Source organism: Pituophis catenifer, unplaced genomic scaffold (genome assembly GCF_029215685.1).
Source record: "Pituophis catenifer annectens isolate HBS135680 unplaced genomic scaffold, rPitCat1.0.hap2 SCAF_6, whole genome shotgun sequence".
In the NCBI taxonomy this organism is placed as follows: domain Eukaryota; kingdom Metazoa; phylum Chordata; class Lepidosauria; order Squamata; family Colubridae; genus Pituophis; species Pituophis catenifer.
Genome location: NW_027256886.1, coordinates 36,340,963 through 36,485,141, shown reverse-complemented (window position 1 = coordinate 36,485,141; position 144,179 = coordinate 36,340,963). Strand labels below are relative to the sequence as shown.

Here is a 144,179-nt window from a genome sequence, read left to right as displayed (position 1 = left end):
GCTACAAAATTAAGCTGCATATACACAGAACCAGATTTTGCATTAATGTAAAAATTACAATGAATTTAGTGGCTGGTAGATCTTTCAGAAGCCAGCAGATCTGCTGTGGTGCAAATTTGTATCTCATTTATCAGAGAGCATAGCAACGTGGAATGTTTTAGGCTCGAAGTAGTAGTGGCTCAAAATTATTGAAACCCAGGGGGATTTAAACTGAGAATCTTTTCCCCCTTCTACTTAAAAGGTAAGGGTGTCATTGCCAAGGAAGCCAGCATTACCCGAAGATATTTTCCATGGTCATATGAACAGTATAGCTATATGCCAAAGGCACATAAAACGCTGTTACCTTCCCACCGAAGTGGTACTTATTAATCTACTCACATTTGCATGCTTTTGAACTGCTAGGTGGGCAGGAGCTGGGATAGGAACAAAAGCTCACTCCATTGCGTGGTACTTGGGTCTTGAACCCTCGCTGTTAGCTGACAAACTCAACATCTTTGACTGCTGAGCCATCATGCTATCTTTCTACTTAACCACATCATAAATATGTTCCAGCAAAATCTCTCTTCCCCCCCACCCCCTTCTCTCTCTCCTTCTTATGTCCTCATGACATTTCCTTCTTCGTGGCCCAGCATATATAAATGAAACAAGGCTAGGCAATAACTTGCTGTATATGAGTTAAAGTAATTTTTTCCCCTTTATTTTAACATAATTCAGGGCAACTACTTCAAGGCATCTAAAATCTGTTAGATTTGGTCATTCATTACTTTGGAGGGATGTCTATTTCTATTTATTTATTTACGTATATTTATGTATATTTTATTATTTTTTATAAATAACTCTAGGTGGTGAACATGTCTACTACTCTTTCCTCTTCCTGTTTTCCCCACAATAATTCTTTGAGGTGAATTGGGCTGAGAGAGAGCGACTGGCCCAAAGTCACCCTTAGGCTTTCATGCCTAAGCCAGATCTAGAACTCACAATCTTCTGGTTTCTAGCCTGGTGCCTTAAAAATTATACCAGTGACTGCCATTGTAAATAGAGATGACAGAGATGATATAGTAATTTTAAGTGGAAGATAGTTGATTTCATACCAAGATGGATGGATATTGGTTGGATGGATGGCACTAAAACTCAGTAGCAGGCAAAAACTCTTTTAAGAAATTTGTTAGGCACGAAGTTTCATAAACTAAATTTCTCTTCATTAGATGCTTGAAGCAGGATTGTGAGAAAAGATACTCCTATGTTTGAATGAAATCGATTTTTGACAACAGCTGAGAAAACAATGTTTTAAGAAATCAAGTTGGTATACTGTAGCCACGAAGCTAGCCATGGTAGCGCCCTTAATCTAAAGATAGATGTTCTCATCAAAGCTGACCAATTGTGAATTTGAAGCTAGGTCATCACGCAATGAGTAGTGATGGTTCTTGTAGTATAGCCTGAAATATAAAGGAAACAAACAGACTTAAGAGCAGATAATTTCATTAGTAAATTAAAAAGAAAAAAAAATGGAACCTGGGTATCTCATCCAGAAGAGAGTGATTCCTTTTTGCACTGCACTGGTGAGAATAAGAGGTACAATAATCTGAATACTGGTTTCACTAGAAACAGAGCTTGCATTTAACACATGGCAGTCACTGGAATTCTTTCATAATGGCTTCAAAGCTTTTCTATAATAAAACTTACTTAAAAGAGCATTTGTGTTCTTGAAATTTTGGTTTGTCAGCCAAGGAAAGCCTGGCAGATTGTCAACTAATTGTAGTTTCCTCAGAAAGTGCATAGCATTTCATATGCTTTGGCTGGTCCATGAAATAAGACCATAATTGTGAGATATAAATGCTTGAAAAAAGTAGGGCAATTAAGATACAGCACTCAATTAAGAATTTTGGCAAAGTGATACAAGGAGGCATCCCAGGATTCTGCATGATATGTCTGCAGACTTAGTCCTACAAAACAACATGCAGTTATTACCTGAGGGAGATTAACAAGTGATGGCAAGATATAGAATTATTCTTCTTGATACAATTTGTGTGCATTGTTTTCAGCATTTGCAATAACACGGTTGCAGATTCCTTTTTATGGAATGCACCATTCCATTATGCCTTTTCCAATTTTTGTCCTTGGTTCTTCAATTGGTTGATATTCTGTGCTCAATATACTTCTTTTTCCATTTCCTTCTGCATAGCATGTACAATGGCCCGGTGCACCTCTTACCCCTTGGCGGTGTCTCCATGCTGCACTCTCCTCCGGCCCTCCTGGTGCAGCTTGCCTCTCCAATGGCAACTCCTCCTCCTTTTCCTCCTGGCTGCTCCAGAATCCTGGCCAGAAGTGTCAGCGAAAGAACCATCATCACCTCCTCACCCCTCGCAGCGGCAGGAGCAGCAGGCCACTCAGCCAGTAAATGCTACCCCATTGCCCCATATGTCTCAGCTGGCCAGGCACGCATCAGTGCTGCAGGCTGGAGGGCTGGGGCCATGCAAGAAGCCCACTCGGGTAGGGAGGGAGGGAAGCCCTGGCCCGCCCTTCCTGGCTGGTAGCTTTGCTCTCCTTGCTCTTCTGGGTTCTGGTGTGCTGGCCAGCTGATCTTCACATGCACGGGAGCATCAGAAACTGAAAGAGCAGCCGCTCGGTGTGCATGCACCACCAGGAAGATGTGCATGCGCATTGACCAGAAACTGGAAGACCAGGTGGCCAGCGTGCATGTGCGTGCCGGAAACCAGAAGATACTCTTCCCAGCACATGAATGTGCACCGGGCGACTGCTCTTTTGGTTTCTGGCGCTCCCAAGCACATGAAGACCAGCTGGACGATGCGCTGGAACCCGGAAAAGCAACGGACAACGGCTCACAATGGACAACGGTGCCAGGAGAGATGGCTCTGCGTGCCACTTCCAGCACGTATGCCATAAATTCACCATCATGGACCTAGACCAGTGATGGCTAATCTTTTTGCCATCGTGTGCCAAAAGTGGGGGGAGTGCTGGGGAGTCGCACGCAAATGTGCCCACACCCATAATTCTATGCGCACCACCCCCGCATATGTGTGCGCGAGACCCCCGCGCTTCCCCCATTTTTGGCATGTGATGGGCCCAGTGGGCCTGTTTTTTGCCTTCCCCAGACTCCAGAGGCTTTCTAAGAGCCTGGGGAGGGCATAAACAGCCTTCCCCACCACGCTCCAGAGGCCGGAAACGGCCCATTTGCCGACTTCCGGTGGGACTGGAAGGCCCAAAAATCAGGTGGCCGATGCATGCATGGGCGCCGGAGCTGAGCGCGTGTGCCTATTGATATGGCTTCGTGTGCCACCTGTGGCACACGTGCCATAGGTTCGCCATCACGGACCTAGACCATACAATAGGCCTTATAGTATAATGAATGGATATCAACTGAACCTTAACAGACATTAATTGATTTACCTTGAGCATGAATCACAGGAATTTTCTTCCAAGGGACAACTAGAGCTTCTCCATCTCAAAACAGTGATAAAAGCCAGACAATGTTGCACTGAGAAAATTCAAAATACTAACCTATTGATAAATGAAATTGAAAAAGTGCCCTTGTTCTATGGAAATATAGTAGGATCTTTCTCATTTTCTTCCCTCTTACAGTTTCTCTCATCCCTTTCTTCTTTCTCTCATGTGTGTGTGTGCGCGTACACACCCACACACCAACAACCCCCCATAAACATTATAGTTCCTTGCCACAGTACTGTGCAAAAAAAACAAAAACAAATCATTAACTCATTACTTATGTTCAGGTTACATGAAATCCAAAGATACTGGTGTCACAACATTCTTCACATGTTTATATTTTTCTAAGACTTGGAAACATTAACTTCTAATGACTGATGGGCAAGTAGTAATGCTACTTTTAAAATGCACAATAGAGTTAGTACTTTCAAAACTGAGTTTCTATTTGATGGATTCAGAGTCTAATCCAATTCCATACTTTCTGCATTTACATTTTTCATATTTTACTACTTGACCTCTTGTCAGCCTTTACAAAACTATCAGCTGGTACATATACAATTAACGTTGCCCCAAAATGCACCCCCCTCCTCCCTCCCTTCTTCCTTCTTAGATATGTGTATAACTTTTATAGCTATTGCTTATATTGTTTTTTCCCAAAAGAACCTGGAGAATCCTGAGAGTTAAAGTTCACACATCTTAAAGTTGCCATGGTTGAAACCTATCCTCTTTAGAAAGCCCTTCCTAGGCAGATTCATATGATAGACTTTCCAAGCTAAAGCTTTTTTAAACAGTTCTTTTATATTATGGTTACAGCAGGGGTGGGTTCTACTTACCTTTACTACCGGTTTGCAGTGGGGCCCCACGCAAGCGCAGAAGCTTCTGTGCATGCACCGAAGCGTTTTGATGATGTCGGGGTCGGTGGGCAGAGCCTCCGGTCAGTTTTATAGAACTGGTTCGAACCGGGGGCAACCCACCACTGGGTTACAGGTAACAATTTTTAATGTCTTTGAACCAAACTACTGAATGCATAAATATTATACTGTATTTGGAATGTGACTAAATAAATTTAGATATTGAAAATATCTAAACAAAATTAATCTTTGAAATTTGATTTTATTTTGAGTTACTTCTGTGGCCTTAACAGTTATCATTACGCCAGTTCCTGTAATTCTCTTTTATGCTGTCACTATATTTGATTTTCATTGTATTGTATTTATATCACTTGAAACATTTTATATAGATGAATTTGTTTAGATATAGAGTCTAATTATTTCAAAAAAATTTTTTAAAAAAAACTACTTATAGATACAAATATCCTTAGGATCTCTAAACTTCCCTCCATATATCAGATTAGAAGGGTGAAAGACACATTTTGCTTTTGCTTCCCAATTGTTCACTTCTATCCCTATTTAAATCTGCCAAGTATCATGCTTAGGCATTTTCCAGACGTTATGCAAGATTAAAAACATGCCATTTTTCAATAATTAGAATGAGGATATTATTATGAGGATACTTTTAGAGTTGGATCCAGACTTTTTTATGCTTAGATCAGGCCTATTAAAATCAATGAATCCACATAAGGTACAACTAATCCAGGGGTGAAATGCTCCCAGTTCGGACTGGATTGCCTGATCCGGTAGCGATGGAGGCTGGTGTTCGGAGAACCAGTAGCAAAAGTCCCTGCACCACCACCACCCCCACATGCCCAGCTGAGCTGCACGATTATCAGAGGCTTTTTTTTTTTACTTTTAAAAGCATTTTTTCTACAACCTCTTCGGCCGAAAAAATGCTTTTAAACAGGGGAAAAAAGCCTCTGATGATCATGCAGCTCAGCTGGGATCGTCAGAGGCTTTTAAAAGCATTTTTTCTGCAATCTCTTCGGCTGAAGAGGTTGTAGAAAAAATGCTTTTAAAATTAAAAAAAAAAAAAGTTGGCCACACCCACCCAGTCACATTACCTCCCCACCAAGCCATGCCCACAGAACCGGTAGTAACAAATTTTACTTTTCACCACTGAACTAATCCAACCCATTGTTTGTTTCTTGTATCTCTAGGTTAATTAGTCCTTCTTTTTAATATTCCAAGCCTTGAATAAGCATATGAATTCATCTGCATAGTCATCTTTCTATGCCATAAATACACTTTCATTTTCCGTTGTTGCAGCTAGTCCTCGTAATTTTTCTTATATTTGTTGACTGATTTACTTCATTGCACCCAATTCTTCATACCTACCATATTTTATATGTGCAAAAGTATAGGACTTTCTTTTTATGCAACAATGAAGCTATGATAAAAACAATATTTTTATAAATATCCTTTCATTTCTTCTTTGCTAACTGAAATATGGTTCTGTCAATACTGTGGCAATTTCTGAATCTACTTACGAAGCAGTTAATGAGGAGCATCATAGACTGCCTTTGCCTGCCTATAGCAATGGTTTCCAACTTTAGCAAATTTAAGATGTGTGGACTTCAACTTCCAGAATTATCCAGCTAGCTAAAGTTGCCCAGGTTGGAAAACATTGAACTGGGACATGTTATGAGTTTCATGGTTTTGTTTCTTGGGATTTATTTAATATCCCAGAGATGGAAATTCTGGAAGTGACGTTCCCAATATGTCTGGGATATTCTGGAAGTTACCAGGTTGGGAAAAATTGCCTCAGGTACTTCCTGCTACTAAATTTAAAGGTTAATTAACACAATTATCCTCAACTTTACTCAAATAAAGCCTCAGCGCTTATATCCTTAGAAAAGTACGTCTTCAGCCAAATCCTCAGTCACCATTTCATTATACATCCTTTGGGTGCAGCAGGAAATAATTTGGAGACGTCATCCAAAGGCCCTGGAAAGACAGAAGGAATTCCCAGCCCTCCCTTTGGAATGTACCTGCAAGTCAAAGGATATGATGCTTTCTTTGTGAGTTCCAAACAGGCGTCACCTGTCAATTGGGGGCCGGCAGAAGGAGGGGGGGAGGGAGACGCCACATTGTGAGGCATGCGGTGGGAAGAGCAGATGGCAAAGGCGGGCTCTTTCTTTTTTAATCAGGCTTGTTTGGCATTGAAGACAACAGATCCTCTCCCAGCTTTGATTAAAGGAGATTTATTTCCATAGGCAGCTGGCAGGCAGCAGGCTGATCCCCTGCCAATAACTGCCCCCTCTCAGCCACAAGCTGCTGACACTTGCTTCAGGCTTCCTTGCACAAATCCATAAGCACAATTTGCAACAATGCTCCTTTCTGTCCCTAAAGCCACATAACCAACCACAACTTCCAAAAAGGTATTCTCAGCCCCTCCCCCAAATTATAACTTAATAGGCATTCCCTCTCTCCTTCATTTGATCTAGATCACTTGAAAAACTGAGGCCTTGTTTTGAAAAAAATAATTCTCAGTGTGATTGTTTTTCAGACAAGGATAATCCTTTGCTCAGCATTGATGTTTGTAGTATTGTTCAATGTGTTGTTTTGGGAATCATGTTTTCAATGTTGCAAGGTAATTGTCAATTATTTTGACAATTCCACGATATGGAACAGAATGGGAGAGTAAAAATATTTTATAAACTATAATTCATAAAATGAGATATGCTTGACTGATTGAAACTATATAGGTTGAAGGAAGGAAGAAAAAGAATTCTCAGGATTTACTGGGTTCACACATCAGGCTAAAGTATTGATCATAGTTTATTAAATAAGCCACAATTGGATAGGTTCTCACAATGAATTATAGATTCATCCCTGAATCTTTTGAGTCAAATGGAATTTTCAGAATATTAATACAGCATAATATGAACACTCTCAGAAAATAGATGCCAAATTGCAGAACATTGATTTATTATAAAGCAAATTCTCTACCACCTTAAGATGTTTTCTATCATCTCATTTTTTTTTAATATCAGTTTTCTGGGTAAATGGAGTCACTCCTAATCAAAATATTGGGTTGAAGACCTCCTAGCATATTTATTTTTAATACTAACTTGTATGATTCCATTATCTTTGTTAATTTTAATATATTTACTTCTTACTGTTCTGATTTTTTATAATATTGTCTTATTGTAAGCTTCCTAGAGTCGCAGGAAAGGGCAACAAATAAATTTAATAAGTAAATATGCAGGACCTAGAAACATCCTTGGGTAATAAATATTTTACATTTCCACCTTTAGTTATAAGGAGAACAATTTCTTTAAAAAAAAAACTTTGGAATAACATTCCAAATCAAGGGAAAAATCCATCTGCACCTTGGTGTCTAATGGGCAGTAGGTTTATTTATTTATTTATAACATTTGCATAGCTGTCCATCTCACATGAAAGAGACTGGGCACTTAATTTAAAAAAAATAAATACATGAAATCACAATTAAAAAATACCCTCAAAAAAGGCACACAAAACAAGAGAATGCTATTAATTGCAGGAACAAAGCTATCACAAAATTTCCATTCCCTGGGACCTCCAAGCCTGACAACATAACCAGGTGTTGAGCGACTTGCAAAATATTGAGAGGGATGGAGCTAATCGAAGGAGGAGGTTACACAAGACAGATGTGACATGGCAAAATAAGTCCCTCTCCTGGGATCCACCAAATGTAATTTCCCATCAGATGGAACCCTCAACATGCCTTCTCTGCCACTCTTGACAGGACAGGCAGATATTATCAGGGAGAGATGGTCCTTCTGATAAGCCAGCTCCAATGTTATGGAACCAGTCATACACTATAGTAGTGATGTGTTTAATTTTGGCTTAATATATTATTTAAATCCAGAAACTCTTTTTGCCATGGTGTAGCTGTAGCAGGTACCATGACACAGAGAAGCCGTAAGAGCTGCTAGCTTTCTTTCTGGAGGATTGGGAGGGGCATGAAGGAATTAGTATTCAGTCATGTTAACTTCCACTTAAGTACAACTGTCAGCCTTCTGTGTTTGGAACTAGAGCCAAAGGCAAAATACTGACAAATTTAAGAAAGCAAGTTGATAACTGCCTCCTTCTTTCATCGGACGCATCCCTAGTGCAAAACAGGTGTCCTCAAAATAATGGGGTACCTGTCTCTTAAAATGAATTTGTGTGACCTTCCCCCATGAATAAAACTAATGATTTCATTAGACAAAAAAAAATCTTGTGCTTTTAATCATTAGGAAGATGTTGTCAATTGAACTCTTGCAAAAATGTTGTATGCAGTGAATATCTACTGCATAGATATTCTATGGATTTTGATTAATTGCTGGTTATGATAGGAGATTATTATTTCTTTAAGGATATTTTATTTCCGTTTACTCTGGATATGTTTTGTTTATCTTGAATAACTCACTAAATAAACAAAACATATTTAATCTGTAGCAGTTGAGAACCCTACCAGTTCTCAAACTCAACAGTGGCAAATTCATGGAACTGAAGTTCCATGTGAGTTTTGACTGTCGTGTTACAAATGGAAGCTCCAGAAGAAATCTGAAGTGCATTCTGCACTTTGACTAAACAGGCCTCACCAAGCCTGAGGAAGATTTTGACACCCCCTCTAAAATGCTTATGACCTCACTACAGGTCATGGACAGGGCTGGATAAAGGCCAAGTGATGCCCTAAGCACAAACCAATAGTGGTGCCCCTTGACAGAAGCAAAATAAATGTGAACTCTGATTATTAAACTTTTAAATTTTAGTCATTCAATCTGCCAAAGCAAACATTTTTAACAATGTAAAGCAAACACAGCAGAAAAGGACAATTACGAAAAAAAAAATTCCACTAAAGTTGATTGTGGTGGTAAAAGAGTTAAGAACACAAGAACCAGGGGGAAAACTTTGTGGTGTCTCCTTCCCTTGGTGCCCTAAACCCCTGCTTATTTTGTTCACTAGTTAATACAGGGTTGCTCATGGCCCTTAGTTTGAGAAGCCCTGATGTATTCCCAAAGTTACAATTGCAGAAGGCAAAGCATTTGCAGGTACATGTCTCACTGGCATAAAAGCAATTGGATCAGACTGTTCCATGCCATGATCCAAGATGTTCGGCACCTGTTCGGCATTATCCCAAAGAATGAATACAGTTGACATGTACTGTTTTTTCTTGGTCCAGCTTTAAACCAACCAGGAGTAACTGGGCTTCACTGAATTGGCAGAAACAGAAGGAGCACTGGGGGGAGGGAGAAGAAAGTGACTTAACCAAGAGAAGGAGAGATGCAATGTTTGAATAGAAAATCATCAGCACAACAATAGATTAGGGAAATGTATCCTTTAGATTAATGGGCTATGTGTTTTTTCTTAGAACCCTACAGCCCATTAGTCGGAGTCAAACACAAAAGGTGAATCATAGCCCCTTAATGGCTCAGAAAAGTGAAATGCAACCTGCAATTACAAAGTTCCATCAAAACAGATATTCAAACTAGTTATTCTTAATCACTTGAGCATTGGGGAATTTTGTTGATTATTTCAAATCACCTGAAGCTTTTTTAGTAGAATATTTTCTGTCTACCTCTGTTGCAAATGAGAGACATGAAGATGTTAGAAGCAACCATGGTAGATGTGAAAAATGATAAAGGGGGAAAAGAAGAGTCATGGTTGTGACTGTAAACTCAGAGTACATAACCTACCAGTTTTAACCTCTAACTGAAAATTGTTTTTTGAAAAAAAATATTATAGGGCTGTGGAATGGAGGCTTCTTGCTAACTAGACTATATCTAGCAAACCAATAACTTATACTTAACAATGCAAAGTTTGTATGATTGGAACCATGTATATTTTCTTTTCCCATATCCTGAATTCTCTTTTTAACTATACAGAAATCATTTTAATAATGGCATCACATGTCTGTGCTGCATGTCAGTGGAGTTGCCAAATATTTTGCACGTCTTCACAATCAGAAGGTCCTGAATAGTCAAACTATTCCCATTTGATTCCTGAACTGTCAGTGAGCCTGAAGTTTTTTGGCTAACATTTTCATTACTAAGAATATGGCTTCCTTCTCCTTTGGGATTATGACCAATGCATTTGGGATTAAGACAAGGCTTGCCAAGCAATCCTCAAAATGCAACAAGCTATCTGGATTCATAGATGTGACAGTCTGGGCTAAACCTCCCAAATACCAACTCTAAAACCGCACTAGCGCACAGTGAGAAATTCAGGATTGTCAAACTGGCTGTGCAACTACTGTAGCGTTAGAGGTAGATGCTTTTACACCATGACCACACTAGCCATTGGGTGGAGGAAGAGATTGTGTATTATTTCTCTTATTTTAATTTCTAGGAAATCACCTTTGTTTTACTGGAGAATTTTCCTGCTCATTCTGTTGAATGAGTCTTGGCCTTTTCCTGGAAAGGAAAAGGAACTGCACCCATAGTTTATATGCAGAAAAGGGTGGCTGAGATTCGGGAAGCACTTGCCCGGAGCCCAATTCTGACCTGATCTTTTGCAGAAACATTAAGTATAAATTCCAAACAGACGCATTTCATTGCAGGACATGTAGGAAAGAAAATAGCTACGCCCTTCTTCAATATAACCTCATACAGCAGCTCTTATTTATGGGAAAGCTGATGATATGCAACCCTCCTTAAGTCCACAGGATCCATTCTTGCATCTCTTTTTTTTTTCATTTTAGCCAAATTAAGTCTTTCTGTGCCCTTCAAAGCAGCAGCCGAGCCACTGCGGCCCAGCAAAACGCCTCTACAAATGGAAGCCGTATAAACCGAGGCAGCCTTTTAAATCGAGCTGCTGAATTTAGTCCCTGCCGGTCGCGTATTGTATATTTTATTCTGAGAGTTGGGGAGAAGCTGGAGCACGCCCTCTTCCGGCCTTTGGCTCCGAACACAACTGCAGAGCCGCAAACGGCAAAGCTCTTTAAAAGCCAACTGCGTACTTTGATCCCAGTGGGGAACCTGAAAACTCTTGCATTCCTGACATAACATCAGCCTCTTGCGCAGCCCAGCCTCTTTTTCTCCTCGGCTCTGCTTGCAGCTGGAGGAGGCAGGCGCTGCGCGCAGTCGCCTTCCTTCCAGCAGGGGCGGACACAGGCAGGCGCTTCTGGGCAAGGAAGCTTAGGCTTCCATGCACGCACGTACACACACACACACGCGCGCGCGCTCAGAGACAACTTACATTCCCTCAGTTGCCCGGGACAGCAGCACGGGCGGAGGCGCTGGCCGGGATCGAACGCACCTTTCCCTCTTCGGCGCTCCGCAGCCAGAAAAAAGAGACCCCCCTCCCCAAATCGTGCGGCAGAGTCACCGGGCCACTCCGGCTGCTATGGTTGGGTAAGTTTCACGCCGCTGGAGGTTTGGTCCGGAGGGAAAAGAGACGCCCGCGACATATGTCTGGCGGCTCGAACGGAGAGCTGGTTACGAGCAAGGACCCCTTTTTCCCTGCGGTGCTCCTTCCAGATCGGACACCTCTTTTAAGAATTTATGGCCGTTTTGCTCCTGGTATTGATGGCCGGAGCAGAACGGCGAGCCCAAAGCGCTGGTTATTACTTTTTTCTTCTTCTTTATCTTTCGGCCTTAAAAATATATATATATAAATCTCTCTTGGGCATCTTTACCTGTGTAAGCCCCTTTGCCCTTCGCTTTCCCTGCAACTCTTTACTAAATGGCCCTCCGTTCCCTGGGCGCAGTTGTACAAACGTTTCGAAATCTTGGTTGGTGGGGGAGCGTAGCAGTATATAAGCTGCTGTTATTTGCGACGGTGTGTGTGTTGGGGGTGGGGTGGGGGGGGGGAAGCGGTTTGCTGGCAATGCAGGTGGCTGGGAGAGTTTATACCCCGCGAGCGGTAGCCTTGGCTTTGTCTTGCCTGCCGCTGCCCGATGCTTCTCGTTCTCACTTAGCAGGAATGTTAATTGCAATCCAAACCCCTATGATGTCAGCGCAGAACTATTTGGAAAACAAAGAGCGGGCAGGGAAACTCGAAAGACGGCGCAGATGGCAATCTGCTGAGTGCGCTGCGAGCGAGCGCTCTCTCTCCGTTGGGTTTGGACTGGGAGGGAGGAGAGGTAGGAGCCAAACCTTCGCCATTTCCTCCAGTCTTTGCTTTTAGCCATTTCTAGGGAAATTGGCAGAGGACTCAGTTATGGGTTAAATATGAAGCTTTTGAGGAGGGAGCCGCGAAGCGTTGAGGAAAGCATATTTAGGATTGCAACCCAAGATCGAAGTTAACGCGTCTGTTCCTTGGATCAGCCTGTTTGCAGGGTGATGAGTCGGAACTTTCTTTTCTTTGCGCTGTTGGTGCGTAGGTTATGAAGATTCGCCGAGCATTTCGTTTTTCTCTCTGGCTTGCTGCAAATGTTTCTCAGGAATGTGTTGCTTTAAGAGAATTGGTGTCAAGATTCTTTTTTTTTTTTTCTGGGAAGCTTTGCAGAAATATTTTTTTGTTGTTTCAGAACAGCCTACATTGAACCTCTTTTCTGAAGAATAATGTTAAATAATCTGTAAAAGAGATGCAGTAGTGCTGATCAGACAGTCCATTTCTCTCAAAAATCATTTTTTAAAAAACAAGATGATAGTTCTGTAGCATCCTAGATAGTTTTTATAAAATGAAGAGTTCCACATAGCCTCGCTCCAATTCGTTGACTCCTATTTGTTTCCCCAGAATAGCACATTACTTACAAATAATTATGGTTACCTATTTTGCCTTTTGTATGGTCCCTAATTGTTTAGCACCAGCATTGCAGGGTATAAAATCTGGCTAAAGACTGTGCCTTTGGGCGGATGCAGAGTTCCTTTCTCTAATTCCACCCAAAGGCAGGACTGCAAATCAGAGATTAGGGTTAATTTTCAGATGTGGATCTCTTGTAGAAATCAACTTTGGCTGCTGTGCCACATCAACATTGTCTTATTTTTGATATCTTTTATTTAAAGGATATGAACATTTAATCAGATCATACATTTTTGTTTTGCTTTTCATCTTGGATTAGAATGAAAACGTATGGGAAGAAGAGGATATTATCAGCAAGCTTCATTTTTTTTATAGTTAAGCATTGTTTCTGATTTAGTGCAACTGATTTATTGGGGAAAATATTGGATATGGTGGAAGGTTGAGGAAGTGGGACTTCAGTTCCTGATGGTATTTATTGGCCTAAATACCCAGAGCTTATTTCATATGATTGTTGCAAAAATGTTGCTTGGAAAAACAACATTTTAAAAAAACATTTTCACATGCACTGTGAAATCTGATTAATTTTTGCTACACATTTCCACAGAATTAAAAAGATGTGCTTCTGAATCAAAAGTACAGGAAGCAGTCCTTATATAGAGAATTTATGAGAATCCCTGGAAGTACGCTCCATTTAAATATGCACTTTATTTTCCGTCAAAGCCTTTGGACTGGTTTATAGCAAATCTAAATGAATGAATTGAATAAAACCTAAGAAATAAAGACATGTTAATAGATACATTTTCTCATTATATTCTTGTGCCCATAAGCTAAAAAGCCTTTGGGAAACTTCTAAATTTGCTCTCCATCTCTAAAGCAATTATTCTACAGAATGCATCTCCCAGTCTGGCCTTTCCATATTTGTTAGGCTACAAATCCAATCAGCTATGTAGAGTGTTGGCCATATTGGCTGGGAGTGACAGGGATTATGGTCAAGGATGTCTGGAAGGCACTACATTGCAAAAGACTATTCAAAAAGATACAGAATTGGAATGTAGTGGTCTTGTTCAATGAGTTTATTATGTTGTGCAATCTCATGACTTTTTCTCTCTTTGCAGGGTCATTTGGATGGACAGTAGCTGTTAGATTCCAGAAACAAATTTTGCTGTTTTAGTGCATTCAGAAAGCACTAGGGAAGAACCCGTTAGCTGACAATGAGGACAGCTGAGGATTCCTCTGGAACTGTCCTTCACCGCCTGATCCAAGAGCAGCTGAGGTATGGCAATCTCACTGAGAATCGTACACTCCTAGCCATACAGCAGCAGGCCTTACGAGGAGGAGGAAGCAGTGGGAGCCCCCAGTCCTCCCTTGAGAGTCTCACACAGGATGAGAGCCAAATGGTTCAGCAATCAACACGACAAGAACCTCAGGGTCAGGAGCACCATGCTGACCACCTCTACCTGGAGAATAACATGTACCGGTTCTACCAGCCTCAGCATAAAGGAGAAGAGCTTCCCACCTATGAGGAGGCCAAAGCTCAGTCTCAGTATTATGCCACACAACCAGGACAGCATGTTAGGACCACCTTGTCTGGAGCACCTATAGAAGGTGGACAGCGCAGGACCTGTGCTTCTGACATTAACAGCATACCGCAAGCCGAATCACTGAAAGAGCTGAAACATGGTCATATACGGTCACTCAGTGAGCAGCTCCTGCAGGTGTCCCTGGAGAGGAATGGCATTCAAGCACAGAACCACATGAGTTCCTCTCACAGCTACCCTCAACTTTCCAGGCATCACCAACTCTGTGTCTCTAGAGGAAAGTCCTCTGAGGCATCAGAGCCCCGTGGTCCTCCTCCAGAATATCCTTATATAATCCCTTCACAGGAGGCATCAGAAAGTTACCTTTCTGACCCCAGGCAGCACTACAGAGAAGGTCCAGGATTTCAACATCCTGAAATCAGGTAACTATTTGTGTTGGTTTTATATTACTTTGCTTATGTTGAAAGTTGGAATTTCACAGAATACTTTCAAAGGATTGTGTTCTGGTTAGTCATTCATTTTAATTCTTCCAGTGCTTAAACCTAGCCCTTTCCATCTTATCAAGAAAGCATCTTCCTTTTTTTTTTTCCTAAGAAGATGGATGTGGATGGTTATTATCCTAAGTGGAGATGTATGGAGTTAAACTCTTGAATCCTGTTTCAATTTTAGCTCCTTCTCTTCCCTCAACTTTTACCTTTCCTTGTGGAAGAAGATTTGCCTTTGATTTGTGTTTGTTTCTTTTGGCTTTGTAAAGAGATTTTGTTAATTTTAGGGCAGGTTGGGCACACAACTTCCATGAACAATGTGAGAAAGAATTGGCATTCACTGTTGTCCAAAGATAAAGAAGCAAATAGTTCAGATAGCATGGAAAAATGTAAAGGAGTTATAGCAGACATTCTTCCAAGCTTTGTAAAGAGGTACAAAGGCCATTTGATTCTGTTTTGGGAGGGGATAGTTCAAGATTCCATTTCATCATAGAGTTACTCTTAATAGTAGAGGAAGAATCAGAGTTGTACCTCTTGTGTAACTTTATATTTAGGAATGCAAGCTTATCTGAACATCCTATCTCTTTAGCATGTAACTATCTTCCTAAGTTTTATGAATTGTGCCAGCAACCAATGAGCTGAGAATGCTGAGGGCCAATCTTGGACCTGGCTTGCTTTTGGCCCATAAAGAACATTCCTTTTTGCTTAGAATATCATAGTTTTATAGCGGGTTTTGAGTGGCATTTACAAGTACTTTCACAACTGCCTGCCACCATTGTGACTTGCCGAGAATGAAGGGGGAACTGAACCATAGTTTCTGGCTGGAGACAACCTCTAGTGAATACTGGCAGGAAGAGATAATGCTGGAGGCAGGAAATTGGCTTTTTCCTGGGGAACAAAAGAAGGTGGGGGGGCAGTGGTATGCTAAAAGGAAGGTATATATATTCTTGTTTGCTCTAGGATCACTTCACAAGAATGTCTGAATAACTCTGTATCAAAGGAGCCTTATTCAGATGAAGCTAGATCTTCTCAGGAAGTACTTTCTGCTTTGTGCACAAGAAGGGCATCCATGTTGAATTCTACGAATTTCAATCTGTTGCTTACCTGCATAGCAGTTTAATCCTAACAGCGGAAGGAGAGAGAACTCCAAAACAAACTAATTTTTGTTTAGGCATTTGAACATTCCAGAATTAAATGGACCTTGGAGTTAGTCAGGTGGGATCATGGTAGCCATTAATTTTGATTAAATATTTATGAAAGTTTACTATAGAGTTGTAGAAATTAATAGAAAACTGAGTAAGGAAAGGGTTCACAGAACATACCAAGGCATATGCTTGGTATGGGTTTTGGCTTAATGCACTATAAAAACCTCATTGTGGCTTGTAAATGTGGGTTTATAGTTTAGCATAATATGTGACTAATCAGAGGTGGGGTTTTTTTTTGAAAAATGTAGTAAATTAAAGCATGCCATAGCAGTGTTGAACTCAAAACACTGAATTAAAGATCAAAGTGCAAATAATAAACTTGATAGCATCAGTTGTACCATGAAATCCATGCTTTATGAAACCAGGTTTGTGTTTTTCTCAAAATTAGGAGCTTTGTGCAAATAGTAATCAAAAATGTTGCACTGCAAATCTGATTAGTGGATAACTGGAATTTAAAGCAGTCTTGAATGGTTTACCCACTCTAGGCTACCGTATCTGGACTGGAAGAATGTGGATGACACAAGAGGATAGCAAAGAGATACCCTAATTACCATCTAGTGATTGTCTGGACTTTTGCAGCAGAGATGGAAATCTTAATCCAATCTTCTATGTTCTAAAACTCTTGTAGTTTAGTTAGTGAAACAGTGTTCAGCTAATAAACATTAGAGGGGTAGAATTTTTAAAGCCCAGGATATTTAAGTTGTTCATATGGCTGACCCAGATACTTGAGCTTTGCTACATACAGGGCTTGGGCCTTCCTTCTAGAAAGTATTTATCATTAATTTCTTCATCTTTTAATTTTTTTAGGATGATGCAAACTCCGATGTCCCAAGCTTTCATGCCACAACAGGCTGCTCTCTGCCATAACCATCTAGGATCACTTACTTCAGCTGGGGTGGCAGCTTTGATGGCAACTCAGGCTGCTTCTACTAGTAACCACTTGTCCCAAATAGAAGCTGTGTTGATGGAGAATAAGAAGTTGTTAAGAGAGAATGAGACGTTTCAAAGAGAAAATGAGTTGTTGCGGAGGGAACTGGAGAGTTACAATGAAAAGGCCAACCGGATTCAAAAGGTAAAGACCAAGCATAGCTCCACTTTAGCCAAGCTATCTAATGAAAATATATGCAACTAATACACATTTTGTCATGGAAGATGAAATTACTGCAATCAAGGACAAAGTCATAATTAAACTTTCTAAAAGTTAAATCCTTATTCAGTGTAAGAAAAGGATATTTGTTGACTATCTCGTCTATCTTGGCAGCAAGAGTGGAGAATCTGGTTTTATGTTCTCCAACTGTAGGAAAACTTGGTTGATGGGCCGAAGCAGGTCTTTTCAGGTTAATAGGCATGCTTGGAATTTTGAGAGCATATTGCAGAATATTTCACAATAATTGTTATGTGATGCAGCAGCATGTTCATTGCCATCAACATTTAATTTTGGGTTTTTGTATTCTGAGCAGATTGGCATAATTACAAAGTACTGGGTTTGGAAATAGCCATCCACCATTTTTGTCTTCTAAGAATATGAGGCCTTTGTTGCAGAATGCCTATTTGGAAATAAAGAAAGTGCTAGAAATGATACACTGCTTTATATTACATCAGCTTCCATTTTTAAATTTTGATTGGTGTTACTTTTCCACACCATTTAGATAGAATTGATCATTATAAGTTTGTATTATGCCACAGTTATAATTGTTGTACATTGCACATAAGTACAGAAAGCAGGCCTTTTGGAGTTTAGAAACCAGAAATGGCATATAGAGAACAGTATTTTATCAGGAGCAATAATTGATCTTTCTAACCCCAGTATATCATTTACTTCAATGAAGGCTTGCAAGGTCAGTGGTGAAAGTTGATTCATGTGTCCCAAACCAAGTTATGAGTGGCAGAATTATCCATTCCAGTAGTGAGGGCCATAAAATAAAAAGAAAAAAAACTGCAGATTTTTCTGCGACTTGAAGTCATCAAATATGATAACTTTAATAATTATCTGTTTTTTTAAAGATGCATCTCACGTCCATTTTGAAGTAGCAATTCCCAAGTTTACACTAAGCTATGGTTTCCATAGTTTATTGAAGAAGCCACTGTAACTTTGTTCACATTTAACACTTAGCCATAAATCATGCTTTACAAACCCCAATAACTGAGTTCACTCATTCTGCTAAACAAAGCAAAATGAAGTTCTGGCATGTAATTCAGATAATCCTGAATTGACAGCGCGAAATTGTGGATCAACAAGACAGCCACTAAAACAGCCCCATCTCTACCTCCAAAGAACCACTGTTTCCTTACAATTAAAATAATAGTGCTGAGATCTTCCAAATTCTTGCCTCAAACTTTCATGCAGTCTGTTGTGAGATTGTTCTTCGTTGTACTTTCTCGCATACAAATATCATGTAAGACCCCTTTGGGACGCCTAAGGAGATTGAAAAGATTGCTTACCTCTTCCCTGTTCTATTACCCTGTGATTGGTTTGGGCTTGGAGTTACCTGTGAATCTAGCTATTGTGTTTAGAACAATTGTGATGTTCCCTGGAAGAGCAGAGAGCTGATCAGAGTGCTTCGTAGAGCTTTGCTTTCAGCAACGTTTCCCCAGATGCTCCCCTTTTTGCCTTGGGTTTCCCAGAAACAGCTGTCCTGAAAACCATCTCCTCCTTTAATACTTTTCAATTGCTCTCCCTCCCTTTTAAACAGCTGTGGAGCACACGCTAACAGGACCCAACTGATCTTAAGCTGAAGCAGTTGTTGAGTGGAGAGAGATAGAAAAGAGTCTATTCACCTCCTCTGCTAACAGTTGTGCTCTCCTGTTATCTGGCCCTGCCTCCTGGGCACTCTTGGTAGGCAAGACACAGGAGCTTTTGTGCAGAAACATACAAGGAGAGGCTGTGGCAGCCCAGCATCAGCCAAGGGCGAGAATACTCTTCTTGAAGCCATTGAGTTATTTGGGGATGGCCTGACACGTGCCAGGGCTGCAGAGGGAATATGCCAGGCCTGCAAAGTAAAGTGGGAACAATGGAACATGAAACTGCATATCAGTTGGAACTAAGGAAGAATAGGGCAGAAGTGTGAAAGAAAAAAAGAAGAGGGAAAAAAACCCACAACATGTCCTAAAGTATTCTAATAGAACAGTGTAGTATGATTTAGATCAGGGATCTCCAACCTTGGCAACTTTAAGACTTGCGGACTTCAACTCCCAGAGTTCCTTAGCCAGCTTTGCTTTGCTTTGCTTTGCTTTGGTGGCTGAGGAACTCTGGGAGTTGAAGTCCACAAATCTTAAAGTTGCCAAGGTTGAAGACCCCTGATTTAGGTCACAAATTGTAAATGTTTAATGTCATGATTTTACTGATTCTGTTTACTGCCTTCACAACTGTAGTAACATTTGGGCCCGGTTCATATTATCAACTTCCTTGTATAAGGGGAACGATGCAACCATCATTGCTTGTTTGTAGTTTTTGTAATGAATGTGGTTGCTGGTCATCAAACAAGTGTCAAACCCAATTCAAAACAGGCTCAGGTATATATTGGATAGGTAGCAAATGGTGTAAAATGAAAAAAAAAAGTAATGATACATTGGACTTTGAGAAACCAGAATAACATATTGGCTTTTATTTAAATTATCTTGAAGGAGGTGGCAATGATGCTGACTTCACCTTTGTATGGTTGTTTTAATCTGCTTTAAAGCTTTTAAATTGTTTTAAATAGGTGTTTTCTCATTAAGTTTTCTGTGACAATTTTATACATTTCCTCATAACTAGGTATTGTACAATGTGCTGTATATATACACACACTACATTTAATAACACTACATTTGTAAAATACTATTTCCATAAACATCATTATAGTAACATTTTAGCATTGGCACACAGCCTATATTTTGGTCTAATAATAGAAAATGTTGGAAATGATGACTGACCCCCAAATAAACTGTTTAAAACTATGTGAAAACAATGGCTTGAAAGAGTGGTAACATCAAGAAACTTCTATTACAGTTATGTCTTGTGAGAGACTGGCTTCTTTAACTCATACATATTTGGTTCTTGAACTACATTCAATTTCATGTTTAGATTGTGACTTTTGAATATTAAGAAATGTTTATTAATTTGTATTCCAGTGCAAATTTGAAGTTCAGTTTTTAGGGAAATACTCATTACTATACAGGTAGTCCTCAACTTATGACCACAATTGAGCCCAAAATTTCCATTGCTAAGTGTAATACTTGTTAACTGAATTTTGCCCCATTTTACGACCTTTCTTGACACAGTTGTTAAGTGAATCACTGCATTTGTTAAGTTAGTAACCCAGTTGTTAAGTGAACCTTGCTTCCCCGTTGACTTTGCTTGTCAGAAGGTCACAATAGGGGATCACATGACCCCAGGACATTCAACCATCATAAATACAAGTCAGTTGCCATGCATCTGAATTTTGATAACGTGATCTTGGGAATGCTGCAATGGTCAAGTATGAGAAATGATCATAAATAACTTTTTTTTCAATGCCTGTTGTAAATCAAGGGCTACCTGTAATTTATGGATTTTATTATGCAGATATGTTTAACCCAAATGTTCTGGTTTTTGATACTTAGTTGGAAAGCGAAATTCAACAAATTTCAGAAGATTATGAAAATCTAATGAAAGCATCATTAAAGCGAGAAGCTTTGGAGAAGACAATGAGAAACAAAAAGGATGGGGAAATGAGGAGGTTGCAGGACTTCAATCGGGATCTCAAAGGTAAGGCAATTTGGAAAGGTCAAATTCTAAATTTGGGTGATGCTGTGAGTCAGAAAGATGTTTGTTATATTTGAAATTTCTGATCTCAGATTCTTTACCACCACTCTATACCATTTAATGCAATCTGGCCTAGGTTGCATTCAGCTTCATACTGCTATAGCCATTGACTCAGTAGCCAATGAGACAGATTTGGGCATCTGCTGCTATAGGCGGCTTCTCTTCTTCTTTATTGGTAAGATTTTGATTATGAATTGGAGGCAAAGAGTTGACCATCATTGCCCACTGGCACAATGGTTAATGGTAATCAGAATAAAAAGACAGGTTGTGACCAAGAGGTGAGGGGGCAGTGTGTCAACTCACAAAGCATCTTTATGGCTTGTTGACAGTTTTTCAAAATCACTTGTGAACTGAATCATTTAGTTTGGAAGGTTCCAAAAAGTTATCTAGTTATTTTCCAGACTCTACATCTTATTACCGTGTTTCCCCGAAAATAAGACCCTGTCGTATATTTTTTTGAACCCTGAAATAACCGCTTGGCCTTATGGCCATACGCTCAAAAGCCTGATTGGGCTTATTGTCCGTGGATGTCTTATTTTGGAGGAACCGAGATATTAGAAGGAAAAACAAGAAAACAATGTCACAGAATCTTAGTATGTCTGGATTCCAAGCCTCTAATAAGGCTTGAAATCCAGAGAAACATTATTTAAATTTCTAAGAAATAAAACATTTATACCTAAAGCAATATTTGTGCCATTATTAGCAGCTGTGCCATTCTAGAAATCCATGAATATTTGAACATTGAAATATGTTCTAATCTTGATTTTTTTTTTCTTTCAATTTGTTATAGAGCGATTAGAGTCAGCAAACAAACAATTGGCCAACCGAGCACAGGAAAATCAAGAAGGAAACCAAGGGACTATGGCAAAACTTGTTGCTCAAAGTAAGCCTCTTGAAAATCTTTTGCTATTTCAACTGTATTTCTACTCCCCGTGGGTCCTTCTGATAGTATCCCTCTGCATATCTCTGGTTTTTCATTTGTATACCAGTATTCAACAAGACCGGTGTCTTATTCCTTGTACCTTTGCCTCAAACAAGCTGGAAAGAAGTTAAGTCTGTGGTCCCTTTAAGATTGAAGAGGAGGCGGATCCTCCTTTGGAAGCTTTTTGCCATTCCCCTGAGGAGGCTAAGTTATTCTTGGCACTTAAACTAGAGCCATTAATCACAGCAACCATCAGTGTGACCTGGATTCTTTGCATTCCAATGGCTGTTCTGGCTGTTCCAGCACACAAGCAATACTCCCTCTCCTTAAAGTCCTAGGTCCAAGATGTTTCTTGCTGCTGTTCTGGATTTTTGAAAAGAGGGATTGTTGTCAAAGGATGAGAATTGGCCTGGTGATGGGGGTGGAAGTTGGCAGGGAATGTACTTACACTTAACTTTTGCCCATCCAGTCCAAAAACCACCTCTCTCCTTCCAGAAAACTAATCCTTGCAAAAAGTACCTCTCCTTCTGGCTTTGTAAATACAGCAGTGGGAAACAGTAATCCTTTGCATAATTACTTAGAAAAACCCTGCTTTTCACTTAGGCAGCCATCCCCATTGGGTGAGAATTAGAATCTTCACTTTATTATTTAAAGGGTTATGATTCTTCTGTCTGCTTCATTAGAATGGTTCTACCTCTTAATCAAGTTTCAGAAATCATGAAAGAGTGGTAGAGTATGGATTGTGTCCTTATCATTTTAACTCCCACGTATAATTATTTGTGTCACATTTTGGTCTCTTCAGGATAAGGAAAACTTACAAATAATGCCAGAGTCTGTCTGCGAATGCGGGGAAGCAGTTTGGTGCTCTCTGCAGTCATGAATGAAACTGCTAGAGATAGTCATGCTCCCCTAATCTTTGGTGTACGTAGGATAAGAGGAAGGAAATGACATAGCTTATTAGATATGTAGGGCATACATTGAATTTCTCAAGAATGGCAGAGAATCTGTGGGTTTATATATTGCCATATTCCAATATCTATTATTGTTAGCCAGCATGACCAATGATTTAGGATGATGCAAATCATAATCCAATATCATCTGGAACGGTACGGATTTCTTGTAGCTCTTCTACAGCAGTATGGTTTGCAGCTTCCCATAAATTCTTCATCTTACCTTGTTGGGCCCCAGCCATGATCACATCATGGAAAACTGTGGCATGGAAGCATGAGCTAAGAAATAATAGGAACGTTGTGTAAGATCAAAGTACTATGGCACAACTGTGTGTGTTTTTTCCTCTTGAGTATGGCAATTTCCTGGGTGTGAGCCCTAACATGACCCTTTCGCGGAATTATTTCAATAGTCAACAGATTATTGAAAATGAAGGCAATACCCATTTCTCTTCTAAAAATTTAGGATTTGGGCTTAGTGTGTTACAGTTAAAAATTATCTTTAAGGTTACACTGTCAGAAATGCGGAGTACATAGCTGTGGTTTATGCCGAACCTCCTCTTTTTTTTGTCTTCAGACTATGAATATCAGCAAGAAAGGGAAAAGTTACAGCGGGAAATTGCACGTCTACATGGCACTAATGAAGACCAACGTCGGCGGGCTGAACTGTTGGAGCAGGCTCTGAGCAGTGCTCAGGCCCGCACTGCTAAAATGGAAGATGAGTTGCAGAAGAAGCGAGCATATGTGGAGAAAGTAGAACGGTTGCAACAGGCCCTGGGCCAGCTCCAGGCTGCGTGTGAAAAGCGTGAGCAACTAGAACTGCGTCTCCGGACCCGCTTAGAGCAGGAACTGAAGATTCTGCGGGCTCAGCAGGTAAGAGAAGGACCAAGAAATAATGGCAAAAAAGTATGAAGAATATTCTGCTTACTAAGTTTGGAAGCAGTTTTGAAAGTTTGGATCACCCACATACTGATGGATTTTTGTCTTATTTCATCTCCTTACTTACATCCAGCAATTTTACTGTCCATTAACATAGGAATAATGTATCTCTAGAATACTTCATTTAGTGTTACCTCAAGCCCAATAATAGAAGAATGTTTGTGGAACAAATCTAAACATTATGAAGATATACTTCCTCTTCTGTCTTTTTGCACAACTAATCAAATAAGAATTTGTGGATGCAAGTATACCACGGCTATTACAGCACTGTACAACTGGAAGCTGAATAATTCATTTGGCAATGGTTAGCAATCTGTTTATCAGTTGATCTTTTTTAATTAGCACTTATTGAGATTGTGTTAATCATAAAATGTTAAGATTTTGTAAAAGGAAGTCACACACACTATAAAGAATAAGTCCTATTTGAGCAGGAAATTCAAGGTAAACAGGACTGAGTGCAAAAATCAAATTGCATTTTTTTTAAAAAAAAATCAAGACACCTTTCAGATATGCAACTTTTTACTAGATTCAGATGATCCAAATGTGAGCCAATTGGGAAAAGGTTGACTCCCTTCAAACTGTGATGGGAAATATAGGGTATATGTTGAATCTCCTGGAGAAAAACTCCCTGGAGCAAAGAATATGCTTAATTCTTGCATATTTCTTTTAATCTGGAATTCCCAAATTACTTCCATTCTAGCTCTATATCCCTGTGCCAAGGTGGAGCAGAAAGCTATTTAGAATCAGGCAGATTTGTGGTTGATTCTAGTCAATTTTACTCGTGTAAAAAAAAAAGCTTTGAATTAGGCAGAAGTAATTTGCTGTGTAGAAACGCCATTAGATTCTTGTAGGCCAAATAAATAGCTGAATCCAGACTTCCAAATTCTGTAAGCCTGATTTTTAATGGTAGGCTATACTGGAGTACAAGGGAGATGCCAGAAACATCTGCCTTGTCTTGCATTGAGCCTATTATGTTAAATGGACTGCTTTTGCAGAAGCACCAAACACAATATTAAATGAATCTCTCTTTTGCTTTGCTACTCCAGAGGCAGATGGGAGCCCCAGGTGGAGGATCCTCTGAGTTGAATGCCCACATACTGTCTGAACAGCTGAGAGAAAGGGAAGAGAAAATCCTGGCCCTGGAGGCTGATATGACCAAATGGGAGCAAAAATACCTGGAGGAGTGTACCATGCGACAGTTTGCTATGGATGCTGCTGCCACAGCTGCTGCACAGCGGGACACTACCATTATCAACCACTCCCCACGCAATTCTCCCAACAGCAGCTTTGACGAAGACCTTTTGCTTGCAAACCACAAGCATCAAGAGATGGAAAACAGGTTTGTCTTGTTAGAGAAAATTCTGATAGGGTTACTTCTCTATTGGCTTAGCCCCAGCAGAAAGAAAGACGATTATCCTTTTTAACCCTGCACTGTTGTTGTTGTTTTTTTAAAAAATGGCTTCCTTACCAGACAACATTCATAGCATGCCAAAGAGAACAGATTAACAGCAGCTTCTTTTCTGCAAAATGTAACAAGAGGGTACATGTTATGGGATGCTTAGAAGAAAGGCTTTGTTCCACTGCTAGACTTTAACATTCTGGTGGATGCTTCCTGCAAATTTTAATGTGTGCTGGTGGTTTCCTTCCTTATTGTTCGTTTTCTTTCCCAGGTTAAAAGAACTTCATGCCCAAATCCTTGAAAAGGATGCTGTTATCAAGGTCCTGCAACAGCGCTCTCGGAAGGATCCCAACAAGGCTCATCAGGGTTCCCTACGACCTGCAAAATCAGTGCCATCAGTGTTCGCAGCATCTGGCATGCAATGTTGGCCAGGAAACTCTGTCAGTGAAAGTGATTACCAGAGCAATCCAGATAACAAGGGTAGGATTCTATAGTTACATGTACTTAGATTGCACATTCAATGCTTCTTGTCCTTTGGTTCCATTTAGGCCTTTTAGACAACGTGGTGGTTTTATATTGACAGTATTCACATTTTTTTTTCCCATTCCCATATCCTTATCCTTTTACCAAGTGAATTTGACTCACTTCAGATTTTCCAAATCTGTGGTTGACAGGATCAGGGAAATGAAGCTGTGTGAGATAACAAAAATGTAACATGCTGTCAGACCAACAGAGTTAGTGCAAACTATGATTTTCAGATCCACTATAAAACAGTATAGTGCAGACAAACTGGTTTTAGGAAAGTTCCTTGTAAATGTTATATTCCTAGCCTTCCAGATTGTGATGTGGAAGATCAGGAATGCAAGTTAATTCTCTGAGACCATTGGCTACTAATTAGAATCATGAATTAGTTCTCTACAATTCTTTGCCTTCTCTTGGTCATTAAGAAGCCCAATGTGGAATTTCCATCCACGTAGCCTATAGTGAGAGACTGAATATATATGATATTAGCAGGACATCTTTTTAATTATTTCCTTGTAGATGTTCGTATTATGAATAAATAGTAGAAAATATAAAAGAATGCAATTTTCCTTTTGGTAATTAAATGCTATCTTTAAATATTACTGATTACTTGATGGCTGGGTTCATACATTATACGTAACCTTAAATGGTTTGTATGATGGTTTATGACAAGATTATCAGTTATTCTGTTCAGAAAATAGGCAAACCATAGTTAGCAATATGTGAACCCTTAACAATATTAATTTGAGTATACTGATCTAAATTATTATTTTTTGGTTCTTCAGCACTCAAGGCCTCAGCAGAAGCAACTGTTCCATCAAGTTGTATTCCCTTCCACACCAAACGTGGCAGCAAAGATGGAAGTACACAGACTGAAGGTCTTCCCACGAACACGCCATGTGACGAGCCCAAGTTCCGTATTGAAAAAAACAGTGGTGCAGCAAGTTCCCTAGGTAAGGACCAGTTGATGAGTGAACCCACAGAGCCTGACCTTCTCTTTTAGACTTCCTAGTAGCTATATTCATAGTATATCCAGTGACCTGCCTTCTCTGTCAGAGATGCCTGTCAGGGTTCGCATAACTAAGAGGTGAACACAGTGCTGCTGCAGCAGGCCAAATACCAGAACTGAGATTCTTCCCATAGTGACTAATCATGAGTTTCATGCAATGCAGTATAGGCTTATCCTGGAGGACTAGGTGGGGTTGATGCAGGAAGAGCAAGAGACAGACATTAAACATCCATAATTTGTATGAATGTTTAAATTCTCTGTATTCACTGACATATTTTCTTCAACAGTAAATTCCAAAAGTGTCCATTTACCCACTGTTTAAAACAGGTGGGAAGTAATATTATTCAGGTAGATCTGGTTCTCCCCTCCCCCCCCCCCCCCCCCCCGGGAAACCCGGTGTAGCCTCCATGGCCCACAAAAGGCCTGATGGGTCATTTGAAGGCATCTAGGAAAGAGGCTGAAAATCTTGAATAGTTTTGGGTTTATTAGGAGAATAAGAACTATAGTGCAAAAAAGGTATATTAAGCTTTGCAGGTTTTAAACATTCATTTTGAAATTTGTTTTTGCTAATAAAAAAATAAATCAAGTAACATTGCCATGAATTCACAATTAACCAATGGTGTGGTTAATTTCAAAATGGAGCTGAGAGGCAAAATGAGAGAACTCCAGCTTGGCTCAAGGCAAGTGGTACAATCAAAGCAATTGCTGATAGTGATTGCCAGGGCCTGAAACTTAGCTTAAACCAAAACCATGGCCCTAAGGGGAGTTTCTTATATGCATAGAGTTATATTCAGAATTTATACCAAGAACTAAATTTGATCAGCCTTCTCCAATCTATGCCTGTAATAAATAACATAGTCTTGGGAATTGGTTAATGTTCTGCATATTTTATCAGTGATCAAGGGCTACAGGAGTTTTTAATCAGGTGTTGATGTCTCTCCCATATGTCTGCTTTATACACTATATTAGGCAGAACACTAACATTTTTTTGCTAGATAAAAACATTTATCTAGCTGCCCATATTTCAACCAATTCAGGTTTTGATTAATGTAATGTTTGAAATCCAACATTGATTTGGAGGTCATTTATGGTTAAGCAACATAGTTTAATGCAGTTTATAAATTCAGCCATTGGGATTGCTTGGCTACAAAATCTACTTTTCAAATCTTGTCTGCAACGCTGATATAAGTTTAGCTTATAGCATCACAATGAAAAGTTTTCTTATGACAAACACAGGGTTACAAGTGGTTTGTCTGGCACCTAAGCCAAATGTAGCTTTGTATTTCCTCCAAACATCTGTAGTAACATAGCCTGTTTTTCTTTGCAGAGATGTTGCCAGCTGCTAAAATTCTTGACCTGTCAGACATGGTGGAGATTCTCATCTGAGGAGCAGGAGCTCCTCTATGGACCAGACCTAGGTGATCTTTTTTGCCTTAGTGGATTTCTGCCTTCTCGGGAGATAGTAGCGGACCAAGCGCACAAAGCCTGAGGAGCCCTTCACCAGTTAGGATGCTCTGTGGAAAGCAGCACTAAAGACTTTACAAGAAGAGCTGGAGGAGATCAGCAACCAGATAGTTGATTTGAGGATGAGTATCTCCAACTGGGAGATACCTGAATTTGGATAGTGCCTCCTAGGAAAATTGTTCTGCAGTACACTGAACAACAACTGGGACAACTAGGAGTTGAGGTTAATGCTTACATCAAGGCAGCTGTTCCACTTTTTCCTCTGCTGCTGGTTTTTCCCAAGAGATGGGAATACAAACTGAGAAGTCAAGTGGGATTTTTATGCTGCCTGGATAAGGCCGTAGAGGTGGTGGCATATTGAAGTTTGGCACTGGAAGAAGTGATATACGTAATACACAGGGCTTCTGGCAGATGGCCGGACCTGAAGCGTAAACTATCATAAGCAAAAGTGTCTGGTGCTGGTGTGGCTACAATCAATTTGCCATACTCTTTCCTCCCCCCCCCCCCCCCCCAAACTCTGTCCACTGTTCAGTTCAGAAGCAGAGGAACTGCTGCAAATGCTGGGAAGTCCAAGTGATCATCTGGAAAATAGCACATGACCTATCATAGATCTTGAGGGAAAGAGTGATCACAAAAATGATGCCGCTATTTTGTAAATACCTTCTATAAGCCACAGTCCCTCTTTGGGGGCTCTTTCTGTTCTGTTCTAATATTTGCAGTGGATCTGCTTCATATCACAGAACTATTTCCCCCTTCGTTTTGTTGTCAGATTTCTTCAATGTTTGCTTCCCCCCCCCCTTTTTCTTCCATTTCATATCCTGTTTGTCGATAGTTAAATATCCGCCTTCCAGCCTTTCAGATTCCCTTTCCTTTGAAGCTATTTCCCATGATGCTTTAGACTGGAATTTCCCTACTCTTTGTTTGAGCGGCAGCCAGGAACCAGTTGTTTCTGTTTCTATATGCCATGGCCAAATTATCCTCATCTAAGCTGGCTACATCTCTCTGTGGTGTAGATCAGCACAGCTGTATGGGGGATGAAGGGCTTTGATGGAGAATCCCATCTGGGCCTAAAGCAAGATTACAACCGGATCTCTTATTAATAAGAATGGATGTTATTCTATTTGTAAAAAATGGAAAAGTGAATGAAAAGTGCATTGAGAGACACGGCAAAGTATGAGTGCAGAAGTTTGGGTTAAATTGGGTGTTTTGAAGTGGCTGACAGTGGTAATTTTATAATTCATTAAAGGGCATTTGTGGGAATTATGTGTGTTTGAACATAGGGGTGCACAACAACATTGTGTCCCAAATTTGTGTTTTTCAAAAGAATCTGGAGAAAATATTTGTTAAAGACATATCCTTTTCTTTGGAACCACTCCAGAATCGGCTTTCAGCTTTCTTTGCTCTCTCCTGCCTACTGACAGCTGGCTTCTGACAGTAGCCAACTCTGAGATGAGTGCATTACTTACTCCAAATCTTTGGTTTGATTTCACCATCACACATTTTCATCCCCACCTCTGCTTCCTAGTTAAACATATGCATTTGCTGGACAACTGCGTTGAAAAAAAGTTTTTAAAAAAATTCCTCCATAAATGTGTAAAAAAAAAAAAAAAAACCCGGTGTGTGGCTATTGTGTGTTGTTTACAAAGTGAAAAACAGCAAACAAAAAGTTATGAGAGAGAAGCACAGCTTAATATATTTCATATTAATATTTGGTATTCCTTTTAAAATATTTTTGTGCTGTGAACTTTTTTTTCCTGCCAGACAGTGAGGGTTTTTTGTTGTGTTTTTGGTGCATTTTAAGTTATCTTAAGTATTTAAATGTAAACCTGACTGTTTCTTATGCCGCCCTATACCGAGATTGCTGTAGCATTCCACTTGGTATAACAATATTTTAATAAAAATATTGTTTAATAAAACTGAAGTTACGTTTTTTACTATGTGATGCATGTTCGTGACTGGAGAATGCAAGGATGCTAAAGCACCCAAAAGCAATTGGAGTGGGTCTACCTTGAAACTACCCATGCTGAGACACTTGTACATACAGGTTTAATAAATCGTTGTAATTATTGCCTCCAAAGTGCAACCCTTTCCCATCTGATATTCTTGATGCTGCTGCCTACTGGCAAGCTAATACGGGTGCTTTCACTTAACCATCGGACACACAACTACCATTCGAGGTTGCAGTGTACTGAAAGTTTACGATCCATCTTCATAAGTAGTACAAGTAAGTTACGGCTGCTGCATACAAACACCTTCCGTGGTCAAAATGATTTCATTTCAGGCACCTGACAACTGGCCCACTGATTGCAGTGTCCCTGGTCACATGACCACAATTTGCAACTTTGCCTTTTTTTTTTTCCCAGCAGAAACCTCCCATTGGATATCCTGGATCTGACCACATGGTTTGCTTAACCACCATGATTGTAACCAGCGACCATTGTAAAAACATCATAAAATCAGATTATGTCACGTGGCCCATTTAGTGACCTCAATAACTTACAAACAAAGTTCTGGGCTCAATTGTTTTAAGTCAAGGACTACCTGTAACTATCTTCCAGTATATTTATACCCACCTTGTGTAGCACAGTTACTTTATAGTCTTCAAAGCCTCATCCACAGCTTCCATTAGAAACTACGTGTTCCGTGGGAGAAGGGGATATTTGCCCATTTACTCAGGAAGTAAGAACAGCTATCCCCTGTAGAGTTTCTGTTTGAGAAACAAACTCTACAGGGGATAGCTGTTCTTACTTCCTGAATAATCTTAGTTAAATGAGATTAAAATAAGAGATTATTTCTTATAGCACATTGGCAAATCTTTAAAAATGAAGATGGGTGATTTTTATGCAACCTCCAGGAGTTAGGGGTTTGGCATTCTGTACATCTCATCCTTGGCATTAATAGACGATGCAAGTTGCACATCTGCATACTTTTGTATTTAAAATTCCTACTGTATCATTGGAAAACAAACCAGAATACTAGAGAGAGTCCTAGTAATGGCATTAGCTGGAATTCTGCCGACTCAGCATAACTATTTGATCCTCTAGAATAGGTCTTCAAACTTGGCCGCTTTAAGACTTGTGGACTTCAACTCCCAGAATTCTCCAGCCAGCTTTACAACTTTGTAAGTCTTAAAGCCGCCAAGTTTGAAGGCCTCTGCTCTAGAACTTCAGTCAGCCCAATGTCACTATTACCATCTCAGACATCTAAAAGCTATGTGAAAAATTTAAAATGAGAGTTCTGGATTACTTCTTGTTGCTGCTGCTTACACATTTTATGGGAATCTTGTCATGGTAAGGATGTGAGCCAAACATACATTTTGTCAAAGGTCCCTTTACTCCAAGTCTTAATGTAATCAGGAGTCCTGAGCAATCTTGAGTTCATTTTAGGAAATGTAATGAGAACAATTAACTACATGCCAGAAATATAAAATACAGAAAAATCTGAGACAGAAAAATCACCTTTTCATTTTAAAGATCAGTGAAATACTATGATCATTCCGGTTTTCAAAACAGCACTAGAAAAATACCTGTCATTCATTAGCACAGATTGTCCTGCCTAAAAATTGTCCCTTTTGAATGTTCAATATTTCTGCCTAAATATGACTTAACATGTGATACGTATTTTATATCATTTTCCTCAATAAGTGAACATGTATGTTTTTTATTCATTTATTTAATAAGATTCTATTATATTGTTTCAGACTTTTCCTGGATCATGTTTTAGATCATATTTATACAGAAATATTGAAAATTCAAATTGGTTCACAAACCTTTAAGAATCACTATAAATGGGCAGCTAGACAAGATAACCAGTATAGTACAAGTTTTAATTGGGTGACAGAAAAAATTAAAAGGGTGGGGTAGGGGTAGAGAATATTGGGATGCAGCACCCCAAATTCTTTGTCTTCCAGATGTGTTGAATATCACTTGTCATCATTATCAGCCTACATTGGGAATAGATTGATATCCAAAATGTGCATTTCCTTCATAACCCTTACTTATGCTGCAATCATCCTGTTCCATTTGATGTGTGATGATGTATATAGCCTTGCTTTGTTCCAGGAAAGGCTTTTAATAGGGCATCTTAAAGCATGTGTTTTTGGAACAACACCCATTCATTTATTTTTTTTAGGTTAAAAAGAAAAGGTAAATTATAAAGGTATGCACATTAATGGATTACTGCAAACAAAACAAAATGCAGTTTTAATTTTCTCCAGCAGAGTGAAAAACAATAGAACTCCTTTATATAGTGCATTAATGAAAGGATTAATTTGTTATAGTATCTTGCGATAAAGGTCACCGTAATTTGGAGAAAGTATAGAAAAGCTCACTGATGACAACTTTATTAACAGCTATAATGGATGACATCAAATCACAACTTTTTGCTTTTTCATAATAATATGAACAAGCCATTTCTGTAAAGATCTATCAATCTACTCTGTAAAACCCAAAATCAAAGTTTCATTCTTTTTCACTTCAAGTTCAGAAGCGGTCTCCATGTGGAAACAAAAGTACTCATATTCTTTTCTTTAATCAAAGTAGTCAATTTTGCCATTTCAGCGACCTCCATCAACTTCTGCAACCATTCGTCCATAATAGGAATTGAAATGTCCTTCCATTGTTGTGCATACAAAAATTTTCTGATGTTAAAGCCCTATTTTACTGCAACAGAGAGAGTCGGAAGTCAATGCTTCTTTTTTTTTTCTTATCCTTCCTCATATCTCTCCCCCTCCTTCTTCCCCTATTTTCCTAATTACTTTTGTATTTTGTATCTTAAAATATTTTCTAACTCAATAAAAAATGTTAAACCATAAAAATTGTGTTGGTTGCAAAAGAAAAACAAAAACAAACAAAAAAACAGCTATAATGGATGAAATATTGCAGGGGACCATATCCAGCAGAAAAATGGGTTCTGGAATCAAAATTAAGCAAAAGGGTGAGATGCTTGGATTGTCTTGAGATATTTAAGGTTAATTGAAACCTGGGGTTGAGAATGTTTTTCATCTGATCCAACAGGATGACTCTTCCTCTTCCTCTTGCTCCTTTTTCTTCTAATGTCCTAAATGAGAAAATAAGGATGGCTCAGGTTACTAAATACTCCACTACTAGGGAAAGTATTAGAGAAAGAGCTGTCACAACTTTTATTAAAGCGGATGAAAATTGTGCCAAAAAGATAAGGGATTTCTATTGACAGAAAATATAGATTTGATTTGGAACTCATTGTAAAAAAGTCTGAATGAATAAAATAATTCTGCCCTTGAATGGTATATGTGGGGAACATACAACCTTTAAATTCTTTTAATTGTTTCACTTTTATTCATTTGTACAGAAAATACGTAAAATAATGTAATCATGTCCCAAAGGGGGATATATAATATGTTATTATTAGTATTTGAAAATTGGATGAAGATGGTGTAACAGTTGTTTATGATTATAATACAATTGATAAAATTAAAATTATTTTAAGATACAATTTCAAATTTCTGGCAGAAAAAATATATATTATAGTTCCTCCACTCACTCCAAATTCTGAAAAATCTTGGGAGGAAAGAAACACTTGTTAACATACTATATGGTATTAGTCAGCATGAGAGTTTACATACTGTATGAGTGATATCTTTCCGTAATACGCTTTTACATGCCTTCCTTTTTAAACATTCACAATGTTATATTGTGTCTGTGCATGTTTCGGGAATGAGGTGGGGTGGGAAGATATATGAAGGAAAAAAGTATGCTTTTTTTTTTTTTGGTTATAGATACCAGGAGGAAAGGCTGATGGAATCATATGGGTTAAAAAAATATTAAAGTCCCTGTTAAATGAGGTCACTCCTTAAAAAACATATCTTTTCATGTACTGTATCTTACTGACATTCCCTGAGTTCATCACTGATAGAAACGTAAACCCTATCTGATTTATTTACACAACCATACATAGATCACTTAAAGAGGCTCAAATGTGCATTGTTGATTCACATGAGAAAACTTTTTAAAAGTTTATTCTCTTTTATATTTCAAAGTATGATTAAGACTTTCACACATTGACAACTTCTGGAAATTGTACTTATGAGTATTAGTCTGAAGAATAAAGAATAAATTACTGGAAGAAAAAAGAATACATAATACTAACCTATCGGTTATTGTCACAAAAGCCACTCTTCCATTCTTTTAAAACAATTGCATCTTGTGGTTTTAATCTGGAACCAAACAAATTACACTTAGTTTTTAAAAACCTTGAGCTAGACATCTTCTATTGCTGCTTAGAAGAGTTATAATCCAAGATATAAAGGATGTCAAACTGGAGAGAAAACTATAGCTGAATTAACCACAGTTCTTATTTAAGATGTCATCATAAACTATTGCTTCACTTTCCTCCATACTATAATAGAGGAGAGAAAGGGACAGTAGATTTGTGATTGGGAAATATCATATAATTATCATGGAGAACAATTTTTTCAGAGCTGATCTTTGGTGGCATGCTAATGGGGTTGCACCAAAAATAATGAGTGAACCCCAGACAAACTTAGATTCAAATTCATTTACATTGGAACAGAATTAAAATAATCAATATACATCATCATATTATTATCCTCTAATCCTGTATTTAATCTTTTTACCCTTCTTTCCATTAAGTTACAATTCAATAACAGCTTTTGGAGGTATCTAGAGCTATATTTCAGGGATGAAATGAAACAGAGCTTCTGATTTAGTGCTCTGCCAAAAATAAACAAATTATTAAGATGAAACAGTTCAATTTTTTACATTAGTTTGATGTAATGATTAAGGCACCAGGCTGGAAACTGGGAGACTGTCAGTTCTGGTTCTACCTTAGGGCCAATCACTTTCACTCAGCTCTAGGACGCTGACAATAGTAGTCTCCAGGAGTCAATAATGACTCAAAGCCAAAAAAAAGGTCCAATTCTAAAAAATAGAAAAGAAAAATAAATAACAATATGCTTCTGATTAGAGGGCATTTAATGTATCATTTAATGCAATACAGACAGTGGTGGGTTTCAAATTTTTTTACTACCGGTTCTGTGGGTGTAGCTTGGTGGGCGTGGCATGTCTTGGTGGGCGTGGCTTGGTGGGCATGGCAGGGGAAGGATACGGTAAAATCTTCATTCCCGCCCCACTCCAGGAGAAGAATACTGCAAACTCCCCATTTCGTCTCAATCAGCTGGGACTTGGGAGGCAGAGAATAGATGGGGTCGGGGCCAGTCAGAATTTTTACTACTGGTTCTCCGAACTATTCAAAATTTCCGCTACCGGTTCTCCAAAACTGGTCAGAACCTGCTGAAACCCACCTCTGAATACAGACCAGAATAAGAGATCATTGTAATGCAAGAATGACTAAAGAGTGCTCAAAGTTGAAATAGTCAAGAAAACGTTGAAAGGCATTAGCATCTCTGAGCTAGAGCGGTCTTTGCCTGAATGTTTTTACAGCAGTGAGCTAGCAAGTGAATGCATCCTGTTTCCCTGCAGAGACTCTAATAAGATAGAGAAATTCACAACCTAATGATATTCACACATGCTAAGTGGACTTCCATTAAGTCTACAAATTTAGGATCATGCAAGAGCATCTGGACAGCTTCAGGTTGGGAAAAACTGTTAGACATTCAAATGGTATCACAGCCTGCCTGTCCCTTACCCCCAAATTCTACTTTCCCAGTATTATTTTTCAACAGTCAATTCCTATAGCTGTTGTACTTGCTCAGACCTGTGTGTTGCTTTGGGATTTTGCTTCCTTGGGGCTTTTTTTTTTTTTTTTAAGTTACATGCATTTGGAGACTTCATGTTTCACATAAACATTTTCTCTTTATTTCTCAGTATCCATTCCCTTACCTGACTCTGGGAAGCATCGGATTGTTTCTCTTGTTCCCTGTATGGATGGACCTTTGCCTTGCTGGTTAAGGATTAAATATAAAGAGGTCTAGTATGTACTGACAAATACACACAAATATGGCACTGTCATAAAAAGAACAAAAGGAGCACAAGGCTGGAATGCTGTAAAATGTATGGGAACTGTCTGTGATTGTGCTAGGAAAAAAAAGATGGAATAAATTAGATAGCCATTGGAAAAAATATATGTGGCTGATAAGAGTCAACATCAATTTGAGCAGCATACCATTAGAGTTACACTACTGCAATGAATATTCCTCCCACCTTCTAATCATCTTATTAGGTAAGAGTCTTAATGACTCTATGGACAATCCTAGCATACCACCAGCTTATCTGTGTATTTTCTAAGTATTGAGTCCTAGGATTATGTCATCAATGTATTGATTCACTGCAAGCTTTTATGAACTATCTTATATGATGTAGAATTAACCAGCTTTACGAGACAGAGTTAACAAGTGTGCAAAGAACATCTACGGTCTGATTGCTGTATTGGTTCTGCTGTGCCTTTTTCAGTTTTCTTCAACACAAGGCTACTCCCCCAATTTTCAACTCGTCAGATATCACTCAGCCAGATGGGAATTTTTGAACACATCTGGAGTTTAGTGGCTATCTGGAGTTTAGTTATCACACTGTAATGGCGAACCTATGACACGCGTGCCAGAGGTGGCACACAGAGCCCTCTCTGTGAGCATGCACACCGTTGTGAGCTGCTCTTCTGGTTTTCAGCCAAGCTTCATGGGCACCAGAGCGCTGGAAAACAGCCAAAAAACCAATCAAAAAACAAGCCATATTCGGGTCTTTTTTGTGCCGTTTTCATGCTGTTTTTTAAGGCCGTTTTTGAGCTGTTTTTCGGGATGTTTCCAGTGCTCTGACGTGTGCCAAGACCACCTGGCTGGTGCACATGAGCATGCCGGAAACCTGAAGACCAGTTGGCTGGCGCACCAGCCAGCTGCACGCATATGCATGAGCGTTCCGGTTTGGGCACTCAGTGCCAAAAAGGTTCTCCATCACTGGCCTAACACATCTGGAGATACTAAGTTAAGAAGATAAACTTTACAGGTAATAGAGGAGAACCACTTTCTTTTCCACATTTGTTGGACTTCACTTCATGCTCAACTAGTCATTATTTTTGATATCATAGATAAAATAATAATGTAACAGGTTCAACTAATCCTATTTTTCAGTCTTGTCATAGGTTCCATCTTTACTTTTACACAATAATTTATTCATTGTTAATAACAGCTGCAATGCTAAATGTTTTTTCTAAAAAAAAACAAAAACTGCTGAGGAGCAAGTAAACCTTTGAAGCAATCAGCATATCTAAATAGTAGGTTAGAAAACCATTAATGCCACATTTGCTGAAATATGATTTCATTATCTTCTTTTATTATGCCAGATTGCCTTGGAACATGAAATACTGAACAGACAAAATTGATTTTTTAAAAATTTTTTGCATTTCTCCATAGTATGCATAACCATGGTTGATTGACTATATCACATATTAGTCCACAAAAAGACACAGTTTAGCTTGTAACTGAGCACAATATATGAGTCAAAATTACCAGAACATGAAACAAGAGCAACCAATGTTTGAAAATGTAATTTCATATACATTTATATTTGATAGGCTTTGCATTCCATTTTCTTTTCTGTTCTGATTAATACTTAATCATTAATAATACTTAATCATTTTAATGAATAAACAAACCTACAAATCGAAAACTAAAAACACAGAATTAAAAAAAGAAAATCGAGAAATTTAAGGCTATAGATGAGGATGAGGATGATATCCATTCAGACATGTCTGACTCTTGGTGATACTATGGGCCAGGTTTCTCCACATCTTCCAATCTTGCACTATTTCTTTGAGTTTTTTTATGCTCTGACTAGCGTCTACTTTAAGAGTATACATCGATGTCTCCATTTATCTTTATATTCATACTCACAGAAGCATGTAGTCAAAACAATATTCTATAATTTTAAATAATACAGATCAAAAATTTACTTAGATTTCTGTGTTTTAGAATAACAAACCTAGCAAGAAATACAATAAAATACAAATCCAGCAAGCTACCTTTAATTCTGGTATAAAGAATCATGCCATGCTGGTTACTCTCTATACCTCCTAAAATATAATTAGGGAAAAAATATAATGTAAAGAGAAATGTTTAAAAAACATTGTGTATGTATGCTAACGTAGCAGCAGCTTTCACAAACACTATGACAGTCCTGATAAGGGATATATGGCAACAGGCACATAGGAACCACTGTCTGAATTCTGCCAGGCTTTGAATACCCTTTGACTGATTGCTACATCCACTTTGGCCAATCAGAGCGCAGGTTGCTTTTTTGAGTTGTGTCCAGAAGGCCTAGGTTCTACCTGGATGCTTTAGAGCAAATATAGTGAATCTAACAGGGGAAGGATTTGTGTGCACATGGCAACTCTAAGAGGGTGAGGCAGATTCCACCAAGCTGGCAGACATGGGATCACTGGTGCCCTGAGCAAAGCATACATACTTCACAGTCACATTCCATTGCTGGGAAGGGTATGCTTCCAAAATGTCCTGTCAAGGTCCATTAACATTTTCTGCTTTGCCACAGCAGCTTGTTTCCTGCAGCCACTGACCTTGGTGGTTAATCTGTAACTATTAACAACGTGTTTTGCCCCAGTGTGTGATTAACCTGAAGAATTTGAGTAAGAAGCCAACACAACAAGGTTATTACAGAGAGGAAAGCAATGCTTAAATAACCCTTCTGTGCTTTTCTCCTCTGACATAAACAGAGATCTGAACCATAGCCTTATTTGTAGTAATAAAAATAGTGGATAAACTATTTTAGGACATGAGCAAAGTAGAGTTGATATATTTTTCTTTTTCCCAAGTGAACACAGGTTGATCCTCCAAAATCCCAAGAATAATCAGATTCCTCCAAGCAAATGAGCACCATAAATAATTACAAGCAAAACATTTACTGATGGAGGAGGTCAGATTATTCAGCCTTTTCTAACTTAGTACATTCTAGGTATGTAGATCACAGATCACAGATACCACCATGCACAGTCTGTAGACTTCAGTGTGATGTGATCTGTAATTCAGCATGCTGAGAAGCTACTTGTTTGATTTCCACAAGTCATAAAGTGCATAAATGAGGGTTTCTTTTAATGGAATTTTTGTTTACTCACCCTAAATTGACAAATGGATTCAATATTCACATTCAGACCAACTCCCACAAGACACTTTCAAATCAATCCATGAGGATCTCTTGGGACTGTGCCTCCCATATTCCTTCAAACTGCAATTTCCAACGTCCCATTCTACTGGAAATAAACTAAGCTATTTCTTGAAAATTTCTAGGGAACGGAGTGTTCTTAAACAGAAGCAGAGTGCTCATTCATCATCTCTAAACAGAACACCCAGACTAATTTTCCAGCATTTCTTCTATTATATCTTAATACTGTACCCATTCAGAAAAGAAAACAATAATGAAAACCTTATTTCCCTGACCCATCCTCTCCTATAAGTCCACATACAAATTTATGTTCTCATAGGGTAGGTTCACATACAGATATTAAGATCATGATTAACAAAGCACTGTGGCTATGTCCCTATAACATGTAAAGCCAAACTATATCAATACCCATATGATTTGTTTTGATTAAATTTTGTCTGATCCCTGCCACTGCAGTTTGTAAATTACGATTTATAGCCTAGGATGCTATATAAACCTAAAGAACTGTGTTATACTTCATAAAATTATGGAGTTGGAAATGGACATTTAATCCAATTCCTATTCAGTGCAAGAATCCAAATTAAAGTATCCGTAGCAGATAGTTGCCCAGGCTCTGTTTGAACATATCAACATAATATAACAAAAGGAAGCCCATCACTATCTTTGATGCCTCATTTTACTGTTGAGCCACTCCTAAACTTAGAAAGTTTTTGTTAACAGTCAATTGGAATCTGTAACTAAAACTTTATTTATTTTATTTTTATTTATTTACTTATTTTATCAAGCATGTAATGGGTAACAGATATAAGTATAAACATAATTATGAATACATGAAATGGGTACATATAAAAGGGAACATTAGGACAGGGACGGTAGGCACGCTGGTGCGCTTATGCACACCCCTTAGAGACCTCTTAGGAATGAGGTGAGGTTGGCAGTAGACAGTCTAAGGTTAAAGTTTTGGGGCTTAGGGGAAAAAAACCACAGAGTCAGGTAGTGCATTCCAGGCATTAATGACTTTATTACTGAAGTCATATTTTCTGCAATCAAGTTTAGTGCGGTTTACCATAAGTTTGTATCTATTGTGTGCTCATGTATTGTTGTGGTTGAAGCTGAAGTAGTCATTGACAGGTAGGACATTGTAGCAGATAATTGTATATGCTACACTTAGATGTGACCAAAAACGTTGTCTAATCCCAAAATTTGAAGTCTGGTGGCATAAGGTATTCTGTTGCGAGCAGAGGAGTGGAGGACTCATTAGATTGTATTAATGTCTGATGTGCAGTGCAGGTTCCAGATAGATGAGCTGTATTCAAGTATTGGTCTAGCAAAAGTTTTGTATGCCCTAGTTTGCAGTTCAATATTACTGGAGAAGAAGCTATACAAGATTAGGTTAACAACTTTTAATGCTTTTCTGGCAATGTTGTTACAGTGAGCTGTATAATAATAAATGTATATATAAATGATACACATAGAGAATGTAACAACATTCTCTATGTTTCCATGTGGGATGATAGCTAAGGATACCTGACTTCTTTTTGTATAACTCCCCTTTAAATACTTATAGAAAGTGTTATCATATTCGCTTTTCAGTCACCTTTTATCAAGGTTAGATATGCCCAAGACTTCCCTCCAAGACTTAAGTTTCCCTTTTTTGATCTTCTTCTATCTTTCTGTGTTCCTATTTTACTCTCTTTGAATCTTTCTTACTCTCTTTGAATCTGTGACTCCTAGAACTAGATTTATCAGTTAAAATGGGATTTGACCAGTATAGAATATGGAGGAACTTTTCCCATGGTTGAAAACAATACTTCTGTTGGTATAGACAGCAGTATGGCAGTATTTTTAGCAGTCACATTACATGGCTGACAAATATTCACTCTGTGACTGACTAGAATTCCAACATCTTTTTCAGGCAATATTATCAAGCCAATTTTTTCAAGAATTGTGAAGTAAAAAGAACATATATCTGTTAAATTTTGATTAGTTATGTCTACTTATATATATCCTATCAATATCATTTTGAATTTTGCTTCTGGAATATTGGCTATCACATTTATTTTCTTCAAATCTAATATTTCTTCTACTCCTTCAACTAATACATAAATTGAAAATATTGGTGAGGACCATTCCCCAGCTGCCTGCAGCAGCACCACAGCGAATGCCTTACTCCTGCTTGATAAAGACTGTTGATAAGGACTCTTTGAATTGATGTTCAAGTCAGCTATGGCTCCATTTAATGGGCATTAGGAATCTGCAGCAGATGTGAAAGCAAATGAGATAGAGAAAGCACATAGATTTCATTTCTGGAATCCTTCCAACCTCTTAATAGCAGTTCCATTCTGGGGCACGAGAGTAGAAAAGAGACAAATTTAAGAATGAAACATTCAGCAGCAGTTCAAGCTCCTGGCCAACTTCCCCTCCCCAAAGCATTTAGGATTTTTTCCCTCCACAATCACATGCCAGGATACTGCCCTTTTTATATTTGATCTTTCTTTGTTCTTCTCCTCCCCCCATCAAATTTGGTCTTGTTCTGTTCTGTTTACCGAGCTATCCTGCTTGCAGGCAATCCAAGTCCCAACCCTGTTAGAGAATTTATTTCAAACATTCCACTGAGTTGGACATATGAAAAGTCCTCTGGAACTCATGAGTGTCTTTATGTAGCACTTGTTGGCACTAGACCTGTTAAAGCAGGTATATCATTTTCAGGTAAATATCCAACATAATCCTGGTATATTTAGTGGAAGAAGTTGCTGACTGATGTTACACACATAACTGTAGGCACTTTGAAATAGTTTCCTCACTTTAAACCCAAAATATAACTCTGAGAAATATGCCACCCAGCCCATAAATTTATAGTTTGCTAATGCCATATTTTGTTGAATATTTTATTGAAGTCCAGATTTTTAGATTTGCATGCTACCATGACATTGTTGTTTTGTCATAGAAGCTTACATGATAGAAGCTTACAACATAATAAAAACACAGTACCAGCAAATAAAAATAAAGTACTGTATATTAAACATGTCAAACTAATTAACAAATTAAATCCAGTCCTCAAAGACCTTTCTAAAGACTACAGTTTCTACTACCTTCTGGAAGGCTACCATCAAGCAGGACACCTTAGTTACTAAAGGGATGTTGTTCCAGACTAGAGGAGTCATGCTGGAAAAACAATGTTTTCTAGTACCTGTTCCTTCACTTCACGAGCATGGCATATATTATGCCTCAGTAGTCCCATAATTTCTTGTGGAAATTGTCCATTCAAAAATGAAATAAAATCAATCTTAGAGGAATTATTCTCAACAAACCTATGGCTGACTTGTATTAATTATTCCATTATTTTTAAAGTGATCAATAGTTTATCACTTTATAATCTTCTCTAGAATCTTTCCAAATACCAATGTCCAGCTGGTTTATCTATAGATTTCTGAATTATTCCTTTTTTTGTGGATTTCACTTCCTTCAGTTCAGCTGTTCTGTAGATCAGTGGTCCCCAACCTTTTTATCGCCGCGGCCCGCTGAGCGCGCGCAGGGGTGGGGGCACAGCCCAGGAGCTTTTGCGCACGGCCCATTGCGCACGGCCCAGGAGCTTTTGCGCACGGCCCAGGAGCTTTTGCGCTGCAGCGTTTATGTCCCCCGGCCGCTGTGCGGCCCGGTGCCAGGTACTCCACGGCCCGGCACCGGTCCGCGGACCGGGGGTTGGGGACCACTGCTGTAGATTATAAAGGCTGAGCCAGACCATGAGCAAATTCCTGGATCTGCATATCTGAATTAATTCTAGATCAGCGTTTCTCAATCTCAGCAGTTTTAAGATGTGTGGACCTCAACTCCCCAAAACACTGCAATAGATATTCCATGACAATATTTCTGTATCCTTCCTCAACTAGTAAATCACGCCAATTGTAAGCTTTATTGCAGAGAAACACCTATTTGAAACACAGGAGGAAAAATGAAATGATGGCTTTAAATTCACCCTGAAGAAAGTACCTTGGAGGCTAATGACTTGCTTAACTCATTAGCACCTTGGCTATACATTATGGAACTTAGTGGGAACTTGTATCCAAGGGAAAAAGTTAATTTTGACCACATGCAGAATACTGCTTTCACAAAAAAGTGTGATTGAATAAGTCAATTGTATCTTCCTCTACTCTCCAATCCCATCTGAAATGGAGTGTGTGTGTGTGCGTGTGTGTGTGCGTGCACGTGCACGTGCACGCTTTGGGTCAGTGTTGATTCCTGGTGACTGCCTGGATTAGTCCCTGCAGTTTTCTTGGCAAAATTTCAGTTTGCCACTGCTTGCTTCCTAGGGCTGACAGTAACTGATTAGCCCAAGGTCACCCCATTAGCTTCATGCCCCAAGAGGGACTAGACTCACAACCTCCTGGTTTCTAGCCTCATACCTTAACCACTACATCAAGCTGGGTTTCTCCTTCTCAATAAATAAGATTAATCTGATTAATCAAGAGTGAATCATGAACATCTTTGAGCCATACCCGTTTCTTATATGAAACTAGTAAACCCGTATGTTAACTATACTGTACCCGTATTGCTACAGAAATCCAATGGGCACAGAATTTCTCCAATATAAAAGTACAAAGTATAAAAGAGCCTTGGTGGCGCAGCAGACTAAAGCACTGTTAAGTAACACCAGCTTCCTGCAATTACTGCAAGTTCAAATCTCACCAGGCTCACGGTTGACTCAGCCTTCCATCCTTTCGAGGTAAAATGAGGACCCGGTTTGTGGGGGCAATAAGCTGACTTTGTATAAAAAAGAACACCGCTTGGGGGGGCCCGAAAGCCCTACTAAGCAGGTATATACAAAAGTATGAAGGCTATTGCTTAACGCATTGTAAGCCGCCCTGAGTCTCCAGAAAAGGGCGGCATATAAATCGAACCAATAAATAAATACAATAAAGAAAATATGATTGTATTTCTGAAACAGTTACAGATCTCCCAGGATGAAGGAACCAGGATTGGGCAAAGACAAAGGTGTAAAAAGTTATTTTATTATTTATTTGCTGGCTTGTTAAATTTATTTGTCACCTATCTCATTGTAAGGCTATTCTCGGCGGTTTACAACAATAAAACAGGGGGAGGGGAATGATAAATAAGTAAAAACAACAATAACAGAGGAATAAAACAATAAAATAAATAACAAAAACATGGGGAAGGGCACATCCTCTTGTCCAAAGTATTTGTTTCTTACTACAATTTTCTGGAAAGCTTATATCCTTGAAATGGCTGCTATTAATAAATGTGAGAGGTTAGGGATTTTTTTCTAGCATTCATTCATAGTGAAAATACTAAACAATGCTGCTGAGTGAGTTTCAGCTGCCCAATCCACATAGAAATAGATAATAAATCTTTACCTGAAGCACTTTTTGGCCCATCCCAAAAATAGGTCAATAGCCAGAAGCTAAAGTTGTTTTAGGAATGAAATACTTAATTTTCTCAGCTTGGAAACAACAGTTGAGACAATAAAAGGGAATGAAGATTTGATGGCCACTTTTTTTATAATTTCCTCCAACTCTTTCCAACAAAAGAATGTATTGGGGCAAAACCACAAGCAAACACTGGAGCATCTGCATTTTAAATGTAGCTCAAACAATTTAACTTGAGCTGGGAAGCAAATTTGCTTCCACTTGACTCTACCTGTGACTAAGCCAGTTAAAAATCTGGCAGTCAATTTCTGTAATAATTGAGATACCCTGTTTTTCATGCAAGTCAGTACAGTTCTAGGCGTATTGACTCAAATATGTCTTGTTGGCTCAATTTGCATTCATGACTCACAATACTACAAACCATAGACACACAAACTATATGGCAAATTTTTGGTTCAGTGGGCCATGCAGTCCCTGAAAACTCAGTAAAAGCTATAAACCATTATTAACTATGAATAAGCACGCTATGCAAATGCAGCCACTTTACTCAATGTGGAATGCTTTCAGATATACGCCTATAGGATGGCAACAATAATTAAGATTTGAGTGAGTGGCATATTTAATAAATCGTCTCCATTAAATCAAATTCAGCTTCTGGTGACTTCATGGAAATGTCCCTGTCTTACCTATTAGGCAGTATCAAAGTGATTTGCCATTGCCCTATCTATTATACATTTCAACTTCTCAGTCTGTAGCCTTATACTCCCCCCTCCCCCAAATACTAATTATGGTAATAATTATTTATATAAAAGCTCTATTTTGGTTCTTCTTACTAGTATAGTTACTAAAAACCAAAGGGTACTCTTTAGTTTTTAAAGACAAGACAAGGCAAGTACCCTTTGGTTTTTAGTAACTAAAGGTATACTACTTAGAAGAACTAAAGGTATACTAGTACAAAGTAGAGCTTTTAAAATAAATAAATATTTTGTATATATTTCTATAATTAAAATATATGAAAGACTAGTTTTACTTAATTTGTAAAGATGCAATGTGTTTTGAGGAATCTTTTTTTTTCTCTTTTCAATACAGCTAAATGTGCATGAATGTAGAATGTATCACTTACGAGATATGATTACATGGAAATAACTCAGCTGTTATATACACATCTCAATGGAGATTCAAGCAGGTATAAATAAGGCTGGTTTTGCTTTAGCTAATTCCAATATGTAAACCAGCCACTGACATTTATAAACCATTAAACCTAGCTTTTGTTGTTAGTTGTGAAGTCGTGTCCGACCCATCACGACCCCCATGGACAATGTTCCTCCAGGGCCTTCCTATTCTCTACCTAAACCTAGCTAGTTACATCTTATTCAACAAAACATTGTCAAACGGACCCTGTCTTCATGCAAGTCATTCATTTTTTTTTTATTTTTTTTTTTATTTGATTTATATGCCGCCCTTCTCCGGAGACTCAGGGCGGCTTACAGTGCATTAAGCAATAGCCTTCATACTTTTTTGTATATTTATACAAAGTCAGCTTATTGCCCCCACAAACTGGGTCCTCATTTAACCTACCTTAGAAAGGATGGAAGGCTGAGTCAACCTTGAGCCTTGGAGAGATTCGAACCAGCAGTAAATTGCAGGCAGCTGTGTTAATAACAGGGTGCTTTAAACCACTGTAGTACCAAGGCTCTTCATCTGTTGCTGTGTTTTTGTTTTATATTCTCTTGAATTGAATTCTAAATTCTATTCATGTGTGACACAGTCACATGATAGTATATTTCTATATACAGGGAGAGCTATAGAAAGATTAATACACAATATTCAAAATTTTAACAGCACACTTTGAAATCATTTCCTGTTCTCCCATATGTTTCCTTTGTCCTCATGTCTTGAGATGATAACCAAGGAAAGCTTTAGTAGACTACTCCTGGATTTGGTGAAATCTACCTCTGCCCTCTTAACTGGCAGCACAGAGCTTGAGAAGAAATAGAGCTGTTGGGTTTTTTTTAAAAAAAAAAAAACCATTAGTTGTTGGGTTTTTTTTTTAAAAAAAAAAATCAAGATTTCCTAGCGATGTGCGGTGAAATATATATCTGTGCCTTTTTCAGTTCCAGTTCCTAATACATCTGAAAATCCAGTCTTTGTTAAGAACATCTCAGCAGTAGCTGTTTCCAAGCTGAGTGTGTAATGTTGCTGCAGTGAAACAAAGCTTTAGAAGTACAAAGCAGAGAAAAAAAATTGCACTCACAAGGAAAGGATGATTATAGATAAAATTGTGCTAAAGCAACTGCCTGGTACTAAGAGGACAACAACTAAGATATAACTGGTGCATAGTTATGATTCTTTGTTATGCAATGTATCTGTCCAACTTGCAGGAGTATTTATTATCAGTCATATATTTAGTAAGACAATTGAAAAATCTTATTCAGTCAAGAATGATTAAAACTTAAAAGAAGATAGAAGAAAAATCTGTTTCTCTCTCTGAATTTTTTACACAGATCAGTGCAGGAACTCTAAAAGGCAGGTCACAGAGTTATTTCCTCCTTTCCATCTAATGTGATTTTCACTGCCACATGACAAATAGAAATTCAGGGGATAAATTCCTGTTTAGATGAATTCTATAAATTACTGCCTAGAGCAATAATAGAATGACAGTACAGATTCATCAATCGAATTTCTGCCTATTCAACAATTGCTTTCTAGGATCCCTGCTAGTTAACAAGGAGGGCATCTTCAGGTCACTCTTTGTCCATGATTGCTAAAACAGAAAGAATTATGGTTTCTTTTCATGTCGAGTTGGAATACACATGAAAATTGTAGTGCAAAACCTGAACCAGATATCATATTAAACAAATTAAACAAATTCATTCTCAATTCTTAAATCAGCACATAATTAGGAAGTGGTTCCAACCATTTTGTGGATGTCAGCTTCGCCTCAGAAGTGTTAAGGGTGGCCCTTGGCTGACTAAAGTTGTCCACTTCAGCTCATGATTCCAGTTTATAATTCAAAGATTATTACAATAGTTTGCTGCCACTGGATTTTTATCCCTTTTCCAAAACAAATGCCTCAAAGGAATGACCACAGACGAGGAAGAAAAAATGGTAAGAACACCACTTCAGAAGTCTGCTTGACTAAATCCTCCACTCTGTACTCTGTGGCTATTATCACAATTGCCTAATGATAAAACTCTCTTAGAAAAGGAGAAAAACCGAGGTCAGCAACTCTAAAAGCTTGTTCCAGCTGGACTCTTTCTTCCCAAGTCTTTATTGTCAATTGCACTGTTTTGGGGTTATTGTTTTTTTTTTTAAAGCATTTTTTTTTCTGCTTGGTTTTTAATCATTATGTTGATTGTAAATCACCTTAGGTAAAAGGCAGAATATAAATATCAGTGGTGATTGTTCTTTATCTCATTCTTATCAGTGCTGAGATTGCTTGTTTGTTTGATTAGTTTGCCTAAGGTTGTTTGATAAATTGACATCCAAGCAGAGGTTTGATCTGAAGATGTGCTGGCTCACAATTCATATTCTTTGAGCTGGCGTAACTGAGGTATTTGTCTCTTCCAAGTGGGTCAATTTCTCTGCAAACAAATCTTCCTTCTACCCAGCTATGCCTTTTCTCCCTGGCCTTCAGTTCCCCATCAATAAGGTATGTGCAATGACATGTTCCTACTAGGAGTGGCTGTAAATATGCTCTTGAGTCAAGGAGTGTCAAAGATATTGGCCAAAAATAGAAAGCAGTCACTGTGTACATGCTTGTGGATGCACTTATAGTAACTAGACATGTATTTAAAACTATATGCTGCTGTCATCCTTCAGAAAGCTCAGAAATCTGCCCCCCCCCCCTTTTCCAAGAATGAGGCAGATGTGTCCTGTGATCCAGGGACACACTCTGAAAAGAGTCTGCACAAACCCATGTTAAAAATAATGACCCAGACAGTCAGAAATGTATCAGCTATGGAAGACAATCTCCCATTGCAGAAATTTGATTACACAACTTCAGAAAGGACAAGGAATTGCAGTTATCCCTAAGAGACAGTGGCTAGCCTTATTCTAAGAGACAATTAGATTTAGTTCTGGCTTAGTATGTTGTATGGCCCATCTATTGTCATTTGTAAACTATGACTAACAGTAGAAGAATGGACAATGGAGCCCCAATGCTCTATTTTCCTGGAAGCTATTCTAACCATGCTAAAAACTCACAGCAGAATTATTCGCTATTTGGAAGTGAGAGTCTGATAGAAATTAACTGATAAGCAAATTCTATAAGTGGTTTTTTTTTAAAAAAAGAACCTTATACTCTCCATAAAGAGAGTGTAGAGTTGTTCCAAAAGTATTAAGCATGACCCTTGGTCATTGAAAAGTTGGCCATTTCTGATTTATCGCTTTGTGCATGGCATGCTGTGCAAATGAGGTCAATGATGCTGATAGAATAGTAATTTGGAAGATCATATACTTACTTTTAATAAGTTTCAATATTTGTTTTAAATTCCTTACCGTTTCATCACTACAGCACATAGGTTTGCTCATTAGTAATTGATATGTATTGCATTCGTTAATATGTATTCTAGTATTAAGTTGGTATATTATTACTATTATTATCCAAATACTCAGTGTCTACAATTGGGAAGGAAGGAAGGAAGGAAGGAAGGAAGGAAGGAAGGAAGGAAGGAAGGAAGGAAGGAAGGAAGGAGTTTCTCAGAGACTTGCGGCAGAGGTCAAGTTGCACCTCCATTTAATTCTACAGCCTAAATGTAAATGTTAGTTGGACCAGTTGCTGTTATCTTTAACACTATTGGCACCTATGCATTTCTACTCTACATTTGCCAGATCAGTGGTGGGTTGCTACCAGTTTGCCCTGGATCAGACGAACCAGTAGCAGCAGCGGTGGCAGGAGGCTCCGCCCACCCAACCGGATGCTTCTGCACATGTGCAGAAGCATTGTGTGCAACCACGAGCGAACCGATAACAACAGGTTTTGAAACCCGCCCCTGTGCCAGATGTATTTGCTGAATTAAAATGACATCCAATGGGTAATAGAAATGGCAAGGGAATTCCAAAAAGACATTATTTTTGTTTTATTCATTAATCAAAGGCTTTTAATTGTATTGATTACAATAAATCGTGAAATACCTTTAAAAAAAGAATGTTCGAGGCCACTTCATTGGTCTATTGAAGTTTGTATGATTATCAGAAAACAAAAATTAGATCAGAATATGGAGCAACTAAGCAGTTCAAAACTGAGAAAGGAATGCACCAAGATTGTTTATTGTCACCTTATTTAATTTATATGCAGAATATAACATGAGAAATGTTATATTAGAAGAAACAGAAATTGGAATTATATGCTATGAGAAATATCAACAATCTTATATATGCACATGACACATCATCTTTGATGAACTGGAAATGAGGAAGATTTTAAAGAATCTCTTGTTGAAAGTGAAAAAGAAACAAAATGTAATCTGCTAGTGCAATTAAAACAACCATAAAATTATATTAGCAGACATTACCAGCTCAATTAAAATAGGCAGTGAAGTTTAGGAAGAACTTTATCTTCCTAAACTTAAAAATTGACAGGGATACTGATAGTATACTGTAGCTATGAAATAAAGAGACATCTATCATTTGGGAGAGGCAAAGATAAATCTAGGCAAAAATGTTAAAGGGCAGAGACATCACACTGACAACAAAAGTATGTATTTTCAAGGCTATGGTCTTCCCAGGTGTAACAAGTAGCTGTGAAAAGTGGACTATCAAAAAGGCTACACAAAGAAATGGGGTAGCCTTTGAATTGTGGCATTGAAAAAAAGTTGTTGAAAATATCTTGAACCTCTATAAGAAAACATTTGATACTAAAGCTAATTAAATGGTTCCAATTATTCATTAGCACCATCAGTAATGAAGCTAGATAGTCTGAATACATAATGTGAGGACAAGAAACATTGATGAAGGCCCTGGTATAGTGGTAAAAAATATATATCAAAGATTAATTGAAAAAGAGTTCAACAAAAGACAGGGTGGCTTGACACTCTGAGGATAAGGCAGTCCAAATCAAATTAATCCTATTGGGTCATGTAGAGCTGAAAGAATAACTCTATTTCAGAGTTTATAAGAAATGACAGTCCTTATTCACAGCCTGATATATGATATAATAGTATTTAAAGTTCCATGATTTTACTATCTTCATCCTTCACTCCCTTAGAAATATTTTCATACTGCTTCATTGCCTCACTGTTGCTGACTCAGTATTCTCCATGAGCTAACAAATGGTCCCTTAAGTTGACCAATTGAGGAGCACTAAAACTTGCAACTAGCCAAACCTTTCTTGTCTGTCATTGTTATATTATCGCGCTTATTGGGCAGTAAGAGAAAAAAAATATCTATTGTGACCCGCTCCTTTGCTCAGTTTGAAAGAAACAATGAACTCATGAACTCTATATAATCATGGGCCCTGACTATAGAGGTAAGGGAAAGTTGATAGGGCAGGGTAAAGTGAGTTTTTTTTTCAATAGGATAAACCTGTCTGCTCTCACTGTTGCAGCATTAATGTTGCATAATTATCTGCAATAAGTTATTTGGCACAGGTGCACAAGAACTGCTGAGGAATTCTAATGACTTGAGAACACAAGAAATAGTACTTATTTCAGAACATCAAAAATCAGATCATGGAGTGGACTTGAAAGGAAATGGATGCCCAGTTGTCCCTTAAAAGCAGATAGATCCAAAGACAGGGTGGCAGAGACTAATCCTCATACTGTTGCTGTGATATGATGGCACAAGTAAATAAACTGAATTGGACGATTGGGGATATGTTTTTTAGTATGAGTATTTATGAATCTGTTTCATGTTTTCTGCAAAACACCCAGGGTAATTGTGAGTCAGGCTCAGTGTTGGAGCAAATAAAAAGTTCTACACAACATATACGTTCTAGGCAAACAAAAAGTTTCTAGTAAGAAAGTACATAAGGATTCCTACTGAATTACTAAAAAAAAAATATATATATATCCAAAGAAGAGGGACTTTAACAGAGGTTCTTTCTTGGAAAACTGTGTGATGTTTAAGGTTTAAGGTTTGAGAAGTTTCTATAGCACCGATCATACAATCTAAAAACAGAAAGAAAGAAAGAGAGAAAGAAAGAAAGAGAAAGAAAGAAAGATAGATAGAAAGACAGGAAGGAAGGAAGGAAGGAAGGAAGGAAGGAAGGAAGGAAGGAAGGAAGGAAGGAAGGAAGGAAAGAAAGAAAGAAGAAAGAAAGAAAGAAAGAAAGAAAGAAAGGAAGGAAGGAAGGAAGAAAGAAAGAAAGAAAGAAAGAAAGAAAGAAAGAAAGAAAGAAAGAAAGAAAGAAAGAAAGAAAGAAAGAAAGAAAGGTCAGTATGTATGACTTAGAACAGGGGTCCCCAACTTCCTAGTGGTGGCCCACTATTGGGCCATGAGCAATTCAGAACCGGGCTGTGGAAACCAGCCACTCATGTGGAACCATCTCCCCCCCCCTCCTGCCACAGCCGGACCACAGAGCAGGAAACGTTGGGGAACTCTGATTTAGAAGAAGAAGAGGATGGGGCAAGAATGGCCATGCCATTGGTCCAACTGTACACACTGTGGCTTATTTTCAGTAGATACACTGCACCAGCAGCACCAACTAAGTTAGACATACTGGCTTATAGAGATCAAGAGATATTTTAAATAGTGGCATCTGAAAAGAGAAGATAAAGCCATTTGATTTGAATGGAAGACATTGATTGCTAGCACCTTCTATTCACCTTTCTTCTTTCTTAAAAATAAGGTAGAATATACTGGGAAATACTTCTGCTGAGATGCCAGAAGGAAAAAAAAATCTATCGCTAGTCAGAACAGCAAAACATCCTTGGTAAAAGATGCAGTAGTGTGAGATTTGGTTTCTATATTTTAAAGAGTTATACAACATCTCCTAACAAAAGCTATGCAAAGCGATCTGCATGAATTTCTTCTGTTCTTGTGGCATATGAAAAGTGTTGAGACTTTCCAGTGTTGAATATATACCATTTGCCCCTCCCTCTGTGTCCATTTTAAACTGATTTTTGAAGTCTTTGGCAGGATCAGACCAGTGGTGGGTTTCAAAAATTTTCACTACTGGTTCAGTGGGCATGGCTGGTGGGGTGGGGGGGCATGAGACTGACTGCGCATGGCCAACTTGACATCACTCACGCCCACTCAGTCACATGACCTCTCCCACCTAGCCACGCCCACAGGAAAAGGTAGGAATTTTTTTGGGAATTTCCACCTATTTACTCCCACCCTCCCTTCACCAGTAGCTCTCATTTCCCTTCCTTTAGCAGCCCCGGTCCTAGCCCTACTTCCTCCCCCACCACCGCCTCTTTGTTCAGGCTGCTTACCTTCCGTGGCGGCTGGTCCAGAGTCCGGAAGGCAAGCTGACCAGAGTTTTCGGCAGCCCCTAGCCAGCCGTTGCTGCTGGAAAGCGGCTGGCAAAGAAGCCTCCCAGAAAGAAGCCTTTTTGAGAGACACTTTGTGGCTGGGCGGGTGACCATAGGCCGCCAAAAAGTACCGGAGGTCACGGAGAAAGCTGCTGCCATCACTGCCATGTTCTTCACACATGCACATCCCATTGGACTTGCAAGGCAATGGGATGCGCATGCATGAAGAACATGGTGGCAATGAACATGGTGGATGGGGCAAGCAAGCGGTGACCGGGGGACCGGTTTGGGGGCGTGGCCAGCCAGTCATCGCTACCAATTCGGCGACCTTGGCCAAAATTCCACCAATGGTTCGCGTGAACAGGTGCGAACCAGCTGAATACCACCTCTGGATCAGACGCATACACACAATAACCAGTTACAGCCTTTCCATATCAGAGCCTTTAGAACTTGTAAACCCAAGTATAGTGAAAATACAATGCTCTATATAGCTTTTGACTAAAATTTATTTTCATGAATTTGGCAATTTTAAGACCCATTTGAGTGTGGAGGAAACTAGCAAGAAAAAACTGTTAGTGAAGGCAGCAATTAAATTAGAAAAAGTTCTCATTATAGTAATTTTTGGTACAAGGTAAAATCCATCCTGCTTTTTCAGGATTTTAGTAAGATATTTTTGTTCTCCCTTGTGCTTAGGTTAGCAGTCTGTTATACTGATTTTTGCTTTGCCTCTGAAACTTTGTAAAAAAAAAAATGATATAAACTTCTCCCTCGTTTTGAATAAATCCATCTATGTATATGCTTCTGACTCACACAAAATAAAATTGCACTTGGTGCAATCTCACATGAACTAACTTGCTTTTTAGGAATCACTCTTTTACTGTGTCCCACGTGGTAGACATGAAGTATTATCTTTTTCGTCTTTCACTGCTCCATTTTTCTGTGAGCAAAAATAGAAGAGTCTGCAGTGCTTCCTTCAGTCTAGGCCAGAGAGTTTAATTTAGATTTATTGAACCAGTCTAGCATATGATTAAAAACAAGATGATTCACAAGATGATTTCCTGCTGTCTAAGAGACAAAAGATCTTTGGAGAAGCATTTTTCTTTCATGGGTTAACATAACTGTGCTCCTACTGGAATCTTATCATAGTGTCATCTGATTGATTCCAAAATAAATTATTTTCCAGTTATACTATACTGGCTGGGAATGGCAGAAGTGCTAATTCAACACTTCTGAAAAGCACTTGCTTTGAGTAGATTAATTTGGCCATTTGTATGAACTCATTAAGCCCCAAAGCTTGATTGATTGACTAAATTCTTTGCATAACTGAGGCCCCAGCTAATGGCTCTAAATCCAATGGAACAGCATAGAGTAGAGTGTAGCTGCATTGCTAAATAATGAAGCTGCAAAGAATAACCACTTAATTTTATAAGAGAGGAATCATTATTTATATAAATAATATATAAAATATTATAGTTCTAGATGATGTAGAGGCATTATCCCTCTCTTTTGCTAATCAGTTAACTCTGAGAAAGAAAAATCATTATGAAATGTGAATTTCACTGCTACAGACAGTACAGTCTTCTCATTATGTACTTTGTAACCACTACATAACAAGAAGAATTTCCAGGAGTATAACAGACAGAGTCCCTAAATTCTATATTGAAGGACATAATGTATTATGAAAGAATCTAAGATCTAACTTTAAATGTACATTTATACCTGGAAGTATGGTGGCAGAATGTCCACAATGTTTTCAAAATAGAAAACTGTAGTTGAAGACTTTGGTTGATGATGTTGAAAATCTACAAAGCAACCTCATGCAAAGAGCCATTCTATACATGCTCGTTCTGTAATTCATCTTAGCATGTTCACATGACATACTAAGCAGTAGTGGGTTTCACTTACCTTCGCTACCAGTTTGGAACTGTGACTGCACATGCATGCGTGTTTCTTTCACTCACATGTGGTACTTCTACACATGTGCAGAACCTTCTGCGCATGCGCAGAACGTCTGTGGTGATGTCTGGGTGGGTGGGTGGAGCCTCCCACTACCGAGGCGAACCGGTAGAAACCTACCACTGATACTAAGTCATCTGAGATACTATTTATGAGTAAACCATCCAGAGTGTACCATATCACATGGCAAGTAGCTGCCAGCCAGTGTTTGGTCTCTAGTTTGTATGTGTCCATACACACATATATGAATGGTTATTGTCCTTATTTGGATACTGACAATAGAGATGAGAGTACCGGAACAACTAGAATGTTCCATTTTATGGCTGCTACAGCCTTCTATTTCTCTGTACAAAGAAAGAAGGAAGAGAGAGTTAACCAGTATTTAGGGCTGAAGTTTAAATGAGCAGATCAGATGCAAAATATGATTATAAACTACTCTTATTACAGTTTAATCCATGCTGTAGGTTCAGATGAAATGGTAGGCCTAACTATATTATAACCTAGCTCTCATGTGGCCCAGGTTATCAATAGAATTTACAGTTCAGTAGACATGAATACTCACGTAATATTAACACTTTGGTGCTACAAAGAAGGATACACCAGGGGTGAAATGCTCCCGGATCAGACCAGATCACCCGGTCCAGTAGCGATCTTGGCCATTGGTTCGGCGATCCGGTAGCGATGGCAGAGCGAAGCTCCGCCCACCCACCCGGGTGTCATTACTTCCTGGTTTTAACCAGGAAGTAATGTGTTTTTTTACCTCCTGCGCATGCACTTCCGTACCACTAAGGAAGGTAAGTAGATTTCACCCCTGGGATACAGCTATAATAGTTTCCAAGCAACTGAACTTTTTCTGAAATCATTTGTGATCGCTTCCAACTTGTGTGAAAACTCACCAGTGGAAACCACAATTCTCAGAATTTGAGGTGACTACGCTTGCCAATTGCTCTGTGTCCCTTTCAATTCTCTGATTCTGTTTTCACTGCTGCAAAAGAGAGGGCTGGCAGGTAAAGCAGAAGCAGAAATGTAATGACCTTCAAATCCCTGTTGGAGCAAGAGTCTTGTTGCTTTCATTATCTCTTATATAAGCTTTGGAATGTTGAGCCTGTTATACAGATTGATTATTTGAACTCCCAAAGAATGGGGAGACAGCGGTATGAACAGAATGCAGAAAAAGGTTTGCATAACAACTCATTAAATTTCTCCATACATCAGGGAGTGTGGGCTAGTGGGAAAGCTACATTTACAGGGGTGAGGAATTATTTCCTCTCTTGATGTTTTTCTCTTCTCTCCCCCCCCCCCTTTTTACACAAGTTTCCCATAAGGAGACTGACATGTGTTTTTCACTATTCTTTGTTTAGCTATTTGTGAAATGCAAAAAAACAGTTCTCTCAACTTCTGTGTTAATTCTGACTTCAAATGTCATAGAAAGCCATCCAGCATCCATGATACAATCATGTGGTGTTCCAACAACAACAGAAAAAACTTTCATAATGATTTGACAGCTCAATCACGCAAAGGAGGGGAGGAAAAAAAAAGATTCTCTCTGCCTGCCTGCTGTTGCTCATTGAGCATCATTGGTGGGTGAGGCACTGCAGATGCAGATAGCTATGCTCCATGACCAGCTGTGCATCACTTCCCACAGTCAACCAGCTGCCCCTTGGGAATGGCAAGAACTAAACCTTGTCATTATTGCTGAATTGATATTCAGCTGCCAATCAAGCTGACTTTACTACATAAAATGGACAGATATCTTGTCCTTGCCAGTTAACTGGTCTGCCTGTTCTTGTGACTTTTCTTCTCAGGTTTTTTCTTCCCCTAACTAATATTGGAATTTTAGAGAGATGGGTAAAGGAAAGCTGACTTCTGTTCATATTCTAATACTCAATATTAAGGGTTCTGGCTGGCTATGATATTTCAGACTTCCCAGAAACCGAATTCCATTCAATTGTCAGAACATGATGAAATAAATCCAAAAGAATATCAATATTTATGCTAGTTCTCTACGTTGTAATACAATAAAAAAAAAATTACAAGTATAAATAAAAATATTTTTTCTGTTGGGAGACACCCAGAATATTTTAAGACATCCTGTTATTATTTTGATTTAAAGAGGCAGTTCTTATGAAATGAGAAATACAATCCGCACATATCCAGATTTTGAATCATTTCTCTTGAAAAGAAAAACACCCATTTTTAAGGCAGATTGACACATTAAGCTAAGCTATAGGTGATTAAACAAGGTATGCTAAAAAAGGTACAATGATTATTGTACATACTGGGCTAAGCCATAACTTCTTCAACCATAGTCCTTTGAATTAACCACAATTGGTTGGGTTTATATAATAATTAAGCTCTAAACCAGTGGCTGAGTTTGTATAGTAAGGAAATAAGATCTGGTTGCAAAACACCAGGCTGTCATGAAATGGTGGTAAAGAGATACAAATATCTCGACCATGTTGCTACCATGTTGGTTTTGTATGATTCTTAAATACAGGTAGTCCTCAACTTAAAACAATTCATTTAGTGACCATTCAAAGTTACAACGGTGCTGAAAAAAGGGACTTGTTACCATTTTTCACACTTACAACATTGAAGAATCCCTGTAGTCAAAATTCAGATGCTTGGTAACTGGTTCATATTTATGACTGTTGCAGCATCCCAAGGTCATGTGGTCACCTTTCATGACTTTCTGATAAGCAAAGGCAATGGAGAAGCCAGATTCACTTAACAACCATGTTACTAAATTAACAACTGTAGTTGTTCACTTAACGATTGTAGCAAGAAAGGTCGTAAAATGGGACAAAACTCACTTAACAAACGCTTCACTTAGCAACATAAATTTTGGGCTCAATTGTGGTCGTAAGTTGAGGACTACCTGTAGTCAAATTGTGTTCCCAACCAGGGACCCCAAATATCTGGAAAACTTAATAGAGCATTAACAATAAAGGAAAGGCAGGGTGAAGTTAAAAGTGCATTCAAGAAATTTGTTGGAAACAACATCAATTCCTTTCTCATGTTCATAAATTGACCATCTTAGACATTAGAAGAGGGACGTAGTACCTCAGTGGTTAAGACACTGAGTTTGACGATCGAAAGGTCGGCAGTTCAGGAGTTCGAATCCCTAGTGCCGCGTAACAGGGTGAGCTCCCGTACTTGTCCCAGCTTCTGCCAACCTAGCAGTTCGAAAGCACATAAAAAATGCAAGTAGAAAAATAGTGACCACCTTTGGTGGGAAGGTAACAGCGTTCCATGCGCCTTTGGTGTTTAGTCATGCCGGCCACATGACCACAGAGACGTCTTTGGACAGCGCTGGCTCTTTGGCTTTGAAATGGAGATGAGCACCACCTCCTAGAATTGGGAACAACTAGCACATATGTAAAGGTAAAGGTACCTTTACCTTTAGACATTAGATTTTTTAAAAGTGCAATTTGAAATATGTACAAGTATAAGACAAATGATTCCTAAAACAGCTGGGTATGGTATCCTGATGTCTCATCAGGAGATTGTAAAGGAAAAACAGGATCTGAGCCAAGGTAGGCATGAGGTGAAAGAGGCCACCAGGTCAGTGATGACAAATGAAAGCAAGACAAATCCCCAAACCAGTGCTGTCATAATTATCTCATACAAGGGCTTCTTTCTTCTGGAGTTTAATAATACTTGCCCAACTTGTCATCATGGCCTTTCAGTCTTATGGGCTGAATCAGAATGAAGGTGTAAGTGACCTACACTGAAAATATGTGATGCTTTATATGTGTTTGAAGGAGAACAAAGCCAGGATACAGGCCTCTCCTTTTGCTTGAATAAGCAGAAGGTCTTGAATATCTGAAAAAGCCTGCCAAATTTCCCCTCCCTCTTGCCCGCACTGGACAGCCTGCCTTACATTCCTTGCATATAAACAGTAAACAGCCTGTTATTATCCTGACATGCTTGGAATAACTGTGGCTATTTTTTCCTCTTCCCAGAATTTTGAAAAGGCCAAAAAAAAAAAAAAAAGAGTTGAGCAGTTCTGAGTCAACTCCCTCAGTTTTTCTTTCCCACCACCTCCTCAGTTTTGAGAGAAATGTGGAAAAGCCAACAGCTTCTCTCTCTCTCTCCTCTGCTACATTCATGAGTGGTTACTTTAACTATCCTGCTATTTGGGCTGCATTACATAGCAAAGTTCCTACACAAGTTCCTGTATAAAACGTGTAGACCCATGTTTCTCCAACTTGGCAATTTTAAATTGTATGGATTTCAATTTCTAGAATTTTGAGAGTTGAAGTCCACACATCTTAATGTTGGAGAAACACTAATGTAGACCACCCCATGTGTGAGCCAACATTATATGTACATGCAATGTTTAGGGTCATTGACACAACAATCTCTACCAAGCTAGGATTCTTTCCTGTGCCAAACATACGGTATACAGGATTTTTGTAATTTAAACCAGCTCTGAGGAAGGGGATTTATGGGCCTACCCTAACTCTTCTGAAGTAAAATATCAGTTGTACTTCCCTGATCTTACAAGATAGTGTGCTACTTTCAATGGACTAATAAAATTCATACATTATCCATGTTGCAAACTGAGGGATGTCTATATGGTTTAACATCAGGCAAAACCCACAGTCCTTGGGCTACGTGTGGCTCTTAGCCAAATTTTCAAAATCCTTTATAAGCCATCAGTTCAGATCTCTGGAAAATATAATTGACTTTCCCCTGACAGCCTACTAGGTAGGGAGTGGGAAGAGGCAGCCCTATCTAACTGAGCACACAACTCCCAACTAATTACCATGAATAAATGCAACTCAGGGCAAAAAGAATATTTTCCCACCCCTCCCACAAAACCTTAGATGAAGCAGACAAAGTTGGTGTAAATTTGCCCTGATTTCTTTTCATATATTCTAATACTGTCCTAACTTGTAGGATAACTGAATATATCTTTGTACTGCAAATGGACCACAAGAGAAACATTCCAGCAAATTTGCTCCTGGGTCAGAAGGCATTTTTCCTCTATGCAGTCATACGACTATAAGGCTTCAGAGACCCTTTTTACATATTAAGTGCTCACATTCCTCTAACTACAGCAGGAACATTTTCTAGTACAGCAACTATTGTTTTATATAATGTCATCATGATGTTGCTTTTGCCTCATCCATCTTTGGGGCAGTTATCTTAAGCTGTTTCAGTTTTAAAACACAGTAACGTTTTCCCTATTTTTTTTTATTTTTTTTGCACAATTTTAATCAGAGTTTAAAATAGCACTGCCATTTTATTCCAGCACTAGAGTTTACTTAGGGTTTATATTCATTCCCCATTGCTTTGTTACCAGAATATGTTAGGCAACTAACTATTTTTGAAAAGTAGAAGAAATGCCATTTAAACACCCACCTACCCACCCTTTCAAACTGACTTCAGGATGCATTTTTCTGCTTCATTTCAAAACATGCTTCTCTATGTTATGTTTCCTTGAAGGCTCCTATCCGTTTCAGGTAGCACATTTCTGTTTAAGACAAGTGAATTCCAGTAGTTCATTGCTGCTTTATAGAAGCAGAAATGCTCGTTCAACTGATACAATAGTCAGTAACACTTTTTAGAACTATTGCTACTATAACTGCTATAAAATTGTCAGTTCAAAACCCAGCTGATAATTTAAACTATAAATTTTCTTTTTCTGAGATACCAATATTTCTCTGTACTTTTTTTTAAAAAAAAAAGTCAAATAGTGCCCCACCTCACTGCTTTTGTAGTCATATGTGCTAGAAGTGTCTCAGTCTAGATCAAATACCTTACAGGCTATTGCCAAAAATGTAGACAGAATTTTTAAAAGACGGAACAATAGCAACCTAGAAGTAAATGTCAATGTGTCCTTATCCCAGTGCATTTCTATGTCTGCAGCTTACATGTGCTTGTTACTTTATTCAGTTTCTCATGTTATGAAACCCCCAGTCTTCAGACTCTTTGTAAGACTGTTAATGCACTCATATTTTCCAATTGAGGAAAAAATTGTTGGCCACATTTTCTGGAGACAGTATGACTAGATTCAATTTGCTAGGAAACCTACTCTTTCTTTGGAGATTCTCTCCACCCAATTTAACCTTGGTATGCCAGCAGTAGACACTGATGAACATTTCTAAGATGCCACTTCTGGTCTAACTGGTTGAGCAATGTACAAAACAAGTAAGTACAAACCACCTCTGAACATATGTGCTTAATAGGCCATGGTAAATGGTATTGAAACACTTTCCCTGAGCTTTACAGGGTTTTCTAATGCCGAAGACACCAACGGAGGAACTTAAACAAGTTACTTACTGTATCTATGTTTGCCTGATAGCCTTTTTGTGTATCTCTTTTGTCTTAATTACATCTAAAATGCAAATTCAACATTTTGCTATTTCCATCCAAGTATTCACATTCAAAATGCTTGTGCCCATTTGAAAGGGGGGAAAACCCACATAGTCAAATACAAACCCACATAGTCAAATGCAGCACCTTATTATAAGTAGCTGGCACAGAAAATATGTACAGATGCTAGCAGCTAATAAACTACACGTAATCAAGTCTGTGAACCTGAAATAGCAGTCATTTGTGTCTTGGATAATATGAAAAAAAATCACAGGACTTTTAAAAATCTGTATGTGAAGGGCAGAATTTAAATGGTAGCAATCTCATTTTGGGCAGGTGATGAGCAGTGCCTGGTTTTCTCCAGACATAATGTTTAGAATTGAGGCCAAACAGTTCAATCTTGGTTTCATTACAGTATTTTAGGTGCTCTTTTGCAAACTTCAAGCGGGCTTGCATGTGTTTTGCTCTGAGGAGAGGCTTCCATCTAGCTACTCTGCCATAAAGCCTAGAGCGGTGGAGGGCTGCAGTGATGGTTGTCCTTCTAAAACTCTGTCCCATCTCCACACAGAATCTATGAGGTTCAGTCAGAGTGACCATTGGGTTCTTGGTCACCTCTCTTACTAAGGTCCTTCTCCCCCAATTGCTCAGTTTGACCAGGCGACCAGCTCTTGGAAGAGTCCTGATTGTGCCAAACTTCTTCAATTTGGGCATTATGGAAGCCACTGTGCTCTTAGGAACCTTCAGTGCAGCAAAAAAATTATTATAGCTTCCTCAGATCTGTGCCTCACAGTAATTAAGTCTCTGACCTCTGCAGGCAGTTTCTTTGACCTCATGGCTTTTGCTCTGCTACAATATGCATTATCAGCTGTGAGGCCTTCGATAGAGAGGTGTGTGCCTTTCCATCATGTCCAATCAATTTAATTTTCCACAGGTCGACTCCAATAAAGGTGTAGAAATATGTCAGCAACGATCAAAAGAAATGGGAGAAACCAGAGCTAAATTTCACAGGTTGTTGCAAAGGGTCTGAATATTTATGCCAATGTAAAACTTCAGTTTTTTCTTTTTAATAAATTTACAGACATTCTAAAATTCTGTTTTCACTTTGTTATTATGGGGTACTGAGTGTAGATTAATGAGATAATTAATGATTAATTAATGATTAATAATACACACACATACATACACACACATGGTAGCACACTGATTAGAATGCAGTAATGCACGCTAATTCTCCCCACTGCCTGGAGTTTGATCCTGACCGGCTCAAGATTGACTCAGCCTTCCATCCTTCCCAGAATAGTAAAATGAGGTTCCAGAATGCTGAGGGCAATATGCTGATGTTGTAAACCACTCAGAGAGTGCTTGCACTCTGCAGAAGTATATACGTCTAAGTGCTATTGCTATTGCTATTGCTATAAACAAACAGTTTAGTCTAGTGGTTAAGGAATCAGGCCAGAAAGCAAGAGATGAATTCAAGTTCTGCCTTAGCTATGAAAGTCCCGTACCTCTCAAGTCAACTCACTTCACAGGGTTGTTGTTTTGGGGAAAATAGGAGGAAAGAGGATTAGATGTGTTCACTGCTTTGAGTTATTTGTAAAAATAATAAAGGTGGGTTATAAATAAATAAACAAATAAATAAAATGCATGCCATGTAGAAGAGCACACATTTCAGAGGAGGGAAGACATTTACCACCTTCCTGTGTGCCGTTTTGATGCTGAAAACCATATTTGCATCCTAGCAGCACCATTTTGTCCTATGTTCATTATCAAAGTGAAGGACTTTTGTTCTCCTTGATGATCAAGCAACAGAAGGAATGGATGATCCATTTAAAAATAAAAGCAAAACAGTTGAAACAAACTTTCCGCAGCATTGATGCTTTAAATCCACATGGCTAAGTTTCCATTTGAAAAAAAAAATGGAAAATATTTATTTATTTATTTATTTAATGAGATTTATATGCCGCCCTATCTCCAGCTGGACTCATCGCAGCTCACAACAGTAAAAAACATCTAATGAAAAAGTTAAAAAGAAATTAAATCCAAATCTCATAATTTAACAGTTAAAAGTGCAATTAAGACTAACAAGTTAAAAATTAAAACCCCATCAGTCCAGGCCAGGCAAACAAAACAGCCACATTTTCAGGTCGCGACGGAAAGAGCGGAGGTCAGGGGCCACCCAGAGCTCCAGGGGCAGTTGATTCCAAAGTGTAGGTGCACCCACAGAGAAAGCTCTCCCCCTGGGGGTCGCCAGCCGATACTGCACCCTGAGGAGGCCCTTTCTGTGGGAACGCACCGGGCGATGGGCAGCTGTTGCTGGCTGCAGATGGCCTCCCAAATATCCCGGGCCTAAGCCATACAGGGCCTTATAGGTAATCACCAGCACCTTGAATCTCACCCGGAGGGCAACCGGCAACCAATGCAAGTCGCGTATGAATATGAAAGAACAATCCAGGAATAATGTGTAGACAACATTAGAAAACTCAGCGTATGCCTTTCCCATGAATAATTCTAGATTTTCATTCCTATCCCCTCCTTTTTATTAGCTGCATGATAGACAGACATTCAAACAATTCAGCCTTTCCAGAAGAAAGGAATGCCTTCTTGTGTTTCTGTCTGTAATGCAGCTGTGAAGCCTATAGCATTGGGGATTGCAGAAAAGAGAAGATGCCAATCCTATTTGCTACATACAGAAAATTAGCCTCTCTTTGCCTGGAGCAGCTCTGTAATGCAAGCCACCCAGAGCAGGCCTTCATTTTTTCCCTTGCAGATGGAAGTCATTAGCCCCTGTCAAGGTGGAGAGACCAGTTAGAAGATGATTTTGTCCTGTTACCCTAATTTCAGGAAAATGACAAAGGTTCCTCCTTTAAAATATGTGCATGCAGCCTGTACTCCTTAGGTTATAAAATAATGCTATTGGACGTGTGACTTTATAGCTATTTGCCAAGAAAAGAAAATGATATTAGTTATGGGATATTAGGTAACTGATTGTCAGATGCTTTTAATTTTTAAAAAATGTATACAATATGTACAATATGCTGCAAGCCCTATTGCAGCCTCAATATGAGCTGAAAGAGATCCTGAATGTTTAAGTCATTTGTTTTTATAATAGCTGAATCAAGGCAATGTAAGATTCCACCAGGATGGAAGAGTTAATTTAAATTATTGCAAGAGATTTACAGGAACTAACCCACTTTTCTTTGGTACCCACATATGGGAAACTAGGGATGGGGGGAAAGGTGCATAATTACATGCTTCGTGTAACACCTTGCATTGCACATTTCATTAATGAAATGATTCACATCTTTAAAATTTATGTAGCAACACTTCTCTCATGAAAAAAATGAAGGTAGCAGCCAGCTTTGTTAATTGGAGGTTATTAGATAGCTATGTTAATACTGTAAGTGTATGGAATGGCATTTATTATGCTAAGGAAGCAGGAATGAGTAACCTCAGTGGCATAAAGAAGTAGTTCCACTTGAATCAATTGTCTAAATCAGTTGGGGAATCAAAAGGGATAAAGCCATAGGAACAGACTCTTTCCACAACTTGCTGCCCTTCAGCTATATTGCATTTTCTTCATCACTAGTCAACTGTCATTCAAGACATCTGGAAGGCACTAGACTGAGACAAATGATATTTTATGTCAACTTGAAAAAGTGCTCTGCAAGGTTCTTTGGTTTCTTCTTCAGAAGAAGCATAAGTAGAATCAACCCCAGGTACAAATGAACCCTGGGCAAAGCAGCATTCTTCTTTGCATGAGATTAGTTAGATTTACTCAGCTTACTGTTAGTGATCCGAACAGCCATCAGCACGAACAGCACTGGAGTTATGTCTAAACTCTGAAATGCCTTGAAGCGATGCCAAGTCAGAGTATTCATGGCAACTTTCAAAAAGAGGGTTTTGCAATCCTAAAATATCTAGAGGAATTATAAGATGTACTAAATAAGAGGATAAGTAGTGATAGCACAGAACCAACAAGGAACCATGGTAAATGTTTTCCTTTTTAAAATTCCTTAAACTGTTTCAAAGAAATTTTAAAAATGTTTTATTTGACAAAAAGATTTTAGAACAGTCTTTTTCAACCTGATGTCTCTGTAATGTATGGGGACTTCAGCACCCATGCTTCTAGGCATTCTAGAAATTGTTGTCTCAGTAGTCTTTGCCTGTATCTGCATAATCAGTTGCTGGTTCCAAAGAACATTTTCCGGATACTCTTTATTTTGCCTCCATTTAATAATTACAAATTCAAACATAGGCTAGATTAATCCTTATTTGTTTAACCTCTGGAAAATAGTTGGAATACTTTGGATGCTTGGGTATCCATTAAGCAACATGCAGTGCTCACTTTTGTTATCCTACCTTGTTCAGAAGGAAAGTGAACTTGCTCCTGGGTATTTTCACAGACCATGAAATTCATTTAGAGGGGGTATTTCAAAACGTTGCTCAGAAGCAGCTAAGCTTCTTATATGCAACAACCCACACATTATCAAACCCTGTTCCTGCAGTTTAGGGGTGTCACTCACTTCATCACAGCAGTGTTACGTGACTTTTTTCCCCTTCGCTAAACCGGGAGTGGGTGGGGCCAGCATGTGACACATCTGGCCCGCAGGCCGGGAGTTTGACAGCCCTGCTGTAGGTGATGATTTTAAAAAATAGTGAAAATCAATTAAGGTTTTCATTCCACAAAGACCATGTATTTTTTTAAAAAAACTTTTACGATCTTATAATGGTGCAACATGGCGCTCCCATGTAACACCTCTCCTGCGCGAGCTGCACTGGCTTCCGGTGGTCTTCCGGGTGCACTTCAAGGTATTGGTTCTTATCTTTAAAGCGCTCCATGGCTTAGGGCCCGGGTATTTATGAGACCAACTTCTGCCACCGATAACCTCCCACCGGCCAATGCGCTCCCACAGAGAGGGTCTCCCCAGGGTGCCGTCGGTCAAGCAATGTTGACTGACGACCCCAGGGGGAGAGCCTTCTCTGTGGGGACACCCGCCCTCTGGAACAAGCTACCCCCAGGAATACGACTGATCCCGGACCTCCGTACTTTCCGCCGAGCTTTGAAGACTTTCTTATTTCAGCAAGACGGTCTGGCTTAAAATTTTAATGGGTTATTTTATGGGTAAAGGGTTTTAAAATTGGGGAAGCCAAACTGATTTAATTCTGTTTTAACTAATTTTAATTTTTATATTGTATGTATTTTAATCTTGGCTGTTCACCACCCTGAGTCCTTCAGGAGAAGGGTGGTATACAAATTTAATTAATAAAATAAATAATAAATAAATAAATAAATAAATAAATAAATAAATAAATAAATAATCCCATTTGGGGTAGAGTCAGGGCAACCATTTGTACAAAGACCATGTATTAACCAAGCACAAAGTCCAACTAAAAAAGCTTCCAGATTTATGAAATAACATAAACCTATAAGTTGATTGGTATGTTTGCTTAGGATGCCTGTATTATGAACAAATCTCTTACTAATTTCTTGTTAAAACATGGGAAAAATCATATAGAATATAGATGAGATATGAACTCCCTCCTTTACAAATATAGTAAAAATGGGGAGAGGGTGGGTAGCCAAAAAGGGACAAAGGAACAGCGCCAAGCTAAAGCTGATTGACAGATAATAAAACACCAACTGGTTACCTTTGGAATTTGAGAGAATGTTGCAGAAATTTTTACAAAAATGAGGTGGACTTGTCTATTTAAAAAAATGGTTCCAGCTTTTCCCAATTGGCATATTCTATATATCCCATAAGGGATGTGGTGACTCAGTGGCTAAGTCAATGAGCTTGTCGATCGAAAGATCAGCAATTCAGTGGTTTGAATCCCTAGTGCCACGTAAGGGGGTGAGCTCCCGTTACTTGTCCCAGCTTCTGCCCACCTAGCAGTTCGAAAGCATGTAAAAAATGCAAGTAGAAAAATAGAGACCACCTTTGGTGGGAAGGTAACAGCGTTCCATGCACCTTTTGCGTTTAGTCATGCCGGTCACATGACCATGGAGAGGTCTTCGAACAGCGCTGGCTCTTTGGCTTTGAAATGAAGATGAACACCGTCCCCTAGAGTCGGGAAAGACTAGCACATATATGCGAGGGGAATATTTACCTTTATATATCCCATAAATCATAGTCGGTAATACCCTCAAAGCCCAATAGAGTTCAAGGACACTAACAAGGAAAACATCACATTTCAGTAATGTGTCTTTGTTCAGTATGACTTTGGATAACCCCACATTTTTCCCTGTTGATGGAGAAACAATGGACCTCATATCTCTGCAAATACCTCTGCAGGTGTCTTATAATCATTCTCCAATATTACTATCTTTTTCTGTTTTTCAATTTCTGACCCTATCATTAATTTTTCATACAACCACAATGTTTCCTGCACTCACATCTTAATATGCTGAATGTGAGAGCTGAGCCTTAAATGCTCCAACATTGGAAATTTTAAAGAAGAGATTAGATAACCATTTGTCTGAAGTGGTGTAGGGTTCCCTGCCTAAGCAGGGAGTTGGACTAAAAGACCTCCAAGGTCCCTTCCAACTCTGTTATTCTATTCTATTCTATTCTCCCAGTATTACAAAGTGAATTATCTCTCAGTGAGCTTGGTTTTCTAATGCTCAGTAATGAGCTGCTGACTTTAACATTGCAGGGCCCATAATGTGGCAATAATTTTCCTCATACAACTAACTCATCATTAGACATATAGTGCAAGAAGATGGCATTCATAGCCCGCATGTAGAACTAAGTATGGGAGGTTGCTTGGTCACAAAGGTTCAAAATGATAACAAATTTCTTCTTGCTCTATGAATGTTCAATGCAAAGCTGGAGGTATTTCGCATAGTTGAGATGTAGAACTGAAGAAATTCCGCATTATAAAATTATTCCTATCATAATTCGAACTATGATAGATTAGAAGTCTGCAGCTCTGCTATGCCTCTGAGCAAAATCTTGGGTAGTGAAACTACACAGAAGCCTTGTGTGTAGAAAATACTTAAACTGAAGCAGAGATCAGCATATTTTAAAATCCCAGGGCTCAGCTGTAATATACCACTGAGGACAACAAGACCTTAAAACCGAATAATCATAAAAGCAGTCAAATCTCTTACATAGCCACATACTAGGTCTGTTTTCCAGACCCATGCCCACTACATCTGATTTAACAAATTAAAATACTGCTGCAAACTGAAAAATAGAATAATACTGATTACTGATTGAAGGAAGGTTTAGGAGATTTCATATGGAAGAAAAACTTTGGAACTACTTTCAAGGAATGTCTTCATTCTAAGTTAGTATACACGAACTATTATTGTGAAGTGCAGCAGTAAAAATTTCCTTTTTAATAACTTTATTTTCAGTTATTACCATTCAGAAGAGGAATATACAAGTACAACAAAAGCAGAATACAAACAATAAAATAAAATTTAATGTAGCTGAATCAATAAATGTAAAGAGGAAAATATTAACCAGATAAAATATTGTAAAAAATCTATACATAGATTCAAAAGGGTATATTTTCTAACCTAAAAAATTGAAGTCAAGATGAAAAAGTTTTAAGGTTTTATCGTAGTAGATACCTTAGTAGCATTCAATATATGCTAAAAGATGACAAGCTCAAATCTAAAACAAAAGCTAAAAACCAAATATACTAATATATTTAGACATTTTTTAAAAAAGTAAAACAACCCATAGAATCATATTTGTTATCTTTAAAAGATCTTAAATAGTTCATTATGCAGGCCTATGATTCATTATAGTACAGAGAAAAGAACGTTACACTCTACCATTTTTTATACATTAGAAAATAGGCTTTTATTGAAAAGTTGTTTTACAAATTGACATTTAAAGCATGCTTTTGTAGACTGTACATATTCCTGTTCATTTAATCAATGTACTGCATGAGGTAATCATACAAATGTAAAAAAAAAAAAAACCCATATAGAACATTCTGAACCTCTGCTATTTTGCTTTTAAATCAAAGTTATATTTGTAATTTATCCTGGAAATTAATGAAGGAAATGTACATTTGCCAATCAATCAATAGATATTCTTTCCAAATACATACCACTATTTTTATATCTCATATAAAATTAAAGTGTTTCTTTTAAAAAGTTAGAGATAATGGGATTAAAGCAATAAGAACCAGATGTAATAGTTCCCTGACTTTCAAGGAAATTGGCAAATGTGATCAGTGTTGACTAATTTCCTACAGTTTCCAGTGGAACAAAATCAGCAGGCTTCCTTAAAGATAGAATTCCACAAATGGAACACCACAGCAAGGAAGTCCTATTTCTAGTCATCTTAATTTGGATGATGACTGTACTCAATTGCGTTCCATAAGTAGGTCTCAAATTATAAAACTAAGATATCTATCTTTTGCTTTTCTGTCCCAAAATACCGTGGATAAATGAATATATTAAAGTACAAAAACAAAATACTAACATATTAGTAAAACAGCATGAAACAGAAAGGTAATTGTAAAAAAGAAGAAAAGCCAATGAGCTAACAATTAAAAATATTGTGAAAACACATTAAAATTCAAAAAAGTGGGAAGACCAAATACAATTAACAACAAAAAAAAAAAAACCCTGTGACTCATATTTAGCAGATAGAAGGAAAGACTTTAGAAACTATGCATTTACTCCTTAAGAGAGCTTGATCCTGGATTTTTAAGACTTTTGAAGCAGTATCGTTGTTTAGGTATTTAAAATCTATAGAAGCTATATGCCATTTGTTCCAACAATATTAATATGGGATTGATATTAATATTAAGCATATTACTATTACTAATATGGGATTGATATTAATATTAAGCATATATCATAAAGCATATTACTATTCTTTGTGAAGGATTCAAGTCTATGTATTAAATTATACTTAAATTCTGTAGATACCAGAAATGTAAATACAAACTGTCTTATGTAGAACGTTGTATTTACTGAAAAATATATCCACCCATATTATAACTGCTGTAGCATGCAACCTTTTCTCTCTCCTTTTTTATATCACAAAATATGAAATTATACCATGTTCTTGAACACAATGTTTTGAAATTGTATGGTGTGGTTTTAAAGCCATATCAGTATCCACTATGCAAAATCTATTGCAAAAATTACTAGCATGGACACCAGAACTAATTACCAAGACTTTGAAACTGTAATAGCTTCTCAATTGATTACTTGCTGGCCCAGATATATTCCTTAGAAACCATCCAAAGTTTATAATTGTATTGCCATGGAAATGAAAACATTATTTTTTCCAGTTCTCAGAAATATTGAATCTAAGGGGAAAAAAATGAAACCAAGAAAGGAAATTCTGAGAAAATGAAATAAATGGGAAAGGCATTTGATTTCAGCTCTCTGTTCCCACCCTTAAAGCAGAGACAGAGGGGGGGGAGGGAGGGAGGAAATCTCTAGGTTTTAAAGGGTGAAAAACTGATAAGAATTGGGGAGCATATGGGTTTAGAAAAATATTCCTTAAAAGATTTAGAATAGATGAACATGTTTATGAATTTCCAAATGGGGATGGGGGGAATTAAATTTTAAACATCCCACAGTCTACGGCTAGATTCAGGCAATTTTTTAAATTCAATCTTTAATCTGTCCCATGTCAAATTTTCTCCCACTGTGTTCTGGCTGTGCAGAATTGTTTTGCTGGCAAACAGATAGCAAGTAAACAGAGTCCAAGCTGCTTTACATAATACCTATCCAACATTCCATTGGGTTGGAAAGAATAAAAATAACTATGGAGCTTAATCAAGTATTAACCTTTGCCTCATAAATCAAATCAGATGAGAAGAATGAGGAACCTGTGAAAAGCATGAGGTGTGTTATCTGCATCTGGAACTGAGCCAGGGAAAGACAAAAATCTGCTCATTTTCTGGGAAAAGTTTGACTGCACTAAATGTGCAGGCTCTTCTTTTCACTGGAATTAAAATTAGTTTCAGCCTGACATGCATGTATTAAATCTCTTTTCATTTGCCTTTAAAATAGTGATTCATAGTATTTAAAAAAATCTAACAGCTGGAATTGCAAAGTGGGAAAACATATTAATGCAAAGGAAACATTCATGTTAATATTAATCATTCTGTTAAAAACACTAAAATCTCAAGCTAATGATTTTCATCTTATATACTGTGATGAGGATCAAAGGGTCCCAGATTTCTTTCCCAAACAGTTAAACCAGTATTTTTTCAACTCTGATAGCTTTAAGAGGTGTGGACTTCAACTCCAAGAATGCTGGCTGGGGAATTCTGAGAGTTAAAATCTATACATCTTAAAGTTGCCAAGGTTGAAAAACACTGAATTAAACCTTCTGCTTGTTACCCTGGGGAAGGCATGTACAGATGGAAGATTGTTTCTGATGCAGTGCATCACAAATCAATATAACTTATACTAACTTTCTAGTGGGCATACTATAGGCAATAATTTCACCCTACTGTCTTTTGGTATGAATTAGAGAACAGGTTAAAGTGTATTCTTTTAGGCAACCTTTTCAGATAGTGAGCCACGATATAATCATACAATTTATTTATTTATTTATTTATTTATTTATTTATTTATTTATTTATTTATTTATTTATTTATTTATTTATTTATTGGTTCGATTTATATGCCGCCCTTCTCTGGAGACTCAGGGCAGCTTACAATGCGTTAAGCAATAGCCTTCATACTTCTGTCTATACTTGATTAGTAGGGCTTTCGGGGCCCCCCTAAGCGGTGTTCTTTTTTATACAAAGTCAGCTTATTGCCCCCACAAACCGGGTCCTCATTTTACCTACCTCGGAAGAATGGAAGGCTGAGTCAACCTTGAGCCTGGTGAGATTTGAACTTGCAGAAATTGCAGGCAGCTGGTGCTATTTAACAGCACTTTAGTCTGCTGCGTCACCAAGGCTCTTTGAGCCCCCAAAAGAAACAATGTCTTAAATGAAGTTCACAATGAAAATTTCATCTGATCACCATGAAGTACAATTATATACAATTAAGATTGTACTTTTAAGCAGAATATTGCAAGAGATCTCAGATGAGAAAATGTAAATATCACAAAATTGAATGAGCTTGTAATATTTCAGCTTTTTAAAAATTACATAGCCTTTTTTGTGTTGCCTATGGTCCCATTTATGCTACCTCTGCCACTACCCATTTATCCATATGGTCTCTGATAAGTTAACAATGAAGCTACACAGAAAATTCAAAGCATGTAGTGTTTATATCCCCACCTGGACCATGTGTCTTGTTGCTGTCAGAAATACTTCAGGCATCTTACTGGCATTTGATCACATGTTTGGTGAGATTTCAATGAAGGGGAGGGCCTTTAGTGAGTTGCATAGTAACATTTGACAGGCTGTATCTAGTTTGCAGGCTAGAAGATCGGCACTACTGTTTTCAGTCCTCAAATATGTTTGGGGAAGATGAGGACCAAGTGATCATTTGCTGCATCAACTAGATGGATAGCATGGCATTTCTGAGTATCAGAAGCTGGCTGTTCCTAGAAGCTGGAACATAGACTCTTAGTCTCCTTCAGCACAGTAATTCTTATGGATCGATTTCACAAACGGAAAATGTGCAGCATGTAGGATAATACAGGAAGGAACAGGCAACAAGAATACAAGTGTGCATCAAGGAATGTCAGACAAAATTGCACCAAAGTCAACAGGAATATCCTGTTTGAACCATGTTATGCATGACAATACTTAAAAATAAATAGCAATGTGCCTGACTTTTCAAGGGGTGTGTCTGATGGGTGGATAATTACTTGACTCTGTAATTACGATTAACTACTTCTTATGAGATACACAAGGGTTAAAGAGTTGGGATTTGCAATTGACAGGAAAAGATGGATTTAGTGCAAGGTTGAAAGTTGGCAATGCCAACTTTTCAAGACCTTCGTTCCAAATGACCTAGTTTGCATTACTGAATGAAATCCTGATTAGGATACACAATATCTAAAAATCAAATCTGCAGCCTGCTATCAATTCTTCAGAATATCTGATAGATAGTTTGTAGAGACATGTATATAAACTCCAACTGTCCATAATTTAAATCATATTAAAGAAATTCCAATGCTCTTTTTTCCCCAACACATAGTGATTGCTGCTGTCACAATATTTCGTACAAGTGTAAATAGGAGACCACAGTGTTTCTCAATTAATATGCAATCTTGATTAGGAAAGTATTTCACAGCTAGAGTTACAGAAGAGTGATTTGAATAATAGCAGAAAGCAGAAAACTGGGGCTTATTCATAAATGAAGAAAACCAAACATCTCCAGCTCATATTTTCCTGTCCCCAATTCTCTCCAGCAATCATCATCACCTCACTTTACATCTCCTATCACTGTGCATAGAAGATGAATTACCTCATGTGCCATGATTTGGGAATGAACATTCTGTCCACATTCTTGGACATGGGATTGGAATGTCAGCACTTAGCCTGATGCCAGAACAAGCCACATTCCTGCATGATATTGCTCCCAGAAATGCTATGATTCCATTTGGAGAAAATGTAGTATTGTTTATATTGGGGTGAAGGATCCCAGTAAAATCCCGCTGGAGATCAATTATTGTGGTCGTTTTTGAACTGAAATCTCTGAAGAGTATTGGGGATTTACAACATATAATCAGGAAAAGAACCATTGGGATTCTTGCTTTCAAAAATGCATTGTTCCCGCTCCCCACACCCCCTGTTCTGCCTATGTTCCAGGCCTTGAAGCCATTTAATCTGAATGCTGGAATTTTCCCTGTATCAGACATGGTCAAATACTTCAGAGGGGAAAAAAACGTGGATCAGCAAATCAAACTATTAAACAGCAAGAAGGAGTTTAAGAGAAAGAGAAGAATTGTTGAACAGATATGCAAAAAATGAAACAAGCAAAGCTGAACCAAACTGATTTCCCATATAAGATAATGTGACATAGATTGTTTTTAATATCCTACAACCCCCCCCCCCCACACTGTGATTAATTAATGTTCAAGTTTTAATTTGGAATGTAAGAACACCTCAACAGTTCCAAAGCCTGTTAAGGTGAACAAATTTCAGAGTGGTATGCATTTTCTGAAAACTCTGGAAAGTCCCCAGAGCCTCTCAAAAAACTAATGCTAAATGCAATTTTGAATGTGACAGAAGAAGAAATTTTTAAATAAATATTAAATATGGTAACAATAACACTTCAAAACCAACTGAAGTCCTTGGACAAAACAGTTTGTACATTTAGGAGTTCAGTAGCTACTTTTCCAATTAACACAATTTATTAACAAGAGTACACTTTCATGATCTTTTTAATGAAATGTTTAAGGTGCTACCAGACTCCTTTGATATTTTGCTATCATAAATTAATATAGCTCTCCTCCCACTAGACCATCCCTAATCAAAGGTCATGTATTCATTTACTTAGCTACATTTGGTAATTAATGAAGAGTTTTATCTTCCTTGAATTTGGCTAGTGCATCTTTGACCCTAATTATCCTACTGAAATGTATGTACCTTGTCCTATACCAATGGTCAGCTATAAATTGTATGAAAAATAGCTTCCATTTACTTCTTGGTTTAGTTTTTTAACATTACTCAAAAGATGATACTTCTCACTGCCAAGATTTTCATTCCCCAAATTCTCAGATGCTGTTTGAAGGGAAGCTATGACTGAAAATCACCATCAGCACCATACCTGATATGCAGCAATAATCCTCTCATTAACCTTTACTCTACAGTACAGAAAAGAAAACCCTAAGCCACTGGAACTTATTTTCCTGGTCAGCACAGAATGAAAAAAGAGAAATTAAGGGGAGAATTCCAATGAAGAAATGAAAACATAACATCTCAAAAACTAAGCAAAACACTAGCTTCATAGAAGTTTCAATTATACTGCATCTGAGCCAGGAATAAATCACCTCAGCTCTCAATTCTTCTGACATCATGGGAACAGAGAGATCTGGAGCTGTTTTCAAACTGGCATAGTATTCACATGTAGAAGTGGATATTAGCTCATTTGCAGCAATTATACAGATAGTACATTAATTAAACACCAAATGAAAAATAATTCCAATGATAGCAATGACATTCAATGCTGACTGATCTTGGTTATTCTTTTAAACTTGGATGCTAGAAGGCCATTGTATGTGATTCATTGATTTTACCATAGCATTCATTATTTAATATCTCCATGCATATATTTTCCCCTATAGTTTATTGATTTTTCCACATGAACACATTAAGGTGCTATTTGCACATTTTATCCATGGTGCACTTTCTCAATGCATGATGGTTTGGAATGTTCTTGTTGTTCAGATATCTCACTCTATCACTGATCAGGAATCTACAGTTGTTTATCATGTTGATTATACAAACACATGCCTGGGTATGTACTTCCATGCAAACGGTGTGTACAGGAAAAGCATGAATGTAGAAAAAATAGGCTAAATGCATATGATAATCATAATCATAAATGGACTTCATCAAGAAAACTTGTTGGATTGCCATAGTTTTTAAAGTAGAGCATTTTCATCTTAAAAGGAGATATGCCAACCACGTGAGGCAATAGAGAAGCCATATGCATTCACTGGACAAAATTATGACCACATGGGAAGATTAGATGAGTATTGGCTTTTCATTCATATGGAAGAAATTAAGTCTCCTATTCCCATTTTTACTATATTCTTTTAAAATGAGCTTATTTGAATGTTAGTGAATCAATAGAGATGCCATTTAATTACATGGTATTAATTTTTTCTTTTCTTTTTAAATGGCTTCTCTATATTACTTGCAGCAGCTTCTTTCAAAGACAAATCAAATTAGCTGTCTGTTAATTAAAGGAATGAAAGAGTAAGTTTTTAAAATTATTTCTCAGGAAATATCTGAAGCTTTCCTCTTAAAACAAAAATCTTTCCAGTGTGAGAAATATGTAAGAGTTTATGACTGCACAGATCGAGAATTTGCTTGAAAATCTCCATGCACTGATGAAGCAGGCTATGATTAAGAAAAACTTATGCAATAATAAATGTGCTTGTCATTAAAATGCCACAAAAATCTCCCATCTCCCCCCTCCCCCCCCATTTTTTTTCAGGATTCTTTCGCAAGTCATTTTTATTAAGTCAGGGCCTTTGAAAACACTGACACCTAGTGGTATAGGGACATGGGTTTGGTTAATAATTCATATTGTAGAATGTGTCTCAGCACAATCACTGCAAAGATGACCCATGGTCTGAGACTTTGTTCTTTGATGCCCAGTTGGTTGTTTTACTTTTGCCTTCCTTCAATTAGTATTTTAAACAAGCCATCTTTAGGAAGGCCAAAACTGGACAAGTTAGTGCATCCAGATTGAATTACGGCAACATATTTTTTAGTTTCATTTGTCAAATCTCTGAAAACTAATCTGGAATAACTGTGCTTGTACAATAGCCAATCAGGTTTTAGCCTAGAGTGTTGTATGAAGCTTAGCCCTTATTTTTGATCCATGATTTAGTGAGATGTACAGTCAAAAACATTTTGTTGAGTAAACTGGGCTTTAGTTAATCTTGGGTGAACTTGTTAATAGCTGATGTGTCAACAAGGGGATTTGGTAAGTAACCTCATACTGGAAAGCATGTAAGATCTCTTACAGCTAGAATTGGCTTTCAGTACAAGGATATCCATGGCTGAGATGGGGGTGGGAAGGGGGTGATTAAACAATCAGACAAGAGAGTCAGGAGCCTCCAGTGGCTTAACAGTCAAAGAAAGAACCTTAGGGAGGACTTGCCCTAATGGATCAAGCAGTTAAATCTAATGGCAGGAATTTTGTACTTTGAGACTTGCAAGAGTCCATTAATATAGCCTTACAATAAAGTCAAAAAAGTTTTTCTCCTTGTGTCTCCTTTCTGGTTTACTATCAAAGAGAGCTGACAGCTACTTGCATACATGTTGCAGTGCAAATAAAAAAGAGTAGACCTTTCTTCCTGCTGTGTACATTTTGGCATCATTGCAATTAGGAATGGATGTGTCAGTAAACAAAATTGCAGGTATTACTCCTTTAAAAATTCTAAATTAAGGCTAGCACTCTCCATATATTTTATCTATTATTTAACAAATTTATTTGCTATCCATCTCACAAAAATACCCTCGTGGCGTACAACAATTAAGTAAAACAATAAATATATAAAAAGTCATATTATAAATATACTCATTATTAAAACATTAAAATAACAAAAAATCTGCAAGGCACAGGAGAGAGAGAGAATATCAGCCACAATATTGGCACTAACTTACAATGTTATTATCCTTTGGGACCCCCAGACCTGATGACACAGTCTGAGATTGAGGGACTTCTGGAAGATAAACAGGGATAGAACCAGTCTCACTTAAATATTACTAAATATTTTTATATTTTATAAAATATTTTGTATTTTCACAACAACTTATTTAAATATTTTCCTTATCCAGTGCGGTTAATATGGCTAGAGCTATGTTTAGCAACATTTCCTGGCATGATGGATCAGGGGTGGGTTCTACTTACCTTTACTACCGGTTCGCAATGGGGCCGTACATTTGCTCTTCTGCGCATGCACATTTTGATGAAGTCAGGGTCAGTGGGCAGAGCTTCCCGCGGGTTTTACTACCGGTTCTATAGAATGGGTGCGAATTGGGGGCAACCCACCACTATGATGGATATATCTAAAAGGATGATTCTTTGCTCGCCTTTTCCTTATGATTTGCAAAGAAGATTACTGATTGTGTCTTGAGATATGCTGGTGGGACTTGGATTAAGAAACTCCTCAAATAGTCATTTGCATTATAACAGGCATGCGACATACCATGCTGAGAAATTTTAAACAATAACTTTTCTGAAGCATTTAAAATTGTAGCATTAAGTTTTATAAATATTTTTAATTGTTTATATTTGTGAAAACTGCTTTTGTCTATCCGGGTATGGATATTACATTTGCCAACTTGGCACATCCAAACATAAAAGGGATGGAGGTATCAGCAAGTCTATAGGGAATCCCAAGGTTTTTCACTGAAAAACTATGTATGAAGCACAGTCATAAAGAAATGAGCCAGTTGCATGGTTTTAAATACCAACTACTTAGTGTAAAGATGAAGATGGGTCAGTGAGAGAGCAAGAATGCAACTTAATATCTTGGAAGAAGCAAGTCTGACTGGCTAACCTGAGTAAAAAATCTGCAAGATCTACTTGAAAACTGTGGGGCACACTGCCTTCCAAAAACACCTTTTCACTATTAAAAGTTACTCAAGTCATCACCATTTCATTAAAGTAACCCACCATTAAGTCTTTTGATTTTTAAGGAAGATATAAAGAAGTATGATTATTATAATAATAAAAAGTAAGTTATATTGAATAACACATTGCAATCTTCCCATTATGAATATTTCCATGAAGACAAATCTTATGAATGTATTAGATATGTGCTGAATTGCTTCAGGCAAGTTATCTGGAATTATAAGTACGCTTATTTGGCCATGACATTCTACTAAGTAATGCCTAGATGTAGATATGAGCTTCTTTCAAGGAAAAAAGAAAAAATGCTAATTTCAACCAAGTGAAACTAAACAAGTGGGATTTTGGTGTCTAAACAAAGGCCATTTTTAATTAATGAGTTTGAATCATTGTTTTATTTACTATTTTTTCATTGTTTTATTCTGTTGATAAACAGGGAGGGAGGAAATAAAGGAATAGAGAGAGGGGGCAGGAGGGAGGGAGAAAGGAAGGAGGGAAGGAAGGAAGAGAAAGAAAGGAAGGAAGGAAGGAAGGAAGGAAGGAAGGAAGGAAGGAAGGAAGGAAGGAAGGAAGAAAAATATAATCTATGGTTCTAATGTGTGAAATTGGGGAGCATAAGGGTTGAAAAAAAAATCCATAAAATATCCTATCATCTCTATAAAATAGTGATATAAGGAAAAGAAATGGAATATGTTTAAGGATACTTTCAGCATTTCAGAGATTTAAAAGTGATCAGCAGATTGATCTACCTGAAGTTTATTTCTGAGGAAAGGACAAGAAAAGGGGAATACCCTCATTCTCTCTGACACATTACACTCTAATCTGCTAAACAGAATCATATATGACTGGAAAGTGATATGTTCTTGCAGCTTGAACAATCCATGGCACTGTCAATCAATCACCATGATACTATTTCAGAAATGTAGGATAAATATTCAGATTATACTAAAGTTTGTCCAGAATTTAAACAGAAATAGGCATAGGAACAATGGCCTAAATATAGAATCCTGGAGAAAAAGCACTTTCATGCTAAGTCCCATTATATCGCACATCACACAGTCCCTTCAATCTTACAGGCAAACAAAGGAATGGTACGTAAGCTCCTAACCAGAGTATAATAATGTGCAGATGCTCTGCTTTTTTTGCAGCCTCAATCCACATGTGTGTGCTTATTTCATGTAATTGTAGAAACAATTCACTTATTAATGGTTTAAGGCTGTGTTTCTCCCAAATTTCCCAAACATTGAAGGCTGTGTTTTTCCAAAATTGCCCATATGCTCATTGCTAAATTTTCTAAATGTTTCAACATAGAAAGGAAAGAAGCATGCCATAAACCACTCTGCATTCTCTTATAAAACTGTACCAGCTGCCCAGCTTCTGAAAGGCAGTTCTCTTCATAAAAGAGATTGAAGAAATCTCCATCACTATCAGCATCAAGATACGAACCATTTCTATAGCAGCTTAACATTAAGCCCGTTTTATGGTATCTATTGAGCACATCATCCCCATCTACCAAATTGTAGCTTTACTGGTGCAAAAACATGGAGGGATTACCCACAGTTCTGCTTGGATATCCATTCAACTGCTGTTCTGTCCACTGTCCACACTATTGTATTTCTAGTGTCCCTGAAAAGTTCTGTTTCAGACAGATGGATAGTCTTGCATATTGCTCTTGTTTCTCTTGCTTTTGCCTGCCTTTTTACCTGTTTTGCTAGGTAACCACTTTGAGTGGATTGTTGATGCTTAATAAATAAACATGAAGCTATATTTTTACTAACTGAACTGTATACATACATACTTGCTTTAATCTGGCTGTGGGGATTAACTGGGATTGTGTAGGGTGCAAACTAAACTGTACATTACCAGCAGAATTTTTCCAAGTACCCAGGAAGCATGCTCTTCTGTGGTGCACCTGCATTCTGAAAGAGCAACATCTCTACCAAATCCAGATGGATCTGCTAGTATTTAGAAAGATCCTAAAGGCCTGGAACTTCAATTTGACCCTGGATCAGGATGTTGGGTGAGCAATCAATGTGTCAATTCGTGTGCACAATATTGTGTTACATAGATCTTAACTCTGTTAAAATTTTGCTTCATTGCACACTCAATGTTGAACAACATTGCCAGATGTTCAAACTGGATTTGTCATTTTTGTCCACCTATCAAGTCCTTCCCAAGGACCTGGGATAGGCAGATGTGGAAGTTTGATAGTGACAGATATCATTGTAGGATGCAAGCTGTTTCTTATTTTAGGGAAACATCTTTTAGAACTGCCTGAAAATTGACCAGGTCTGCAAACAAAATCCACAGTTCACTGAAAAGGTATTAGCTGACACTGAAGTAAATATCCACAATAAAGTATAGCTTATAGAAGAGTGAGCTGCATGAGAGAGTTGTCTAAAAGAAACTTTTTCTGCATATGAAAGTCATTATCTAAAGTATGCAAAGAAAACCTTGATAAGCTTGAAACTTTTGCAACAAAGTGCTTGGGACAGATAAATTTAAACTGAACTGTTCAGCCACAACAATATAATATACATTTAGAGGAAAAAAGGTTGAAACATTCGAAAAAATGAACACCTTGCCATCCTTTAAGTGATTAGGGTGCAAGCAGCCACCTCTTTTATGCTTTAGGAGGATATGGCCGCCTGTGGCACAAGAAGCACAGTATTATTATGGAAGTGAAAGACGGATTCAATTAACTATAGTATTAACATATCCTAAAAGCTAATCTCACATAGTCAGTGAAGGAACTTAAACTGAAAAAAAATTGGATATTTTAACAAGATAACTAAGCTCACCTCCAAATAAACTGTAAACTATCAGAAAAAAAGAAAGGCTTTGTACAGTCTTCACAGTTCTCAAAATTAAATATTATTGAAAATTTGTATGGGGAATCAACCATCTACAGTTAATAGGATGAAACCTAAGAATCTTTCTAAATTAGAAGAATTGTAAAAGAAAACATTTATAAAATAATAATAGAAGATTCATAAGTGGCCACAGGAAACCTTTGGAACCCATTATTTCTGTCAAAGGAGATTTTTACAAAGTTTTGACTGAAAGGATATCCAGACTTTTGTACCTGCCATATTTACTCGATCTCATGTGCTTTGTAGCATTAGAACTATTCTTTGACATCCTTACTGTTGTCTTTTTTAAAATAAAAATAATTCCTTGTTTGTTGCAGTCAGCCAGATATTCAGACTGGATTTGGCATTTTTAGCCACCCATTGAGCCCTTTAGGATCTGGGATAGGCAGATGTTGATGTTTTATGTTATTAGAACTATTGTTAAGTAGCCACAACCCAATATTTATTTATTTATTTTATTTGTGAAGAAGGTATTGGTAATAAGCATAAGCATGGATAGATACATAAAATAGGTACAAATAGAACATTAGGACAGGGACGGTAGGCACGCTGGTGCTCTTATGCACGCCCCTTACAGATTTTAGATGGAAAATTGTGACAATTAGGGCTAGAATTAAAACTATATACAATTTCTTCTTCTTCTTCTTTTTTTTTTTTACACATCATTCTAAGCCGGGGTGTGCAGATAAGAGCAACAAAGATGATTAGGGGATTTGAGGATAAAACATATAAAGAACGGTTGCTGGAAATGGATATGTCTAGTTTTATGAAAAGAAGGACTAGGGGTGACATGATAGCAGAGTTCCGATATCTCAGGGTTTGCCACAAAGAAGAAGGAGTCAAGCTATTCTCCAAAGCACCTGACGGTAGAACAAGAAGCAATGGGTGGAAATTAATCAAGGAGAGAAGCAACTTAGAACTAAGGAGAAATTTCCTGACAGTTAGAACAATTAATCAGTGGAACAACTTGCCTCCAGAAGTGGTAAATGCTCCAACACTGGAAGTTTTTAAGAAGAAATTAGATAACCATTTGTCTGAAATGCTTAGGGTTTCCTAAGCAAGTGGTTGGACTAGAAGACCTCTAAGGTCACTTCCAACTCTTGTTATTCTAAGAGTAAAATTATTAAATGCACGCAAGTAATCATTTTTTCAGTAATTTAATCTTCATGGCAGAATAAAACCCAATTTAGTTTTTATCTTAGCCTCACATTATTTACAGTGTGACAATCAATACACTATCAGTTCCAGTTGACCCAGAAGCATTCTTGGAAATAAAAAATTGTGGAGATTGGCACTTTCTTTTCATGTATATTATCTCACTTACATTACTTTTAATGAACACAGTGTAAAAGAAAAACAAAACAGCAAAAGGGAATCTGATTGGTACAAGATGCTACAGGAGGGGTGTCAAACTCGCTTCGTCATGGCAGCATCACATGACATATTGGGACTTTTTTCCCTTCACTAAACCGGGCGTGGCTGTGGGCCACAGGCCGTGAATTTGACAGCCCTGAGCTACAGAGACATTTCTGATCTTGCGCTATTTCTTTGAGCTTTTCTATGCTGTCGGCTTTGATGGTGTCCAACGAGTGTTCTTTGACAGCCTGTTTTCCTTTTACTGCTTACTCTTCCAAACATAATTACTTTCTCCAGTGAATTCCCCCACGGCATGGCCAAAGTGAGGCATGATTTCATGATTTTACCTTCTAGTAGTTACATGTCTGGTGCTCCAATACTAACTATGCAATGCCACCATTATAAAGCAGTATTTCTCAACCTTGGCAGCTTTAAGATTTATGGGGTTTCAATTCCCAGAATTCTCCAACCCTGTTCTTGCATAAAAAAAACAAACATATAGTATATATGTAACAGTATGAACTGTTACAATATAAAAACACTTTCATTTCTTTTTACTTTCAGCAGGCATTGGCTGGAATAAACAGATAGGTCATGCTATTACTGAATTCACACAGCTTTGAAATCATGGTTTAGTAAATGGTAACTGAGTTTAGATATCAATTTTCAAGCAATTGTGGTCAGAGGACAGCCCACTACAGGAACACTAAACAATCTACAAAATAACTTATTATCAGGGGAGAAATCCAGCAGGTTCTGGAGATCCAGTAGCGGAAATTTTGAGCAGTTTGGAGAACCAGTATTGGAAATTTTGAATAGTTCTGAGAACCGGCAAATACCACCTCTGGCTGGCCCGAGAGTGGGGTGGAAATGGAGATTTTGCAATATCCTTCTCCCAGTAGTGAGGAGGGAATGAGGAATTAGTAGTATCCTTTCCCGTGCCACGCCCACCAAACCACACCATGCCCACCAAGCCACGCCCACAGAACCGGTAGTAAAAAAATTGGATTTCGCCCCTGGTTATTATGCTCAATAAATTGTGGGAGTGATAACAAGTGAGGTCCGAGTGCCAGATTCTGGGAAGGACACTACTGCGCTTTAGAAATTTGACAAAAGGTAAAGGAAGGCGACACCTCCCGCTACGCCTGAAAAGAACTATCCATGTTTATGTTAAGGTTCTTTCGCGCAGGCGCGAAGAAGAGGCCGCGGGAAAGAGAAATGCGCATGCGGAGAGAGCCGGGCCTTGCCTGTCCTCGTCGGATGTGCTGGCTCCTCGGCCGGAGGGGCGGGTCAAGGGAGCGCGAGAGCGCGCGCGGGGAAAGGAGCTCATGAACCCGGCCCGGAGGGCGCGAGCGCGCGTGGCCGGACCATGAACGGTCGTCGAGTGTGAGGCCTCGGGCCGGGACCCGGTTCCCCTTCTCCGTGGGGAACCGGGGGCAAGCGATGGTGCGGGGCAGCCGGCGGGATGGAAGCTACGACGTTGCCGCTGAGACGCGGCTCGTCCGCCGCCACGGTTCCCGCCTGTTGCCGCTGCTGTTGCTACTGCTGTTCCCTCCCGCGAGCTCCGAAAGCCAGAAGGGCCCGCTTCAGGCACCCGTTGCAGCCACGGGACCGGGCCTCAGTGTTTATATGAGTCAAGAAGAGGTCCTGCGCCTTATCGGTGAGTGAGAGGCAGTTGTGCACTCACTCCTGGCTCGCGTGCGCGCTCCCGTGTGTTTGTGTGTGAGTGAGAGAAAGGGATTCTGACGCGTAATCAGAGTCTCTTTCTTTGGTTAGGGGTGGTTTTGTCTTTTGGCGAGGAGAGAAGGGAGCGGGCCCGCCGTCAAAGCGCTCAGACCGTGTGGGAGCCTGGTGGGTTAAATGGCGGGTGTTCCTCCTAGATAGGCGTCGGGATTGTTCCTCTTCCTCCGGCCGGGCTATCTCTCCCATCGCCTGGCCCCTCGTTCCTTGTTGGGCCTTGCTGCGTTCGTGCAACTTAACCAGCTTTGTGCCGTGAGCACGCCCGCCTGGGATGGGATTTCGGGGTGGAAACAAACGCAGCACGTAAGAGGAGGAAAAGTGCCCGTTTTAGGTTTAGCTTTGCCTTTTGATGGTCACTTAAAGGTGCTGCTCCGAGCACTTTCCAAATTCTGTCTTCGTCAACAGCCGGCTGGGATTGTTTTCCCCCGATTTTGCCATCCAAGCAAAGTCACCGTGAAGTTGAGAGCAGTCCTACCCCAAATCCAAGACTTTACTTTGCAAATTATGATTTCATTTTGTAGAAACAAATGCCTTTGACAAGAAATGATTTCTGTTTCCTATGGATAGGATGATGTTTTTATAGTTCCTTCAGACGAAATAATTTAGAGCAGAAGTTAAATTTCCATCTTGAATAGTTTAACTGCTTCAGAAACAAAATTGTTATCTTTATAGGTATAGCATAGGTACCTAATTGTTTCATTTGTGGATTCTGTGTGGAGAATAAGTGGAAGGTAAGCCTCCATAGTTAAAGCACTTGGGTTTTCACAATTTTATCTAATTAATTTGCCATTTAAATTGGCAGAGCATCATTTTTTGTAAACAGGACAACCTTCATTTTGAATAAACACTAAGTGTTTATTGGTGGCAAAAGGTAGCTAAGCTCCCTCTGACCCTGCATAAAACATGAAAAGAATAGTTACACCATAGACATGTAATGGGAGGGAGTTGAGTTTGTGTTAATGCTGAGGACTGAAATTTGTTACTTGGCAAAGCCAATGCAGTGCAATTAAAATAGATATTGGGTAAATGAGAATAGACCCCATTTGACATCCATTATGATGGAGATAGAATCAGCAAGGAAACCATAAGTATCATGCTTTATTCTATATAAGTATTGTTCCAAAGTAGTATCACAGCAAGTAGCAATCAATAGAGGTTGCCCCTAGTTTCTTCCACAATCTTTTTCTTGGGATTTATCAAATTGTGTCTTATAAATGATGAAAGCAGCATAAAGAGATCCTTATGGCAAATATGATACCTTAGTGAGATAGAGAATGATGCTGTAATTAAAGGTGGATGGCCAGGTTTAAAACTTGTTTATTTTCCTTAAGGAAGGGATTTGTTATATAGGTGCTTAATATATAGTTCACTAACTTTGCTTAGAATATACATTGGTTGGTAGTTGAATGGATTAGATTTTTCACCTTTTGAAAATACAGGGGGTATTTGAGAATGAGAATCTTTTTAGCAGCTGTATTGTTGGTCTGCATTTGTAAATAAGTGTAATAAAAGAGAAGCACTTTTTTTCCTGAACAGTACTGTTGGAAAATTAACCAAAAGTTGAATTCTAAAATTTTGTGCTCTTATTTAATAATCTAGATTACAATCAGTATAAATTTTTAATCTGAATTTCTTCCTATGTAACAGAGAGGAAGAGAGAGAGAGAATGTGTTATGTATCACTTGAGTTGATTGGATAGCTGAAATAAATTAATAAGTTGTCTGACATTTTGCAATTCTCCCATTTTATTGCAAAATCTTGTGTCAGATATTTGAGCTTTTCTTTTGGTCCCCTCACCCAATAACATTGATTAGGCATGACAAATGATAGTAACTCTTTATCTTAGTCATCAGGTATGTTATAAATAAAGTAATAAATGATAATTTGAATCTTCCTTATAGAGCAAACATAATTCAAAGTTTCTTAGTTCAGGCATAAATACAACATTGGTTAATTTTTGTAAACTACTTTCAGCGATTAGTTGAATAAACTGATAAACTATGGTTTGTAGTCTGTTCAAACAACACACTAAACCAAATCAATGCCATAATACGCCTAATGCAAAACGTTTTTTCCTGGACCACAGAAAATTGGTTATGCTGCCTATAGAAATCTGTAAGTTCTGAATTAACATCTGAAAGACACACAATTGTCTATCCTTCACTTGGCATTAAATGTCTGAATAAAATAGTGGATGTTTATTTCCTGTTGGTTTTTATAATTTCTTTTCTCAACTAAGCTTACATGAAGTTGGAAACAATGTAATATTTGACAAAAAGAACTACAAAGTCCAATTTCATCATAAACAGTCATGCTGAAATTCATTTAAACACCAGTATATCTCACAGATCTGATAGAAACCAGAGCTTATCACACTACATGTGGAACTACATGCATGCATACATATATGCTAATGATGCTGTTCTCTTTTATGGCAAGCTGTGTTATGTGTAGCACAGAAAAAGAGGAGCAAATTAAAGGAAAGAGAAAGAAAAAAATGAAATACATTTAAGGCTAATTTACACCAACTCATAATAATACCTGTCTGTACTTTTTTTCCCTTGCAAACCTTTTTTGCTTTCATCATATCCATATACTGATTCATGTTTTGCATGCTATTGTTCAAACTTAGCTCCTCTCTTTTTGGATGCCTCATTAATTCAGCATAAGCATTACTTTTTCAGACTTCCCCATCTCCCAAGAAATTCGCTCTTCCTTCATATATTTATTTTGCAATTCATTCCTATTTCATTCTTTCTATATGACCCAACTCATTGTTTGTATTGGTCATTTTTTAAATACTCAGTCTGAGCATTCATTAATTCATTCACTTTCAGTATACAGATAGTCAACAACCACTAGTATATCTACCGGTCAAAGTTACGGTGGTGATGAGAGTAGTGGTTACAATCAGTCCAATGCTTCCACAGTCACATGATCACAATTTGGGCATTTTGTGGTCAACTGATTGTGATTGCCAACATTGGTTTTGGCTATCCATAAGTAAAGGGAATCTGGTAGGGAAGGTTGCAAATTGCCGCAATAAGTCTTCCTCATCCACAAATTATTGCCTACCTCCTCTGTGTTCATGCCTTGCCTTACACAACTTTGTGCATCTACCCTAGACTCACTGTTCTTTGGCCACTTGCACACATTCCTTAGCCACCCACACACCTTCTCCCAGTTGGCAGCAGCCATCCCAAGCCGCATTGCCATTAGGCTGTGCTTCCCCAACCATCTACATATCTTCTCTTTCTCTCTCTTCCATTTACTTGCCAGCCTGCTTTTAAATGATCCATAACTTAAAACTTCCCGATGGCTCCTCCACTGACTTTGGTTGTTGGAAGCCAGCAGGAAGTTGTGAGGAGGTGCTCACTTAATGACCTGCTTTCTCACTTAAAAGGGGCAGTCAGGATCACAGGGATTGCCATCACTAAATGATGCAGTCATGTGACATCACCTTTTAGGACTGCATCACTTTACAAGAGACATTCTGGTCCTGATTTCTGTCATAACTTGAGCACCTGTAAATACACTTCTTGCAACAACTGCCCTCAAGTAAAAAATAATTTTAGTAACTTGTCACCATCTCTAGCTATAACATAATCACTCTTTTCCCTATGATTCATTTTTATGTTTAAAAAAATCCATAAACTTTTCAATTGTTCCTTGTTAGCAAAAGTTCAGCAAAGGAAACCAAATATAACTATTTTCCTGCTTTAGCCTTGATCAAATAAACCAACTTTTTAAAATTTTCCTAATTTTTAACATCCTCAGTTTTAATCCTTTCAGAAACAACCCCATAGCTCGGGTGGGCAACTGTGGCCCTTTTATAACCTGTGGACTTCAACTCCCAGAATTCCTGAGACATCCAAGCTGGCTGCCATAGCTAATTTTCTATTTATCTCATTTTGTAATTCAAAAGTTTAACAAATTTCTTTTACATATCCAGTAAATAACATTTGTCCTTTTATTCATCCCTTCAAAAGAAATTCTTCAAGACCTTAGCAAAATTCTTTTGTATGTCCAATATGAAAAAAATTCCAAATCTAATTCCTGCTTCAATAGATGTACATCTTTAGAAAATAAATTATCCATCAATTCAATTTGTGTGCCCATATTCTTTTCCATATAGGTAATCTTCAATTTACGGCTGGTTGTTTAATCATTGTTCAAAGTTACAATGGCCTTGGAAAAGGTGCTTTACAGCACATAAATTTTTTTTGGCCATTGTAAAATATAGCACTATGCCACCCTCCTGCAGTCATTTGACTGCATTTTGGATGCTTGATAACTGGCTCGCATTTACTACCAATTGCCAAGTGACTTGCGATCATGTGATCGCAAGTTTCAATCTATTCTGCCAGCTTTCCCAGAAAATCAATGGAGATTTCAGCTCCATTTATGCAGCTGAACAAAGGAATTCTCCTCCATGCATAGAAGGGAGGGTTAATTCTACAGGGAGCTGCAGGATACTGCAATATTAAAGATTTCAGCTCTGTTTCTGCATCATCATGAAGGATCCCCCCCCCCATGCATGGAAAATCTTTGGCAGGTTGCAGGAACCAAGCTGAAATTGTGAAGATTTCTGCATCATTTCTACAGCTGAAATCCGTTTCCAGGCTGCATAAAAGTTTGAGCCCGAAAGAGCTGCTTGCTGGGACGATTTTAGTTCCACACAGAGTTGAAATCGTTTGGCAGGCATTCCACCTAAAAATCTAGGAGGTTGTTTAACAACCAGAACCAGGAATGCCAGGATTGCAGTTGTTGAGCGAAACAGTCACATGAAGATCTTGTTTAATGACTGCTTCACTCAACAATGAAGATTTTGTTCCCAATTGTGATTGGAAGTCGACGACTATCTGCATCATTGCTTACCATAATTAAATTCCTCCTCAAAGTAATTTCAAAATTTTCCATTGCAGCTTATTCTTGATCTGTAACTTCATTGTAACATGCTTTTGTCCATTTTATGAAGGTTTTTTATTTTTTCACAAAGATTGGCAAAAAAAAATGTGCAATAATTTCTGTTATAGAATTCTGCTTTTTTTTTTCTTTATTCTCTAACTCTCTTTAGTGCCTCAGCCTTCAAGGTCCCCTTATCATAAAAAAGCCAAAACATTTTCTCATAAGAAAATTTGCTTTAATTAAATCAAAGGCATAATTCCAAATCAATCTAAACCCTTAATCCATTGTTAACTTTCTAAAATCTATATTCTGAGCATCCCTTTTTTGTATAATTCAAAAACTTATATATTGCAAAGTTTTTTATGGAGGTGGAGGGAACCCCCCCAATGAATACAGAAAACCCTTGCCAATTGAAAGTGCCTTAATCTCTCCAACAGAACATTTTTTTAAAAAAAATCTGAAAAGTGATTAAGTAATGAGGCTTGGCTGATGTTAATGTTAGTAGAAGGCTGCATTGTAGGGGTGAGTTTGGGGAAATCCCAATTCCCATTCATTATAAGCTGCCTGCAGAATAGCACTTTCTGCTGTGTACTCACAAGGAGCATATGACTGGAATCTTATGAATGATTTCAATGGTCTCTCCTTCCTCCTGAGAGATTTTGCTGTTCTGGATTCTGTATCCAGTTGTGATTTACTCAGTCCTGCAAAACTGCAAGGTATCAGCTCTCCATGGTTCTCACTGAAAGTCAAGGAATCCACTTGATCTTCTGGCAAATTATTTGGGTTGTTAGCTAATACAGTAACATACCATTGCCTGCTTGTAATAGTAAGATAGTGATGTTGCAAGTCATCACATGTCTCATGTCATTAATTGATGTCAACTCTTAGTGATCACACAGGTGGACCTTCTCTAAAATAATCTCTTCCATCTTTGCCCTTCAGTATTCCCATGGTGCCTTCTGGCTACTGTGAATGAGTCTATCTGCCTTTCTTCTGCCATCCTTTCATTTTTGTTCCACTTTTCCAAGTATTATAGACTTCTCAAGAGACCTACTGTATTTTTCCATGTATAAGACACTACTTTTTCTTTAAAATATTTACTTGAAAATGGAGGGCATCTTATACACAGGAGGCAGAAGCAGAGAGGAGAAGGCCACACATGCCTGATGAGCCTCTATCTTATATGCAGCTCTATCATTCCTCTCTATAATAGTTGTTTCCTGTATCACATTGCCACTCTAGGTTTCATCTCTATTGTTCCTGTGATGCATTTCCTGTTCTTCTTGAATTATTCAACTCTAACAGGCTCCAGCTGGTCCAGAATGCGGCCACGCTGGTGGTTATGGGAGCGACATGGCACTCCCATGTGACCTCCCCCTCCTGTGCGAGCTGCACTGGCTCCCGGTGGTCTTCCGGGTGCGCTTCAAGGTTCTGGTTACCACCTTTAGAGCGCTCCATGGCTTAGGACCGGGGTATTTACGAGACTGCCTTCTGCCACCAGTAGCCTCTCACCGACCAGTACGCTCCCATAGAGAGGGGCTCCTCAGGGTGCCGTCAGCCAAACAGTGTCGACTGGCGGCCCCCAGGGGGAGAGCCTTCTCTGTGGGGGCACCCATTATCTGGAACGAGCTCCCCCCGGAGATACGGAGGATCCCGAATCTACGTGCTTTCCGCCGTGCTATCAAAACATTTCTATTTCAGCAGGCCGGCCTGGCCTAACCTCTCTTTTAAATTCTTTTTTAAAAATTTTTAAATTTTAAACTTGTCTTATGAATTTGGGATGTTTTAAATTTTAAATTTTTCGGGCCAATTACTTAATTGTATTTTAATGGTTTTTTTAACATTTATATTATATGTATTTTATTTGGCTGTTCACCGCCCTGAGTCCTTCGGAACTAGGACGGTATACAAATTCAATAAATAAAATAAAATAAAATAACAAGATGGCTTTTGCACAGTGATGGCTTGTAATGTGCTTACTACAAGAAACTACATGAAACGTGGTGGCGTCTTACAGACAGAAAAATATGGTATATGTTTGTATAGCATATTCATAATGGGCAAATTTCAGATTTGTGCCTCAAATTAGAATTCTCAATTTTTTCTGTGTTAAATTTGTTTGCCTTCTTCTCTATCCATGATCTTTTCAGGAATCCTCTCCATTCATAATCGTAAACACTCTATTATTCTGCTTCAAAATCCCAAGTTTTGCTTCCATAGATTGTGACAGGAAAAGCTACTGCCTGCATAATTTTCATCTTTGTAGTATAAACATGGCATGGTACTTATTTTTTTCAAGGTATTAATTTCTACTCAATCAATACTACCCGTGACATATTTCTTGAGTGTTGGTTCTTTAGTGTTAATAATTGACTCTAAAACTGCCCACTACTATAATAACTTAATTGTCAGTTCTGTCACTAGGTGCTGTAACTGCCATTAGTTTGGGCTTTATATTTACTCTTGGTCCCATTTTTTTCACTATGCTTATTGACTTAAATAATATGAGTTTCCAAATCATTTGAATTTTCAGCTCCCAGGGTAGTGTCATCAGCAAGGTGCAGGTTATTGATTTTTTTCCCCTCCAGGTTTAAATTTATGTTCATCTTCTTCCAATCCAAGCTCCCTCTCTATATTTATAGCACTGTAGGTTGAATGAGTAAATAATCTTTGTGCACCCCTCTTCTGACCTGGAGCAAGCCTGTTTTGTCATGTTCCATATGGCTTCTTCTTATAGGCTGGTCATAAGGATAGTGAGTTGTTAAAGGATTCTTGTTTTCCTAAGGGTCAACACAACTGAAGTCTTTCTATGATCAATAAAACTGAATTGATATATCTAAAGATATAATTTTGGTTTTCTTAATTAACCAAAACATTTCAGCAATATTTCTTAGCTTTTAGTTTTCTGGCAAAAAATGCAGTCACCCTCCCTCCCTTGTATTCTGACAGCATATCTGCCCTATACACTGCTGACCTTCACCATTTTCTTGTTCCCAATTTTTTTTATTTTTTTTTTATTTTTTTTTTGCTTTAATTTATATGCCGCCCTTCTCCGGAGACTTAGGGCGGCTTACAGTGCATTAAGCAATAGCCTTCATACTTTCGTATATTTATACAAAGTCAGCTTATTGCCCCCACAATCTGGGTCCTCATTTCACCTATCTTTGAAAGGATGGAAGGCTGAATCAACCTTAAACCTGGTGAGATTTGAACTTGCAGTAATTGCAAGCAGCAGATGTTAATAACAGTGCTTTAGCTCACTGTACTACAGGCTCTTACCATTGCTGATGAAGTGTGGCCAGGCTGGGTGCTATGGGCGGGAAAAAGCAAATTGCAATCCCAGGACTTCAGTTTACCAAAAAACATCTTTGTATGGCACCTCTGGGCTGGATTGGGGAGTGATTTTTGTGCTGCGAAAAAAATAAAATGTAGTCCTGTTGTGCATTGTATATTTTGGAATCTGGTCTCCCAATTCTCATAGACTCAAGGTCTTATAGTGTGCTGCTTCATTATCTGTGGCATTACATTGTAACAGAACTCCTCAGATATCAATATCCTGTTATTTATTCATAAATTCATTAAACAGTTTTATTCTCCATAGTGGTGGAGATAGCATCCAGGAATGGGGTGATCTCGTCTGTTCAGTTGATTAGACTGAGTCTGTCAAAGTTGTAATGCCACACCTCTGTTGCTAGGGCTTCCCAGCTTTTGACTCAGTCCTTCAGCCTGGACAGACGTATCGAAGGTTTCTCTTCTGACAACAATTATTCCTGAATGCTTCTTCATTACTGAAAAGGATTATTCTTGGATGTTTATTCAACTCTAACAACCGTGAGTTAACCAGCAGACTCCCATTCATGGTAGAGTTGCTGGGAGTTCCTCAACGGCGAGGGCTTCGGCTCAAGCCGTTGGAAGGGCCTCTCAGCTGTCAGGCTACTGACAGTCTCCTATCATTTGGCCATCTTGCCATCCATTGACCTGCAGGTGCTCCGGATTGGCTGTGGAGTCTCGCACTCCCAATTACAGCAGAGAGAGCCAGACAGAGGAGCTCCACGCTCCCATTTGTCAGCAGGGAAGCGAGCTTGGAGGAGTTTTGTGCACTCAAATCGGGCGAGTCGAGCGGCCATTTCAAAAAACAGTGTTGAAAGACGCTTCTAAAAGGGCCCTATGGATTCAGCCATAAAACACCTACTGGACATTCGAGCTATCCAGAGGGTCCCAGAGGCAGGGGTTCTACTCAATTCTCTTTGATGTTCCCAAGACCTCGGGAGGGTGGAGAGCTATTCTTGACCTCAAACGACTGAAGCGCCATCTTGTATATCGGTAGTCACGTCATTTGATTCTTGGGCGCATGAGACAGGGTGACTTCCTCACCTCAATTGATTTAACGGAGGCCTATCTGCATATTCTGATTCTGCCCTTGCATTGGAAATTCCTTAGATTTCACTATGCAGGCACTCACTATCAATATAGGGCTTTACCATTTGGTCTCTCATCAGTGCCTAGGGCATTTACTAAAGTGCTAGTCGCCTTGGTGGCTCATCTCAGGGCCATACCCGTGCGTTTACAGTGTTACCTGGATGACATTTTAATCCAGTCCTCCTCTATCCATCAATCAAGAGAGGATCTCCAGGCAACCGTTCAGACACTTAGACACCACGGGTTCTCTATTAATATAGAGAAGAGCCACTTGACTCCTTCAACCCACCTGCTCCATCTGGGAGCGGTTATAAATTCCATTGAAGGCAGGGTGTATCTGTCCCAAGAGTGACAGGACAGTCTCAGAGACCTAGCACATAGGATCCAATGAGAGTGCAAAGTGCCCTTAGCCCTGCTCTCGAAGTTCCTGGGCAAGATCGTATCCAGAATTTCCATCACACCATGGGCATGCCTACACTCCAGAGACCTTTAATGGTTTCTTCTACCTTTCCAGAGAACAGGCAGGAGCAGCTTGCCAGCCAGGGTCCAGGTTCCCAGGGAGGTTCTTTGTTCCTTCAACTGGTAGAGGTTAACAGCCACCTCAAAAGGATGCCTCTTCTGAGAATCCTAACGCCTAGTTGTAACAATGTACACCAGCCTCCTCGGTTAGGGGGCGCACTTCCAATTGCAGATAGCTCAGGGCCGGTGGAACCAAGTGGACCAGAAACAGAACATCAGTTGGTTAGTGCTGTGGGTTCTCCATCTGGCCCTTAGTCATTTTCAGCAGTCGGTCTCAGGCAAGAACATTCTAGTGATAACCAACAATATGGCCACAAAGGTGCAAATAAACCGACAGTGGGGCACCAGATCCAGGTCCCTCATTCTGGAGGCCATATGGCTGGGTCTTTGGGCAGGGAGACATCTGTGGTCTATAACTGTGGAACATATCTCCGGGGTGTCCCTACATGCAGGCGGACTGGCTGAGCAGAACAGCCATCAACCACGCAGAGTGGCGCCTACACCAGTCCCTCTTCCGGGAACTGACGGACCGTTTGGGCATCCTGGAGGTGGACTTGTTTGCCACCCCAGAAAATTCACAGCTCTGAGATTCTACTCCAGATTCCCAACTCGGGGCGGAGTGAGTCGATGCTCTCCTCAGCCCGTGGCCTCCAGGACTTCTCTATGCCTTCTCTCCTCTTCCCCTTCTTCCAAGGGTGATCTAGAAGGTCTTGGAGGAGAAGGCAGAAGTCCTGCTCCTGGCCCCACATTGGCCCAGGAGATCTTGGTTTGCTGACCTCGTGAATCTCTCAGTTATTCCACCCTGGAGGATCCCTCAGGGCGTGATCTCACTCAGCCAGAGGGCATTGGTCCACCCGGACCCACAGTGGCTCCAACTGACTGCCTGATTCTTGAGTGGAGTGCTCTGAGAGGGGACAGTTTTTCCTCCAGGGTCATCAAGACTATTCAGGCCTCTCAGAGACCTTCCGCCGAGCACATATATTCTACCACTTGGAAGGCTTTTTGTAACTGGTGTATCAAGTTGGGTGTCTCTCCAGTAGAGGTATCAATAGCCCAGATCCTGGAATTCTTCCAGGAGGGACTAGATAAAGGACTATCGCCCAACATCATCCGGAGGCAGATGGCAGTCCTGACTTCAGTATTAACTTGTGGATCGCTGGAGTCACTCACCCAGCATCCCACAATCCGAAGATTTATTAGGGGTGTGACTAATCTATGTCCCCCGGTAGTGCACAGGTACCTTACCTGGGACCTGTCCAAGGTATTGAAATCCCTCACTGGGGCCCTATATGAACCCTTACGCTCTGCTAGCCTGCGCCACCTCTCCTGTAAGGTGGCGTTTTTGGTGGCTATTACATCAGCCTGAACTAGCTGCTCTTATCAGTAAGGAGAGACCTGTGCGTTTTTCACTCAGATCGTGTAATTTTGTGATTGGACCCCTCCTCCATACCCAAGGTGAACACTTGGCTCCACAGGGCGCAGGAACTGATATTACCCAACTTCTGTCCTAACTTAGTCCACCCTTTAGAAAAGAGGCGGCACACCTTGGACATGAGGAGGGCCCTCTGCATATGTGTTAAGAGGACTGCCAACCTGAGGAAAACGGAGGCACTGTTTATTTCCTTCCAACCAGCTTCCTTAGGTAACAAGGTCACACCTTTCACAGTTGGTCAGTGGCTTAGGTTAACTATCGCCAAGGCATATGAGCTATAGTCCCTTCCTAGATCCACGTGACTGACAGTGCACTCAACCTGTAGCACGGTTACAACAGCGGCGTGGGCAACACAGGCCTCTCTAGAAGAGGTCTGCAGAACTTGGTCTTCGCCTTCTCCATTTGTTAAGCATTATAAGTTGGATATATTCACCTCGGTGGAGGCAGCATTTGGTTGCCAGGTCCTTCAACGTGTCCATACGGATGGGGAGACATCTGACCAGACTTTAGCCCACCCATAGAGCAACAGACAGCCGGCTTTGGTATGTCCCATTCCTGGATGCTGTCTCCACCACTATGGAGAAGGGGTGTTGGTCTTACCTGATATGCTCCTTCTTGGGTGGAGATAGCATCCAGCCCCACCCTGAGGACGGTCTGGTCCTCAGTCAGCAAGGAAGATCTGCGATATCAACACCTCGAGTCTGTCAGCTGGAAATCCCTAAGCAACAGAGGCGTGGCATTACAACTTTGACAGACTCAGTCCAATCAACTGAACAGACAAGATCAACCCATTCCTGGATGCTATCTCCATCCAACGAGAAGGAGCTTATCAGGTAAGACCATCGCCCCTTCTCTGTTTTATTCACTATTCACTATTGAATGATTCTATTGAATAAGTAGAATATGCCATGCATGTTTTACTTCACATGTTACTCTCAGAATATTCAATAATTTCAATTCTATATCCGTACAAAACATTTCATAATTCAAACATATACATTTTATTTCTCCAAAACAACAATGGTACAGTAAACTTTTTCATGTCAATACATTTCTTGAGGAGGAAGAAATCACAGTTTAAAACTATTTTAATATGTGATTTCTATATTTCTGCCAAGAAAACATTATTGGAGTGCATATTTACTTATTTTATATCCTACTTTTTTGTCAGGAGTTTAAGACATTTGGTACATTACTCTTCCAGTGTTTCTTCTCAGCAGGAACACTGTGGGATATGCTAAACTGAGAGAGATAATAAATGTCTTAAAATCAGTTGGGTGAGCTTCCATGAATCCTATGCTATTCTATCAGGTCTAGGCTATTCCAACACTTAAGCTCAGTTCAAAAGAAACTTTCTAATATCTGCTTTCAGTTTTGCCTTATGTTTAATCTCTCCTGCCATACACCTTAAATTATATTTGGCGGGGGGGTGGGGGTGGACAGTGTATAAGGTTGAGATAGAACAAAAACATGTAATTTATAGTATAATATCTTAGTATTTGCCACCAAGAAGGAAATATGCTGTATGAATCAGGGCAACATCTGCAAAAAAAGGTTTGATGGAGAACAAAGCTACTTTATCACTTAAGACTGAAGAAGGGTGACAATATAATTATTACCTTCTACAATGATAACAATGTTTCTCAGAAATGCCAATATATGTATGTTTTGTAGTGTTTTATTAGCATTAAACATTAGCTTGTTTCTCCTGAAAAAGTACAGCAGTAAGTTTTTTCTTGAACTGATTCTGCAACTTTGTTTTCAGCCTTCTTCTATCATTTTAAAAATATTTAGGTATTGATGCAGAACTTTATTATGTGAGGAATGACCTTATCAATCACTTCGCTTTGTCATTTAATCTACAAGTACCAGTAGAGACAAACAGCCTTCATTTCACTTGGCATGCGAAGTCTAAGGTAAGCAAAAGCTATTTTTTTTCAGGTTGCAAAAGAATTGATTGTAGCTGTAATTATTTGTAAAAAAAATCACTGTAAATTTATAAAACCTGCTATCCTGATTCGTTCAGTGTCAGAGGACATTTTTATTCATCTTAGGTTATTTTGTCTGAACTGAGGGTTTCAGCATGAATCATGTCTAATTATAAAACTGGATACACTTGGAATACTGCATCCAGTTTTGGTCGCCATGATGTAAAAAAGATGTTGAGACTCTAGAAAGAGTGCAGAGAAGAGCAACAAAGATGATTAGGGGTCTGGAGGGTAAAACATACAAAAGAACAGTTGCTGGAATTGGATATATCTGGTTTAATGAAAAAGGACATGATAGCAGTGTTCCAATATCTCAGGGGTTGCCACAGGAAGTCGAGCTATTCGCCAAAGTACCTGAGGGCAGGACAAGAAGCAATGGATGGAAACTAATCAAGGAGAGAAAAAACCTAGAACTAAGAAGAAATTTCCTACAGTTAGAACAATTAATCAGTGGAACAACTTGCCCCCAGAAGTTTTTAAGAAGAGATTAGACAACAAAATGATATAGGGTTTCCAGCCTGAGCAGGGGATTGTACTAGAAGACCTTCCAACTCTGTTATTCTATTCTACAACCCCATATAGGAATAATAGAGTTCTTTTGTGAATTTACGAACTTTAAATTATTCCAGATGGAAATCTGTGCTGGTACATACCTAGTATGTATAAATGTATTCAATTCAATGTTGGTGAACTATGTAGATGACAATTCAAATAACATCCATTCCATTATGAGTGAAATAATGAGTGCAATATGTCATATTTCTTGGTTTTTGCTTTTGATATTTCCGTATAATTCAAAGATAAAATATTTCACTGCTATTCCAGCATTTATATTTTACACCTAGTTTAATAAAGCAAAAAGCATTAAATATATAAACATTAGACACATTTATGGAGAAATGAATGTGTATATTTTTCTATATGAAATAATTTTCTATTCATTCTCTTTGATTATTCTTGCTTTCATAGTATAAAAGTGACTTACAAAGCATTATTTCATTTTTTATCTAAATCTCTCCCTCAGATATGATGTGCCACCTAGTAAACATGTTTTTTTAACCGTGTAACTGTAACTTGAAACAGATAATCTTTTGTTGAACATATTTTTAGTTTGATATCTTTCTGCATATTATTACAGATTGAATATAAACTGGGATTTCAAGTAGATAATCTGTTGGCTATGGATATGCCGCAGGTAAATATTTCTGAACAAGGAGAAGTTCCTCGAACTTTATCAGGTGAGTGCATTTTCATTAGATTTGGCACACAACAGAATATTCAAATACAGTTAACTGTTTACTTTGATGGATGGACAGCTAGTTCCTTGGAGAGCAGAAATAAGAGTATAACCTAGTCTGGTTGATCAGAGTAGTGTGAAAGTGTTCATAAATTTAATAGCAAACCAGAGAGATAGACTTGGTGACCTACACAACAGATATATACATGTGTGTGTGAATATATGAAATATATATATATGAGGTGAATTCTGTAGAATTTCTTAGTTTTGGGTGGAGTTGAAAAGCAATAACCCAGACTCAGTCATTGTATTAGAGCATTTCTTGCCTCTTATCTTGTTTTAGGAAATTTTACTTCCAATTTTTCACCCTTTATCCATCTTCATATGCAAAATATAATTTTAACATGTTCTGTTTATAAATCCATTGATATTTTATGCCAATTTACCCACATTTTGTTCTTGAGTTATTATTTCTAATTGGATTCTTTTTACTATGTGTTGCATTTAATTAGTTGTATCTTCAACTACTTAATTTTTATTTTTTCTGAATAATAATGAAATAATAATGAATATAATATTTCATTCTGAATGGTAGAAAACTATTATTTACTTCTTATTTTAGTCATCTTTGAGTCACCAAATATTGTTACTCCTGCATCTCGGATGAATAATAATCAAGGAAATCTGTTACCTCTTTTCCATTGTGCTTTGATTTTATTGATTGATCAATGAAAAAAATTACATTGCTATCCAGCTCACACAGGGTGACTCTGAATGGCTTAAAAATTAAAAATATATTATAAAGCCCCTAAACACACCCCCATTCCCCACCCCCACAGTGGCAACAGAGATATCAAACTAGCCATTCGATCAGCTCCATATCAACCTGGTTGTCCAGGCCTACTGACAGAACCATGTTTTCAGGATGTTCCAGAAAAGTATTAAGAAGAGGACAAATTCTATTTCCACAATAATTATATTCCATAGGAAGGAGCCACCACAAATAAGACCTTTTTTCTTGATCCCAGTAGATGTTCTTCCATAGGAAGTAGATGTACTTCTTATTAGTATCGTAATAGAATGCGGCCAGGAATTCCTCAGTTTCTTTCTCCAATAAGAAAGAGGATCAAATAGGTTATCTGAGTAAAACCAAAATCTCTGGGTCCTTCTGCTCGATATTGACTAAGGGAGTGCCATCTTTTTTCGTAGTTGTAGAGTATGATTGGTTAAAGAAAAATGTTGCCAGATTTTGCTGCTGTGTAATCAAGCTGTTTGAGTTTATCATGTTAATTAGACTACGGTGGCTCACTCACTGGAATAAGTAAATAACAGATTGAAGATGCATATAATATATGTGATTTGGAATTAAATTAAGGACAATGAAAGAGTTGTGCTTGCTTTCTAAATTATACTTATATTAGATTTTTAAATTATAGCAAAGTGTTGAAGATATTTAAAACAATAAGATTAACCATTTTGTTTTATCTTTGTATTTACAGTGTTTCGGATGGAACTGTCTTGTACTGGCAAGTTAGACTTTGATGTTACAGTACTAATGCAACTCAACATGACAGTTAATACTTCTAAAAATATCACAGTATTAAATTTCAAACGGAGGAAAATGTGTCATAAAAGTAAGTTATGGCTTTTTTGGTTTTTTATTTTGCAAGAAATAAATTGCATACTTTTCATAGAATCTTCTCCATTGGAAAGCTCTTTGTCACTGCACCTCCTCTTTTATATTCATCACTTTAAAGTGCAGAAAAAAATGAGTTTGTAGATTTTGCCTCTAAAATAGATAGCTATTATGGTAGAAATAGGGTATTGAGAACAACAGAATTATGTGCTTGTGAGAGAGAAATAATTTAGATTTTCAATAGCAATATGTCAATATTAATAAACTAACAGAAATAATAATGCAATGCAATGCAATAGTAACCGATAACTATAGTGAAATTGTAAATTGTCTTTTTATCATTGTTTTCAATTTCCTGCTAGATAATACCTACTAATCTATTTTAATATGTTTCAATATTATGTAAAGAATATGTTTTATTGATTACAGCAGTTTCACAAAACTTTTTTTCCAATAATTTACATTTTTAGGTATATGAAAAAAATCAGGATTTGAATGCAGAATATGAATTGAATTTAGAAAGTTTAATATTATATTCCCTTGAAATATGTTGGACAAATTCATTCAACTATTTATCTCTTTCTTTCCTGGGATCATAATACAGTCCTCAATTTAATTTTAGTTTATGTTTCTTCCTGTTCCCTATGAAATAGTTATATTTATATGAGGGTATTTTGTTAATAATATATATCAAACCGGCTGCATAAATTGTAATTCCCTTGTTACTGGAGGTTTGGAGGCAACGGTACTTCCTCTGTAGGCCGTGGATTGAGTAGAATTTTTTAAATAACCAAACTTTCAAAGCTTTGTGTTTCTGTTGGTGCTTGGGTAACCTCTTTTTAAAATTCTCTTCTAATAAAAGAATTTATAAGAAAACTTATCTAAAATGCTCTTTTTCTCCTCTTATCTTTAGAACTTGATTTAGAAGTAAAGCTGCCAATATCAGACAAAAATAACACTAAAGCCATTTGTAAGTAAATGTTTATACACAGTGATGTGGATTTTTGCTCCTTATTTTAATTCATGTTATGATTTGCATGAGGAGGATCAGTGATCATATATGTATATACACATATACATACATACATACACGCACATACATACACACATACATACACATATATATTTACCTGCTCATATAGAAATCCAAAACTACATTCTTCTCAAAGTTCTGTTGAATTAAGAAAATTTGCTCAAACCTTCAAACCTTTTTTTCATTCCTGTTATTCATTTAAAGATCCTAAGTTACGTAGTATTTGGACACTATATTGGGCGCTAAGTGTCAGCAGCAAGAAATCAGGTGCCAGGATAAAGTTCAAAAGCACTTCGTGTTTATTTCATGCTACCTATTCTCAAGAATCTGACCTACTAATGGTCGAGGCAAAATTGGTGCCAGATAAGAGTCAACAGCTTTCAAATGGAGGCTGAGGTTACATCCCATACTTACTTATGGGTGCCTAGGGACTCCAAATTGATGAATATTTGACCTCCTCAGCTTTGTCATCTCCTACACTAAGAATATTAATCAAATTAGCAGTTTATGCTTGAGCATTATCAATATAATGAAGTAAAATACTAAGACAGTAAAATCCTGGGCCAGTGCCTACTTGAGTGTGCCTATTGGTAAATCTGGTTATTCCACCTAATTCAGCAATGGACTGTTTTGAATGAAGATCAGAATCTGGCAGACACAGACTTTTATATGCCACAAGAACTGCGTTGTCACAGCTGAGCAGCCACATAAATTAAATAAATAAAATATATTGTCTCAATTTACTTTTACATTATGAATGCCTTTACTATTTTATAGATATTTGGAAAGGGGGTCTTTATTTCATGCTGTTTTTGATTGTTAGCCACCGAGTCTTCATGAATGGATGGTATAGATCAGGGGTATCAAACTCAAGGCCCAGGGGCTGGATGCGGCCCACGGGGTACTTAGATCTGGCCCATGGGGCCACCCTAGAAACAGCGAAGCATCAGCCCGCAGTGCTTCTGCCAGTGAAAACAGCTCAGGAGGGCCGCATGTGTTCCCCTGAGTTCCTTTTTCGCCAGCAGAGAGCTTAGGAGGGCATCGCAGCCGAAAACGAAGCTCGGAAGCTCATTTTCCCTGGCAGAGTACTTGGGCCACCATGGGTGCCCCCAACACGAGTAATGTCAAGATGGCCATGCCCATCCTGGCCACACCCACCCTCGCCCAGCAGTCAAACACAACCCTGATGTGGCCCTCAAGGAAATCGAGTTTGACACCCTTGGTATAGATCCATACAAGAATAAACAAATAAGCAGTTCCAATGTTAATATTATTAAGTTCTTGCCAAGTTGTTTTTATAGTAACCAATTCAGTAGTCTGTATATTAAATTTTACTATCAGTTACTTTTATACATAAATAATTTTATATTTGTTATGTACTGGATACAACCAAATTTAAATCTGGCATAAATGCACTTTTAAAATTTAAAGTTCTGCAAATAAAAATTTGATCCCTAAATAACATAATAATGCTGCATAACATATTTTTTTCTTGAGCTAAGATCTGTCAAATACCATGTGCATTTAATTTTCACTAATTCTTTGCTGAATTCTATGTTCAATTTCAGTTGATCCTGTAAATGCAGCTCCTACCACTTCTACACGTGTGTTTTATATCAGTGTAGGAGTTTGCTGTGCGGTCATATTCCTGGTAGCAATAATACTAGCTGTTTTGCATCTTCACAGTATGAAAAGAATAGAATTAGAAGACAGGTAAAAGGAACTTACATTTTCTTTCAGTTTTCATATAAGAAGATTATAATAGAGGGGATTATTTGTTATGAAAAAATAGCCAATATGTTTGGATAAAGCTGACATGACAATATTGAATTGTTTAATTTTCCTAAAATTCTTACATGAAGCATGGAAACTTTAGTTACATTAAGTAGTGATTGCACATTAAGCAAAACATTTTCTGATGCAACCAAATAGCACCTGAACCATGATATAAGATATATTGTGCTTCTGAAACCATTGCTTTCATGTAATCAACTGATAAAGCATGTTACATAATTAATTATTTTAATGTACTATTAATTTCATGCTAAAATATAAACACTTAATTATAACATTTTATGCCTTATGCAGCCAATTTTCCTTTTTTCTTTTGCTGTATTTGAATCATTTATAAAACATATTTGGATACGATTTTGGGACATCTTCTGCAAACAAATGTGTTATAGAGGCAATGCAAGATTATTTTTAGTAGTTATAACTGAGTACTAAATTGGTATAGTAAACTACATCATATATTCAGTTCCATATGAAATGCCTGACATTGAAATGGAGGTTATTTTTCTTTCCCAATTTTAAAAAGTCTATTCACAGATGTTAAATTTGAATTTAAAAAACCCCAAGAGTCTTAAAAATGATATATCAGTGTGTCAGACTACCTGTGATATAACTAAAGAATAACTAGATATGATGTTGGGAAAGAAAGAAATATATCACAAATACTTTACAATTCAATACCCTGTTTCCCCGAAAATAGGACATCCCCTGATAATAAGCCCGATCGGGCTTTTGAGCACATGCGCTAAAATAAGCCCCTTCCCCCAAAAATAAGCCCTCCCCGAAAATATTTAAACACCTTCACAGCCTGTCCCCGCCATTTCCTCTGGTTAGGGTTAGGGAGACAAAGCGGGAAATCAGGTAAGACGGCAAGAGGAGCCCCGTCTTGCTCCACGTGCCCCAAAATAATAAGACCCCCAAAAACAAGGCCAAGCACTTATTTTGGGGTTCAAAAAAATATAAGACAGGGTCTTATTTTTGGGAAAACACGGTAATTCTTATCACAGTGAGATTTTCAAATTCGACTCAGCTTTGCACAAAGTTAGGAGAGAAGCCTAGAACATGTTTTGTCTGTGGAAGGCTGATCCAATTTTAAAAAGCAAATATGATTACCTGTGGCAGCCATTCTCAAATTATCCAGCTTTGTGCCTCTGATTTTCCTTCAAAGAGATGAGAAATATGCCAATAATGAGAGAGATGCCGAAGTTTTTTTAAATGTTTTTAATTGTATTTTAGTGGTTGAGTTTAGTGGTTGAGTTAGGTTGATTGTTTAACATTGTATTTTAATTATGTATGTTACCAACAGTCACATGCATGAGAGAGATAGCTATAAAAATTAAATAAAGTAATAGGGTAGGCTTAAAATTGCAACATATAACTTATTTATTATATGCATATACTGCCAAAATTATATGCTTGCTGTTAGTTCACAAAGTGGATGAAGCATCTACATGAAACAGTAATAAAAATATATACAGGTATACACAACACTTTCCTATAGTGTTCATATTGGTTGTGTTTCTTCTAATTGTCAAGACTCATACTCTGTGATGGTGTCTGTTATTTTGCCTTTGCTATAATTAGTGCATAACAGATGAAATTATTAGCACAATAATAATTGAACAAAGTAATCTTGAAGGTACCCTAGCAACAAACCATTTATGGTTTTATAAGTTATAATTAGGAAATTATATTCATAAATCTATTGATAAACAACTAAGGAGAAATATAATATGTCAGTGACATCTTCTGCAAGTTAGCAAATGGATCATGTATTAGAAGGTAGCTCCTAATAGAATAAAGCTTTCAGCTTTTTTCGTTTCAGTAATGACTGCATTGAAGGAAATGGACAATACGGATATGTGCATAATAGTAAAATAGATATGAAATATGCTATTGTCTCTACCCTTCATAGCTTTTGTAGTTTTGTAGAAAACTTAAAAAGTAGTATTCATTCGGAATATTTCAAAAACCTTATGTTTCATATGCTACAGAAACATTGTTTCTGTATTTGGAGCATCAGCAATTCTTTTGTAGTCTTTTGTTATGGATATCATAGGCCAAGTTCCTAAATTTTGTTTTTCTTTAGCTTATCTGGTTTGAAAAGGAAAGCATAGCTAATATTGAATATAAATATGCAAATGTGGACACTATCACTGCCATTATACTACAAATTGTATTTGTTCTTTTAGAAAAAGATATACAGGGGTTAAAGTTTGATTTATTTTAAATTATATTCCTTGGAAATACTGCTGGATGGCTTTTTTCTATTTCCTAGCTTGATTGAGGTTGCTTAAGTCTTTTAATATCATTGATGGAATGCAAACTACATTTTGTAGTCTTTAGACTAGAAGTGCAAAAGTAATTTAGAAAAGTTGAAATTATGTTATATCCACAGAAAACTGAAGAAGATAATGTTTGAAACTTGATGTGAAAGTTTTAGAAACAATAATGTATTTTGTGTTTGTTTTCCAAAGCAGCATTAGTAATAGCAGTAGTTCTCAAGGTTTATCCCAGCCTTCAACTCAAACAACCCAGTATCTGAGAGCTGACACACCTAATAATGCTACACCAATTACCAGTAAGTGTTTATCTAATTACAGGTTTTGCATTGTGCATTAGTCTTTTATGTAGTCTTTTACTCCCAGAGTTCCCCAACTATCATATCCATTGTTCAGAATTTAGGGAATTGAAATTCATATAACTGGAAATCAGCCAAGGTTGAAGAAAACTGTAGTGTTACTGATCGTTTCAAAAAATTAAATTTCTGTTGACAAAGAGTTAAAGTAAAGGTGAGATAAAAACAGTTAATTTTGCCCTTAAATTTTCAGGGCTACAAGAAAACAAAGATGCACATATAATTAAAAAAAAACTTTCTTAAATTAAGGATTCAATCCATCATTTTGAGAAACCAATTTTATTGCATTTTCAACAATAAAACTTCAGAAGGTATAGCTGTTTTATTACCTAGTATAATGTTAACCCTATTTTTTTAACTTTGAATGTAGGCAGGCAAAGCAGTGCAGTGAAGTTTTGTCACGAACATAGATTTATCATACCATTATAGACAGACATCAAAAGAGCTAAATGTTTGGATTATTCATTGTCCTTGTGCCACTGAATTCAAGCAGTTATTTATTGGCATAATTAATCATAATTAGTAATATGCTTATATTCACAAGAAAGTAAACATGACTATTCTCAAGAAAACTTAAGTGGACTAGCATTTCAATAAATACTTTAAAATTTGCTTAAGTGGTATATAAACCATGGTTTGCATATTGTTAGGCATATTGTTTTATATATCAATCAAGGACAAAAAACCCCATTAAAGCTATGTCCTGAGATTTTTATTATAGTTTCTGACTATTTAGGTCAGATTGTTTTGCCTCTAAGTTAAAGGCTAATATAAAGGAGTTACAGAAAAAGAATACATCACATACTAGTTTTATAGTTTCTATGGTACAGAAGCTAAATAATATGACAGAAGTCAGCAATTATACTGTATGTCTTGTGCTAATATCCGAATTCCAGTATTAACTCTGGATACATTAGTTGTTTTATGTCTTTTTTGACATTGCTGTCTCAGAAGTCGTGTGTAAACTAACTCTTTTTTTAAATATGCTAGTTCTTTGAAATGACTATAATTATTTTGTCTGCGACTGAATCAGTTAATCCTGTCAGGCTGTAAGGTAGAATATAGTTCATTTTGCTTGAATGATCACAGTTTCTTAAAATAAAGGATGGCTATTTAATTATCAAAGCTCTTTTAACTAGTAGGAGGAATTGAGGGCTTCCATCAACATATCCTGCCTACCAAAGAGAATTTTCAACTAATTTACTGCTAAAAATATTTTTGAATATGCTTTACAATATACTTTAGCAGTCTCCCTAAATAAGCAATCTCTTTATGAAAACAATTGTTATGAATTCTAAGAGACTTTAATTTTTCAAAATCTATAGAGAAATAAAAGCTTTCATATAGCAGTACCATTTAAAGCCCAGAAGATGGCAGTGTGCCTGCTTTCTTGACTATTAAAATATTATAAGCTTCTGTAGTATTTAGTAATTAAATAAAAGGAAATTGTTTTTTTATCATGTAGAAAACATTAATTGGGTTGGGTTTGGCTTGGTATTGGTGTTTTTATCTTCTAGCGTTTTATATGTTGGGTTTTTAGTTTTACTCTGCGCAGAGTAATTTTTGAATCAAACAGTCTATAGCAGGGGCTGTCAAACTCCCGGCCCATGGGCCGGATGTGTCATGTACTGGCCACCCCCATACCTGATTTAGCAAAGGGGAAAAAAGTCGGCGTGAGTTTGATACCCCTGGTCTATAGGTTAAGTAAAATAAATGCATACTGTATTGTCCAGGAGCGGGTATTTTTCTTGCAGTATTAAAAATGAAATTTCTTTAAGTTGCAACATATTTTTGTCTCTAATTGTTTAATTAAACTTGCATTTCAAGTATTTACATTTGATATTTATATTGCTATTGTTTGGGTTTGCTGGTTCCTCAGGTTATCCTACTTTGCGGATAGAGAAGAATGACCTTAAAAGTGTAACTTTGATGGAAGCAAAAACTAAAGTGAAGGATATAGCAATCTCCAGAGAAAGGATAACACTAAAAGATGTTCTTCAGGAAGGTATTATTTAAGTGTTGCTCTTTTTTTCCCCATTTTTTCCTCCTTTTTCACAGTTTCTGTAAATTATTCAGCTAGATGTTGGTATTTTTAAGCAAAGAGTTAACCAAAATAAGAAACTGATTTTTATCTGAGGTTTTTGTTACAACTTGGTTAAACTTAGGTGCCTGGCACAATATGAAAAAAAATGGTCTTTTTTGATATAGAAAATAATCAAATTAAAAATAAACTGCCGTAGAGGAGCATAAAACTTCCTTTCATTGCAGCATCTTCTTTACTAATTTCCCAATCTAGCTGGCAATCCTGGAATTATACATGGTTTCCATATGCAGTTTACTAACCAGAATTGATGCTGCTTAGGTTCCAAAATAAGTTAAGCGTTAGCAACATATTCCAGCCGAGTCTGATTCCTTCTTGCTTAATGCTTAGGGAAGACAATTTCTTTGAATAAGGATCTGTACAGTATAAATTATGTAATAATAAAATAATATCTATATTTTATCATTTTTATAATTTAATTTTTATTCTCAAAAATCGCTTTTCAATGTTACATAATATAGAGCCATTGCTATAGTTTCTGCATTCAAATGTCATGTCCAAGCCCTTGTAATTGATATTGCTTCTTAAGCTTGTAACTTCTGGTTAAGTTGCTCATTTCCCAGCTTTTCTAATCAAATTAATTCAGACATAACATTCTAGTGCTTGAGGCAGCCAAGGTGCAAGTTTGTCAAATTTAACTAAGGAAAGATTATGATTTTCAATTTATCTGGTGATCTGACCATCTTAAAATGGCATTTAAAAGGTTTCAGCACAATCTAGATTAAATTGTATTTCAATAATAATAATTTATTAAACATGTATATATAGTATAACATAATATAACTGAGTTAGCTTCTACAGTTAATATTAAAGTTTATATTGACAAGTCTTTTTTTGATCCTCCAAATTACACAATAGCAAATCAAAGTTCAGGTGTCAAATACTGTGTGATTCAAAGCAAAGAAGTGTTAGCTGTGAATGTTCTGAGGAGAAGGATTAATTGCTAGGCTTAACTGCTCTTCACAGTTCAGTTTTTGAAGTATGTACAAATACTTTATTACTTTTTTTCTTTAATTTTTCTTATTCTCAGGCACATTTGGTCGAATTTTCCATGGTATTCTAATAGAAGAGAAAGATCCTAGTAAAGAAAAACAAGTCTTTGTCAAAACAGTAAAAGGTAAGTTTTTAACATTGAATTTCATTCTTGGGAAGCCATGCTTTTTCATCAACATTTGTTTCTAGGTGTATTAAAAGAAATGACCTTTAGCACACTTTTTTTCCATTCACAGAAGAATAGATGGCCCCATTTTATTATACATATGTGTACATTTCAAGCATATTTTTAGAAGCCAACAAAACAGTAAAGATTAGTGAATCTGGAAGTTGGTGCCTCCCACTGAACCTTAGAAAAATGTGTTATGGGGGAAATCATTCCAAATTCTATTGGGAAATCAGTTTGTAATATAAGTGATAACAGGAAGAAAGAAAAATGGAAACACATAAACATATTAGCTTTGAATAATAAATTGAAAGGGCCTCTAGCTTGTACTTTTCTAGTTAAAAGAACCAGGTGCATGGTCTTGTGAAGAAATCTAGAATTAAGAAAACTAGAAGGGATCTTCTCCACCTATTTTGCTAATGAATTGATAATCAGAATTTACTGCTGCCTTTTATTATGAGGTTTTTTTAAAAAAATATATTGCACATGTTTCTATGCCATCTCAGTTATATAGCTCCTAAGAGGTTTATAACATAACATTAAATACAATATATATATATATATAATCAAAATTATTAGACATAGCAGTAACAAACATAAGTCTATCAACATGTATCCTTTGATAAATGATAACTGATTGCTATAAGTACTATCAAGAATCAACATAGATTCAAAATAATATAATATATGAAAACAGCACTAATTAGACAAATTTATTTCAGTTTAGGTATTTCTCTTATCCTCACCTTAATCTCATATTCACATTTAAAAGCCATTTTGAAAAAGCTGGAAAATAAGAGTGAGGATGCAGTTTGATGGGAGACCATTCTGTGGGAGGGAAACTCTTCCAAACAATGTTCACTTCCACATCCCCTTTGGTTGCATCTTAGGTAGAGTGGGTATGCATTTTAAATTACTCACTATGGGTTAGATTTGTTTTCTTAGAAAAATGAATGATTTATAAGAAACAACAAGGAAATTATCTTGATAAGAAAACACAATAGGTTTGATCTAGAGTTTATTATACTGCATGAATAGAATAGTTCTGCTTTGGAAATGATCCTATCAGGCATGGTTCAAATACTTGGGATCAAATCCAAATTTCTGGAACTGTTTTAAAAGATAAAACATATTGAATAGAACAGTATTTAATATCCTAGTTTTAATTTGAATGTAAGTCAGCTTTTTGACTCGACTATTCATACTTGAAAAGTATCTAATTATTAAAACAGGTTCTTTAAAGAAACTTAAGTAATAGGTAATTTCCATGCAAATAACCTGTATTAACATTTTGTTGACACCTTGTATAGAAAAAGCTTTCAAAATATTGTTGATGTGCTTATGGTGTCCATCTTTTGCTTTTGTTTGTCTATTTTTATTTCCCAATCAGAAGTTTGTTCAACAAGAGAAATGGATAGTATTGTGCGACACCCAGTAATTCAGATATCCTGAGAAAATTTAATATGAATCAATCCATATCTGCCAGAGAGAGTAGTTATAGTTACTAAGTTTTTAAAACTTACATAGTTATTAACTTTAAACTGTTGTAGTTTAAGATAAAATTACAAGTGCATTTTAAATCCTTGTAACTTGTTTATGTATCACATGCATGCATTCTATGTTTTCTGAATGAAAAGTTTGATAATTTAATCTAATGAATATGCTTTAGTGTCTTCTTCTTCCAGTTGTGGAGTCATTCTAAATGCTTAATATTTCATGAGCACATTTATTTAGGCACGTTTTCTTTTTTTATGTTATCTATGCACACACACATTTATAATTTGGATTTATTCTATTACTTTATCCTTTTTTACTGTTGTTATTTTTATTGTAATTATTATAATGTCATTACAATTAGATTTCTTTCCATGCAATCTATATACTACGAAATCTCTCATGTCTGTTTATTTGTGATCTTCAATTTGATGAAACAGGGCGATGATTTTTGAACCAAGTTACCTGAAATGAGATAACTTACAGAATGCATACAAAATCTGGGACCCATCAATTCTGTGGGATTGAAATTAACCAAAAGTGTGGCTGCTTCAGTGCCACTAGAACTTCTGATTATACTTCCCAGAAATTTGTACCTTCCATAGCACAAAGGAAGATGAGAAGGGTATATCCTTACCCTCTTTCCCACTTTCTTCTTGACCCTGCACCTACAGCTGGCAAAAAGGGCCCGACCAAGGCTGCAATTTTGAAATTTCTGAATAGGCAGTGAGGATAGGACAAGAGAGTGACCTGGATGCTTATTGGCAAAGTAGAGCTGGGTGGGGGACATGGTGGTTGAGGGGTGAGCCCTTTTCTCCCTGAAACAGTGGGCTCTTGGAATGGGAAACAGAGATGCAGTTTTCCTTATAGACTATGGTTCCCTTTGTTCCCCCTCCTTTCAACAAAATGGTAGACAGTTCTGTTGGTCAACCAAGGAATAGGAAGAGTGATTTCCAACACTATCACTTCCCACAAGCAGCATCGATTTGAAAGCAGGCAGGAGGTTAGAAGTCATTTCTGCTTCCACTGCCTTTTTGCCTGCCTGTGGCTATTTTGTTTCTCTGTTTAGGTAAAGAAATATTTCTGAGAGAATGACCCAATGGGTCACAGTTGTTAAGTAGTAGCTAAAAATTGTATTAGCGCTTTAATACAGCAGCATACCCTTATTGCTTTATTTTCCTCGTAACTATTTTCACGTAAGTGAAAAAATTCAGTATATTCCTTATCTTCCCAGTTAATACTTGTGGAAGTGTATGCTTCTGCTTGACAAATCCAGGATGACATTTTTCCACACATTTGGACTGAGGAAGAGATTAAATAGAAAAACAATAAATTCCAAAGAAAATATGATAGTACTAACCATCCTGACATGCTGACATGCTCTTGAAATAAGAGTAAAAGTGACTGCTTAGTTTCTAGTACTGTAGTGATGTGAGATAGAGGTGAGGTTATGAGAACGTGTCCCTCAGAAAGTGTAAATCAGGAATCTTTTGCTGCAGCCCGTATGAGCCACATGTCCTTTCTGCTGAAGAACTACAATTAGGAAGGGCTTGGTGTCTCAGCAGACTGATAGCATTGATAGCATTGTGATTAACACCAGCTGTCTGCAATTACTGTAAATTCGACTCTCACCAGGCTCAAGGTTGACTCAGCCTTCCATCCTTTCTAAGGTAGGTGAAATGAGGACCCAGATTGTGGGGGCAATAAGCTGACTTTGTATAAATATACAAAAGTATGAAGGCTATTGTTTAACGCATTGTAAGCCGCCCTGAGTCTCCGGAGAAGGGTGGCATATAAATCAAATTTAAAATAAATAAAATAAAAAATGTGAGGAAAAAGGTGCAATGTGGTATATTTTATTACATAAACAAGTTTTCATTGAATGTAGAGCATTATATATAATCTGAATCTTGTTTTATTAGTCATTTACATGGAGAAATTGGCATGAGGTATCACATAACAATGAATTCAAGTATGGGATTGTTTAAGATAAATGTTGTTAAAATTATGCCATATATAAATACTTGCTTTTGAGCATGCATATTTCATTTATTACTTGGAGATCCCAGCTTATTATGAAAAAAGAAGGGATTGAAGGAACTCGACCAATTAAGAGTTTTAAAAATGCTACCAAATTATTCTGCATCAAATTTAAGAAGTTAAGAGATACACTCCTACATCCAGTTTCTTTATTCTTTAGGCATTTTGAGTTTTTATATCTAAATCTGCAGACTCATTTCAAGAAAGCTTTTTTCCATCTATACAAATTGGCTTTAACAAAAATTTGGCTTTCTAGATCAAGCTTCCGAAATTCAAATAACAATGATGCTGACAGAAAGCAGTAAACTTAGAGGTCTTCATCACAGGTTAGTGTTCTTTTAAAATCACGCTAAAATTGTTTTATGAGATTGAATGGTTTATTTAAGATTTATTTCAGCAAATAGCTTTTTAAAAAAAATATGAAAGATTCAAAATTGTCAATTTCTGCCTTCAGGAATATCTTGTTCATTATTTGCTAAAGAGCGAGAGCAAACATAAAGGAAAAGAGAACAGAAACGTTTGAGGGTGATGAAAGCATGTTTCATCAAGAAACTTACAATATCTGAAAATGTCCAGAAATGTAACTGAAAAATATTTAGAAAGAATTATTTTTAAAATGAAATCAATCTTTTCTGTAATCCTAAACATGCTTTAAAATTTTTAGTAATTTCTTACTTGTGCCCTTTGATAAATAGAAAATTAGTATTCATTTCATATCTTTAGCCATTTCTTAATATTTAATTCATAATACAGATAAAATATTTTCTAATTTTTATGTGACAGACTGAAGCTGCATAGTTGTTGTTTTTTTTAATTTTCTCAGTATAATTATTCAAAAAACATATATAGAGATCATGGATTGACCAATATACAGTATACATAGCTGTGGGTGTTTGTTATCTCTTGATTAGAAGATAAAGTTCTTGTTGAATGTAATTTCTTTTTATTAGCTAAGTTTATTAAGTTTAAGTTTAATGTGATTTATTAAGCAACTTGTAAGATCATTCCCCATATGTTTCATTTTATTCAGCTGTTCCATTTGATGTACCATATTTTCCGCTCAATAAGACACACCTAGGTTTAGAGGAGGAAAACAAGAAAAAAAAATACCAGGTGGAGCCTGAGAGGACCACAGATAGGTGTCCTCTCATGTTCCAGCTCTGCCTATTGACTCCTGCACTGCAGAAAAGAGACAGAAGAGGCAGGCAATGACAAAGACAGAAGAGGCAGGGTTCAGCCCTGTAAAAGGACCCTGCTGCTGCGGCCTGGCTTGTGACACAATATTCGCTTCATAAGACACACAGACATTTCCACCCATTTGGGGGGGGGGAGTGCATCTTATGGAGCAAAAAATATGATAATTATGAAATTCCATAGTTTACCCCTATTTATGCAGAAATGTATTCCAGAAAAATAGAAACAAATAGGATAAGGATGATAATTCTATAGTTTATGCAGCAGTACTGATTGGTCATGGAATATTAATTAACAATGAAATGGCATAACATTATAACAAGCCAACACTAATATTTCTTTCAGAAATCTACTCCCAATCACTCATGTTTGTATTGAAGAAGGAGAAAAACCAATGGTGCTGTTGCCTTACATGAATTGGGGGAATCTCAAGCTTTTCTTGCGACAATGCAAACTTGTAGAAGCTAATAACCCTCAGGTAAAATATGCTTAATCCTAGGATGCAAAATTGTCTCCACTCTGGATATTTTAAACATCCAAACCATACCATATGATTTCCTGACTTGATCTGAAAGAGGTTCACAATGTCTTGTTTTTATCAAGTTTTGTGACAAATCTTGACTAAGTAGTATGTTTTTAATTTTTTTTTTTTGCAGTAAACTGAATAATCTTTCACACAATACGTTTGTAGCAACTAAGAGTCTCCTCTTTCTCCTCCCACCCACCAAATTAAAATTGTGTGCATGTGCAAATCATTTTGCACTTATTCTGTAGGCTGCAGGCAGAAAAACATTACTTGGAAGGATTAATTTCAAGTAGAAATTAAGATCTATAGAACAAAAGATATGACTTGATTGGTTTAGACCCCATAGGTTTGCGAATATTGAATAATATTCAATAAAATGCATAAAAATGCTGCTGATTAATTATGTGGTATTGAGTATTAACTCTTAAAGACTACATAGAGTTTTCCAGGATGATCTGTTCCCCAACCCGGTCTTGAGTCCAAGAGTCCATCCGCCTTATTGCTGTTCATGTTCTTCTTCTCTTCCCTTCACAATTTCCAAACATTATAGACCACTCCAGAAAGCTAGGTCTTCATATTATATGTCTAAAACTGTTTCAGTCCAACTTTCACTTCCATAGAATGTCACGGATAAAATATTTGTGTGCATTTTAATCTTTGTATATGTTGTTGCATCACAGCATCAGAATAATTTTTCCAAGGTCTTCATTGTAAGTCTACCAAGTCTACAGTATGTTTCTTGATTACTGTTTTCTTTACTATTGATAGTTGAAGCTATCCACCATTTCAGTTTCTTTATAATCATTACTAAGGCTGCTTACTATAGCTGTTATCATTAGTTTGGTCTTCTTTATCTTTAATCTTTAGTACCATTTTCTCACTATGCTCCTTGCCTTTCATGACTAGACTTTGCAGATTATTTGCATTTAAAGTTATCAGTGCAGTGTCACCAACATAGTGAAGGTTATTGATGTTTCTTCAGTTTTAAAAACCTGCTCATCATCTTCCAATCCAGCTTCTCTCAACATATATTCAGCATACAAGTTGAACAAATAACTCCTTTGCAAATATGGAGCAAGTTTCACCATGTTCAGACTAGCTTGTTGACCTGTGTATAGGTTTTATATTCTTCTAATTATTTTTTAGACATTCCATCAATTTTTGTGACCTTTCTACTTGTTAATGACCAGAGTGCTAATCTAACTTCATAGATCTAACTTGATAGCCCTTTGGTCTCCTATAACCCTTCAAGATAATTTTACATCATTAGAATCTATATTTGAATTTAAAATCATGTGGCATATCTGTTTAATATCTGAGTTTAGTTGGGTTGGAGAAAACTTTGATGGTACTGAAACAGCAAGTTTTTGGTCTAGACCAGGGGGGTCCAGCTCGATTTCATTGAGGGCCGCGTCAGGGTTGTGTTTGACCTCAAGGGGCCAGGATGGGCGTGGCCAGGTTGCATGTGGCCAGCTGAATGTCACTTGTGTTGGTGCTTGTGGTGGCCCAAGCGCTCTGCCAGCAAAAATGGGCACCCAAGCTGTGACAGCCTCCTGCAACCCTCTGCCAGTGAAAACAGTTTTCACTGGCAGAGGCACCACAGGTCGGTCTTTCACTGTTTCCAGGGCAGTGGAAATCTGGGCCAGATCTAAGCATCCAGTGGGCTGGATCCAGTCCATGGGCCTTGAGTTTGACATCCCTGATCTAGACTTACAGAAAGATCTAAGCTATAGATCAAAACTATAGTTCAGATTTTTATTTTGATGATCTTTCTCAGTGACCATTTACTTTTTAGGATGAACTACATTTTGGTCATGAGCCACAAATAAATAGTAACTAAATTTCATTTGAACAAGTTAATTAAATGTCACCTTTTATTTCAGGCAATTTCTCAACAAGACCTTGTACATATGGCAATTCAAATTGCCTGTGGAATGAGCTATTTGGCCCGAAGAGAAGTTATTCACAAAGACTTGGCTGCTAGAAACTGTGTGTAAGTCTTGTGGTGTAAAGAGATAAATACATAAAGCAGTGATGTTGGAAGAACATTATTTTAAATGCTCTACTGTTCAGCCAGGTCAGGTCACTCTTTCTCATTAGACGTAGTACAGGAATATGTGCATTCTAAAATCCCGAAAGTTGTATTTCCTGGCTACTGAAAAATGCAGGTTATTCCTTGCCCATATTCCATTACTTTCAGCCCCAATATTTAAAATTAATGAAAAGTTTTCAATATATAGAATTTTTATATATTTGAATGAACCATGGTGGCAGCAAAATGGGACGGACCGTTTTAAGAAGTGTCAAACCCTAAGCAATAATAAAACTAATTAGGTTTGCACTGCTAATATTAGACTATATTATACAGTGTGATTTTCTGAACTGTGTATGGGAAGGATGATTTAAGATGATTAAGACTTGCCTATAAAAGTTTTACTGCCTTGCCTAACTGATTGTCCATATATATTTCAATATGCAGCATTGATGATACACTTCAGGTAAAGATTACAGATAATGCTCTATCCAGAGACTTATTTCCAATGGATTATCATTGCCTTGGAGATAATGAAAACCGACCAGTGCGTTGGATGGCTCTTGAAAGCTTGGTTAACAATGAATTTTCTGGTGCTAGTGATGTGGTAAGTTAACATAAATTGTTCAATATCACATTACAATCTTTTAAAAAAAAATTTTTTTTTTTTAAAATTAAATCTAAAATTTAAATTTAAATTTCTATTTGCAGATAGCTTTCTTAAAATGATCAATATGGTAAGATTATGGTTGCCGATAATCTTAAGAAAGCAAAATTAGTTTGAGAAATACCGTTGTATACATCATTTATAATTGGAAACGGTTTGAAGAATTACCCTTATTCATTACCAGCATCATAGCCACAGTACTACTTTGCCTCTGTTGGTTATATTAGAATATGTGTAAAAGCTGTATAAACGCATTACAATATAACAGTGAAGACAGAATGTGTCATCTTAAATTTTATTATCTACAATGTTCAAAACATATGACAGTATCCTTTCTTAAACTTTAAAGTGAGGTGATATATTATAAATTAGCCTTATATTGTATTTTATCTAGTGAGATCCAGAACAATTCCCTTTTGTTTGGGTTCCTCATTTTTGTTAAAGTAACATTTTTGTTGCGTTTAATGTTTCTCGCTCCTTTACCAGTCTTTCTAGCCAGCCCTTAAAATTACATGTAAAAGCCAGTGAACCAGGAAATACATTCCAGATGTACCAAAGTGTATTATTTGGATTGTTTTAATCATTTTTAATTATTATATGAGATATTTGATTTTGCATCTTTCATGACTACAATAATTTAATGGCTGAAATCTTCCTTAATTCTTTCTTCTAAGTCTACATGCAGGTTACTTGATTATGATATATGAGCTGTTTATATGTTGGGGGGGGGGCTAAATTTTAGATCAGGAATCTCCAAGCTTGGCAACTTTAACTTCTGGTTGGGGAATTCTGGGAGTTGAAATCCACAAGTCTTACAGTTGCCAAGTTTGGAGACACGTGTTTTTGGTCCTAGGTTTTGTATTTAGAAATCCTTGTAGCCAAACATTTTGGTGAAGTGCTGTGCATTCATGGGTGTTATTTGACAGCAAAAAGCATTGAACCACCAGACACTGTAATAATATTAAAAATTGCCCAGAATAATAAAGGAATAAAGACTACAGCTTTAAAATTTTATCTAACTTTTGTCTGATTTTAAACCTTATTCCTCTTTTATCTAACCAGATGATTCTGTCATATTACTAGATTTAGAAATCCTAGCAATCTTGAGTTTAAGCCATTTTAGCTGAATTATTTACTTATATATATCATAAAGGCTAATATAAATCCAAGTAAAGCTACATGCCACTTACTTGGAAGTCTAACATATTAAGTTTTGTGGCATGCATTCTGTGAAAGCATTTACAGTATTATTCTTCTGTTCCCTCTTCCCAATCCATAAAAATACACTTGCAAATTCATACTACTTATAAGTGCTGTCCTGTCACAAAGCTTCTTAGCTTATTTGCTAGCTTGCATATTCTTAATAGCTGATCATTGAATAATTTCCATAGAAAATGAAGCGATTGTATTTATGTTGAATATGATTTGTAATATCTGGACCGTATTTTTCATTTTTCGGTAAAAAAAAGTTCACTGAATTTTGTTAGTTTTGAGATAAGTTTGTTTTCTTTGCAAGACGTATATATATGTTAACTACATTTGTCAGACCAGTTCCAAAGTTGAACAGAAATGGCCATGACAGTGGAGCCCCTGCTTCTTAAAGCTGGGCCAGTTCAAGGCCTGTAGAGTGAGTTTATTTTCTTTCAATTTTTCCTCCTATTTTGTCTTCCATCGATACAATCTGGAAAAGAAGACACCTAGAGATTAGCATAATTTATCAATCCAATCTATTAACATGTCAGTGGAATGAGAAGGCTTTGATTACTACCATATTCAAAGACTTTTGTTTTAGAAATATTTTCATTTCTAGTACTCTACAATGACAATTGTTTTACCTGGTCTTTGGGAGAATTTTAGGACTGCTTTAATTAGCAAACTTATCTCAATACTAAAACTGTTTTTTTACATTTTTATATTAATATCACAGGAAATATTTAAATTATTCTTTTACAGCATAATGATGATAAAAATGATTGTTTAGTCATATGATCCTAAATATAAAATAACTTTTTTTTAATTGACCATATCTTAAATATATGTTTGTGCATTCAGTTGTGTTATCCTGCATGTGTGTTTCTATTATGCTTGAATACAAAGTGATAACTTTTTGAAGTACTTAAAAGAGTAACTAAACAATTTTGTGACCATATCTGTTACACTGCAACTCACCTATATTTAAATGTTATATTAAATATTTAGAAACATTTGCTTTGAATTCCTAAATATGAAAAATATTGAAACAATATTTTTAAATTCTAATCAGGTGTTCTATCTAATGTTTTCTAGTGGTCTTTTGGGGTGACTTTATGGGAATTAATGACATTAGGACAAACTCCATATGTAGATATTGATCCCTTTGAGATGGCTGCCTATCTAAAGGATGGATACAGAATAGCTCAACCAATCAACTGCCCTGATGAATTGTAAGTAGAAATAGTTGCAGTTGATGATGACTTGCACTTAATCAGTGAGAACTAATTTAAGACTGTTTAACTATACATTCAGCATTTCTTTTTCTGTAGGAATGGACAAACAAGGGAATGTGAGAGCTTATTTTACAATTTTTCATATTCAAGGCCATAATAGCCAAGACCATAATTTCAATCCCAGAAAAAATCCCAAAGTTTTATATTAAAATGTATACAAGAGTAACTTTTAGATCTTAAATTGTGTACATTGTACAAATGTACAAAATGTGCTGCAGTAAGTATGACAAGTTTGATTGACTTCTGCTTACTTTTATTTTTTTTAGATTTGCTGTGATGGCTTGTTGCTGGGCACTAGATCCTGAGGAGAGACCTAAATTCCAGCAGCTGGTGCAGTGTCTCACTGAATTTCATGCAGCATTGGGAGCTTATGTCTGACAATCAACACTCAACTTAAAAACATTGCTGCATTCACAGAGAAAACATTGCCATCTATTTATGCAACTGTAACTTCTATCTTAAAATACCTGGAAGAAAATTCTATTAATTTTTGTGGAGTCTCGTAATAGGAAGTCATCAGGAAGTCAACATACTACGCAGTAGCTTCAGTAGAGGATCTTTTTCCAAAATCACTGTGCCTTAAAAAAGATAATTCATCCTGGGGAAGATTTGAGGATTATTCAAAATGACAATTGTTTGAAAAATAAAACTCTTCTAATTTCCAAAAGAATTCATGTAAACGAGTTGACAAAAATGTAAGGTTAATTTTGGCACTGTTAAAGTAGATGCAAAACTCAAGGAAATAACTGAGAAATGGGAGATGACTGTTTAAAAAAAAAAAACAAGATTCAAGGGGCAAAAGTCAACCATCCCTTTTTTTTTCTCCCCCTCTTTTCCTTATCCCCCAAAATCTTATGTGTATTGCAGCATCAAAATATTTAAAATTACTTGACTGGTTTGGGTGTTCGGGTTTGTAGTTGGAATTCTTTGTATCAATTGCTTTTATTTTAAGATGATAGCACAGTATTGTTGAAACCACAAGTGGCCTTTTCTTATTTTTAATTCCAATTTTCAGTAGCAGTTTTTAATGGGGAAAATACTTTTAAGGTCATTGTGCCCCTTCTAAGACAGCAAGAAATTATTTAAAGATTATGTGTTATTCACTGAAAGTCTATGTGGAGATTCTCAGTCATCCAGGTCATGGCTGTCCTAAAGGTGCTTTTTCAAAAGGCAACTGTACTTTGTTTTTCCTTGAAGATGTTTTGCTTTTCATTCAAGAATTGAAGAAATGAAACATCTTCAAGGAAAAATAAAGTACAGTTGCCTTTAAAAAAGCACCTTTGGGACATTCGTTGAAAGTAAAACTAAGCCTCATGCTAAGTGGTAAAAATCTGGTAACATATTATTACGAATGTTAAAAATGTTGAAGCTGTCTTTTTATTAGAAGTCTTTCATCCTGGTTTATAGAATGCAATTTTTCTTGTTAAAATGGTACTGGTTTGTATGTGTAGGGTTTTTTATGACCTGAAAAGGAATAAAATATATATATATATTTTAAGGACACAGTTGATGAATAAAGAAATTGTTGTTACAATTAAATGAGAAATTCTAAATTTGATACTGTAGTATTGCATTCAAAATTTGGGAAAATGAATCCAATTCCAATACCATCTCCTGATAGTAAAAATTGGCTTTAAAAATGCTGAAATTATTTTTATATTCAGGTAATTCCTGTTCTCAGACAATTCAGATATAATTGACAGATTATAGAAAAATCCCTGCTACAATAGAAATTGAATATAATTTAAATCAAACTTTTTAAAACATACAGTATGTCCAAAGATTTTCTCATACATATGTTTCTGTCCAGTGAGAGTTGCTGTTCTGCCATTCCACATCCTAAAACATGCATAGTGTTTTATTTTTGTCAACTTTTTCTGCATTTCTTATTAGTGTCACATGGGATCATTCACAAAACTACAGTTGAGTATGTCTGGAGAATACAGCAGCAAAATGGTGGAACAAGTGAAAATAAAAGTCTTAAATTTTGACACATTTTCTTTTGATCCAGGAGAAGTCTTTTGTTAGTTCTAGTTTGTGCAGTTACAGATAAGATATGTTAGGAATTCGGTCTTTGATAGATAGAATTGATGTAGTGTTCAAATCTATATGGAGTATTAGCTTTTACCAATATGTGCTCAAGATATATTGGAACTTCCATTGGCCTCAAACAGAATGGAGATGTGTCTGTCTGTGTATGTATGCATATGTATGATAAAGAAGATAAAAGTCCAAAACTGATGCTATAGGAAAGAAAATTCAGCATGAAAACTTACTTGGTCATTTCATGTAGTTTATCATTGGAATTTCAAAAATGGATAGAAGATTTAAATTCTTCCTAGAATGTTGCACTACAATTATTGTAGAATAACATTAAAACAAAACAAAATTATGAACAAAAAAGAGGATATGAAGCAAGTCAACATTGTGTACAACTTATAAGTTACATGAGGACCTTTGTCCTCCCCAAAATTACTTGGCACAGTTGAGGCAAGAGCAGCAGTGATTGATTCATCTTTTAGAACCTGATGTCAGGGTTCCGACTGATGCCCTAATTAAATCGTGAGCCTCAAGCTAAGTTTCAAAAGAAATCCAGTTATTTATTAGGAGCTTCATGTCAGCACGATCCAAGTGAAGCCAACTCTGACCTCACTTAATTCGCGCCTTGGCTCTGACCCTGTTTCTCCCTCCCCCCAAAGTCACATTCCCCAACGAAGCAATTTTGCGGGTTGTAGAAGTCACTCCCTCCTGCCACTCTCCCCCTGGAGATGACCTTGACGTTGCCGCTGGAATGTGCTTTATTTTGACTAAAATGCAAGTTTGTCGAAGCAGCCGTGAGGCTCGGTTTTCCCATCCTCCTGCCTATGGCAACTCGAGAGCAGGTCAGGAATGCTTTGCGAGTTGACACCTGATACTAATCTGAAAGTGAGTATTCATTTAAAACAGCATATTTTTCTAATAAGTTGAATAGCAATGAAGTTAGGCCAAAATCAAGCACTCCAGCCCATATACTTCGCTCTAGATTCAGGGAAGAGTACTTTTTTCACTTCTTTCAGTTACATACACAAAATTTGCAAAATCAATGATTGTACAACACAGTATTTAGTAAGCTTTAAAGGGAAATCTATAGTGAGTAAATTTCAGTTGATTTTTGCTTTTGCTTTAATCTTGTTTTCTTCTTAACTTCCTCTTTTACCATTTTGAGTGTCCAGGGAGATACAAAATACCGTACTTTTCAGAGTATAAGATGCACTTTTTCCCCCCTAAAAGAAGGTGAAAATTTGGGTGCGCCGTATACACCAAATGTAGCCCTGCTATCAAGTCTTCAGCTGCGTGTCTGGCTCGGTGAAGAAAGAAAACGCTACGAACAGGTCTTTGTTAGAAATGCTTTTTACTTCAACTGATTTCTAGCAACGTCAGCAGCAAGCCTGACACTTGATGCGGCAATACACAAAGTCGGCGTTGGGAGCGGCTGCCTTCCAATGCCGTTTAAATACACGCGTCTTCAATTACAGCTGATTGCACGCCCTTCCGGGTTGCCGTGGCTTCTGCCTATGCGCGATTTAGCAATCCCATCCTAATAGAACAGAAGGGCACACTTAAACCCTCCACCCAGACCGCAGCGTGACCGACTGCCTATCGTTACTCTAAACACCCCTACCACCAATGTGAACAGCATACCCAAACCAGCCCCCCCCCATGCCGCCGGTGTCAGGTATGGTATATAACATCAGGATCCAAAGTCACTACAGGATCCACGGTCGTTACTAGAGCTCCAGGTGTCGGGATCTCGACACCCGCCCACCTGCTGGCCCCCACCCTTCAGCCGTTTTTGGCCTCCGTGCATCACGCTTTTAGCCTCCGCAAGCTGTTTTAGACCTGTTCCAGGCTGCAGGGATCACCAGAACACATCACCGCCTGGAGCCACCCAAGAACGCGACGTGCAGAGGCCAAAAATGGGAGATATGGAGGCTGAAAACGCAACAGGCGGAGGCCAAAAATGTGATGTGCCTCGACAGCGATGTGCTGTGGCGATCCCCGCAGCCTGGAACGAGTCTAAAAGGAGCATTCAGAGGCCAAAAACACGAGGCACGGAGGTGGCAATGGTCTCTGGCAATCCTTGCAGCCTGGGACCGCTGATTGGGGGTATTCCAGGAGGCCGATCCGCCCACCAATCAATTGCTCGTGCTGAATCCGGCTGCAATAATGTGCTGAAGATGACCAGGCTGTTTGCTATCTGCTGCAAGGACGCTAACCAGATGACTACCAATGAATGCTGGTAGGCAGAGGCAGAATTTTTTTTTTCTTGCTTTCCTCCCCAAAAACTAATGTGCATCGTATACTCCGGAGCGTCTTATACTCCAAAAAATAAGGTATTTGCTTTAATACCAGGAGCAAATTGATTGGTATGGTCGACATGACAAAAATACATATATTACTTTTAATAAAACATGCATCTACAGCTGCTTTATTACCTTATGTGCTTATCTATATAATGAAAAATGTGCCTATAACTGCCTAGACTTTTTAAAAAAGTGTTGTTTGAAAGTTAATTCTAGCATACAGCAATTTTCATGCATCGTTGCTCCGACATTCTTTACTCTTGGGACATCTTCACTTCGATTGGATTTCACTGAGTGCTCATCAAACTTTTTCTCCCTCTGCAGCCTAGTTCCGCCTCCTCCCTCTGCGCATGATCAGTTCTTTTCACTCAGTCGATGTGGTAGGACTGGAGTGCTAATTAATCTGGAAGATTAACATTAATTAATTCATTTAATTGGAATTTTCAAAGAAATAATATACCTTTATTTAAATTAAGGGGGCTGCTGGAGGCGATTGTTACAATATCGGCAGTTTTTTTTTTTCTATTGATATTGAGTCTGCCGCGGCTTCTAAATAGGAAGCCGTTTGCCTCACTAATTGCTCAGCAGCGATCCGCTTTGAAGTGGACGCTGTTCTTTCAAAAGCAAATTGCCGCGGTGTGAGAGCTGGTTAACTGGCGTGCTGGGATAACCGCCTACACCATCGCAGCCTCTGTTTGCGGCATCGGAGTTCCTGCAACAGAAAGTCAGGCCCAGGAAAGAAAATAACTAAAATTGGAGAGAAAACAAACTGCCGCTTGTGATAGCCAGCTATTTATGATGAATAAATATTGAAATCTTTGCCTGTCAGGCAAAGCTACCAAAGGCGAGATCGCATTACAAAAGTAATTATTTGAGAAAAAAATAAGACGCTTGTAAGCGCTATTTTCTCTATATCTCCATGAGAAAAATCAGTGAGCTCGAGCGCTCAGCAGTTTAACGGAAGGTTGCTGAATAGAAATTTGAAAGCGCCGCCATTTTAAAGTACAAGAAATTCTGTTGGCCATTTATCTCTATATACTGCGCCATTATCAACTACAGACTGAAGAGGAAGTTCACCTCAGGGAAGTTTTTTTTTTTTTTACAATTCATTATAATTTTAAAAAAAATTAATTAAATTGATTGTTATATATATACATATATAATTTTATTAAAAAAATTAATTAATTAATTAATTGCTTATCTATTTTCATTAATTCTCCTGATTAACAAATATGGCAGAGGATGAATTATCTTCTGAATTAGAACAAGTCACTACTCCTCCTAGAGTATCTTTGCCCAGCCTCTAAGAAAAAAATGAGGCAAAACCAAACGTGTCTATTCCTTGTCAGGACAATAATGACACACAAACTAATAGTCTTAAAAGTTCTAATATGATGGAAAAACATAGGCATAATCAATTAGAATGCCAATTTGAAAAGGCCCAGCGCGCAGCGCAATTGGTGCCTATTACATCTCAGTCTGAAGCAGTTAATCTTCAGCAATCTGAAAATACAATGCCTCAATTAAATGAGGAAGATTCAAATGTGTGGGGTCAAGATAGTATATCTATAGAACCACAAAGTCATTGTTTAATTGATGAGTCAAGGAGGCTCGCACCTCAAGGGCCTATGTGCTCTGGTAATTTACATATAGCTGACCATGTGATTCATGGTCCACCTGAGGCCACTTTCACGCCAACAAATGCTGGCCTGAGGGGAAAAGAAGGCCCAAATGATAGTAATGCACTGGATTTTCAAACATTAGTTTCGCAGACAATTTCTCGCATATTTCAAGCTGGTCTCCAACAAACCGGCTATCCTTGTCAGTCTGGTGCATCCACCAGCACTAACTGTCGACATCAGATACATCCCCAACAACAGCAACAATCTGTAAATTACTTTAATCAAGGAGATGAACTTGATTGTCTAGAAGAATTTGATATGTCAGATGATGAAGAGGAAATGGTTTCAGAAAAGCCAGCATTCCAAGGTCTTTTTAATCCAGCCTTATTTAAGTCATTGTTGCGTAAGGCAAAATTAGCTACCAATTTGGTGTCAACATAGAAAAAACATCTGAGTCAGGTAGCCAACTTGACCATAATAATACTTTATTTAACTTACCCAAATCGGATTTAGATTTTGTACCATGTCCAGATCTTTTCTCACAAATTATACAAAAACCATGGGAACACCCTAGTTCAACATCGGGACCGAACAGTTTTGATAAAAAATTATATTGTGTTGCTCCTGAACTGGATGAATTACTACAATTACTCTTGATAGATGAACCTGTAGCAACATTAACTTCATCTTCGATTTTAGTTAGCGAGGTTGGGGAAGGCCTTAAAGTAGAACATAAAAGAGCTGAGATGACATCTTGTAAGACTCATCAAGCTGCTGCATGGGCAATTAGAGCAGCAATTTCTTCTTTATTCTTTAACCGTGCCTCTCTTATATGGCTTCGTCAACTGAGGGAAAGATTACCACTAGGTGAACTTAGAATTCAACAAGACATATCAAAACTTATAGTAGCAGCAGATTATTCTGCTGATGCATCATTAGATGCAGTAAAATTCGCCTCTAGGGCTCTGAAATCATCAATTTCATCACGCCGACTCCTTTGGATGGGACATTGGAGGGCAGATTCAAAGTCTAAGTGGAGGCTTGCGTCAGCACCTTATAAAGGTCGTTCTTTATTCAGAACTTCACTAGATCCAAGGAAGGAAGAGATAAGAAGAAGGTATTGCCTTCATTGTATAAAAGACCAGACCGCAGATTTTCACTTTATCAGCGCCGATCTTTTCGGTATGATCAAGGATCTGCAAATGTTTTCACACAGCGTGGTAAACCACAACCCTATTCATATGGATATTCAAATGATAGGAACTCCTTTCGTGGAAGAGGAGGACGTCAATATTCTTTCAAGAGACCTTTTAGAGGTACCATGTCACGACAATCAAGTCGAGGCAAGTGACTTGAAATATGCCCTTCTCATTGGGGAGCAAACTTCAACTTTTCTTTCACCAATGGGAACTATCTATGACAGACGCATGGATATTATGCACAGAGACGAGCAGTCTCACTTTAGAATTTACCTCCCCCCCAACACAAAGGTTCCTACAATGTGCATGGCACAACCATTTATCTCAAAGAGAGCTGATGAATACAGTAATTCAACATCTAATCCAAATCAATGCAATCAAACTGGAACCACAACATCAAATTCGAACAGGGTTTGATTCCAGTTTCTTTCTGGTACCAAAAAACTCAAGGGGATGGAGGGGAATTCTGAATCTGAGACAATTGAACAAGAAAATATTATACAGAAGATTCAAAATGCATTCACTAAAGTCATTACTGGGATACATCAGACAAGGCGAAATAATGCAATCAATAGATCTCAAAGAGGCATACCTACATATACCAATTCAACCAATGTACAGACATTATCTCAGAATCGAATATGCGGGCAGGCATTTTCAATACAAAGCAATGCCTTTTGGCCTTCCTTTTGCACCGAGAACATTTACGAAACTTCTGGCAGCGGTAGCCGCTTCTCTCAGATCAATTCCAATTCCTATAGTATGTTACCTAGACAATATTTTAATACTGTCGACATCAGAGATCCAGGCATGTCGAGACAGACAGTTAGTAATACAATCTTTACAAGCTCATGGGTTCACAATCAATGTGAAAAAAACTCACTTAGTCCCAACAACAAGGATACAACACTTCGGAGCTATAATAGATTCTGCAAAGGGTATGGTATACCTATCTCAAGACAGGCAGAACAGTATCAAAGGTCTGATTACTCAAATACTATCTCAAAAGAAAACTACATTACTAACAATGTCTCAACTTCTAGGCAAGCTAATATCAGCAATTGCAATACTACCTGGGCTAGATACCACTCTCGGAATCTGCAGGGGTTTCTACTGCCATTTCAAAAAAGACAAACAGTACACTCTCTATACAAAGTGTTAGTACCAAAAAAGGTCAAGATGTCTTTTCAATGGTGGTTGACTTCTGCAATTTAGCAGGGATCATTTTTTTATTCAATCAGAACCAGTAATTTTGACAACAGATGCCAGCCTGTAAGGATGGGGGGTCCATCTGAAAGGTCTACTAGCACAGGGAATTTGGTTTCCCTTAGAGAAGAAAAAACCAAACAATTGGTTGGAATTAAGAGCAGTAAGAATGGCATTAAACCATTTTCATCATCATCTAGTAAACAAGCATGTATTAATTCTAACTGACAACATGGCTACGAAAGCACATGTGAACCGTCAGGGAGGAACAAAATCAAAAGATCTCATGGAAGAGACGGCACAACTGATGTCTTGGGCAGAGACACATTTAATGTCAATACAGGTAGAACATATATTAAAACAAAAAAAAACCAACAAGCAGACTGGCTCAGTCGAGGGAAAAGAGATCAGTCAGAGGGGATGCTTCACCCCAGTGTATTCAGAGAGATAGTTCAGTGGTTTGGAAAACTAGTAGTAGATCTGTTTGCGACAATACAGAATGCACAGATCCCAAGGTTCTTTGCGCAGTTTCCAGAGACAGAAGCAGAAGGCCACAATATTCTAAGATCTCATTGAGAACTTCTGTATGCGTTTCCTTCAATCCCCATTATTCAGAAAGTACTTAGAAAATTACTGGAGGAAAGAGCAGAGATGATATTGGTAGCGCCATACTGGCCACGCAGGCCATGGTGGCAGAACTTCTACAACTATCAATACAAAATCCGTGGAGAATACCACCAGCAAAGGTGATTCTCATTCAAGGAAAGGTTCAACATCCAAAGCAAAATTGTTAAAATTGACCGTTTGGAGATTGAAAGGATCAAATTAGCAAAAGAGAATCTTCCTAAGGAAGTAATTTCTACCATTTAAGTAGCTAGGAGACCATCAACAACACGTATTTATAACGCTACTTGGAATACGTTTGTAAAGTGGTGTATAGAACATCATGTTGATCCTACATCGGCTAATGAAATTGAAGTATTGTTGTTTATTCAGGCTGGTTTAGAGAGAGGTCTTGCACCTTCTACGTTGAGAAGACAAGTAGCAGCACTAGCTACTGTTTTAGAAGGACGCAATAAAAAATCTCTTAGTCAAGACAAGGGAATTAAATCATTCCTAAGGGGTGCAATGAACTTAAGGCCACCTAAGATTCACAGATATCCTTCATGGGATATCAATTTAGGATTACAGGCTCTTACAAAGTCTCCATTTGAGCCAGTAGTTTCAATAAGTATAAGATGGCTAACAATAAATTAGCATTCTTAATAGCAATAACGTCGGCACGTAGAGTATCAGAAATTGTAGCTTTATCTATTAGGAATGATTTATGCACATTTGACACAGATAGAGTAGTACTAAGATTAGATACAACATTCATACCGAACATAAATTCTTATTTTCATAGAGCTCAAGAAATAGTTCTACCAAATTTCTGCCCGGATCCAAAACATACATTGGAAAAAATGTGGCATACTCTAGACGTACGTAAGTCTTTAATAAGATATATAAAAAGAACTGCAACATTCCGTAAAACGGAAGCATTATTTGTATCCTTTTTACCTTCCTCGATGGGAAAAAAAGTATCTTCCAATACAGTAGGAAGATGGATTAAGGCATGTATATCAGCAGCATATGCTTCACAAGGGGTAAAGGTACCTAGTAGAGTGTTACCTCATTCAACACGTAGTGTAGCGACATCAGCTGCATGGGCCACCCAGGCATCAATAGAAGAAATATGTAAGGCAGCTACATGGTCTTCTATTTTATCATTTGTAAAACATTATAAAATAGACTCCTTTGCGTCAGCTGATGCAGCATTTGGGAGAAGAGTATTACAATCAATAATTTCCCCACGACAACAGGAAAAAGACTTAGAAACCCACCCTAATAGGCAAAGCTTGGGTATATCCCAAGAGTAAAGAATGTTGGAGCAACGATGCATGAAAATGGAACATTGTCTCACCTGAATGTTCATTTTATGATCATTGCGACGACATTCTAACCCACCCTTAGGGTATTGGTATGGTGGTCGTGGGGGGTGTTTTTTCATTACTTCTTCTGCAGTTGATATTCCGCGAAAAGCATGTAAAGAAGTCAAGAAGTGACATCGTGAAAAGAACTGATCATGCGCAGAGGGAGGAGGCGGAACTAGGCTGCAGAGGGAGAAAAAGTTTGATGAGCACTCAGTGAAATCCAATCGAAGTGAAGATGTCCCAAGAGTAAAGAATGTCGTCGCAACGATCATAAAATGAACATTCAGGTGAGACAATGTTCCAATTTGTTAAATATCAAAGATGACAGAAGCCTTCTGGGATACCTTCCATGGTGCAGTCCAGGAACCCTACTAGATGGGTTCATTTGTAAATATTCTAAATTTTGTGGAGAGATTTGATAGGAATTATGGCTCTCCAGATACTTACCCAACCACACCAACAAGTATGAATACTGGCAGTAGCACTAATTAGCTAGAGGGCAGTAGACTTGGCAATGTAATGTCCATGGTTGCTAATTACAAGAAAAACTAATGGAAACTTTGGTAGGTTAATGTCTGTATGGTAGGAATGCCTTGAAGGGAAATTTTCTTTCTTAAACAGACCCATATTCAGAATGCTTCAATTAAACACTCAATTTGCATTGATAATGTTTTTAAACATTAAGTGCAGTTCAATACATTTAAAGTTTCCTGTATTAACATTATTACAATGATATCAACATTTTCCATAATTTTGTAAAAGTTTGAGGTCCAAAAATTTAGAAGGCTTTCATGTTCACAAAGAACTGAAAGGTTTTTTTTTTATATAACCCTTAATCCAGCATGCATTATGACCGTGCATTTTATCATTCAGAAATGGGAATCATTCACATGACTAGTCCCTCATTGAAAATACAGTCCAGGAATCATTAATTACAATATTTATATTTTTTCCCTATTAATGTAAAAGCAGTACAAGAGAAGTAGCATGCAGGTCAATTTTCCACAATGCTACAGTTCTTTTGTAAATGTATCCATGTATAAATTATATGTTTCATTTTTAACATACTGACTGATGGCAAAAGGTGATGTACTCATTGTAACAGGAGATCTTGAATGGTTTATTATTAAGGTAGCACTAGCACTTAGACTTATATACTGCTTCTGCCTCTCTAAGTGGTTTTACAAATGCACTATATTGCCCCCAACAATCTGGGTCCACATTTTACCAACCTCAGAAGGATGGAAGGTTGAGTCAACCTTGAGCCAGTGAGAATCAAACTGCTGGCAGTCGGCAGAATTAGCCTACAATACTGCATTTTAACCACTTTGCCACCACGACTCTTCTAAGATGTTCCGAGGATAGTGGGGATGGATATGGAAATATTATAATGGCAGGCTACTGTAGAGTGGGCAGATAAATTGCATTCTCTGTTCTCTGTGTGCTTCAATATATTTAATTTTTGTTGTTTTTTCCCCTAAGGCCCTTCTATGTTTCAATTGTCTCATATTGCTATTTCTTGCTGCTTTTTCATATCTGCTAGCTGGCTTGCTCAAATGTCATTATATTATTCCTGATTTTTATATATCTAAGAAAGTGATCTTAGGCACATTGAACACCATGTAGCAATTATAAGAAGCCATCATGAATTTATCAAGAATATTTTTTTTCTTTGTTTAATAGATTTATATGGCCACCCAATTCAGAAGAGCAGATATAAATGACTTACAATTTAAAGAAACACTGAAGGCAAGGAAGTTTAAAATTTAAAATGAAATAATAAACACACACACACACCCCAAGGATAGGAACAACAGGAAAAATGAAACTCTTATAGTTAATGTGTAATAGGTTTTCCTTACTGAAAGGGACCAGCACTTCCATGCCTCTTTTAAGCCCTACTGGGGTTTGCAACAATACGATAGCATCATATTAATAAAACCATAGATATACCGTATTTTTCAGAGTATAAGACGCACTTTTTTCCCTCCTAAAAGGCTGAAAATTTATACTCCAAATGTAACCCGCGCAGGGTGCCCAAAATGGCTACCCAGAACAGCTGCTGCCTTCTCTTACCCCTTCTGCACTTCGCCTGCTTTAGTCACTGGAGCTCCCTCCGATGATCAGCTGTGTTTTTGAAACTGTTTTTCAGCCCCAACCTCAACACCAGCAAGCGAACTAATGTGCTGAAGCTGATCAGGCTAACGACTAGCCAGATGAATAGCTGGTAGGTAGATTTTTTTCCCCCTATTTTCCTTCCCAAAAACTAAGGTCTGTCTTATACTCCAGTGTGACTTATACTCCAAAAAATATGGTAGATCTGCTAGCCAAATAGAGGGATGGCCTTCCTTGCTTAAAGCAACTACTATTGTATTAATATAATAGTTTAAAAGTAAAGAGATATCCTATGAAGAGATATTGTTGCGGACTTCCGGTGGCTCCAAGAAACGCCGACGGAGCTCCTTTTAGGAGCTCCAGCCCCGTGACTCCGTATAGCCGCTAGAACAGCGAAAATCAGCTGTCTAGTGGCTTAAAAACTCTCACCTAGGGAAAAGGGGGAGAGAAGAGCAGAAGGGTCTAGGTAAAGCTCCCCTAGACCCCCAGGCTTTTTTTTTTAAGCCTGGGGTTTGCAGGATGAGAGCTCCCTGAAAGCCCTTCAGAGCTCCAGAGCCGGGACGAGTCTGCTTAAAAATAAGTAGACCGAAGTGTCGCGACAACACCAGCAAAGCAACTAGAAAGATTATAAAGAATTTGGATTTTGGATTTTGGATGCTGGCAGAGCTAATCCAGGAGACTAAAAATGCAAGTATTGTATGTTAACTACGTTTAAAAAGGGAAAGATGGCGCCTTAGGGTGTGAAAATGAAACTTATAAGTGAAAGTCCTTGTTAACATCAGTAACATTGTTAAAGCTATCGGGTTATTCAAGAAAAAGATTTAAAGTGGAAGTGGAATGGAAAAGACTGTGGTATTGATTTTAACTAATTTACATCCTTAATTTGCATGGAAATAATTGGAGTTAATGACCTGATAGTCGAATTAATATAAACATAAAGAGACAATTGAAAAATGGCTGAAATTAAAGATGGATTATATGAGTCAGCAAATTTACAAGTAGTGACTGCGAAGGATTTAAAGAATTTTTAAAATCTTTTAGTGCTGAGATAAGACAGATAATTAAAAGAACTATTCAAGATTTTAAATTGGGGAATAATAATGACTTGCTGGCTGGAAAAGAGGAAAAAATTAATCAGGACAATGTGCCTTTGGAGGATAAAAGAGACATTGTTGGGGCTAAAATGGAGGTTATTATACCGAAAACACAGGTTCTGGAAGAGACTTCCATTCAATTAACTGAGAAACAGCAAGAAGACTCTTTACTGCAGGTTGATAAATATTTTGAGAAGTTTTGGCTCTACAGACAGAATCAATATATAAGGAATGAACTGATGGATTACAAATGCAGGAAGAGTCAAAATGGGGCTTCAAATTAAAGGAAACAACCCCAAAAAGAGAACGAATTCCAAAGACATACCAACTACAATTTCAAACCCAAAAATTTTTGAAAATAAAAGCAGGGGGAGGAGCAATGCTGAAGAAGAAAGTATTATTGAAGAAGGACTGGAAAAAATATAGAAAGAAAGAAAGACTGGTTATATTTTGGAGATTGTCTCATGATGTTAAAATATTTAATTAAAGTTGGATAACTTTCTGAATTTTATTGTAGTTTTAAAGTATTGAAGTTTAGAGGTGGATAACTTAAAATTTAATGGATAACTTTTTGAAAGTTTTGAAACTTATATTTTGGAGAACGTTCTGCTAATGTATTAAGAGATTTTAAAATGTTTAAAATAAGATTATGGTTTTGTTTTTTTTTCTCTTTTTTTTATAAATGTGAAATGTGATAAGAGAATTTATAAAAGGAAGGTTGAAGTATAATTTTTAAAAGGGGAGTTAACAAGTGTGAGAGAGTTTTGAATTCTGTAATAGTTAGCATATTTTAGCCTATGTTTGTTAAATGCTATATCCTGTTTTTGCTCTGGGAAGTCGGGGGGGAGAATGGGGGAGCGAGGGTTGGGTAGGGATAAAATGAAGTATGATAATTGATTGTATATTGTTTGGTTGTTTGAATATAAAAAAATAAAAACTTTTGTTTTTTAAAAAAGAGATATTGTTGCTGTTAGTAGTAGTAGTAGTAGTAGTCGTCGTTGTCGTTGTCTCAAAGTCAACCAGATAGATTCAGCATCAAGCACACTTTTTACACTAGAGAAGAATTGACATAACAATCACACTCATATTGGCCATCGTTGACATATATGGGCTTTGCCAACCAGATATGCAGTGACCCTACTGAGGAGTGGTGTTTGTCTATGCACATTGATAAGTACCTAGGTTCTGATTTTATATTCATGCATCTATGAGCATAAATGAATGCTTAAGATTCTTTATCTGAGGATGAAAGCTTCCAGAATAGTCAGCCTTAAGTGCTCTTGAGTTTGACATGAGGCTGAGATATCCAAATTGTTCTGCATACCAGTCAGAGACTTGGGTAAATGTCAATATGCAATGGTTCATCGCATATTGTTCAGTGGTTAAAGACACTGAGCTTATCAGCTGGAAAGCTGACAGCCCAGGTTTGAGACCTGAGTGTCATGTGATAGGGTGAGCTCCCATTACTTGATCTAGCTCCTGCCCACCTCACAGTTCAAAAGCATGCAAATGCAAGTAGATAAATAGATACCACTTTAGTAGGAAGGTACCAGTATTCTATGTGACTCAGCATATAGCATATGACTGGAAATGTCTTCGGACATCATTGGCTCCCTAAATTAAGAAACAGATGAGCACTATTCCCTAGACTTAGACACAACTGGAAAGGGGATACCTTTATGTTTACCTTTATATTATTAAGGTCTGATGAAATATCGTGGCCAGGTCATTGATTCATCTAGTTTCCATATGATTTCCCATGAAAATTGAAATTGGCCATTCACTTGCATATATTTTTAAATATATATCATTCAAATGCCAACAAATCCAATAGTTTAATATGCCATACTTTTAGACACTGCTTCTAAAATAATGCAGCACATATTTATGTATATAAACATTCTATAATCATGCCTTTAAATAAAATCAAAAGAGAAAAGGAAACAGGAAACATTTAGGAAGTAAAAAAAAGCCTGGGAAGGGTGAAATGGCCTTCCCCACCCCACCAGAAGCCCTCTGGATCCCATTTCCTGACTTCCAGTGGGACCCGAAGGCCCGAAAATCAGCTGGCCAGTGCGCACATGCACGCTGGAGCTGAGCTATGGCAACGCTCGCGTGCCCACAGATATGGCTCCGCGTGCCACTTGTGGCACGCATGCCATAGGTTTGCCATCACAGATTTAGGCCATTTCTCTGCTTAGTGGAAGAATTCAAATTAAAAGTCTCAAAGTTCACTTCTCTGATATTGGTCAAATGGTGCTTACTGTTTGAAAATTTTTAATATTTAACCCCCTTATAATTTAAACTCATTATTCTGTGTCCTATAGATCCTGTAATAGGAAACAGAGCTTGTTCTCTACTGTACACCTCTTTAGATATTTGAAGAATATTTATATTTCCTTTCCACTTTCTCAAGGCTAAACACATTCAGTTTCTTCAAGCTTTCTCTGTACCATTGTTTTCTAGTTCCTTGCTCATTCCTGTTGACCTAATTTGCAGCTATTTCAATTTGTCTGATATTTTCTAGCACTAGAATTCCAGAACGAAGGTGTGACCCCATCAATGTAGAATGGGCAGAAATGCAAAATCATATCCTGTGAGCACACTGATAAAATAAGACAAATTGACAAAAGTATTTATGATTTTAGGAAATAATGTGCCATTTTCTGAACCTGTTAACTCTGTTTTTCTTTTTACTGTTAATATGGATTTTCTTTAGAAGAAAAATCTAGAAAAGGGAAAAAAATCTATACCCATTCATACGCATGCACATGCCACGTACACACACACACACACACACACACACACACACACACACACACTTAGTTTTCTCCTAATGTATGGGACTGCAACTTCCAGAATTCCCATAAATGATGGGCCAATTGGTCAGGGATCATAGAAATGGCAGCTTCACATAACTATAGGCCATTAGGTTGGAGAAGTCCATATATAATTTTTTATTGTAAACAATATAATTCATTGCGTGCCTCTCAATACTCCATTGAAGTTGCTTGAAATAACATTTCTTGGCTATATACAAGTCTATTGAAGGCTATTTTGGAAAAGTTCTGGTACCGCTTGTTCCCTGAACAGTGAGTGAGGTCATTCAATTAGCAGACATCCCACCCTGCCCTCCACCCTTTATATTAGATTTACCTCCATTGTGCAATTCATTTACATGTGTGTACACATATAAGCAGTCACAAAAGTATAAACCAGAGCTGAAAGATTTATGAGGGGGCTTGAACTGGTCAATTGTAACAAACTGAGGAAATACAATCAGAGGCTGAACAATAAATCATCAGGGTCTTGGATTAGAAAATAGAGTTTAGCAGAGAAACTGAACATAAAGAGGGCATTCTGTGTAAAGAATAATTGCCAAGGGAGCTTCTAAGTACTTGAACTTCAGAAAAGTTTGGGTGAAGTTATCTCTGGAAAATGTCTATGGAGACATTTCCCATCCATTATCTCTGGAAATTTCACAGAACCAAGGGATCCATTCTGTATGTTTTTAGCCCATATTTGACTCCTTTGTCTGAAGGAACAGCAATGCCAATGGATGCAGTTGCTGATCTATTAGGGAGATCCCCAAAAACTGAAGCATTGGTTCCTTCCTTCCACTATAATTTGCAATCTAAATTTGGAGTCAGTTGAATCTAATCTAGACATACAAGATTTCTCATTTCCAAGGAATAAGCCTAAAGCTGAGTGTGTGAACATTCTCTGAGTCTAGAGAAACCCAGGAAGATTTTAGAAAGTATTCCTATATGGCAGTCTGAATACTTTGCAAGATGTATTTTAAAAGTGTCCTCACAAAGACATGTTTGTGCAAGTACTATTTTCTGCTGTCATAAAAATATCTGGAGGTGGCAGGAGTTCAAAAATCAAGATGGAGCCATGACCGTGTAATTGATTTCATGTGCAATGCATGCAAAAGAGGGGCAAGGTTTTGATCACACAGTTACAACAACTATCTTGACATTTTTGACCCATTTGCAGATGTTCCTGTCGTTGGAGAGCAGATGAATTATAGATTTTATTCATATAAGGTGCTAGGCTACAAAGACTAATAGACACAATACCATTTGGATTTTAATTTGGATTTTTAATGGGGGATTTTAACTGTTGGGCCAAAATGTTTAATTTATTTTTAAATTGTTTTTAAATTTTGGATTTGATGTTTTTTACTTCTGGCTGTTCACCGCCCTGAGTCCTTCGGGAGAAAGGTGGTATATAAATTTAAATATTAAATTAAATTAAATTAAATTTGACTTAACTCTGCACATAGCTTTTTAACCAAACTCTGTTACTCTATTTGTTAACTTTTCAAATTGGCCACCCTTTGTTGGAACCATAGACTTGTAATCACTTGATCGTATGCTCATTTAGTCTTAGTTATGGACTTGATTCACAGATCACACAATTGCCTTAATGCAATTTTCTTTAATTTTGGCTTAATGTATTTGTGTGAAGAGCCACTGTGATCTGTAAACTACAGTCTAGAGTTTAGTATATTGCATCAATTAGCTGTAATGTCCTAAATTATGATCATACAAGTTTAAACGATGTGTGATCCCAGACAGAGAATAAAAAAGGTTGAGAAAGAGCCTTCCCAGAAACAGAAAATTTAGTGGAAAGCTCTGTCATAATCCTGCTCCATTTTCTATGCATGCATGTAATTATGAAAACATTTGGAACCAATATTTTTGTTTCTCTGCAGATTACCCAATTTAAGCTTTAAAAAGAATTTGACACCCCAATATAAAGGCAGAACAGCCTTTAGACATTGTCAATATGTATTTAGCATGTGTCTAGAAGTAACTGGTAATAATTTACAATAGTGCCAGAAAGATATTTTCTCAGTTTTTCCCTAACCATTCTAATTTGGTTATGTTAAAAGTGATTTCCTTTAAAAAGTATTTCAGTCAAATTCTGTTGTTACACAGTGAAGAAGTGATCAAGGTGTGTGCATGAATGTCCTGTCTTTCACTGTGTAGTCATTGTTGAATAACTCCTTTTCCTGGAGAAATGTAGAGGAATTATTACTACCTCCATTGTGGGTGGAGCATTTCAAAAGCCATTTATGCTGTTGAAGTGGGCTTTAATTAAACCTGAAAGTTCAGGTGGATTTTGGAGAAAAGATGTTTTTTTTTGTTTTGTTTTTTTAGAAAAGTGCAAATGTCCTTGAAGAGTTTATTGTGTTCTGGATTAGCCCTTTACAGAACAACCTTCAGAAGAAAATTGTTCTTCTGCCAGACTTGTGCCCATGATCAAGAATTCAGTCATCTCTTTCTACACTTGGTGTTTCCCATGAAAGATCTCTGCTACTGTCCTTAACATGCCCCCATCTTGAATACTTGAAACCAAAGTTCTTTGAATTTGAAATTCTTGGTAGGAACCCTCCCACTCTGTAAACCAATCATAGTATATCTGTATTTTGTCTTTTCTCTATCATATTTGCCTATTTATTTGCCCACAGCAGCATTGCTTATGTGCCCATTGTGTGAGAAGCAAGAGAACTACCTTTCATCAATTTATTCCCCCTGCCAAATTTTAATCATCTTGTTTGACAACTACCTGTTGACGTCAATTTAATAGCTCAGGGGGGTTTCCAGAGAAGTAAAGGCAAGCCTCTACGCAAGCCAACTTGTAGAAATGCCTGAATATCATAAAGATCTCAGAATTTAGTAGGTGAGTTATTGCTTAGACAGCAGAAGCAGCTGTGATATCATTATCACTGGCTTGCAAACCCTTGAGGACCTTCATTATGAATCCATAACTTGGCAAAATCAGACTATCCTCATGTTAAAACAACCCACTTAAAACAACAACACTTAAAAAAAGTTATAGCTTTTTGTAGCTATCTTTTGAATTCCTTCAGTTCTTGCTCTCTATCGCTGTGAGCTTCCTTCAGGCAGTAGAATGGCTTATAATATATTTTACTGCACAATTCATTAGTGCTTAGAAATGTAAACTTTTGTATGCAATATTGGGAATGATTACTTGAGGGTATATGTAGATTAATTAGCATAGCAACCAGCTAATTCAGCTCCAAGTTGCATCCGGTTCATTCAGTACGTCAACCTTCTCCTGTGTACGTAGAAGATAGTCTTGGGCAAATTGATGAGTGTATTAAGAAATGCTGATGTAGCAGCCCACTTCACCATCTGCTAGTCACAAATGCACCTCTGTTAAAGGATTTTCCCAAGTTTCTAATAGGAAACAACAATTTAACAGATGTTGCATTGGTTTGAAGAGAAACTGTGTTTTAAAAACATTTCAATCCAGGTGTACAGAAAGTTGCTTTACAGTCAGACCATTTTTTATCCCATCTGAAGATGTAGCATGGCAAAACCCACTAAACTTAAAGCATATATTTTCTTTGAATTATTAGAATTGCAGTTGTGATTACAGGATTGCCTGCCTTAGATTGCCCCATCTCCTAGCTTCACTGAACCGTCTTACATTATAAAAGCTTCAGGTATGTATTATCTGAAGCTCATCCAAAGCAAAACTCGTTGTGAATGATAACTCCCAACTGTCTTGTTCCAAGTTACATACATTCTCGGCTAACCTTTGCAAGGCCTTACTTCCTATGAAAATTGCTGGGCAGTTTCTGTAATTTTTCTGTTATAAGTTTGGTGGTTAAAACTTTAGAATTTGCAAAAATTGGCAAGTCTTGCTATTAAATAAAAGTAGCTTTCCTAACCTGTTGCCTTCCAGATGGCACTTCTAATGTACTGAAGAACATTATACACTCAATATAGCTGTAGGAATTACTGTAGGATGGTAAAAACTGAAATGGATTTACAATTTGATATGATCGGAACATTAAGGAAGTAGACCAGGATTAGAAAAAGCTTTCTATTGGTGTCAGGATCCAGAAGAGCTTTCTTAGATCTGGTATTATATTAATTTGCTCTTCGGTTCTGATTTCCACTTTCAATTTTTGATTCCTATCCAATGATTGTCTCTGGCTTGATAGGGGTTTGCCAAAATAGTACAGGGGTTTAGTGCACCCTGTTATTAACACAGCTGCCTGAAATTTCTGCTGGTTCGAATCTCTCCAAGGCTCAAGGTTGACTCAGCCTTCCATCCTTTCTAAGGTAGGTGAAATGAGGACCCAGTTTGTGGGGGCAATAAGCTGACTTTGTATAAAATATACAAAAGAATGAAGGCTATTGCTTAACGCATTGTAAGCCGCCCTGAGTCTCCGGAGAAGGGCGGCATATAAATCAAATTAAAAAAAAAAAAGCTCCTATATTTTTATTAATTGTATTTTATTGACATTATTTTATACAAAAAATATTTAAAGCCTTGAATGCTCCAGTTAGTATTGTCTAAAATGCTATTTATTAGAAGTATAATAAACAAAGAAAGAAACATATCACATAGATAGGAAACATGGGAGGGAGAATTTAGTACAGAATTCCCAATGGAATTTAGTAAAAATCCCAATGGAAGGACTAATAACAACAACTAAAATAGTTTTAAAAACTTAAAATTAATAAAAATAAAAATCTGGAGCACCAGTTGAATAACATTGGCATTGACAGAGTCACTATCAGTCAATTGCAAAAGGCAGGTTTACTTGGGATAGTTTACATCCTGCAGTGATTCTTTTAACATCAAATACCATCTGCCTATCCCATGTCCTTGGAAAGGACTCAATAGTTGGATAACAGTGCCAAATCTAGTTCAAACAGTTAGCTGACTATGTGACCAACCATAATAATGATTGTGTTTCACTAGTTAATCAGTGAAACAAAGGAAAATGAAAAGTTTTTTTCAGGGCAAAATGGCAAGGGCAGTGATCAATATGACTACAGAGAGAGTATGTCTCTACCACTGTGCACAGTAGTCAGTTGTACTACTGACTACTACACAGAAGTTGAAAAACACTACTTTCCATGGATACTCCCTAAAAGAAAAGAAAAAACAGATGGAGATTGTGTTCCCATTGGCTAGAGTCATGTTCCTGTCTCAAGAAATAGTTAGAAGCTTCTACTGACACTGCAGCAAGTTGGTGATTCAGATAAGCCCTTACTGTTGTTTTCTTCAGGCAGGGATAATGCCCAGTCTATGATGTCTTGGGTCTACTCACAAATCAGAATTAATCTAACCTTCTAAGTAACCTTTGGAACTTGAAATGTTCAGTGTGATTTTTACCAGTTGTAATTTTGCTATACAGAAAGAGTTGTAAACATTACATCCCATCACTTCAGACTTTTTAGTGTGGGGTCAGCCTATCAGAAGCTTTAGGGGGCACTATTGTGCCATACTGAAACTAGCATAAATATCTATTTCTTATATTTAGAGACTCTCCCTATTCTCCTGCCTCTCATTTCTCCAACCGAGGCTTCATTCTCTTGCTTTCCCATAAACTCCCATCAACTAATCATTCTGGGACATTATTATACTATAATTTGTCTAACTGTGTGGATTTGAATCATGGGGAAAATGTACCTATGTGGTTGCTAGGAGTCAGAAATGGCTTGACAGACGCTAATCAATCAGTTAGTTTTAGATTTGGAATAAACCTAAAGATTAGGCTTGTTCAGGGCTTTTGAAAATTCTGAATTGGTTCACACAATATAACTAATTAGATTAACTGAACATCCAAAAAGTTATTTTTAACTTTATTTTGTGGCTTAGAATATTATGTGAGCCCACTATTTTATTAATTTACAATCCAGGACAGTCAGTGAATTTAGAAAATGTTTGAATATAGTCACCACTATATTCAGTATGCTGTATGAGACACCAAATGGAAAGTGTCTTTGAACCCTTCCTACTGTATTTTTATTCTACATTACTTCCTCCCCCACATGGGTCCATGAGAAAAAATCTAAAATACCAAAATTGCTGCTAGAACTGTCTTTTAAATACTTGACTTTGACTGTCCTAAATAAATATATTCAAACGATGTGCCAGATCCCGAGGCATCATTTGGAGGGGCTCCATCTACATATAAGGCTCAGGGAAGTTGCTTCACCCTCCACCCAAAAACCTTGGATTTGCTGAATTGCATATATTGTAAAGGAGAAAATTTGTAGCTCACGGTTGAAATGAGGGATCCTTGGTGTTCTCTGAGCTCGGGTGTTTTCTTGCAGATGTTTCATTGCCCAAAGTAAGTAACATCATCTTGATGAAGTTATCCAGCTCAGAGAGCACCAAGGACCCTACACATACTGTATATATATTCTCTTATTGGGATGAGGGGAGATTGAACTTTCCATTTTAATGTGCCATTAATAATTAGATTCACATTTTCTTTTCTCCTTCCGAAGAATAAATATTTTAGGGTATAGTGATCAGGAATCTTACGGCAGTGAGGAGATTCTGTAGCTCAATGAGGCTATATTAACCCTGTCCATCATGAAGCCACACATAACCAATTTTACCCCTTCTCTGACTATAAAAGTGACCTCTGATAAATCTGTTCTGCTGTATAATTGACAATGGTCTACCTGAGTCAAGATTTCCATTCCATTTTGCTCATCCAAAGAAACAAGGCATTCTTTGGTCCTTCATGCAGAATTGATTCATTACTTACCTTACGCCAGAGAAATTCTTACTTTGAGTTAGCAGCCAAACTAAAATGATAATAACCAAAATGGAATGCTTTGCTGTTTAGTGTCAGTGAAGTTTATTGGTTTAAGAAGATTCACTTGGGACATCTGAAAGATGTCACTCCTTTATACCTAGCCTGACTGTTGTGATTAGTCCTGCCCCAGCCAATATGATGCTTGCAGAGATCTGTCCTTTGCCATATCATTGTTCCATGCCTGGAATGTGTACTTAACTTTGTGTGACAACAGGATGTACCTTGTGAATGGGACTGTTGCATCTCAGCAGGCCTTATCCTGTCTAAATACCAAATAAATAAAAAGAAGCCAAAGAGGCATCTTGAGAAAACACAACAAATGTTTATCTGTCATCTCACAACTGGTCATCTGTGGAAAAGGAGGAAGGTAAAGGGTCCTGCAGGTTCAGAGTAACAGACAATGTTTTCTCAAAGATTTTTGTTTTAATCAGGCATTGTAATAAGACTGGAAATACATATTTATGATTACTATGAAGCATTTATACCAGAAATAGTATGTGATACAGCTACAAAGTAAATGGCACCCTACACGTAGAAATCCTACCATTGGGAAAAATACTTTGGTTTTAGACCAGATCCTTGCAGCCAAATGTTGTGTTTGTGCAGTAACCAAGAAGAATGCTGCACCTTTGTACTTGAGAGCCAAGGAAGAAATCCATTCTGCACCTTCAGGACCCCAAAAGCTGCAAGACATCAAGGACCTTGATCTTTCTATGGCCTTTTGCGCTACTGGGGGAAACCTTTCTATGTTAAGGACCAGTTCTTCTAAGCCCTTCCCCAAAGGGACAACCAAAAGGAGCAACTTGAACTTACACGTATGGACTTGCCTCAAGCAACTGTCCATCACTCTTAGCCACTCTAATATATGGGCTTATGCTTTTTGGCATAAAGTCAAGTTGTGACTTTGTACCAAAAGAGACTATGGGTAGAAATTTATAAGTGAATCACAGGCAGAAATTGGATTGGTTGTCAGAACTATGTGAAATACTTTCTATTTGCAATTTGGGTATGGAGAGGGCTGGGGACCAGATTTCTGCACAAGAATCTGCTCTGGCACTCTTGCTACATTTTGGGCTCTCTTGCATTCATGAATATTGGGACAGCTGTGAATTCCT

General features: G+C 37.6%; 2 protein-coding genes across 5 annotated transcripts; both read left to right on the top strand.

Annotated features, from left to right (window-relative positions):
- Positions 1-11,547: 11,547 nt before the first annotated feature.
- On the top strand, positions 11,548-30,084 carry AMOTL2 (angiomotin like 2). Its single transcript, XM_070945405.1, has 10 exons — positions 11,548-11,680; positions 14,129-14,973; positions 17,049-17,313; positions 20,823-20,967; positions 21,815-21,907; positions 23,471-23,766; positions 24,879-25,171; positions 25,503-25,711; positions 26,539-26,706; positions 28,090-30,084. The coding sequence occupies exons 2-10, from the start codon at positions 14,225-14,227 to the stop codon at positions 28,146-28,148; spliced, it is 2,277 nt and encodes a 758-aa protein (XP_070801506.1). The 5' UTR covers positions 11,548-11,680; positions 14,129-14,224; the 3' UTR covers positions 28,149-30,084.
- Positions 30,085-84,126: 54,042 nt separating this feature from the next.
- RYK (receptor like tyrosine kinase) lies at positions 84,127-121,463 on the top strand. 4 transcript variants are annotated; one of them, XM_070945576.1, is made up of 15 exons: positions 84,127-84,525; positions 97,678-97,799; positions 99,010-99,109; positions 100,608-100,742; positions 101,658-101,714; positions 103,346-103,490; positions 106,049-106,149; positions 108,086-108,211; positions 109,338-109,424; positions 113,257-113,326; positions 114,540-114,672; positions 116,604-116,713; positions 117,200-117,359; positions 119,706-119,842; positions 120,172-121,463. In XM_070945576.1, exons 1-15 carry the CDS (start codon positions 84,309-84,311, stop codon positions 120,281-120,283), a joined length of 1,812 nt encoding a protein of 603 aa, XP_070801677.1. In that variant the 5' UTR covers positions 84,127-84,308; the 3' UTR covers positions 120,284-121,463. The 4 variants fall into 4 exon arrangements, with proteins under 4 accessions (XP_070801677.1, XP_070801675.1, XP_070801676.1 ...); XM_070945574.1 differs by having other exon boundaries at positions 106,049-106,151; positions 108,079-108,211; XM_070945575.1 differs by having other exon boundaries at positions 106,046-106,149.
- Positions 121,464-144,179: the final 22,716 nt, after the last annotated feature.

Excerpts from the sequence above, each read along its gene's own strand:
- AMOTL2 (XM_070945405.1), top strand. The coding sequence starts at position 14,225 with ATGAGGACAGCTGAGGATTCCTCTGGAACTGTCCTTCACCGCCTGATC. Across the intron at positions 20,968-21,814 it reads CTTCAATCGGGATCTCAAAG|AGCGATTAGAGTCAGCAAAC; the intron begins GTAAGGCAATTT and ends AATTTGTTATAG. Across the intron at positions 23,767-24,878 it reads AGATTCTGCGGGCTCAGCAG|AGGCAGATGGGAGCCCCAGG; the intron begins GTAAGAGAAGGA and ends TTGCTACTCCAG.
- RYK (XM_070945573.1), top strand. The coding sequence starts at position 84,309 with ATGGTGCGGGGCAGCCGGCGGGATGGAAGCTACGACGTTGCCGCTGAG. Across the intron at positions 101,715-103,345 it reads AAATAACACTAAAGCCATTT|TTGATCCTGTAAATGCAGCT; the intron begins GTAAGTAAATGT and ends GTTCAATTTCAG. Across the intron at positions 117,360-119,705 it reads TTTCTGGTGCTAGTGATGTG|TGGTCTTTTGGGGTGACTTT; the intron begins GTAAGTTAACAT and ends AATGTTTTCTAG.